The 144179-nt window shown below is 28.0% G+C and overlaps 4 protein-coding genes across 11 annotated transcripts in view; 2 read left to right on the top strand and 2 right to left on the bottom strand.

The window, feature by feature from the left end:
• The window catches only part of LOC105850864 (L-threonine dehydratase catabolic TdcB), a 17493-nt gene extending 9205 nt beyond the window's left edge, over positions 1 to 8288 (bottom strand). The window contains exon 1 of the mRNA XM_065812423.1: positions 3833 to 8288. Within this exon, the coding sequence (XP_065668495.1) occupies positions 3833 to 4337 (505 nt within the window). The 5' untranslated portion in view covers positions 4338 to 8288. The remainder of the gene's footprint in view (positions 1 to 3832) is intronic.
• Positions 8289 to 60750: 52462 nt separating this feature from the next.
• LOC124807928 (uncharacterized) lies at positions 60751 to 61941 on the top strand. Its single transcript, XM_065812422.1, has 2 exons — positions 60751 to 60911; positions 61095 to 61941. The coding sequence occupies exons 1-2, from the start codon at positions 60863 to 60865 to the stop codon at positions 61871 to 61873; spliced, it is 828 nt and encodes a 275-aa protein (XP_065668494.1). The 5' UTR covers positions 60751 to 60862; the 3' UTR covers positions 61874 to 61941.
• Positions 61942 to 77131: 15190 nt separating this feature from the next.
• LOC100211299 (arginine-glutamic acid dipeptide repeats protein) lies at positions 77132 to 123615 on the top strand. Of its 8 annotated transcripts, none has more exons than XM_065812421.1 (19): positions 77132 to 77160; positions 113676 to 113843; positions 114887 to 114957; positions 115526 to 115631; positions 115721 to 115814; positions 116614 to 116721; positions 116846 to 116894; positions 117243 to 117326; positions 117406 to 117567; positions 117684 to 117782; positions 117901 to 117981; positions 118061 to 118205; positions 118853 to 118922; positions 119016 to 119047; positions 119128 to 119382; positions 119539 to 119687; positions 119761 to 120117; positions 121988 to 122151; positions 122254 to 123615. In XM_065812421.1, exons 2-19 carry the CDS (start codon positions 113741 to 113743, stop codon positions 123521 to 123523), a joined length of 3399 nt encoding a protein of 1132 aa, XP_065668493.1. In that variant the 5' UTR covers positions 77132 to 77160; positions 113676 to 113740; the 3' UTR covers positions 123524 to 123615. The 8 variants fall into 8 exon arrangements, with proteins under 8 accessions (XP_065668493.1, XP_065668489.1, XP_065668492.1 ...); XM_065812420.1 differs by lacking the exon at positions 77132 to 77160 and adding an exon at positions 97136 to 97294; XM_065812418.1 differs by lacking the exon at positions 77132 to 77160 and adding an exon at positions 109738 to 109998.
• A 13646-nt stretch (positions 123616 to 137261) lies between these two features.
• Positions 137262 to 138146, bottom strand: LOC136087991 (aggrecan core protein-like). The gene has a single exon (XM_065811626.1). The coding sequence runs from the start codon at positions 138144 to 138146 to the stop codon at positions 137262 to 137264; it is 885 nt and encodes a 294-aa protein (XP_065667698.1).
• Positions 138147 to 144179: the final 6033 nt, after the last annotated feature.

The following is a 144179-nucleotide window of genomic DNA, read 5'->3' as shown; positions in this document are numbered from 1 at the left end:
ATTGTGTTAAAAATATTAAATTAGAATGCATATAGATTGGAAAATAGGCTATAGACTTTTTGAGCATATCTGGTTAAGAAAGTCTAAAGTGTTTACAGAAGTGAAAAATAACGACTCCTTTAAACTATTAAGACGCAAAACTTTTACTGGTTCTTGATCTTTTAACCAGATGAATGAGAATCTTAATGAAACAGTTTTTACAATCCCAATTTTAAATTGAATTTGTTGAATGTAATGACAAAGCTCAATGTTAAAGATGTTTATTTCAAGCTTATGTTTCAAGAACTCATGGAAAAAAACTGGATATCCAAGTTCATTGCTATTTTGCTATCATCACTCGCTTTACAAAAAGTTCTGTTTAATTGCCAAGACGAGTCATCTGCTCATCATGGGTCAATGTTTTGGTTGAAGGTAAAGCAACAGTTTTAGAACAGCAGTAGTTTCCCGTGGTAGTTTTACAATTAGTTTTATAGCGGTAGTCTGAGCTGAACATCTGGTGTCCGAAAGCTTGTAAAGCAAAATATTCCATCTGGCGGGACTGCAACTGAAATCTTGAAAATTTCAGATTTTTATTTATTACAACAACCAATGAAACTTATACATAAAAAGTTTAATAATGACAACACCAGGTTTCATATACTGACGGTCGACATAGCTGCAGCCAAAACAGCATCATAAAAATTCTTTTAAAAGAGTTAACTGTAGGTACATCAATTACATTATGCGCTAACTTATTTCAATGGTTTGCAACATGGTTTTTAAAAAAGTACTGATATTCTGGGTAACCTTTGATTAGTCGGGTTAAAACAGGTCTTTTTTTTTTTAACTATAAGCTAAGATTGATAAGAAAGCATAAACAGACTAATTTTTTTTAACTTGGTTTTAAACAACCTTTTAACTTATTCAACATCGGTTCTTTGTAACAAGACCTGATGGTTATAAATAGAGGTGTGCCAGAACCAGTATATGCCGGGTCCTCAATTCTGGGTACCCGGTGGTAAAAACCTGGTCTGAGATTGGGTACCCGGCAGCGAGTCCATTTTTTGGTGTATTTTATTTTAATTTTTTGTTTGTGACAAATGAAAAACATTATCAAGGTTCGAAATAATTAAAAAGTAGACGATCAAATAATTTTTCCAACAATAATTGATTGAAAACTTCATTTGAACAGAATTTAGATTTTTAACGGCTAAAAAATAATTAAAACCTCCTAAAACTATGCAATATTACTTTGTTTTTAGCAGCCATGGCACAGTGATAGATTGCTTGCCTCAGAATTAAGAGAGCGCGCCACTTCTCATTTCTGAGGGGCACATCTCTCTCGCATTCTAAGCAATAAAAAAGAAGCAATTACTTGTTTTTTTTTATTACTTTTTCTTTTAATTTCTTTCGTATTCTCATATTATTTTGTTTTACTTTACAGTTTTTATATCTGTATAAATCCGTTTTCTTTTTGCAATATTATCTGCTATCAACATTTTGCAATACATTAAAGCAAAAATATATTCGAAAACATAATTTAATTGAGACACATCTAGATTTAGTATGTAGGAATTATCAACTTCTGAAACTATCAAGAAATTCATTGGTTGAAGCACTACTTTTTATCTGGTTAATAATATTTCTACACAGTTTAAAGTAACACTAAAACAAAATTTGTTTTATTATTTTTATTATTTATTAGTTACAGCACTTAAAGATTGTATGTTAAAAATATTTTTAAAGATACCCAGTGTCGGGTACATCAACAAAATGGCCAATTCTGAGTACCTGGTAAAACCGCCAAATTACTGGGTTCCAAGGTCCAAGCCGGGTACCTAGCACATCTCCAGTTATAAATAATTTATTTCTTCAATAATTTTATAGAGAAATAAATCATTTAAAGCTTTATTTCTTTGGTAATATAAACAAAGAAAGTTGATTGCTATGCACATCACCAAGTAAATTTATTTTATGCCTTATCAATAGAAACAATTATTTTCCTTCTTTGTATTTAAAATCTCATTATGTTTTTTTTCTTTGTCTTTTGGCGCCCTAATATCTTTGCGCCCGGAGCACCTATACCCTTTTCGCCCTTCCCACACGACAGCCCTGCACATGATATGTTCTTAATTAATCAAATCATTTTAAAAATTGAACAATAATATACACTAAATAAATTTAAGAAAGTTTTTTCTAGTTATTATAGTTCTTATTATAAATTAATGTGTACTTATTTTTTATATAACTATTCTTATAAATTTATATATTTTTATATTCTCAGAAAAAAAAAGTATTTAATGAAAATTTGGCGCCTTCAAAGCCTTGGTGCCTGGTTGAAAATCACCCATTGTATCTGCCTTCCGCCGGATCTACATATATATTGATATATATATACATATATATATATAAATATATGTATGTATATATATATATATATATATATATATATATATATATATATACAAATATATATATATATATATATATATATATATATATACAAATATATATATATATATATATATATATATATATATATATATATACATATATATATATACAAATATATATATATATATATATATATATATACAAATATATATATATATATATATATATATATACAAATATATATATATATACAAATATATATATATATACAAATATATATATATATACAAATATATATATATATATATATATATATATATATATATATATATATATATATATATATATATATATATATATATGTATATATACACATATGTTAATATATGACTTTTTTGTGACCCCATGATGTTCCTGGATCATAAATCGATGAATATTTGTACAAATTGAGGAAAAAAAACATTAATTAGATTTTCTTGTTGAAAAAGGTCACCAACAAACCAAAAATTTAATTTTACCAAATATGCATATGGTTAAAATTTTTAATAACTTTATGAGTGCTATTTTTTAATTCAAAATTTTAGATTGTCCTCACTACAGAGCCATTCACCATCTTTTTTTGTGATGTCTAAAACTTCATTCAATGGATTATAATTTTTTTGTTTTATACATTTATCATATGTCTTCAGCACTTGATCCAGTTTTGCCTGTAAGATTTAATTTGATAAATGTGGAAATTTTAATTTCTTTTGCCATAAACTTGTTACTTCTTTCTTAATTTGCTTTATGTATTCTCATCTTCCTTAGATAGATTCTCCCATAAATAGATTGCGACAAACAATTTTGATTTTGAGTGATATCCTCATGCTATCTTCCAGTGATTCCAGTGATACTTCTAGTGGAACAGTTCTTCTTTTTCTATGTGCTTATAAAATTGTCTGAGATTCTTAATTTGGATCATCTTGTTTCTTTCAGTAGTGGAAGCACTTTTTTATAGGACATAATGAATAAAGTTAATTCTTGAATATATTTCTGAAATGCAATAATAATAAATATGTAGTATTGTACCCTACACTATTTGACTGCCATCTGACAAATACAGATTCATATATAATTATTTGGATTGCTTGGTCAGGCAGCTTAGAAAATTCTTGGCTTTAGAAAGTCATAATGCTATTGTCTGCAAATTCTACTTATATACCATTTTTAAAATTTTCACGTTGTGGGTGACTTTTTTATTGTGGATGAAATTTAATCAGGATAAAACCCATTTCATTACTTTTGACTAAAATTTCATCAATTTTATGACACAGGAAATTAATTATTTTACAAAAAAAAAAAAATAATCGATAACCCTAATATAATTACCTATATTTAAATTTTGTGGAGATAACAAAACCTCTTAACCTTAAAAACGCTAATCATTTTATACAACTTATATAATTAGTATATAACTTACCTATAGTAGCTTGACCATTTATTATATCAATGTCATTATACGGAGATACATATATCAGTCCTTTTTTTTTAGCTTCTTCACGAGCATGTATTTCAGCTTCACAACATTCTTCCCCAAAATAATTTAAAATCACATTAGGAAATGAAGACAGAATTTGCTTTTTAATACTTGATATTCCATTGTGTGTATAAATTTGAGTTTTTACTTTTTCTAACTCTGCAACATATGCACAAGCAAGTGCATGGTTCCCGCTTGAAGCTGTTACAAAACCCTCGGTGTTAAGTTTACCAGGATCTTCTTTAATTAATTTAATAATTTTACTTGCAGCACCTCGAAGTTTAAAAGAATTAGTAATCTGTTCTGACTCCATTTTAAGAAATACATTGCAATTGTTTTCTAATGATAGCCACCTCGAATGCAATAACGGTGTTTTTAGAATAATAGATGTGATATTTTCATATGTTTTATGAACATTATTAATAAACGTATTCGGTGAGAATGTCATTGCTGAAGTTCACTGAAACGATGTTCATATATAAAAACATACTATTTATAATGAAAAATTAAAAAGAATTAGGCCGTTATTATATGAAAACGATAGTAGCCTCATTTTTACAATGTATAACTAGGGTTCGACGATATTGGCAACTTCCAAAACAGTTACTTTTAGTTACCGGTAACTGCGGTAATTTGAGCGTATCTTAAGGTAACTTGTTGGGTTGATAATTTCCCGGAAATTTTGGGAACTTCGGAAATTTTCAAAAAATAGATTAGATTAGATTAAATTTTATTAGAACAGTGATACATGTTCTAAAGGACACGCAGGTCCATAAAATATGAAGGACTTTGACAACGTGCCCTATAATCACATAACGCATACGCGAGATATTTTACAATTATATATAAGACAACAATTATAAAACAAAATCTAGTTAGCCAGAACAGTATTTTTCAGTTGATAGAATTAATTTTAATTTTGAAGCTCTTAATATTTCTGGCGTTCACGACGTCAGATGGCAAGTTATTCCACGTATTAACAACCCTGAGTGGGAAAAAATATTTACGGACATCGAATTTACATTTTAGTTTGCGTAATTTGAAATTATGCCCTCGAGTGTAAATATAGTTGTTAATTAAAAAGAAACTTGATTTATTTAAGCAAATTAAATTGTTCAGAATTTTGTAACATGTAATCATATCTTGCTTAAGGCGAAAAATTTCTAGTAGCTCCAAACCTAGAATTCTAAGTCTATGAAAATATGAAAAGTTATTTAGGTTAGCAATTCTCTTGGTAAAACGTCTTTGTACTCTTTCCACTAATTTGTTCATTTCAGTGCGGTATGGCGACCAAGCCGGAATATGCTAAGCAATATTCTAAGATCGGTCTTATAGGCCTTTACGATATATTAGGCCTTTACGATAACACGTGGATCTCGACTTTTAAAACACTTAAGGATTAGATATCCTCGAATGTTTGATGCGCGGACAATATTTGAAATATGACTATTGTAATTTAAGTAAGAATCCATGGTCACACCAAGATTAAATTAATTAACTCCTAATTGATAGTTGTAATTTATATCTTTACAAAATAAAGTAGGCGCTATTCTATGAGTAAAGCACTTATTATTGGCTACTTTTAACTGCCATTTTTTTGATTAGAGATAAAGTTTATGAATCGCATCAGCAAGATCGTAACTGTAATCGGCAACTTTAAATGAACTGTATAGCTTGATATCGTCAGCATATAACTTTAGAGAGCAATTAAGATCTTTTACTATAGAGGGTAGATCATTATTATATAACAAGAATAACGTTGGACCCAAAACGCTACCCTGTGGAACTCCACTAAGGATGGTTGGATTGGATAGTGAATTTCCAACCAGAACTCTTTGATATCTGTTGGAAAAAATGCTGATATCCAATGAAGCAGCTTATCTATTATGCCGTATATTGCAAATTTTCTCAAAAGTTTTGGATGAGGTACAGAGTCAAATGCTTTTTGAAAATCGATGTACACCACGTCAGTAATTAAATTGCTGTCTAAAGCTTTTTTCCAGTCATTAGTTGACTCTAGAAGATTTGTGCACGTTGCATTTTATAAATATACTTTGGATAAGAACGACTTTTTTTCTTATGGTATATTGTTTTGATTGGAACAAAGCAAGCAATACCTTTACGAAGATGATCAGAAAAGATGTTCCAATAATCTTCAGTTGTAAAAACAAAAGAAAAATCGAAGTCCCAATTTATTTTTGATAAATGAGATATAAAACTAATTACATCTGTATTATTGAAATCGTAAAAAGATTCAGAATTTGTTTCGGGCTGATAATAATCAAAGGTGTTTATATGAAAAAGGACTGAGTTATGATCGCTTGTACTAAATGGACACTCAACAGAAATATTACTTAATAGGAAAATGATGTTTGAAGAACAAGATCAAGATTATTATTTTCTCCAGTTCATATTGGTGCATACCAAGACTATTTACTGAAGTTAAAAAAAAGATTATGGTATTTCTCATTTGGCGAAGCATGGTTAACCCAATCAATTTTCGGTAAGTTGAAATCTCCAACAATTACAAATTGAGGAAAAGATTCACAGAGATTGCTTATTATCGAAATCATTGATTTAAGATAGATATTATCATTAAGAGAATAATAGAACGGTAGGCGGTAACAAGTAATTAAGCGGAGTTTATTAGACCCAAAAATTAAATCAACACAAATGATGTCAATATCTAGGTCAGTTTGAGTAATACTAACTACGGCAGATATAACGTCATTTCTGCAGTATATAGCTACACCACCGCCAATTTGTATCCGGTCCTTATGATAAATGGAATAATTTTTTGAACAGACCATGGAGTTCGGGAGTTTATCATTGAAAAAAGTTTCACAAACACAAATTAAGGCAGGTTTGTTTGACTCAACGTATAAAAAAATCGTTAAGTTTGTTGGCAAGACTTCTTGCGTTAAAAAGATAAACTGTAAAACTGTTGAACGAATTTGTGGTTAAGTGAGTTTATTAAGTCGCTACGTTTTGAACCGAAAACCCTTTTAATGCTTTTGTTGTTTACAGTAATAATACGTTGTTTACTAATGATTGAGGCATGATTTTTTTGCAATGACTTCGGAATAACTAAAGAAGTTAATAAGCCGTGACTAAAATCTTTTTGGTTTTTGTAATTATAAAATGATTGCTATTTGCTAAATTTTATGACTTTTTCGTTTCGTATGCCATAATAAAAAAGTAAGGGTTCCGAATTTTCTGAATTTTTTTGTTTACACTCATCGCGTAACAACTTTGCTTTGTGTCGCTCAGCCACAGTTAAATCGGGATTGATAAACACTTTATTAAACTCGGTTGAATTTTTTAAACTTTTTGCAGCTTTTAGAATAAAATTTCTATCATTTCGGTTGTTAAGAACAATAACAAAAGGTGATTCTTTGTCGGATTTTGATTTTAATTTTATTATTTGTTTAATTTCGATCTTTGCATTAATAGAGTTCATCATGTGGAGAATAGAATTTTTATCTTCTTCTCTAGCACTTGATAAATCTGCTTTTTCTAGAGGCTTCGATACCAAATACTACAGCGTTACTTTCGAGTTTTTCTCTATCTTTTGTCTCGGCAACAACAGCGTTCATTAAATGAAGTTGTTCAGTTGACCTTTTCGATGGCGTATTTCCATTAACAACACTAGCCCACGATATTGACGTGGAAGGCTTTAGCTTTCTCTAGAACATTTAGTCTCTCGGTTAACAGTAAATTGCAGTTTTTCAACTCGTCGATTGTTTTGATCAGTGATTGTATTAATTTATCTTGATCAGCTTTATATAGATTAAACTCGGTTGATTGGACATTTACCATGTTCGCAATTAATATTTTTATTAAATTTTATTTTTACTCGAACTTTTAATAAACTTCTAATTTGTAATAACGTCCGTTCACCACGCGTTCACCACGCGTTTTTAGAAGCTTCTGATGAATTATTATATAATTAACGAGTAAAATTTATGTTTTATTTAGGCAGTTGCTATGGACAATTTTATGGTAAAATATTTTGAAGTAGAGTATAAGAATTTTAGAAAGGCCTCTTTGTAAAACACTTTTTTTGATGTAATTTTGAGTTTTTTTTTATTATAACTTTAAGTAGCAACTTATAATACTTTGTCTTCAAAATTTTCAAAAATTGTATAGACCTTTTCCCAAACACTGCTTTATTTGTTAAGTCTAATTTGGTTCAGTTTGTATATCAAATAAAAAAGATATTGCAATTAAACTGAAAAAAAAATTCGTGTCCCATTCTCGCCTACTGATTGTTGTCCATTAGCTAGCCAACTAGAAATCCACTTTAATATCTTGGCGCCTGGGGCATATATGCCCTTTATGCTTCTCTCTCTCGGCGGCCCTGATGCTATTAAACTTATTAAAAATCTAGTTTTAAACTAAAAAATGCAAAGTAAAATTTAAATAGCTTCCAAATAATGCAAATATGCGAAATTCCCATCATTGTTATCTTATGCAAACTGATATATAAATTATCTAATAATGTATAATTTTAATATTAAATTCTTGAAAAAAATTTTTCATGCTTAAAAACAACTCGAAAAATACCAAAAACAAACAAAAAAAAAGAAGCGAAAAACACAAATTAATTAAAAAAAAAAAATCGTCTTTCATAGACGCGAGTTCTATACAATGTTTTAAAGACCAATTTTGTTTTTAGTGTTTTAAAGAATTTTTAAAGACTTAATTAAAGTATAGACGAGAAAGTTTTAATAATTCTTTATTAAAATAAATGCTAATAAAAAGTAATTTAAAAAAATACACAATTTATCATTAATTTTACAATTTAAGTCGTGTTTTATTTTTATTTTACAATTTAAGTCGTACAATTTAATTTTACAATTTAGGTCGTGAGTTGGTTATATAAGTTGAAGTTATACATAGGGTTCGGCGAGTTACTTACCGGTAACGTCACTGACCGGTAAGTTACTGGTAACTTAATTTTAGTTACCGGTAACTCTTGTTATACCTGTTATATTAATAAAGTATAAAAAAAGTTAACAAAAGTTACCGGTGAAAATTACTTTTTGATAAACTTTTATTCCAGAATAATCTTTTAAGTTTTAAGTTTTATTTTGGCTAAGGAAACGTGATAAAATAAAATAAAAATACGCGTGACGCAGTTTATGAAGTCCCGCGTTCTTAAAAAACTAAAATAAATTTCTTGTAACCTGTTAAATAAATCTAACAAACGAATTGTTATTATGTTTGTATAAAGAAATTTTTCAAAGAATCTGAGCTAACTTTGTAAAAAAAATTATGTCCGAATGAAAAATATAAGAATGAGGTTCTAAATAGAATATGTAAAAAAACTTAAACTGAGTTGTAAAAATATATATATATTTCTAGCAAGGGACTAAATTTTGATTTTTTTTCTCCTTTTTGTTACTGAATATACTTTTAAATATTTGCACGCAAACAACTTAAATGAAATCTACGCGTTATTTCAAGTTATTTAAGTTGTTTGCGTATAAGCAATCTAAGTGTTATTAATAATGTAAGAATTCTTTTCACATTCTATCAATAGTAGTAGTCAATTTTTTTCAAGTTACGTTTTTAAGTTAAGTTTTTAAATTATAACATACCCAATGTTAATGTTATCATAACTAACACTCAATTTATAATTTGAAACAAAGAAATGAATTTTATAAAACTGTATAATAAACTATAAATTTATTGCAATAAAAAATTTAGGAAATTTTCCGGATTTTTTATTTCTTTATTTCAAAAATATGCGTTTTATTATTGTACTATTTGGGTATTCTTTAAATATTTCAACAAAAAATATAAAATAATAAAGAAAATAAGCGAAAAATATACATACTCTTTTAGAAATATTTTTACATTCTAGCATCAATTTATAATTAAGCATGAATTACAATAAGCAATTAAACGCTCAAGTTGCTCCTTTTACTTACATCACTTTTGTGAAATTAAAAATAAGCAGATTTTTTAAGAGAAAGCTTGTATTTGGAGCTTGCGTATAATATATTTCTGGTATTTACTTTTCTCAACTACGATGTAAAATATTCTCAAAATAAAATCTTTTTAAATTTACAAGTTTTATTATGTATATTTTTGTAGAGTGTTTTAAAGAAACAAAGATTTTTTATGTGTGAAGATTGCATACAAAGAAGATTTTTGAGGGACGGTGTGTGGGGGAATGGGTTGTTCTAACACCACAAAGAAGTTGATTTTCAAGTTTTAGTCGGTTTTTTGACGATTTTAGTTGGCTAGTCGGGTATTCGACAAAATTTAGTCGGGTGAATCTTAGTTTTAAGGGCCTTTTTTTTAGTGTTATTTTAACGAAACCAGTCGGTTTTTTTACGGATTCACCCCCTCCCCGTATTTTTAGTTTATTGATTTATAAAGTCAAAAGTGCCCTAGAATGAGACTCAAGACTTAAAAGCACTTATTTAAAAATATCGGGGGAATTTATGACCTCAAAATTATTAATTATTTATTTTTATTGCTAGCTATATTTTTAAATAGTTCAAATTTAGCAAAAAATTTTCTTTACTATTTGCCTTTCATTTATCAATAATGTCTTTAAATTAAGAAAAAGTTGTAAAATACTGTAAATATTCAATCAAATCTTTTTATATATAATTTTACAGTTTTCAGTAACTTTTAGGCCAATTTAGTAGATATTGAAAAATGCCCCATCCCCTTTAAGAATGGGGGTGCACATTATATTAAGCCTTAAAGAAAGCTTGCTACGGCAATGAACATCAATATGCTTTCCAAATAACAGGATAATAGACCTTTTCGCGGTTGCGAAATGCATCTTGGGTAATCAGGGCAAACAAACAACAAAGTTCGTTTTTTTAAATCAAAGCTGAAGACCTACTTCCTATTATTTTTATTATCTAGCGCTTAGATTTATGGTTTGAAGTTTTATATTGTGAATTTTTTATTATCATAGATAAATAAAATATAATTATAAAATGCCAAACTACCGTTGCTGTGTTGCTGGTTGTAATAACGGTTCTAGGTATCCGGATAGGTTACTCAAAAGAAGTCAAGTAACAGAGCTAAAATTTCATTATTTTCCTAAAGACTCTGAAAAAAGACATCAGTGGGTAAATCAAGTTGGAATAGGTTTATTAAATTTTACAGTTTCTGATAATAAAGTGGTTTGCTCTAATCATTTTGAGTTTGGAAAACCTACTTTTGCTTCACCTATTCCAGCTATGTATTTGAATATTCGTAATGCATATAAGGAATCTCCTACAAAAAGAAGAAAACTTAAAAAATTGGATGTTATTGTGAATCAGATTCAAACAGTTTCTCTACAAGTTTAGCTATAGAAAGTGAAATTTGTGATAAATCTATTCAGTGTAATGAACCAATACGAGGATCAATGATTTTAGCTAATTTAACTAGAGATTCTGGGTGCGGATTCACAACTTTTGCGTAACTCTTGCGTTGCTGAGCAAAAGTTACGAAAAACTTACGCAAATTATTTTTTGCGTAACTATTTGGTATTCACAACTTTTTCGCAGCATTTGCGTAAAGTTAAGGTTGCGCATGAGTTACGCAAAATTTAGGCAAAAACTTACGCAAAATTTAAGGCAAACATTTTATAACTATTTGTATAAAGGAAGTAGTTAGTATTACTAATTCTTTTTTTATTAAGACACACAGGGCAATGTGACCAAACAGTGAATGTTTCTTTTTTAGAGTCAGGGCATAAATTTACTACAATTATTTTGTTGTTGTTGTTGCTATATTTAAAAATGTAGCAAAACCATAATAATAAATGTAGCAAAATTCAAATAATACTTGACATTCTTATATAGGGTGGAGGTGTTTGAAAGTGTCACCAAATATCACATGGGAGAGGGGGTGGTTAGCCACAGTGTGACATGACAAAATTTCTAAAATATAAATTCTAATCACAGCGGAAAAGTAAACCTTTAGCATAAAAGTGCAAACTCAAAGATATATTTGTTTAAAAATAATGTCACGTCACAAATAAGGCGGGGAGATATTGTTTAAAATGTTACATATACAAAGAAGAGAGTCTAGCAAAAAAGTGCTTCGTATTATTTGAATAGCCCCATATAGCATATACGTGCAATTACTTTTAAAAGTAATAGCATATATAGCATAAACAATCTTTCAATCTATTTTGTATATCTATTAGCAAAATAATCAAAATAATTAATAATTGGATTAAAAATGAAACAAATAAGAGTCGGTTGGTTTTTTAAATGAGATATTGATTATTAACAAAATGCTACACATCTATTATTTTAAATATAAACATTACAAGCACTCATTAAGAAGTAATTCGGGCATATTTATTCAAATCCAAATGGGTAATATAAACTGTATTAACCTGGGCCTATATAAGATAATAATTCGGCTTCCTGAATGAGGCCATCAGTGAATGCCCATTGGTTGTATTTAACACTAACTCTAAACCTGCCGCGAACTTTATTTGTAAACATTACTGGCTAAATAAACTAGCTAAAATATACAGAAAACTTGCATTTAAAAGAACCATTTTTTCTATTTTTAATATAAAAAGAAAAAGAGAATAATATTTTGAGACATTATTTTGGCGCCCATACCAGTCCTATAGTACCAAAAAAGGTCTGGGTTCACACCTGATCAGATCATGCTACTTGTCTTGCATTGCTTCAGGATGTTAAAACAAAATACTTTAGTTTAGCAAAAATTTCACGTTTATAAAAAAATAAAGTGCTAAACTAAAGTGTTTTTTTTTTAAATTCTTGTTTTCATACTTACTTCTCATACCCTAGGGTATAAGAAAAAATCATGATAATTGTTAAATTTTCTTTTCAGTGGTCTCGTTTTATCATATTATTGACTTGAATCGAAAACACTTTTGTTTACAATAGGGAATGACGGTTTCATTAAATAAAGAAATTGCTTCAATAAATTCAAGAAATACATTTGATTGCATTCTAGTATATTTGGAACCATTTATAAACAAACTTTCTATTGTCAGAAATATAAGAAACATTTTGATAACATAAGCAAAAGTTCAACAACTTTTCTATAACATATTATGAAAAATACATTGTATTTTTCATAATATGTTATGGAAAATGTTTCAATTGTATTATTTAATAAAAGTTGAGTTTGAATTAAAACCCACTTGTTTTTTTTCAGTGATATTTCCGATTGAGAATTTATGGTATCATATTTGCACGAGTAAAAACATAATTTTTGTATTTGACGGATAGCGTAAAGTTAATTCTGTGAATCAGGTACATGCAGTATAAAAAAGTTTGACTCTTTGACTGAGCAAGTACTGATTAAATTACAACAACAAGTATTGTAGTAGGTTTTCAAGACACCAAATACAGTACAATCTAATAGCTACAACCAGTGTGAACAATATGCTGTCATCTCAAGAGTTGTAATACTATTTTCCACAGCAACAGTTAATAGTTCTACTGAATTGTGAAAAACGCTATTACTCCATTTGGACTAACTGGTGGATCAAGGAACTTTTTATGTGCTCTTTGCAATAACAAAATACAACAATGAGATTTCATATAGAAATACAAAAAAAAGATCTACCAAAACAGTTTAAACTATTACAGAATATGTTTATTATTTGCAAATAACAATATTATTTACCAAGAAATTAGGCTTTAAAAAACAATGCTCTTTTTTTAACAATTTAAATTATCCATACATATTAATATCTCCTGATAATTGAAATAACTAAAAACAGAGCATTATTATTCAAAATAATCTTAATATTGTTAATACCTTTGAATAACTGAAATTTTTGAAAAACATAGCATCGTTATTCAAAGTAAGTTTAATATTTAGGTTATAATACTTTTTACTTCAATAGCCTGATTACTTTAGCATTATTATACTTTTAAATAGTCTTGTTCACATTTATAAATTTAAAAAAATAGATATCTGAAAAACTTATGAACTTGAAAGTTATGCCAAACTTAAGTCAGAAAATAGCAGACGTAACTTTTCTTGCGTAAAGTTTGCTCAGCACTTTTTAGGAAAATGTTGTGAATACCGTTTTTTAGACTTTTTGCGTAAGTAATAACTTACGTATAAACTTAGGAATTTCGTAAGTTTTTGTTTACGCAAGGTTTGTGAATACCACTTAGCGTAACTTTGAACTTAAGCAAAACTTACGCAAACTTTACGCAAATTTTGGACTTACGAAAGTGTTGTGAATCCACACCCTGATGTTCAATTTTTTACTGGCCTAGCAAATTCAAATATCTTTGAAATGTTATTTTCTTATTTGCAGAGGAAAGGAAATATAATGCACTACTGGAAGGGTAAGAAAAATACAACTAAAGACTTATCTTCGCCAAGAGATTTAAAAACAATATCATTAAAATCTCTAACATTGCAGCAAGAATTTCTTCTTGTAATGATGCGTTTACGCTTAGCTGTTTTAACTGAAGATCTTGCTCATCGTTTTATGATTTCTACTTCTGTAGTCAGTTCAGTATTTATAACATGGATAAAACTATTTTCTCTTGAGTTAAAATGGGTTATACATTTTCCAAACAGAAATATTATAAAAAGAAATTTACCAACCATGTTCAGAAAGTACTATCCAAAATGCTCTGTAATAATTGATTGTTCTGAACTCTTGAAACACCGTCTAGTTTGGAGCTTGTTGGTCAAATTATAAACACCTTTATACTGTAAAATATTTAGTTGGAATAACACCCAATGGCGCAGTTTCTTTTTTGTCTAATTGTTATGGTGGCAGAGCTAGTGATGTTTTCATAGTTAAAGATTGCGGATTTTTGAAATATTTACAACCTGGTGATCAAGTTATTGCAGATAGAGGTTTCAAAATTAAAGATCTTCTAGCATTTTACCAGTGTAACATAGCTATTCCCCCATCAAAACATACAAATTTTCAGATGACATATAATGATATACAGGAAACCTCAAAAATTGCAAATGTTAGAATTTATGTTGAGCAAGCCATAGGGCGTATGAAAAACTTTCGCATATTAAAAAATGAAATGCCAGTCACATTGTTGCCCTTATGTGATAATATTATTACAGTATGTGCCATATTAACAAACTTTATGCCTCCACTTTGCATTGATGAAAACAAAACATAAGTTGTTTAAAATAATTAAAAACAAAAACATTAACTTTTTCTTCTAAAGGAAAATTTTTACAGAAGTATATGTATATGCGAACATATATATATATATATATATATATATATATATATATATATATGTATATATATATATATATATATATATATATTAGGGGTATTCAAAAAAAGTGAATTTTCAAATCTAAAAAACCATACCCCCTAAATTTGGGGCAAATATATAAAAAATGAGCCTCACAAAGTTTGAGCGCTGTCTGTTCACTTTTGACCCCCCCTCAAGCTAATAATTTAGGAAAATTGACCGAAAAGTGGTCGTTTTCGGGCGTCTTGAGGGAGGGGCAATTTTTTTTTTAATTCAAATTTTTTTTTTCTGCTATATATATATAGGCCTATATTTTTGTTTAAAAATATATGGTTTTTTCCTTACTTCTCAAAAGTCTATGTTTGGTGATATTGAAAATCATGAAAACTGGTATTTTTTAAAATATATTTTCTGTTATGCCTAATGTTATATACATATATTTTCGTGTAAATTCTGATAGTTTAAAACTTTGAATTTTTCTAATAAATACAGATTAGTACATACAATAAACATTAAAAATGAGTCAAGCACAACTTAGGTCAATGAAAAAGGAACTTTTTATTATAAAAGAGGCAAAACCAGCTATATCAGGTATAGACATTTTTATTAATATTGGAATTATAATGAGTCATTAGTTGCTAAAAAATTTATTTTATTTATAAAATATAAATTTTTCTAATTAGATATACAACTTCCAACAGGCTTGGATATACTTCAACATTTAATATATAACCAACAATGTCGATCTGTATCAATATCAAGTATTATTGCTTGTCCCCCTAAAAAAAAAATTTTCTAGATGTTCGGAGAGTTGTTGTGAATGTTTTTTGTCTAAAATCAAGAGACCCTGGATTAAAGCTGGATATAATGTGTTAACTGATTTAAGTTTAGTTTAAAAACTTTTTTAATTGCAAAAGTCCTATTCCGACGTAAAACAAAATGCAAAACGGAGAAATAGTGGTGATTTGGCTTAACAAAACGAGTTTGAGATTGAAAAAAAAAAACTTTTTGAGGCTGGTAATTCTTATCTCAAATACACAATCAGTAAAGATAAAAAAAGATTACTAAAAAAAAATATTGAGGATCAAAAATTTCTTGAAGATCAGGAAAATAAAAGAAAGTTTGTTATTTGTTCAGAGGATATTAAATATAGAAAAAAGGTATTCAATACTTTTATTTAATTACTTTAGCTCTTTCTCAAGCTCTGTTAATTTTTTTTCCCACTGATTTAAAAATTAAAAACTAAAACTACATTTTTTCTGTTAATAAAGCAAAAGAAAGCATCAGGAAGAAAAATCGTTTAAAGCCTAAGATTTTGAGAGATGATGTACCCAACGTCGGCCTTATAGACACAATTCTAAGCGATGATTCTTCAATTGAATCTGATTTCAAGCCACGTGATTGGTATCATATAGAAGTCTCTGAAAACCCAGACACAGTAATTGCAATAATTCCAAAAGATGTTTTTGCTGGTAATGTTTCACTTACTGCTACAGCCTGTAATGTATCACCAAATGTTTAAGAGAAGGTAACAAATGCAGTTCTATATCAACCAGGTGTTGATCTGAAAGAAGTTAAAAGCAGTCAATCTACCGTATATAGAAAAATGAAAAAAGAAAATGAAAACATGGCAAAAATTTCAAAAGAAGACGTTAAAGCAGCCATAGACGCATCTCCATATCCATGTATAATTCATTTTGATGGGAAGACCTTGTTTGAGCTAAACAAAGGAAAAATGTTAAAGAGGGATAGAATGGCTGTTTTAGTTAACATTAATGGACACTTACCTACTTGGAGTACCTCCACTAGCGTCATCCACTGGTGAAGATCAGTTCTTAGGTGTAATGAACTTAATTAAGGAGTATCAACTTATGTCAAAACTAGAGGAATATGCTTTGATACAACATCATCCAACACTGGGACAAATAAAGGATCAGTTTCCAGAATATCTCAAGAACTGGATAAGTATCTCCTCCAAATAGCATGTAGGCATCATGTGACTGAATTAAGAATGCTTCACTTTTGGAAATTAGTGACCAATGAAGAAACTAGTGGACCTGATAATCCTCTTTTCAAAAAGCTTAAAAATATTTTTGAAAAACCTAATTTTAACTATCATTCAGTTCTACTGTTACGGTTTGATTGGAATAAGGTTAAAAGCAGTTTTTTAGAAAAGGCAGCTATGAAGTCATTAACATTTTGCAAAGCATACGTTAGTAAACCAGGTATTATAAGAGATGATAGAAGCGAGCTTGCAGAATTAGTTGTCACGTACTTATCCCCTATAACATATAAAGTAAGAAAAACTGGTGCTATTCATCATGCAAGATTTTTAGGAAAAGCAATTTATTATCTAAAGCTTCGGCTTTTATTCAATCAACTTACGTTTGTTCAGGAAAATGATAAACTTAAAACTGAAATTAAGCTTATTACAGAATTTATTGTTTGCTTTTATGCAAAATGGTATCTACAATCTGAGGATGTCATCAAAGCTCCTTTTCTTGACATTACAGCCATACATCAAATGCATCTGTACAAGAAGGTATGTACAAACCCAATAGCTGTCGATGCTGTATTAGAGTCTCAGTATAAACACTGTTGGTATTTGGATTCAACAATGATACCTTTAGCTTTGCTAGATGATGAGTTAGCATAAGAGGAGAAAGCAAAAATTGCATCAGCAATTCTGTCATTTGATATGCCTAGCTCTGACTATTATAAGCCTGAGAATAAAGTAAAGCAAGATATCAAGGAAATTTATAAAATGAATACAAAAATTGGGAAAAAACCACCATCCTTGTCTGCCTTGGTTGATGTTTTTTCTTACCTGATTTTTGACATGATTGGGTTTGATAAGCAACGAGTTCAAGACTGGCTCTCACTTCCACCAAACTATTGGCATACTCAGTCATGCTTCAAAAGTTTTCAAAAATATGCGGAAACTTTGATTTTTGTAAATGACCATTCAGAACGGTCAATAGGTATGATGGGGCAGTATATTCATAGATATTCTGATGAAACTGAAAAGCACAACAGATTGCTAACTGTGGACAAAGTTCGATCTGTATTCAGATCACAAGAACAAAAATCCGGTACAATTTCAAAGATTAAGTTTAATGATGGACTTGGTGTGATGCGAAAAAAGATAAAGAGTTAAACTTGATTATTATTAGATTTGTAAATTTTTTTTCTGTTATAAAACTTGAATACAAATTCATAATTTTATTTATTCTTGCTCATTTTGATTTTTCAATATAGATAAATAGTGTTTTTTTCAATATAGATAAACAACATTGCTGAGGTCACAACCAACAACTGTTCATTCTTTCTGGCAAAATGAAGTTGGTTGCTCCCTCTGGTATGTCTTGGGAATAGTTAGAGAGGCCTTGTGTGTATATGTTAATACACACAAGGCTTATAAATATATATATATATATATATATATATATATATATATATATATATATATATATATATATATATCTAACTTTAACTACAAAAATTCTGATTTTCATGATTTTCAATACCACCAAACATAGGTTTTTGAGAAGTAGGAAAAAAACCATATATTTTTAAACAAAAATATAGGCCTTTATACATATAGCAGAAAAAAAAAAATTTGAAAAAAAAAAAAATTACCCCTGCCTCAAGGCGCCCGAAAATTACCACTTTTCGGTCAATTTTCCCCTAAATTTTTAACTTGAGGGGGGGAAAAAAGTGATCGGACAGCGCTCAAACTTTGCGAGGCTCATTTTTTATACATTTGCCCCAAATTTAGGGGGTATGGTTTTTTAAATTTGAAAATTCACTTTTTTTGAATACCCCTAATATATATATATATATATATATATATATATATATATATATATATATATATATATATATATATATATATATATATATATATATAGATAGATAGATAGATAGATAGATAGATAGATAGATGGATAGATATAGGTTCATCAGGAAGCTATCTATACTATATATATATATATATACATATATATATATATATATATATATATATATATATATATATATATATATATATATATATATATATATATATATATATATATATATATATATATATATATATATATGTATATATATATATATACACATATATATATATACATATATATTAATTTAGTCTTTATATAATATATATACATTAATTTAGTCTGGGTATGTTGCATACAAAAATTTTAATTTTATCTTTGATTTTTTTTTTATGTACAGTTTAAACTAAATAAGGAGGTGCCTTATTAATTAATATTATTTATTAATAAACTTTTTAAATCTTCTAAATCAATAGTTTGTTACTGAAAATCTCATAAAAAGATTAATTTTTTATTATATAATGTCTAAATAATACACTTTTTATCTCCATAACTATATAAAAATGTCTATAAATCAATATTTAAGTACTTTTCAGTTATTGGCAAAGTATGCAAATAAATCTATCATTTAATATTGTCTTTTTATTGATTCCACAGCATTCCCAATGAAACCAGAGACCGCAAATATTGCATTCAATACTGTTATCTTTTTCAGTATCAAATTGATTTTCATTTAAGCATGGCTTGTCACACAATGGACATGTATATAAATGTACAAATCGAAGCAGGTACGTTGGACATAAGTTTTAAAAAACAGAATTAAACTTGGAACCACGCTTTGCCAATGATCTTCATCAAACATGATTTTGTTTACTAGAACATCTTTCTTTGTATAGACTACAAAATATGTTGAGTTATAACCAGTGATTGCCATTTGGCCAATTATTTGGGTGTAGTATTTGTGATTTTTTTTTAACATGATTTTGTTGTCAACCATCTCCAAGAAGTCAGTTTTTTTCCTTGAAATATTTATTTCTTCGTCACGAATACTAGGGGTGGGAGTTAAGGTTAGTTTTAGTCTAACTAAATTTAGTCGACTAACTTTTTAGTCTAACTAAAACTAGTCGGCTAACTTTTTAGCGTCAATAAATTAGTCGACTAACTTTTTAGTCTAACAAAAATTAGTGGACTAACTTTTTAGTCTAACTAAATTTAGTCGACTAACTTTTTAGTCTAACTAAAATTAGTCGACTAACTTTTTAGCGTAAATAAATTAGTCGGCTAACTTTTTAGCGTAACTAAATTTAGTCGACTAACTTTTTAGTCTAACTAAATTTAGTCGACTAACTTTTTAGCGTAACTAAATTTAGTCGACTAACTTTTTAGCGTAACTAAAATTAGTCGATTAAAACAAGCTTCAGTACTAAAAGCTGAATAACCTATGAAGCCATGAAATTTTAACACACGATGGCACATTATTGTGGTGGTTGAACGTCCCAAATATGGTTCATAGGGGCACGTTAAATCAAATTCGTAACGTATTAAATCAACTTTGATTATTAGAATTTTGTCCCAGCTCTGAGACAACTACCAATGCGGTTGTTGCAACTGTTTAAAAACACCCAATGGGCACGGAATCTAAAAAAGGCACCCTTTGAACGTTTAATTAACATTCTGCAGTTTAATTTAACGTCTAATTCGGGGTTGGGAAAGCCAACTTGTTGGGGGTATTTTTGTTCTCACGCTCCAATCACCGCAAATTTTTTGAGAAACATTTTCATTTGACTTAACAACATTCTTGAGTTATGAGTTCGCACGATGCCTAAAAGTGTCATATCCCAAACATCAAAAATTCGCAAGAATCTCAAGCGAAAAGAAACTTGCTAATCGATTTATTTCGAAAGACGATTTTTGAAACCTACCGAAAGGACTCAGTTAAAAAATAATATCAGTTTTTTACTTCATAAAAATTTGCATGCGCGATAATTGACACTTATGAGTAATGAGCATTTAATTACTTAGTACATTGAACGGATTTTTTTAAATGGAACATTTCAATCTTGTTTTTATGACGAATTTCAAGTTTTCTTCCGTAAGTGACCGTTCTTCAAGTGGATTTATCGAAAAAGTTCCTTTCGAAATAAATTTTTTGATCATTATTTGAAAAAACAAACTAGTAAAAATTTAATATGTTGCTATACTGAAGATAAAGTTTCATTACAAACAGTTTGATATATACAGATATTTTATTTTCACATTTCTTGCAGTTAGGCGAATAAACTTCCTTTATAGATTTCGAAACGTAGTTATCAAAAGCGCTCATTTCTCAAGTGCTACTTCCGAAAGTGAAACTTTTGGAAGTTTTGGAAGAGCATTATTTGAAATAGCAACTTGCGTATGTCTAATTTTCAGAAGTATTATTTGCGAAAGTTACTTTACGTTACGAATAAAAATAAATTCTAATTGTATATACCCTTTTGAAAGATTTTTTTACAGGAATCTTTGAAACCTTTCGGTTAACAACCCTATTTCAAAGGCTTAAAATAGCAACATAGGAAAAATTATCCCAGATAAGTAACATTCCTAAAATTGGATTTTATTATACATTGCCTATAAATTTTTATTTTCATATTAGTGATATATAGTATTGGAGCCAGCGAGAAGGGAAGGTGGTGTTGGGGGTATGACACTCACTATCTATTACCATGGGACTATAAGAGATGGACGTGCAACCTATTGTTTTACATCAAAGAGGCCGCAGAAATCAGCGAGCCATGCGAGTTTCCGACAAACTCTAAATTTTCACCAACAAAAAAATCTATTAAAATGGCTGCCCTTAGTTTTTAAACAGAAACTCTGATCACGTCGTATTAGTTTAAATTTTATAGCATTTGTTTAATAAGACTGTTCAGGATAAGTAACTACCTCACGTGTTGACAATTTTCTAAACTAATTACACCAAGGAAAAGGAAATCAGTTGTCGGCACGAACAGATTTTCATCATTTTTCCAAAATAAACATTTGTAAATTTGGGAACTTTTTTCGTGTAAACAAAGTTCCATCAATAATAAAATAGATCTGTAAAGATAATTTTAAAACGACTAAAAAAGTAAAACGAAAAGTAAAAATAAAATTTTTACTTTTCGCTTTACTTTTTTAGTCGTAAAATAACTCGTTTGATAATGCAAAACCTTTTAAAAAGTTATTCAAGTTTATAATCATCTTGCAAAATGTAGCCAGATATTTCATGTTTTCGTATTTTATATTTCATATACTATTTCATTTGTCATAAAAGGCACATAATAACCCATTTGTTTTTGTCAAATAAAAATTAGTTTATATATAGCTGGTAAATCATGCTATGTTAATATTAAATACTTAGTTATTCTTGCGGTTTGCCATAAATTGGCTTTGTTAAATTCTTTAAAACTGTGACAAATTATTTTTTTCTTTATTGTATTTATATTCATTTTATGTATGAGTTATTTATCCTTAACTGTATATATTTCTGTTGTTAAACATAAAAATAAAAAATTCTATAATATTCATAAACAATAAGTCTACAGCAATATAGTAGATGGTGTAGTTCCCTGGACATGAAACCAATATTCTCTAAGTAGCTACAAAACTAGTTGATATTTTGTATTATTTGTTATATCTCTAGTTATACATGTGCTAAAGTAGTTAAGTAAATGATCTCAATTTCTATATTATTATCAGTGTTATTTCTTAAAATATAAGGAATATCTTGCTATATAAAACTAAACTTAAAATCTGATTCTATTGTAGCCATTATTGACTATTTTTTTATTATTCAAATAAACATATGTAACTTATATCTTTGTATAGAGCTTGACTTGACTTAAAAAATGAGGGGCCTTTCGGCCTTTGAAGTTAAGCAGATCTAAAGTTATTGAATTTTTTGTTGTGCAATAATTGATGATTTTTTGAAGAAAGGTATAGGGCTTAAGTATGGAAAATTTGCATTGTTATGGCACCGAAAATTTGCATTATGTCACGCAAAATCAAAACAAAAAACGTCATAAAATATGCGAAGGAAAATGTATATATATATATATATATATATATATATATATATATATATATATATATATATATATATATACATAATTTCTATACACAAATCCTTAGAACCTATTCTTCAAGAAAACATAAATAAATACTTGTTATAAAAAGAGGAAAGAGTAAACTTTGCAATTTCCACCTGGACACTTTTAAAAAACACTTTTTTTTTTTCTATAAATATAAACCTTGAAGTTTTGAAACGCTAAGAACTAAAAATTTATGTATAAAAGTTAAAAAGTGTGCACATTCCATTTGATTCGTCATCCCTTTTTTAATGTATACGGAAAGTTTAATAAAAATTGGATGTGTTTTGGTACTAAGGAATCCTAACCTCTAAAGAAAAAAGCTTCGAGCTTTTTTCTTAAAAGTGGTCTTAAGATATGGATAAAATTTAAATGAAGCCATATAAACCATAGTACTTTCTATATATATGACTGGAAAGAGGTTGAGTAACACTAATTGATGCAAAAAACCTTAAGGTGTTTTCTTAAGCATACAAAAAGATATAAGAGAGTAAAGTTCATGAAAGTTACGTGTTTTTTTTCAAACGTCAAATGTTTTTCGTTGAGCCGTGGAATCGCTATCTATTGCTGTTATCTTGAATAACTAAAAGGAAGTTGATGTAACTGGTTAGACGAGACCAAAAGTTTTCGACGAATCCGACAGACTTTATAATTTAATTTCTATTGTTTAAAACAAAAGATTTGTAACAATGCGCAATAAGCATGGTTCGCAAAAAAAAAAAAAAAGGTTGCACGTCCATCTCTTATAGGCCATGCTATTACCGATATTTAGTTTGATCATTCGGCAAATTAAGATATTATTATAATTATTAGCAAATCTCAGCAATCGATATATGTATTCTTATACTCAGCAAGTATAATTTTTAATCGGCAATTATTCTTACGGCAGTTTTCAACTTACCACCCCCCCCCCCCCTGTATACTAGCGAATATACTTAGTCTCTAAATATTTAATTTCATATAAGCGATAAGAAGTACCGATTTATTAACGCTAACTTCCATCATTTTTCTCAACAAGCGTGACATTTAATGCGAAAGCTTATATATGCAACGTTATCATTACATTCATAATTAAAACTTTATCATTTTCTCATTTTTTCAACGTACGGACAAATAAGCACGGAATTGCGCTTAAATTGGTTGGCGTATTTAGGTTATGTTTGTTACAATTTAAGTACATTTAAGCTTCGGCAATTTATTTATTCTAAAATGCATACCAAATGTTAAACGTATTAATAGAGTTTTTAAAATGCAAAACATTTAATAGCATTTACCGAGAGGCTCATCGTCCGCATTTAAAAATGCAACCTCCGCAATTAAATCGTGTAAAACTGTAAAATAAGATAAAAATTCTGTTAAATGGTAGCGGTCGCTTTATCAAACCAGAAAATTTCTTATCACTTTTTAATTACTTAAAAAATGCAGAATATCTATTATTTTAAAGTGCATTTTCACTTTTTGTTAAAAAAAAATTAAGTTACGATATATTTTTCCCAAAATAATGTGTTTTTTTTGGTATCAAAAATTTAATTTTTAGTCGTATATAAACATTTAATTATATTAAATATGGCTGTATACTAGGCAGCAGCAATTTTTGGCTTTAAATTGCTTCAAGCTGGAGTAGATAGTTTGTTAGAAAATAAGAGTTTTAGCGTGAAAAGTAAGATCTAAAGTTAACTAGAAGCAATCTTATTTAAAAAGTAAGTTTGAAATATCAACTTAAATGAACCGCATTTAAGACGCCATTTTTTGTAGAATTATAAAGAAAAGGTAAGGTTAATGAAATCATTCATTATGAAATATAAACTTGGGTGGGTCATAATTAATACATGAAAATGTAAAATACATTTACAAATGTAAAAAAACTTAAATTTAAATAACATAGAATCGGGAAGACTTGCTACGTTCATATTTTGCACTTAGTTTTATAGTCTAATTAAGCAATTGGTTTTTCTAAAAAAAAAAATTGAAAATCGGATAATGATACTTTGCAAAAAATTGCGATAATTGTAGCCTGGAAACATAAAAGCCCTCAAGTTTCTGGGGTCCCCCCTCCCCTGTCCCAAACATGAGAGCAACAACTTTATAAAATCATTTTTTAAACTTGTTGCAACCTTGTTTGATTGTTTTTAAAACAAAACAGTTCAAGTTTTAAATTTAAGAGTTTTTATTTAAGAACAATAAAATAAATTCAAAAATAATTATTACAACAAGATATTTCCGTATTACATTGATTAAATTGCACCAATTTTAAACCAAATTAAAAAATTCCAAATTTTCGTACAAAAACATCAACATTTGAAAACATTCAGCCGTCATCTTGTTTCGCTTAGCATACAAATAGTTTAATGCATCAGAAAAAAGGCGCTCACTTGGTGCACTGGTAGCAGGTGTACATAAAATCATCGTTGAAATGCAATACAATATTGGAAAAACATATTGATTTTGATGCCAAAACTCTAAAACATTTTGTTCGTGCACTGACAATCTTATATATTCACTGATTTCTTTTTTTAAATCTAAGGTTACATTTTTGTCACTATCACTTCCGGAATCATTTTCTTCATCCTCAAATGACAACTTAAATTTTTTTGATTCCTTTGTCAACTTTTTAATTGGAACTATTTCACCAACTCTTTTTGAGAGATAAAAATCTGACAAAAATTCTTTCACAATTTACAAATATTTCTTTTTTTCGTACTTTTCAAAGAATTGAAAACTTTTAAAATTTGGATCCAAAAAAGTGGCACACAATAAAAAGGAATTATTCTCTAATTCATATGAATCTTTGTAAGTTTGTAAAGATTCTAACAAATGTGATTTCAATATTACAATTAAAGGAGGAGTTTCACTTTTATTCTTACTCAGCTGCTTCTCAAGGTACTTTATACTTGGAATAATTAAAGAACACGTTGCATACCTATCGCCAGATAGTAAAACACTTACTTGATTAAAGCTTAATAAAGCATTTACCGTTTCTTTTAAGTTAACCATTTCATCTTCATCGAGTAAATATTTTCTCATATCTTTGTATTGTTGTTTCGAATTAAAAATATCTTTTACGTAGGAGTGAAGCTTAAGCATTCGCTCTGCCATGAGAAACGTAGAGTGCCAACGAGTTTTCACATCTTGAATCAAATGAAGTGTGTGATTTTTTTCGACACCTTGTCGTGTTTGACTTTCCTCTAATAAATCATTAAGTTGAGAAGAATGATTGAAAGATGTAACAATTTTCCTGCACTTAGTTAATATTCTTGCAATGAAAAAGAATTTAGACGAACTATATTTTCACCTTCTTCAACTAAATCTATGACATTTTTAACAACTAATTGCAAAACATGTCCTATGCATCTTATTGGTTGAATGTTTAAACAAACTTTTAAAGAATTTAGTTGCGTACGTTACTGGCGTTGTCTGATACTATACTCATTATTTTATCATCTACTTTAAACTTTTCTACAATTTTTAGCAAAGCCTCTTTTAAATTATCTGCATCATGGCGGCCATTAAGGTATGCAAAGCCCAAACTAAAACTGATGAAATTTGTTTTGTCAGAAATGAAATGTGCAGGTGCAGATATATAACTATAGTTTTGACAGGACGTCCATCCGTCAGTAGTAATAGATAAAACTTTAATTGATAATAATTTTGATTTCAAAAGTTCAACTTTTTCTCGATATAAATCAGTTAAAAGAGATCTTAACTTTTTTCGGCAAGGCACTTTATACTTTGGATTTAAACACAAAACAAATTCTTTAAATGCACTACTTTCTACCAACATAAATGGAAGACAACAGGCAATAATGAAAATTAAAAGAGATCTATCAATCTTATCGCAAACTTCTTTTGACAAGCCACTCATAGTTCGTTTTTTTTTCGGCGTTATTATTTTGTGAATATGTTCAAGATGGTAATCTAATATACTCTTTGATGTTTTACAAGAGTACTTTTTAGGTCTGTTACTATTACATTGATTGCATATCCATTTTGATGTTTCCTCCTCGATTGAGTAATATTCGTATGTAGTTTTAGCTGCTTCTTCAATGGACTGAGCATCAACTTCAATTTCTGTTTGACCGGATGAAAAACTTGAACTTGTTTCGCTATCGTTATGATCTGCAGGGTTTTGTTCATCTATAGTCTTTCTTTTATCCAACCTTTTCTTCGTCAGATTCATCAAATCAGATATTGGAGCAGCATATTCAATTGGAGAAAACGTATTATTTTTCGACATAGTTTAAAAATGCAATTTCTTAAAGTAAATTTAAATATATATTTGAGAATAACGGTTTATCTAATATATAGCGGGAAACCATTACTTTTAGGTGTCAGTTAAGACATTCCTTAAATTTTGTTGTGTTGAGAAATTATATGAACATAATATGAGTTAAGACAAATAAATCAACTTAAAGACATTCATTAAAATTTATTGTTTTTAAGAAAGTTAAAATACGTAATATAATTTGTGATAATTAGGTAATAAAAATGTTTTGTTTGTACCTAGTATTGCCCCACATTTTCTTTCATTGAATTAAATAAAAATTGGTTTGTTAGTAGAACAACTCCGCCAAAAACAGCTGATATTTTATACCGAATACATAATTAGTTATTAGCATTTTAATAATAATTAAAAAAAAAAAAAAAATTGAGAGTTGAACAAGATATATATTCAATTACACAATATAGAAATAATAAAAAACATTAATTGCGTAACAAATTGTTACGCAATTAATGTTTTTTATTATTTCTATATTGTGTAATTGTTACTAACAACTACAATCATATTGTCGTCACTGTAAAAACTGCGTTTTATGAGTGTAGAACAAAATAAATTAGGTATAATTACCTCAAAAAATGATTGCTGGTATTATATTAAAGAAATCCGAAAAAGCTTCTGCATACAACACATTTCAAAAATATGGCACCATTTTTTTTTCTAATAGTTTATGGTTCATTTTAATAAGAAATTGAAAAAATCCAGATTTAAACCGCTTTTCATTGAAAGTTAAAACAAGTACTTAGTAATAAGGGGGGAGTAATTGGATACAGTTTTTTTACTATTACAAAACTCCAAGTGTATATCTCGCAAACTTAAGAAAAAAAAATTTTCTCCAAAAACTTGAAAAACTCTGAAAATCAACTTTGAAAAAGATGCCATGAAGATCTAAATTGTAACTTACAGCAATTTGTTATTAAAAAAGTGGCGCTTAAACCACTTCACAACTAACACATAACAAGATTTAAAAAAAGTATTATTTGGGTAAAAGTAACAATATATTTTTCGCAAATTAAAAACTTAGTCGAGTAAATTTAGTCAAACTAAAAAGTTAGTCGACTAATTTTAGTTACGCTAAAAAGTTAGTCGACTGAATTTAGTTAGACTAAAAAGTTAGTTGACTAAATTTAGTTAGACGAAAAAGTTAGTCGACTAAACTTAGTTAGACTAAAAAGTTAAATTTAGTTAGACTAAATTTAGTTAAACTTAGTTTAACTAAAAAAGTTAAACTTAGTTAGACTAAAAATTTAAACTTAGTTAGACTAAATTTAGTTAGACGAAAAAGTTAGTCGACTAAACTTAGTTAGACTAAAAAGTTAGTCGACTAATTTGTTTACTTGTTTAATTAAATGCTCATTACTTACATTAATTAAATGCTCATTACTCATAAGTGTCAATTATCGCGTATGCAAATTTTTATGAAGTAAAAAACTGATATTATTTTTTAACTGAGTCCGTTCGGTAGGTTTCAAAAATCGTCTTTCGAAATAAATCGATTAGCAAGTTTCTTTTCGCTTGAGATTCTTGCGAATTTTTGATGTTTGGGATATGACACTTTTAGGCATCGTGCGAACTCATAACTCAAGAATGTTGTTAAGTCAAATGAAAATGTTTCTCAAAAAATTTGCGGTGATTGGAGCGTGAGAACAAAAATACCCCCAACAAGTTGGCTTTCCCAACCCCGAATTAGACGTTAAATTAAACTGCAGAATGTTAATTAAACGTTCAAAGGGTGCCTTTTTTAGATTCCGTGCCCATTGGGTGTTTTTAAACAGTTGCAACAACCGCATTGGTAGTTGTCTCAGAGCTGGGACAAAATTCTAATAATCAAAGTTGATTTAATACGTTACGAATTTGATTTAACGTGCCCCTATGAACCATATTTGGGACGTTCAACCACCACAATAATGTGCCATCGTGTGTTAAAATTTCATGGCTTCATAGGTTATTCAGCTTTTAGTACTGAAGCTTGTTTTAATCGACTAATTTTAGTTACGCTAAAAAGTTAGTCGACTAAATTTAGTTACGCTAAAAAGTTAGTCGACTAAATTTAGTTAGACTAAAAAGTTAGTCGACTAAATTTAGTTACGCTAAAAAGTTAGCCGACTAATTTATTTACGCTAAAAAGTTAGTCGACTAATTTTAGTTAGACTAAAAAGTTAGTCGACTAAATTTAGTTAGACTAAAAAGTTAGTCCACTAATTTTTGTTAGACTAAAAAGTTAGTCGACTAATTTATTGACGCTAAAAAGTTAGCCGACTAGTTTTAGTTAGACTAAAAAGTTAGTCGACTAAATTTAGTTAGACTAAAACTAACCTTAACTCCCACCCCTAGTATTCGTGACGAAGAAATAAATATTTCAAGGAAAAAAACTGACTTCTTGGAGATGGTTGACAACAAAATCATGTTAAAAAAAAATCACAAATACTACACCCAAATAATTGGCCAAATGGCAATCACTGGTTATAACTCAACATATTTTGTCTATACAAAGAAAGATGTTCTAGTAAACAAAATCATGTTTGATGAAGATCATTGGCAAAGCGTGGTTCCAAGTTTAATTCTGTTTTTTAAAACTTATGTCCAACGTACCTGCTTCGATTTGTACATTTATATACATGTCCATTGTGTGACAAGCCATGCTTAAATGAAAATCAATTTGATACTGAAAAAGATAACAGTATTGAATGCAATATTTGCGGTCTCTGGTTTCATTGGGAATGCTGTGGAATCAATAAAAAGACAATATTAAATGATAGATTTATTTGCATACTTTGCCAATAACTGAAAAGTACTTAAATATTGATTTATAGACATTTTTATATAGTTATGGAGATAAAAAGTGTATTATTTAGACATTATATAATAAAAAATTAATCTTTTTATGAGATTTTCAGTAACAAACTATTGATTTAGAAGATTTAAAAAGTTTATTAATAAATAATATTAATTAATAAGGCACCTCCTTATTTAGTTTAAATCCATCTATCTATCTATCTATCCATCTATCTATCTATCTATCTATCTATCTATCTATCTATATATATATATATATATATATATATATATATATATATATATATATATATATATATATATATATATATATATATATATATATATATATATATATATATATATATATATATATATACATATATATATATATATATATATATATATGTTCGCATATACATATACTTCTGTAAAAATTTTCCTTTAGAAGAAAAAGTTAATGTTTTTGTTTTTAATTATTTTAAACAACTTATGTTTTGTTTTCATCAATGCAAAGTGGAGGCATAAAGTTTGTTAATATGGCACATACTGTAATAATATTATCACATAAGGGCAACAATGTGACTGGCATTTCATTTTTTAATATGCGAAAGTTTTTCATACGCCCTATGGCTTGCTCAACATAAATTCTAACATTTGCAATTTTTGAGGTTTCCTGTATATCATTATATGTCATCTGAAAATTTGTATGTTTTGATGGGGGAATAGCTATGTTACACTGGTAAAATGCTAGAAGATCTTTAATTTTGAAACCTCTATCTGCAATAACTTGATCACCAGGTTGTAAATATTTCAAAAATCCGCAATCTTTAACTATGAAAACATCACTAGCTCTGCCACCATAACAATTAGACAAAAAAGAAACTGCGCCATTGGGTGTTATTCCAACTAAATATTTTACAGTATAAAGGTGTTTATAATTTGACCAACAAGCTCCAAACTAGACGGTGTTTCAAGAGTTCAGAACAATCAATTATTACAGAGCATTTTGGATAGTACTTTCTGAACATGGTTGGTAAATTTCTTTTTATAATATTTCTGTTTGGAAAATGTATAACCCATTTTAACTCAAGAGAAAATAGTTTTATCCATGTTATAAATACTGAACTGACTACAGAAGTAGAAATCATAAAACGATGAGCAAGATCTTCAGTTAAAACAGCTAAGCGTAAACGCATCATTACAAGAAGAAATTCTTGCTGCAATGTTAGAGATTTTAATGATATTGTTTTTAAATCTCTTGGCGAAGATAAGTCTTTAGTTGTATTTTTCTTACCCTTCCAGTAGTGCATTATATTTCCTTTCCTCTGCAAATAAGAAAATAACATTTCAAAGATATTTGAATTTGCTAGGCCAGTAAAAAATTGAACATCAGGGTGTGGATTCACAACACTTTCGTAAGTCCAAAATTTGCGTAAAGTTTGCGTAAGTTTTGCTTAAGTTCAAAGTTACGCTAAGTGGTATTCACAAACCTTGCGTAAACAAAAACTTACGAAATTCCTAAGTTTATACGTAAGTTATTACTTACGCAAAAAGTCTAAAAAACGGTATTCACAACATTTTCCTAAAAAGTGCTGAGCAAACTTTACGCAAGAAAAGTTACGTCTGCTATTTTCTGACTTAAGTTTGGCATAACTTTCAAGTTCATAAGTTTTTCAGATATCTATTTTTTTAAATTTATAAATGTGAACAAGACTATTTAAAAGTATAATAATGCTAAAGTAATCAGGCTATTGAAGTAAAAAGTATTATAACCTAAATATTAAACTTACTTTGAATAACGATGCTATGTTTTTCAAAAATTTCAGTTATTCAAAGGTATTAACAATATTAAGATTATTTTGAATAATAATGCTCTGTTTTTAGTTATTTCAATTATCAGGAGATATTAATATGTATGGATAATTTAAATTGTTAAAAAAAGAGCATTGTTTTTTAAAGCCTAATTTCTTGGTAAATAATATTGTTATTTGCAAATAATAAACATATTCTGTAATAGTTTAAACTGTTTTGGTAGATCTTTTTTTTGTATTTCTATATGAAATCTCATTGTTGTATTTTGTTATTGCAAAGAGCACATAAAAAGTTCCTTGATCCACCAGTTAGTCCAAATGGAGTAATAGCGTTTTTCACAATTCAGTAGAACTATTAACTGTTGCTGTGGAAAATAGTATTACAACTCTTGAGATGACAGCATATTGTTCACACTGGTTGTAGCTATTAGATTGTACTGTATTTGGTGTCTTGAAAACCTACTACAATACTTGTTGTTGTAATTTAATCAGTACTTGCTCAGTCAAAGAGTCAAACTTTTTTATACTGCATGTACCTGATTCACAGAATTAACTTTACGCTATCCGTCAAATACAAAAATTATGTTTTTACTCGTGCAAATATGATACCATAAATTCTCAATCGGAAATATCACTGAAAAAAAACAAGTGGGTTTTAATTCAAACTCAACTTTTATTAAATAATACAATTGAAACATTTTCCATAACATATTATGAAAAATACAATGTATTTTTCATAATATGTTATAGAAAAGTTGTTGAACTTTTGCTTATGTTATCAAAATGTTTCTTATATTTCTGACAATAGAAAGTTTGTTTATAAATGGTTCCAAATATACTAGAATGCAATCAAATGTATTTCTTGAATTTATTGAAGCAATTTCTTTATTTAATGAAACCGTCATTCCCTATTGTAAACAAAAGTGTTTTCGATTCAAGTCAATAATATGATAAAACGAGACCACTGAAAAGAAAATTTAACAATTATCATGATTTTTTCTTATACCCTAGGGTATGAGAAGTAAGTATGAAAACAAGAATTTAAAAAAAAAACACTTTAGTTTAGCACTTTATTTTTTTATAAACGTGAAATTTTTGCTAAACTAAAGTATTTTGTTTTAACATCCTGAAGCAATGCAAGACAAGTAGCATGATCTGATCAGGTGTGAACCCAGACCTTTTTTGGTACTATAGGACTGGTATGGGCGCCAAAATAATGTCTCAAAATATTATTCTCTTTTTCTTTTTATATTAAAAATAGAAAAAATGGTTCTTTTAAATGCAAGTTTTCTGTATATTTTAGCTAGTTTATTTAGCCAGTAATGTTTACAAATAAAGTTCGCGGCAGGTTTAGAGTTAGTGTTAAATACAACCAATGGGCATTCACTGATGGCCTCATTCAGGAAGCCGAATTATTATCTTATATAGGCCCAGGTTAATACAGTTTATATTACCCATTTGGATTTGAATAAATATGCCCGAATTACTTCTTAATGAGTGCTTGTAATGTTTATATTTAAAATAATAGATGTGTAGCATTTTGTTAATAATCAATATCTCATTTAAAAAACCAACCGACTCTTATTTGTTTCATTTTTAATCCAATTATTAATTATTTTGATTATTTTGCTAATAGATATACAAAATAGATTGAAAGATTGTTTATGCTATATATGCTATTACTTTTAAAAGTAATTGCACGTATATGCTATATGGGGCTATTCAAATAATACGAAGCACTTTTTTGCTAGACTCTCTTCTTTGTATATGTAACATTTTAAACAATATCTCCCCGCCTTATTTGTGACGTGACATTATTTTTAAACAAATATATCTTTGAGTTTGCACTTTTATGCTAAAGGTTTACTTTTCCGCTGTGATTAGAATTTATATTTTAGAAATTTTGTCATGTCACACTGTGGCTAACCACCCCCTCTCCCATGTGATATTTGGTGACACTTTCAAACACCTCCACCCTATATAAGAATGTCAAGTATTATTTGAATTTTGCTACATTTATTATTATGGTTTTGCTACATTTTTAAATATAGCAACAACAACAACAAAATAATTGTAGTAAATTTATGCCCTGACTCTAAAAAAGAAACATTCACTGTTTGGTCACATTGCCCTGTGTGTCTTAATAAAAAAAGAATTAGTAATACTAACTACTTCCTTTATACAAATAGTTATAAAATGTTTGCCTTAAATTTTGCGTAAGTTTTTGCCTAAATTTTGCGTAACTCATGCGCAACCTTAACTTTACGCAAATGCTGCGAAAAAGTTGTGAATACCAAATAGTTACGCAAAAAATAATTTGCGTAAGTTTTTCGTAACTTTTGCTCAGCAACGCAAGAGTTACGCAAAAGTTGTGAATCCGCACCCAGAATCTCTAGTTAAATTAGCTAAAATCATTGATCCTCGTATTGGTTCATTACACTGAATAGATTTATCACAAATTTCACTTTCTATAGCTAAACTTGTAGAGAAACTGTTTGAATCTGATTCACAATAACATCCAATTTTTTAAGTTTTCTTCTTTTTGTAGGAGATTCCTTATATGCATTACGAATATTCAAATACATAGCTGGAATAGGTGAAGCAAAAGTAGGTTTTCCAAACTCAAAATGATTAGAGCAAACCACTTTATTATCAGAAACTGTAAAATTTAATAAACCTATTCCAACTTGATTTACCCACTGATGTCTTTTTTCAGAGTCTTTAGGAAAATAATGAAATTTTAGCTCTGTTACTTGACTTCTTTTGAGTAACCTATCCGGATACCTAGAACCGTTATTACAACCAGCAACACAGCAACGGTAGTTTGGCATTTTATAATTATATTTTATTTATCTATGATAATAAAAAATTCACAATATAAAACTTCAAACCATAAATCTAAGCGCTAGATAATAAAAATAATAGGAAGTAGGTCTTCAGCTTTGATTTAAAAAAACGAACTTTGTTGTTTGTTTGCCCTGATTACCCAAGATGCATTTCGCAACCGCGAAAAGGTCTATTATCCTGTTATTTGGAAAGCATATTGATGTTCATTGCCGTAGCAAGCTTTCTTTAAGGCTTAATATAATGTGCACCCCCATTCTTAAAGGGGATGGGGCATTTTTCAATATCTACTAAATTGGCCTAAAAGTTACTGAAAACTGTAAAATTATATATAAAAAGATTTGATTGAATATTTACAGTATTTTACAACTTTTTCTTAATTTAAAGACATTATTGATAAATGAAAGGCAAATAGTAAAGAAAATTTTTTGCTAAATTTGAACTATTTAAAAATATAGCTAGCAATAAAAATAAATAATTAATAATTTTGAGGTCATAAATTCCCCCGATATTTTTAAATAAGTGCTTTTAAGTCTTGAGTCTCATTCTAGGGCACTTTTGACTTTATAAATCAATAAACTAAAAATACGGGGAGGGGGTGAATCCGTAAAAAAACCGACTGGTTTCGTTAAAATAACACTAAAAAAAAGGCCCTTAAAACTAAGATTCACCCGACTAAATTTTGTCGAATACCCGACTAGCCAACTAAAATCGTCAAAAAACCGACTAAAACTTGAAAATCAACTTCTTTGTGGTGTTAGAACAACCCATTCCCCCACACACCGTCCCTCAAAAATCTTCTTTGTATGCAATCTTCACACATAAAAAATCTTTGTTTCTTTAAAACACTCTACAAAAATATACATAATAAAACTTGTAAATTTAAAAAGATTTTATTTTGAGAATATTTTACATCGTAGTTGAGAAAAGTAAATACCAGAAATATATTATACGCAAGCTCCAAATACAAGCTTTCTCTTAAAAAATCTGCTTATTTTTAATTTCACAAAAGTGATGTAAGTAAAAGGAGCAACTTGAGCGTTTAATTGCTTATTGTAATTCATGCTTAATTATAAATTGATGCTAGAATGTAAAAATATTTCTAAAAGAGTATGTATATTTTTCGCTTATTTTCTTTATTATTTTATATTTTTTGTTGAAATATTTAAAGAATACCCAAATAGTACAATAATAAAACGCATATTTTTGAAATAAAGAAATAAAAAATCCGGAAAATTTCCTAAATTTTTTATTGCAATAAATTTATAGTTTATTATACAGTTTTATAAAATTCATTTCTTTGTTTCAAATTATAAATTGAGTGTTAGTTATGATAACATTAACATTGGGTATGTTATAATTTAAAAACTTAACTTAAAAACGTAACTTGAAAAAAATTGACTACTACTATTGATAGAATGTGAAAAGAATTCTTACATTATTAATAACACTTAGATTGCTTATACGCAAACAACTTAAATAACTTGAAATAACGCGTAGATTTCATTTAAGTTGTTTGCGTGCAAATATTTAAAAGTATATTCAGTAACAAAAAGGAGAAAAAAAATCAAAATTTAGTCCCTTGCTAGAAATATATATATATTTTTACAACTCAGTTTAAGTTTTTTTACATATTCTATTTAGAACCTCATTCTTATATTTTTCATTCGGACATAATTTTTTTTACAAAGTTAGCTCAGATTCTTTGAAAAATTTCTTTATACAAACATAATAACAATTCGTTTGTTAGATTTATTTAACAGGTTACAAGAAATTTATTTTAGTTTTTTAAGAACGCGGGACTTCATAAACTGCGTCACGCGTATTTTTATTTTATTTTATCACGTTTCCTTAGCCAAAATAAAACTTAAAACTTAAAAGATTATTCTGGAATAAAAGTTTATCAAAAAGTAATTTTCACCGGTAACTTTTGTTAACTTTTTTTATACTTTATTAATATAACAGGTATAACAAGAGTTACCGGTAACTAAAATTAAGTTACCAGTAACTTACCGGTCAGTGACGTTACCGGTAAGTAACTCGCCGAACCCTATGTATAACTTCAACTTATATAACCAACTCACGACCTAAATTGTAAAATTAAATTGTACGACTTAAATTGTAAAATAAAAATAAAACACGACTTAAATTGTAAAATTAATGATAATTTGTGTATTTTTTTAAATTACTTTTTATTAGCATTTATTTTAATAAAGAATTATTAAAACTTTCTCGTCTATACTTTAATTAAGTCTTTAAAAATTCTTTAAAACACTAAAAACAAAATTGGTCTTTAAAACATTGTATAGAACTCGCGTCTATGAAAGACGATTTTTTTTTTTTAATTAATTTGTGTTTTTCGCTTCTTTTTTTTTGTTTGTTTTTGGTATTTTTCGAGTTGTTTTTAAGCATGAAAAATTTTTTTCAAGAATTTAATATTAAAATTATACATTATTAGATAATTTATATATCAGTTTGCATAAGATAACAATGATGGGAATTTCGCATATTTGCATTATTTGGAAGCTATTTAAATTTTACTTTGCATTTTTTAGTTTAAAACTAGATTTTTAATAAGTTTAATAGCATCAGGGCCGCCGAGAGAGAGAAGCATAAAGGGCATATATGCCCCAGGCGCCAAGATATTAAAGTGGATTTCTAGTTGGCTAGCTAATGGACAACAATCAGTAGGCGAGAATGGGACACGAATTTTTTTTTCAGTTTAATTGCAATATCTTTTTTATTTGATATACAAACTGAACCAAATTAGACTTAACAAATAAAGCAGTGTTTGGGACATCGAATACACTCTCTAAGATTGACAGAATGTTTCAATAAAGTATATATTTTTTGGTTTAAGAGAAACCCTGCTAATGGGGTAAGGTGGGACAAGTGTGGAAGAGGTAGGACAAGTGTGCGGGAGAAGCGGGACATTTGGGGGAGATGTGGGACTATATAAAAACGACGCCAAATCTAGTTAAATATTAATTTAAGCAAATTTTGATTTTAAAGTTAAGTTTAGTTTAAATAAAACGCGGCAATGGAGTAGTGGTAGAGCGCTTGGCTTGTAAGCGAGAGGTTCGGAGTTTGACTCCCACCACGTCCCTTGAAGTACCACGCTCAACTTAGTTTCTCCGCGCAGCGGGCCTTTTTGTAAAGGTTCGTGTTTTCGAGTTAAAGGGTTGAGAGAGGGTTGTAAACACAGAAAAAATATTTAAAAATGCGTCCTCCTCGCCTGAATTGGCCCCCTTGGAGAGGTGAATAATAGAAAAAAAATCAAACTAACAATGCCTTTTTCAATCAAATTTAGATTACATTTTAAAAATTAAAATTTCTTTATTAAAAAAAGAAAAAAATTATTTTACATTTAAGGTCCTAAAGTTCACTTGGAAAATGATTTCAGCTTTTATTCTTGATGTTGTTCCAGCAAGCGGTTGAGGCAGGACTGTTTTTACATCATTAATATTCACACTACGAATGTCATTAATTCTCGGTTTGACAAATTTAGAAGTTTCTTTATTCTGGCATTACATGAAACTGAACTCTACATCAAAATTTGTGTCTATTTCTTTCTGCAATATGCCTACATAATAAGAAATGGTGCTTTTACTACAAATCTCGCAAAGAACATATACACTGACACTCACATTTTGAATAACGCTAAAAGAAACAGTTTCCAATTCTTCTTCAAACTCTAGTGAGTAACAATTAGCAGAAACATCAATTGTTATTTTGTTGAAATCTACATCAAGGTCACTGTTTTATTTGCGCAATATGTTTTTCCTCGCATTTTTGGAATTTATAAGGACAATTTTTTTACCTTTTCTGTTTTGTTTAATACTTCATCTTTTATTTATTTAATTTTTTTTTTTTTTTTATGTTTTTTTTGTTCTATAGTATACATTTTCGTGATTACATAATAAAGATTCGTTAAGATTGAATAAACATATAAATATACAAAAAAAAAAAATCACAAACATAAATAATAAACAAACTTCTGTAATACGAACTGTAAGAAGAACGCGGGAAACTTGCAGAAGACCAAAAGGTCTTATCATCAAGAACCGCTTTACATTGTCATACATATATACATATATATATACGTATAGAAAAATTAAAATATTTACAAAATTTTTACGTTAAATTGTTACATTATAATTGTATTAAAGTTTAAGATAACAATTATACAAACATGTATCGTTACTTTTTCTTAATATTACCACGTTTATTGCTAACCCAATGTTTGAAATATATATTAAGGTGGTAAGCTGGTAAAAAAACATGAAAAATTAGGATTTTTTTTTAACTGTTTTGTATTCAAAATTTATCATAGATTTCAAAAATACATATCGTCATTGTATTTTTTTTATTTTTTGTTTAAAAAAACAAGGTTTTTTAGGGTATGGTTAAAATTTTGTTTTAAAAATTTTTTAAATATTTTCTTCATCTATTGAAAAATATAATATTCGTACTCCATTACTGGCTTATAACAAGAGTTACCGGTAACTAAAATTAAGTTACCAGTAACTTACCGGTCAGTGACGTTACCGGTAAGTAACTCGCCGAACCCTATGTATAACTTCAACTTATATAACCAACTCACGACCTAAATTGTAAAATTAAATTGTACGACTTAAATTGTAAAATAAAAATAAAACACGACTTAAATTGTAAAATTAATGATAATTTGTGTATTTTTTTAAATTACTTTTTATTAGCATTTATTTTAATAAAGAATTATTAAAACTTTCTCGTCTATACTTTAATTAAGTCTTTAAAAATTCTTTAAAACACTAAAAACAAAATTGGTCTTTAAAACATTGTATAGAACTCGCGTCTATGAAAGACGATTTTTTTTTTTTAATTAATTTGTGTTTTTCGCTTCTTTTTTTTTGTTTGTTTTTGGTATTTTTCGAGTTGTTTTTAAGCATGAAAAATTTTTTTCAAGAATTTAATATTAAAATTATACATTATTAGATAATTTATATATCAGTTTGCATAAGATAACAATGATGGGAATTTCGCATATTTGCATTATTTGGAAGCTATTTAAATTTTACTTTGCATTTTTTAGTTTAAAACTAGATTTTTAATAAGTTTAATAGCATCAGGGCCGCCGAGAGAGAGAAGCATAAAGGGCATATATGCCCCAGGCGCCAAGATATTAAAGTGGATTTCTAGTTGGCTAGCTAATGGACAACAATCAGTAGGCGAGAATGGGACACGAATTTTTTTTTCAGTTTAATTGCAATATCTTTTTTATTTGATATACAAACTGAACCAAATTAGACTTAACAAATAAAGCAGTGTTTGGGACATCGAATACACTCTCTAAGATTGACAGAATGTTTCAATAAAGTATATATTTTTTGGTTTAAGAGAAACCCTGCTAATGGGGTAAGGTGGGACAAGTGTGGAAGAGGTAGGACAAGTGTGCGGGAGAAGCGGGACATTTGGGGGAGATGTGGGACTATATAAAAACGACGCCAAATCTAGTTAAATATTAATTTAAGCAAATTTTGATTTTAAAGTTAAGTTTAGTTTAAATAAAACGCGGCAATGGAGTAGTGGTAGAGCGCTTGGCTTGTAAGCGAGAGGTTCGGAGTTTGACTCCCACCACGTCCCTTGAAGTACCACGCTCAACTTAGTTTCTCCGCGCAGCGGGCCTTTTTGTAAAGGTTCGTGTTTTCGAGTTAAAGGGTTGAGAGAGGGTTGTAAACACAGAAAAAATATTTAAAAATGCGTCCTCCTCGCCTGAATTGGCCCCCTTGGAGAGGTGAATAATAGAAAAAAAATCAAACTAACAATGCCTTTTTCAATCAAATTTAGATTACATTTTAAAAATTAAAATTTCTTTATTAAAAAAAGAAAAAAATTATTTTACATTTAAGGTCCTAAAGTTCACTTGGAAAATGATTTCAGCTTTTATTCTTGATGTTGTTCCAGCAAGCGGTTGAGGCAGGACTGTTTTTACATCATTAATATTCACACTACGAATGTCATTAATTCTCGGTTTGACAAATTTAGAAGTTTCTTTATTCTGGCATTACATGAAACTGAACTCTACATCAAAATTTGTGTCTATTTCTTTCTGCAATATGCCTACATAATAAGAAATGGTGCTTTTACTACAAATCTCGCAAAGAACATATACACTGACACTCACATTTTGAATAACGCTAAAAGAAACAGTTTCCAATTCTTCTTCAAACTCTAGTGAGTAACAATTAGCAGAAACATCAATTGTTATTTTGTTGAAATCTACATCAAGGTCACTGTTTTATTTGCGCAATATGTTTTTCCTCGCATTTTTGGAATTTATAAGGACAATTTTTTTACCTTTTCTGTTTTGTTTAATACTTCATCTTTTATTTATTTAATTTTTTTTTTTTTTTTATGTTTTTTTTGTTCTATAGTATACATTTTCGTGATTACATAATAAAGATTCGTTAAGATTGAATAAACATATAAATATACAAAAAAAAAAAATCACAAACATAAATAATAAACAAACTTCTGTAATACGAACTGTAAGAAGAACGCGGGAAACTTGCAGAAGACCAAAAGGTCTTATCATCAAGAACCGCTTTACATTGTCATACATATATACATATATATATACGTATAGAAAAATTAAAATATTTACAAAATTTTTACGTTAAATTGTTACATTATAATTGTATTAAAGTTTAAGATAACAATTATACAAACATGTATCGTTACTTTTTCTTAATATTACCACGTTTATTGCTAACCCAATGTTTGAAATATATATTAAGGTGGTAAGCTGGTAAAAAAACATGAAAAATTAGGATTTTTTTTTAACTGTTTTGTATTCAAAATTTATCATAGATTTCAAAAATACATATCGTCATTGTATTTTTTTTATTTTTTGTTTAAAAAAACAAGGTTTTTTAGGGTATGGTTAAAATTTTGTTTTAAAAATTTTTTAAATATTTTCTTCATCTATTGAAAAATATTATATTCGTGCTCCCATTACATTGGCGATGGCGATACTGAATTCTTTAAAAAAGTTAAAGTATCAAAGCCATATGGTGAAGATTTGGAACCTATAAAATCTGAATGTGTTGGCCGTGTTTAAACGAGACTTGGCACACGGCTCCGCAAACTTCGTGTTAGCATGAAAAGTAAAACCTTATCAGATGGCAAAGGACATAGCGGGAAGGGAAGATTAACTGATAATTATGTTAACAAAATGCAGAACTATTTTGGCATGGCTATTCGTCAAAACTCTCTTTCAAGTTGGAATGGTAACAAAAGTGCTGCTTTGTATATGATGAAAAAAGGAGTACTGGCAGTATTGTGGCACTGTACAGGTATTAAAGATCCTGGAGTTCGTCACCAGTTTTGTCCCCGCTACTAATGATAGTTGGTGTAATTACTGGAAAAATATCAAGCGGTACAAACTATCAGTTAATTTACCAATTGCAGTGAAAACTGCAATCTATCCAATTTTTAAGGATTTACGCAGTGATGATCTTTTGAGCCGCTCTTTAGATGGATCCACTCAAAACCCAAATGAGGCTCTGAATCAAATTGTGTGGAAAAGATGTCCAAAAGATACTTTTGTTTCAAAAACCACTGTAGAAATTGGAGTTGCATCTGCAATAATAAGTTTTAATGATGGTATATCTGGACTTGTACGACTTTTTGATAAAATGAAATTGTCTTTTCGAACAAAAACAATTATAGGTTTAATTAAAAAAGACACACTTTGGATTCGAAATATAAATAAAAAATCAACCAAAAAGAGTATGGAAAGAAGAAAATTGATTAGAGCAAAGAGAAAAGGATATTTGGACAAAGAAAAAGAACTAGAAGGAGAGGAATCATACCAACTTGGAAATTTTTGAGATTTTTTTTTTATGTATTGTTTTTTTGGTTTTTTAAAATCTTGTTGTAAGTTAACGAAAACATAGATTTTGGAAGATCATTTTTCATCTTGAAATTTTCAACATTTGTTTAAATTATAGAGCACTAGTGCCAAAAGCAGAATAAATCTATATACTCAAGTACTTAATGAGAAACCAGTCACTGAGCATTGAACTATTTATTTAAAAAATTCAAAATTAAAAGAATCTTTGCCATTTTGAAACGGTTGATAAAATTTTAAAAATTTTGCTTTAGGCACTAGATAAATATTTATTCTTTTACTGTAGCAAATTTCATACTGATACTAGTTATAGATCTCTTAATAACCATGTTTTGCTTTTTACCTTATTTTTAAAATTTTTGCTGACTCATCAAAAAATAATTAATTTTTTGAAGATTTTTTTTTTTTGTAATATTTATTTTTATGATGACTGTTGTGTGTGTTAATTTCAGTTTCAAACAATAAATATTAAACATTCTAGTTTTTTTACCAGCTTACCACCTTAAAAGTATATTAAAAAATAAGAGTTCATATAAGAAGCTAGCAGTGAACAAATTTAGAAAAAATCAGTAAGTAAATTTTAATACTTTAAAATACTCTTTTTAATAGTTTTTTTAACGCCATTTAAGTTTTCAAGGTTAATAATATTTTGATTAAGTAATAAAAACTTATTCCAGATATGAGGTGCACGATAAGTAATTTTAAATTGCACAAGCTTAGTTTTGCATGAAGGCTCAAAAAGGGTACTATTCCTAAAATCTCTGAATTTGATGTGGCTATCATACACTTTTCCTTTTTACATCCACGTTTTAAAAGCTTACGAGAAGATGCAAAATATATATCATAGTATTATATAATTATAGAATTTAAAGAAAACCTAATCTAAAAATATTTAGTTTAAATTACCTTTAGATAACCACGTACAATCTCAGGAGAAAATAGGTTAAGTTTTCTTTTACTACTTCATGTTGCACACCCAAACCTGAGATATCTGAAAGAATAGCACTTGCATTAATTTCTCGTATGAGCCTTTGTTGCATGGTTCTTAAGGCACATCTCAATCTGTAACAACTGCATTATGTTGCACATCTAAATCTGAGATATCTGAAGAAGGAGCAGTTGTAATTGATTCCTCACATGAGCCTTCACTGCATGGTTCTTGAGACACATCTCTATCAGTTACATCTGATGGTAAAAAAATATCATCCCATATACATGCCTATCATAAGGCCAAATTCCTGTCACAAAATCCTGTGCAAAATCCTGACATAATATTTGTTGGTGTGAAAGATTTTTCCCATGCTTGTTGAATGAGACTAATTGAATGATATTAATTGGCTAATCCAATAGAACCTTCAGGTGCTCCTTTCATTAGTGGATTTTTATATGATTTTCTTGAAAAAACAATAACAGGGGGTATTGCTACACCAGCGGCGGAGACAATGCAACACACTGTTACTAATTCACCTCTTTCTTTAGATGTTATTTGCCCGACTTGCTTTGTTCCCTTTGATGCAATGACACAAGGAGTTTTTTGCACAATAATAAAACCTGTCTCATCAAGATTAAAAATTTTAAATGATGTTGCTTTAGACTCTGATATACCTTCTTGTAATTTATTAAAGAAAATATCAATAGTATACCAATTAAATGCCGATGCTCTCGCAATTTAAGTTGCTTCTGGTTTTCTAACAGATAGTTTTGGGTTTCTTTTTAAAAATCCTGTTAATTATTCTCGACCAGCCTTTTTTTGCTCTATCCAACGCAAGGTACATTTTATTTTGTTTGCTTGAGCCATTTCAAAAGCTAGAGCTCTTACTTGAACTGGTGTAAGAACATATAACATATCAGAAAATGACTTTAGATAAGTGCTCAGTGTTTGTTTTTGTGTAACAGAGAAAATTATAGAGTGTTGATAATTTGGTTAAAGATTAGCAGCTGGGTATTGACACTTTTGTTTATACACCTATGAAGTGCAGACTTAGAAATGCCAGCTGAATATGCTGCTTTTCTAAGGTTTATCCCATTTTCCACTTCGGCTACAGTAACTTTTAAAATGTTTTCTGAAACATGTGGAGTTTCACTTTTTCTTTTAGAAACTCAAGACATGACATGAAATTTAAAAGAAATTAGGTTTGATAAAGAATTATTTATTTGTAATGGTATTATGGTCACTGTTATTACTATATCTTATATCAGACTATTATGAAATTATGATTTTATTTAAGATTAAAAAAACTTTTATGCATGCCTTTTGTTTTTCAAATGCTTTCAAATTATTGATGTAAAAAGAATTCTCAATTTGCTTCAAACAATAATGATGAATCAAATTAAATTTATCTTTAATAAAAATCTCTTTTTCCAAATTTTGTTTTAAATCTACTGTATAAGAACTAAAACTAAAATTAAATATTTCAATAAAACGTATTTATATTTTTATTTTGAAAACAATAAAAAGTCGCAGCTAAAATGTTCTACAAATTTCCACAATAAAAGTAACGCAAAACAGGAGAAGTGGGACAGCGACTTTTTTTTTTGTCCCGCTTCACCCCTCTTTCAGACGAAATAAAACTAAAATTACAGCCACACAGTTAAAGCTAAAATATAAACTTAATTACTAAATGTTTGATGATAAGTGCATTTCCCTACAAAATAGAAAATTTGGTGCAAAAAAAGTCAAAAATAAATACATACACGAGTTACTAGACTGTCAGCAAAAGTACTTTTTTGGGGTATTTTCAAAAAAAAGGGTTTCCACCGCGTGCAGGGAGGGGAAATGATGTCTACTAAAAAGAGCACATAAAATCTATACATTTACATTAAACAGTAATTAGGCGCTGCTGCGAAATAAAATTACAGGGGTGTCCCACTTCTCCCGCGTCCCACTTCTCCAGACTGCATTTATAACCATACCAAATTATACGCCGATGATGGTAAGATCATATGAGTTATAGATGTCAATAAACTTTCCTCTGATTATCAAAAACTGCAAGCAGACACCAACAGCGCTGTAATTGGTCCCTCAACTGCCTAGTAAATTTCATTGTCGAGAAGTGCGAATTAATGCAATATATAATAAATATTGTATTGAATATGTATATGCATATGAAGCGAATTAAATTCTTTTTTTTTTGTTTATTGTCTTTAATATGTTTACGAATATGTACAGATTTGTAATTTTTTATTTGTTATTTTATATTTTAACTTTATCTTAAATTTCTTCTTTTTTTAACTTTAAGTTCTTTTTTTAACTTTAAGTTCTTTTTTAACCTTCTAAAATTTCTAACCAAATTTTTTTTTTTTTTTTAAACTTATTAATTTCACTCTTTTATGTAATATTGGAAGATGTAAAATTTAATTGTATTTTTTTTATAACATAACATTGTAAAATGTGTAAAATGACGAAATAAATAGAAATTCTAATCTAATCTAATGCAAGTTGATTGTCGCAAAAACTAATTAATAATACCATGGTTGACATTGACGTTTATTGATGTTATCTAGTTTCAACATTGAGCGTGACCTTGGAGTATTAGTATCTAACAACCTCAAAGTACAAATAGAAGCAGCAGCTTGGCCTGGCAATCGAATGCTTGGTTGTCTCAAGAAGTCATTTCGGTTTCAGAGCTTTTAGCTATGAAAAAAACATTATTAATTAAATTTTTTAGTTTTGATCAAAAACAAAAAATACTCGGCTCACCGATACTCGAAGAACGCAGTGAATTTACACTGCAATACAAAATTGCTTACAATTTACAACTAAAATTAAGACTGTGAAAACTGTTTCTTTAAAACCCATCTTTTGGTTGAAAGATCAAGAATCGGTAAAAATTAAAGCTTGTAAAACAAAAGACAACTTTATGGAAAATATTTCTCATTTTAATAGTTTTAAGGAGTTTTCATTTTTCACTTGTGGAAACACTTTAGGCTTTCTTAACCTAAAATACTCAAAAACTCTAAGGCCTATTTTCTAAATCTATATGTATTCTAATTCAAGTTTAGCTAGTAAAAAAGCAAAACATAAGTGTTTTCATCATTAATTTCATAGAATCTGTTTATTAATCCTAATCAACGAATGTGCTGCTTAATTGTTATTTATCCAGATGCGATTCTTAAAAATATGGATGTAAAAAATAATTAAAAAAAAGTCATTAACTTGTATAATTTCACTTGCTTTAGTCTAAAAATACGCATGTTTACAGGGACGCCTAATTGCTGCTATGGCCCGCGCGTCATGAAAACTCTTGTCGGCTCTAAGTAGCATTATATACAAATGTTTTTCATGATTTAATTCAGGGATACGTCTTAAAAACGGAAATTTTCTGGTGCGAAAGAAAAGTGCCATTCATAAAGGAAAGATTACAAGGGAAAAAACTGTTTTCTTTATCAACGTTTCTTAGTACTGCATCTGCTTTTAAGAATACATGTCTTAGCCATGCAACTAACGCTTCTTTTTTTTAGGTACTACTCTTTAAAGTACAGTTAAAACCTCTTTATGTGGTTTTAACTGTACTTTTATCTCTTGCTGATCTTGTCACTACTGCTATTAATTGTTAGCTCTGTATCTGCTGTTACTTCGCAAATATTGAGTTTGCTTTAATGTTTTATAAAGATCTTACACTTTATAAAACTTGTTTTTCAAAACCAAACCTTGTTTGCTATTTTTTATTTTCTTTAGCTTTTTGCATTGCTTTTGTATTTGAAAGTATTATATTTGAAGACCACATTTTATTTTATACCAAAAAACATTTTTAAATAATAAATAACTACAAAAACCTTACAATTACAAAAAATTAAGAGAAAAAAAAGAATCGGTTCTACCAATCAATCATTACCTCATTGAGTAACTTAACTTATATAGAAATGTTCTAAACACTATTCAATTTAAGTTATCGTATTTATAATATTTAAGCGATGTGCATCTTATGTACAACGTGCTTTTGCATGGGGGCGTATATAAATGAATTTCCGTATGTTTAATATTTTTTACCTATTTAATTTGAAAAGAGTTATAATATGAACAATACAGCTACAAATACAGGATATTTGACACTTAAAGGTAAATGCTGGTATAACAAGAGAAAAAATTTTTTAAAGTGTTGAAAAGTTTTATTATAAAGAGACAGATTGTTTACGCCCCCCCCCTCCCCTCCAGTTTAAAAATCTGTCTACGGCAATGCATATTATTACCAATAATATCAGCAATGTGTTCTAAAACTAAGTTTTAAATTTCATGTAATAATCTCTTAGCGTTCTAATATTATGATAATATAAAATTTGTAACTTCATCAATTAGAGGAGGTTACAAGGTCATAACTTTTGATAGCTTAGCGATTATTGAGATTAAGACATTAAGAACGATATGACTGCATGAAATTTAAAACTTATAAATGAATATAAATTTATTAAAGAATAGTGCATAAAATTTTTTATAAATTTGTTGATTTCGTTTGGGGCAGCTGTGCTGTTTTAGGGCTTTTTTGTTCGCAGGCTCCAATTATCACAACTTTTTGCAAGGGATCCTTATATACCTATTTCAAACATCAAAAAATAGAAAATCAACCCCTGATATATGTGTGTGTATATATATATATATATATATATATATATATATATATATATATATATATATCGATTACTTTATCTGATAAGATGTTCTATGCATTGACAACGCTGTTATTAAAAAAGGTGTATTATTATAAAATGTATTAGCTAAATAATTTGTTCATCCTTTACCAAGTAAGGGTTCCAAGCTGGAATTACGAACTCAAGTAAAGAACGGAAAATGTGGAGTAGAGTTATTTCCATAAAGAAGCATCACAAGATTAGAAAGTATGTTTTAGGATGCCTAGCATTTGATTTGCTTTGCATGAGGTAATGATTGATTGGGTTTCTACTTTTAGATCATTGGCAATTTGTATTCAAAGTCACACTCAGAGGTGGTTGCTTCCAATGAAATTCGAATCGTTGTATAACAAGTCCTTAATTCCTCTATTGAGCACTCAAAGTGAGTTAAATTTTTTTGGCAGGCTTGGTTCAATAAACAATTTGGTCAATATCTGATTGGAGTTGAAGTTGAGCAGCAAGTGAGTTGTCAATTCTCAGAATTTTAGTACCATCAGCATAAATCTTACAACTGTTTTCTTTGCTTCTGGCAGAAGAAGTTATATTGACTATTTAACAGAAGATTGTTTAACTTTACTGCATGATTGCTTTCTTAGCAAGTTTCTCCGTTATTTTACGGAATTTAGATGAAGGGTATTTGTATGTAGCTTTATTTATATATTTGCTATAGAGCTTGGAACTTCACCATTGTCAAATGACTTTTGAGAGATGAGAGTAGGTGGAGTAGACATTAAAAGAATTCTATGCTATTGAGAATTATGTTAGTTCTACAATCAAAGTGGGGAAGATTGCCATTGGATGGCGCATTATTGAAAACTATTTGAAATTAATTATTAAAGAGTTGGCTATTGTAATTTTGTAGAGTTAATGATCTCACTGGAATTGGTGATTCGCATAGATAGAATATCTGATTTTTGTATGAAAAAAGTCTTTTAGGGTTGCGCTTATCATTGCCCAGAGCAAATTTGACGGATTTCAATATATATATATATATATATATATATATATATATATATATATATATATATATATATATATATATATATATATATATATATATATATATATATATATATATATATATATATATATGTGTGTGTGTGTGTGTGTGTGTGTGTGTGTATATATATAAGTTTTATATGATTTAACAAGTGGAATAAATTGTTGAAGTTGATAGATCTTTTAGAAACTTCCCATTTTTTAGAATACTGTTATAAAATTTAGAGAGCTACGAAAGAAAATTTTTATTATGAGAGCTGATGTTTATATAACTATAGCTATCTGAAGATTTAACTCATATATATCCTATAGCTATCTGAACACTTATTTTATAACTTTCTGGACTTAAATTTCTCACTAATAATATCTTTATTATAAACGAGTTTTCCATTATAAATGTAGGAACCGGAAAATATTCCATTTTCATTATAAATGTAGGAACCGGAAAATATTTTATAAATTTCTGATAGCAAAGTTTATTGAATGGGGAAATTGACTTTGGTTTCGACTTCGGTGCCAAATTTTCAATAGAAATAAGATAAAACATGAACAACAAAAGAAGGAAAGTTACAAATTATATGATATTTTATAAATAGAGGTTTCTTACAGTCATCAACCAAAATGTCTTCTCTAAGCACAAAATCTTATTTATTTATCACTTATTAAATCTTATTTATTACTTTTTAAAAAATCTTTCAAAAAAAGTAATAAGAGATGAATATTTAGCAAAATTTACGATCAAAATTTTGTACTTTGTAAACAAACGTCATTAATGTTCTTTTGTTAATGTTCTTCTAAAAACTGGTTGTAAAGGTAACTTGATTTTTCATTATTGCTGCATTTTTAGATTTTCGTTTTAACCATGTTTTTAAATATGGATAATTACGAGCGTGCTAGAGGAAACTGGGGCTAGTTTCAACACCTTTATATACAACCGTGTTTATTTCCTATAATTTTTCTTTTCAAATAGTTTAAATTGGAAATAAAATTGGTCTTAGTAACGTATAAATGCAACATTGATAGATATAGTATAAAACATAGTTATCCCGCAATGGTGAAAATAAAATGAAAAAAAAAATGTTTAAAACTGACTAGAAACAACCAGAATGTCTCTGCAGTTTTAATAAATAATAACTATGAAAGGTTTGTAAATATAATTATAATAATAATGATATACAGTCTTGTTTATTGGAATGACTGGTTGACTCATGTAGAGAATTTTTTGAGATTACCAACCTAATGGTTGATGATGATAATTCCTCCAATTATTACAATATAAATATTGTGAGAAAATAGATTTTTATCTGAAGAGTGTTAAGCAAAAACCATTAAAATCTTAAAATATCTTAAAGTATAAATATAATAATATCATATTATAAAATATAATTTTTACAGCACTCATTGAAACGAGATATTGTATCAAGAAAGAGTTGCCTAAAGAAGTTGTTTTAACAACGATTTAAAAGCTTTTAAAACGGAGACAACCGTGAAGACAGACGATAGATGATTACAGAACTGTTTATAAAGTTGCTCAATAAAAATGTAATTGCAATGTACTTTTTATTCGAAATAAATAAGCATATAAAATTATATAGTTTCTCTTTTATATTTTTAAAATTTTAAAGCAGTTTTGCAAGATTTGCAATGGTTATTAGGCGGGCCAACCCATCTGGGGCCGAGATGAAAACCACTGCCAAATACAGTCGGGATCCCGAAGGGCTTCTTATATGGGGCCCTTACTGGTTAATAGTGTGGAATTTGTTTGCGACCCATACGGGTAACCCTGCGGGCAAACAGGCGTTTTCCATCCGGGACCCAATTGGGCCCCGGATGGAAAACGCGGCCAAAAACCAGCGGGATCCCGGAGGGTTACTTTCATAGGGTCCAGTTGACAATCCGTCCGGGTCCCACACGGTACTCGTATCACAATGCTGGCTGGGTAGGCCAAATACCGAATAGTAAGCGAATATATGTGGTTGTAAATATTAAAGTATTTTACTAAAAATTGTTTTAACATTCTAGTACAATGTATTAACAACTGTGCACAAGCGGATTAAGTTATGAAATATGTAGGCCTCTATACATGTATTTTATGATCAAGCGGTATATTGTTACACATCCTATTCCCACGACAAATGATGTCCTGCAAATTCTAAACGTACAGATTGTTTGACAGGTTACAAATTACCTGCAGCAATCTTATCACAGTTAGCGCAGGCAGATTTAACTCCACTTGGTTTTATTATTGAGTGATATGAATATGGCAGTGGCCTGAAAAGTAATTTTGCAAACAGGTTTAATGGCCAAGTGCTATAAATCTTGTAGGACGTTTAATAACTTTACTGAGCTGAATCGATTAGACATTATACAAACTTTTTTGTTCTAAGGTGCTAAGTATCATGCTTAAATCTTTACAATAAAAAACGTGCTTTTGAAAGTCGCACGCGTGCTGACACGCAGCAAGCAAACAATAAAACTGATTGTGTATATGGTATTGCTTTTGCTTAGTTGATAGCTTCCTTTGAAGAAACAAGATTAGACAATTGTATTACGCTCACCTTCAAATTACTTGATCTAGCCAAACTTTATGTTAATCATTTCTCCAGCTAATTGAAGACAGACTAACTTAGCGTATGCCTAAAACACGGTTGAAAGAAAGACTGTGAGCCCAATTTACTAGTTGTGTGCACAACAGAATGTTCGAGGTATTTTACTTGTTTTTAATGATGACATTGGTCCAGCACTTCTTAAATCTGTTATTATAGCTGTGATTGTGATGCACTGTATTTTTCAAAAGCTGTACCTTTTACAAATGAAATGTTTTTCCAATGCCCCAAGGTTGCATGTTGCGTGTCTTCCGATTGGTAATGTATACATCACAAGAACTTGTCAAACAATTTGGTAATATTTACATATATTTTAACCAGTAAGTTGTAACGAATGACAGAAAGACTTGAACATCGTGTGTAGGTTGAATTGGTTGAATGGTTTAGAAAATAAGTTTATACGTGTTGAATTCCTCTTGTCAGCATTTTATTACATAATTTTTATGATTAAATTCTGTTCACTGCAGTATAATGCACTTTTCACTGCAGTATCGTGTAATTTTTACTGCAGTTGTGAGCTGATACCAGTAGAGACAACTGATATCAGTTCACAATTAAAATTAGAATCGTAACGAAAGTATTTTTCATTCACATAATTCATTATTTTGTATTGAGTACTTCATTTTAAATTAGCTGCGATATTTTTTAAATTAGTTAAGATAATTAGCTACGATAAAACTGTGATCAGCAACGGAAAGTTACACAAAAATTGAAACTGGTCACCAACATATACGAAAAGTATGTATCAAGTTGCGAATTATATATGGTAACCATAGAACGCTTCAGCCCAAAACGCGGTAAATTCAACAAAATTAAATGCCTTCAATCATGAACTATCATTAATATAGCACTTAACTATCATTTCAAAGCTAAGATTATTTTAATTCCAAAGTTGGTCTGTATTTTTGATGGCGTGCCGCTCTTCATCAATAATTTGTAAATTTTAATAATTGTTAATAAATTGAAATTAAAAAAAATTTATATATACGAAAGTTACGAAATATTTTTACAAAAAATTAAAAAAAAATGGAAATAATTTCCGAAAAATGAAGGAATGATTTAGAGGATTACAAAATTTAAATTTACACTTTCACTTCGGATCTTCTAAAGTCTGTTAAAAAAGTAACGGGAAATTTGGTGTAAACATTTGTAGAAAATCTATTTTAATTATATAGACCATATGCAAAATGCGAAAAAGTCACAAAAATAATTTTTTTGAGTTAATTCTATTTCCACAATCTAAGCATTAAAATTTATTATCAATATAATATTATCTTTTATTATCAGTTTAAATATTATTTAAAATATATCAATTTCTGTTGATGCACAGTAGCTGAGTTTTTACTCGTTTTCTTAAATTTAATTTACTTGGACTTGGGGCATTTTCCAGATGGACTCCTCATATGTTGATGAAATAATTATTATAGTAATAAATATAAACAAATTATATTATATATAATAATAGTTCTTACATATATTATATTTTGTATAATATATATAATAACAAATAATATTATATTATGATAAGTTTAATAATATTAATATAGCTATAATATATATTATACTATAATAGTTATAATAAATATAAACAAAACGTCTTTTGACCTATTGCTGCTCTGTCCATTCAAACAGCGCTTGTTTGTTTACAAAACTCAAAAATTTTTGGTGAGGTACGACCCATGGTATTAGTGAGGTTTGATTTTTTTTCCTTTTCCAGGATTCATTTTTGCATTGCATCTAGAAAATAACTCTATCAGATTAAGTATGTAAGCATGTAGAGTGAGCATGTCTATATCTTTATAAATATCTATATCTATTTATAACAGCATCCTTTATCTAAAATAAAGAAAATTTTTTGTGAATGCACTTCTTTATAAATATGTAGCACTTTAGTTCCAGTAAAACAAATATAAATATAATAAAATCTTTAACTTGATTTATTTAACCATTTAATCTTCAACTATGATTTATGTCAACAACAAAAAAACAATCTAATACTTAGAGTCTCTAAGCGAGATCTCTTATTTTCTATACAACTTATTAACCAATAACAATACTTATTCTACTTTTCCTATACTTCTTAAATCTGTATAGAGTATAGTTGTCCCTTATATCTTTCATTTGTAATACTTTCATCAAATCCACTATTATGTTTTAAACTGTATATGTTATGAAATGACTGTACAGTTTTTATGTGGTATCTGTTGCAAATTTGTATTTGATAACCATACAGTGTGACTTGTGTAATAAATGGATTCACATAAAGTGCAATAAACTTTGTACAAAATACTACATCCTTTTAATGATTGAAACAATTTTTTGGTATTGTTGCAAGTGTAAAAATGTGAGTTGTAAATACTATGATACAACAACATTCAAAAATACTATCAAAGATTTTGAAATACTAATGTACTACATTGATGACCTTAAATGTCATATTTCTCTCATGGAAAGCAAACCGAATATTATTGCTATAACTGAAACACGTCTGCAAAAAGATAAGATACCAATAACTGATATATCCTTAGATAACTATCTACTTGAACAAACTGATTCATACCCTATGGAAGGAGGAACTCTTCTATATATAACATTAGGTCTAAACTACAAGTTGAGAACTAATATACAAATAAACAAACCAAAATAATTAGAGTAAACCTTTATTGAAATAATTCTGTCGGCTGAAAAAATTGTAATTGTTGGATGTATGTATTGTCACCCTTGTATGTGCATCACTGAATTCAATGACATTTACTTACAAATTTTATTAGACAAATTATCAATAGAAAATAAAAATGTTCATTCCAAATCTTAAATCAGGCAATCTAACAGTATCTTTTGCTGATCATCTCATCCAATTTATTGCCCTGCCATGTAAACCAATAAATCTATTCACAACAAAACATATCGTTGCTCTTTTAAAGTCTTTAATCAAAGTGCATTTCTTGATAATCTCACAACAATAGATTGGGAAGCTGTAACCAAAGAAGCCAAAATTCTCTCTAAAAATTTTTAAAACTCATTAACAAGGCACTTGACCATCATGCACCTTTTGCACTGGCTACAATTAAATAAAAACAAACCTCATCCAAACCATGGATAAACATAAAGAATAAACTTCATAAAAAGTAAATCAAATGTAAACAGGAGCTTTTAAAACTGGAACTCTTTAACCAATTCAAACATTACAGAAACAAAGTAAGCAACCTAACTCGTGTCTCAAAAAAAATATTTTGCTCTAAATACTCTATTGAAAACGTTAATGATCTCAAAAAAACTTGGGTTGGAATAAAAAACATTATAAATATAAAATCAAATGACAATAATACTATAGAAAGTTTACTTGTAAATAATCAGACTATTACTGACAAAAGCAAGTCGCTAACTTATTTAATGATTATTTCTCCTCAATTAAAGACAATCTATCTCAAAAATCATACCCTCTAAGTATAACTTTAGCCACTATCTAAAAAACCTTAATCCAAACTCATTTTTTATATCCCCAGTTACACCACAAGAAGTAAAAGATTATTTATCCATAATGAATCCAAAAAAAGGCGCAGCTCCCTAAACGTTCCCACAAATATACTTTTCTTAGCATCAAAAGAACTAAGTTGTTGATTAACCGCCATAATTAATGAACCGTTTAAATCCGAAACATATCCTGACCAATTTAAAATTACTAGGGTTATTCTAATCTTAAAAAAGGCTCAAACACATATCCTTTTAATAATAGACCAATATCAGCACAATTGTCTAATAAGCTTCAGTTTAAATTTCGCAAAAAACATTGTACTAACCAAGCACTCATAGACATAACCGAAACTATGCGCGAAGCTTTAGACAATAACACATTTACTTGTGGGGTTTCTATTGACTTGCAGAAGGCATTTGATACTGTAAATTATGGAATTCTGTTATCAAAATTACATCATAATGGTATCAGAGGAGTTGCTCACTCATGGTTTAAGTCATACCTCTTGAACCTTCATAATTTGTTACAGCTTCTGATGTCTCTTCTAATACCAAATCAATATCTGTAGGTGTTCCCCACGGTTCCATTCTTCACCCTCTCCTTTTTCAAACACCTAAGTATGGCATTAGTTCAATTAAATATCAATCCATTAAATCACGGAATTATCTTCCCTCTGAAATCAAGACAACGTATTAAAAAAGGAATTAGAGCTCTCTTCATAAACAATGTCAAGGAATTTATCTAAAATAATAATAATAAGCAAAGGTTCTGCTGTGTTATATAACTTAATAATTGCTTTTCATGTCATTTTGACCTTATCCTTTATACCTGTAAAATTCAAGTTGTTTTTTCTTCTTTTCTTAAATAACATGCTATTGCTGATGTTTTTGTTACTGTATTGTTATCGTTTTATTTAAGTGCCTGTTATTTATTATTTATAGTAACTTTTTTTTTCTTTTTTTTTAAGTGGCTTTTTTTTACTATTTTTAGTGTTTTGTTCTATTATTATTATTATTATTATTATTATTATTATTATTATTATTATTATTATTATTATTATTATTATTATTATCATTATTATTATTATATTATCTGATATTATAATTCATGTACTAGTAATATGTTATATATTTTGTCAAATTTATAATGAATATTTGTAGGTCGTCACGTTTTTGTCAGTTAAATAACTGTTTGTGACTGATCCAAACTTTGTATTTACTTTATAAAGTTAAATAAATGATAGATTGATGTGCGTTTATAATTTCTCCTCGTGAAAAAGAAAAATGGCGCTTTGTAAATTAGAGGCTATACTAAAGTATACTAAAATATACGGTTAAAGTCCGTATTTAAAGTTACGGAACTTCTTATCATAAATACCGACAAAATCATATAAAATGATGCGATTATTTCAAAAGTCTTAAAAGTATAGGTTAGAGACCATAGTTTATTGAAAACGGATTTTTTCCATAACATGACAATGGAAAAAGTCTCATAAATACTACGGAGTTTTTTTTACAGTGTATTATATATATGCATATATATATATATATATATATATATATATATATATATATATATATATATATATATATATATATATATATATATGTTGTTATTTTTATATATATATGTTTTGTTATTTAGGTGCCCCAAGAAGGCCTAACAGTCTTGTCACAGAGCACCGCGGAAGTGCATTTAACTAGGAAGTTCACGCCTCCTTCCTTACCGTTACGCGAAATTATGTCCAGAGCTCGTTTCGAACCTGGATTTCCTGCTTCTAAAGCTAGCGCTCTAACCACTGCGCCACGGCCTCATATGATATATTTGATGTGGCCGCATATATATATATATATATATATATATATATATATATATATATATATATATATATATATATATATATATATATATATATATATATATATATATATATATATATATATATATATATATATATATATATATATATATATATATATATATATATATATATATATATATTTGATATGGCCCATGCAGATTGTGACAAACTTATTAAACAAGATATAATATTTCTACAAGACTAAAGTGAAAAAAGGAAAATGGTAATAGGCACGGAAAATATAAAATTAAAGAATGTGAACAAAAACAAGTGTATTTTCAAAAAGAGTATTGCAAAAATCAAGACAACTGAAGTAAAAAAAATATACTATGAATGGATCGGTTGAACAAATTTAAAATTATTAACTGCCGAAAAAAAATAAAAAACTGCCGAAAAAAAATAAAAAACTGCCGAAAAAAAATAAAAAACTGCCGAAATGAAGAAATTGAGTACAAATTTTAAAATATGAAGAAACGGCTGATGAGGGGGCTAGTCTTTTGCTGGTAGTACTAAGTATTACCAGCAAAAAACTAGCAAGACCGTTATATTAGAATACCATCCTATTCAAACTCTAACAAAACAAAAAGTTAGCATCGAAGCTTAATTGATAGTTAATTATTAATTGCTAGTCATAATCTTCAAAAACTACAGGTACAGGCTATGCACATTGTTGTACCAGTCCTCACTGCTGTTGGCATTGACATCAAAGATATGAAACTATTTACAAGCGTAATGTTTATATATATATATATATATATATATATATATATATATATATATATATATATATATATATATATATATATATATATATATATATATATGCGGCCACATCAAAGATATTATATGAGGCCGTGGCGCAGTGGTTAGAGCGCTAGCTTTAGAAGCAGGAGATCCAGGTTCGAAACGAGCTCTGGACTTAATTTCGCGTCACGGTAAGGAAGGAGGCGTGAACTTCCTAGTTAAATGCACTTCCGCGGTGCTCTGTGACAAGACTGTTAGGCCTTCTTGGGCACCTAAATAACAAAAACTAAAAAATATATATATATAAATTGATAAAGAAACACTCACATCTAACTTGAGTTTCTTCTTTCAGTTTCTCCTTCAAGAGGATCATCAGGAAAAAAATCTAAATAAAAAAAATGCAATTTATAGATCAGTTTTTCATAGAAAATTAAATACTGTTATAATTAATTTTTTTTAAAAAATCTGTCATTTTCTGTAAACATTTTCATGAACCACAGCATTTCTGTAAAAATTAATTTTAAGAAAAATGTTTTAGAATATGAAAACTTTTGTTTGGATATTTTTGTTTTTATAACCTTTTTAAAAATACTTTCATGTCTGCATTTAGTAATTTATTCGGATTTTTTTTTTTTTTTGTTTTCATCTAAATGAGTGGTTATTTCAAATTTTTCTTGCAATCATAGCATAAATTTTTTGGAAGCAATATTATAGGTAGGAACAGTTTTTAGAAGAGATCAATATAACTCAAAATTAATACTTTTTTCTTTTAGATTCCAAATAAAAAACCAAAAAATTAACCAAAAAAATGCAACACACAGGCAAATATATTTTTAAACAATTAATGTGCACAAATTACAATAAGATCTAATAAAGAATATTAAAAGATATCATTAGAAGATGTCTTAAAGATATCTTTATAAAAACGTTTTTTAGCCTGATAACGTCTATGAATTTGCATTTTAGACTTTTTTTAAACGTTATAGTGTTTACTGTAAGTTTGTGACAGCAACAGTGAACATCACAGCAAGAGCTTAATGGTGGTTTAATCATTGGCGTCAAACGTATCATTTAATAACAAAGGAACCTTTATTGTTACTATTTGATAACAGTAACCAAATGTATTCAATAAAAAATATGGGTGGTGGTAGAATCTAGATAGAGTTAAAGGAAGTGCCAAAAACTGTATCATCTTAAAACATTAGCCCATATCCTATTGCTTCTATGGTTAAAAATATTTCAAGTGGTAAGCAAAAGTGTAAACGAGTAGAAGTGGAAACAAGTTTTAAAGCTGCAGTTCAATAAGCTGCACTCAAAAAAAAACAATTGAAAAATAAGATACAAAAAGAGAGCCAGCTTAAAAAAACATCAGCAACTGCTTTGAAGATGATTTAAAATTATTGAATATAAGTTGAAAGAACTAATCTGATGATTTTAAAAAACCAGATAAAAACCAAGAATCAAAAAAAAAATTTAAAAAGAATGAAGGAAACATAGAAAAAAAGAACAAAAAATATAACATTCAACTTTTAAAATAAAAATGATAAAACTGAAGAAATTTCATGCTCTATGAAATTACCTGTGGTGCTTCTAATGATACTTTGCTTGTTAATGACTGGGATATATGTATATCTTGTAAACAAAGGTGTCTTTTAATTTGCAGAAAATATGTTAAAGGGAAATTTACTTTAGTAGCTTTGTCATTATTATATGATGATACACAATATTATGAAATACAATGTTTTATTTTACAATTGTGTTATGACGATTTAAGGTAATATTGGTTAATAAGTGTTTCCGAAGCTATTTTCAATTGGTTACGTTAAGTATGTTTTTCCTAAGCTTTTTTCAATTTTTGTAATGGTTTTTTGCTTTTTTGGTGATAAAGTTATGACTTTTTTTCTTGATAAAGTTATAAGTATTGGCGCAGTTAGTTGACTAAGATATCAGTGTTTTTCAAAACGTTCGCCATGTTCCTCTCTATTTACAGAAATCTTAGGGAATTAATTTTATCTACAAATCCGCTCTTGTAACAGAGTAATTTTGTTTAAAAAGTTAGAATAAACTCAAGTTAATAAAAAAAACTAAACTACAATGGGACAACAATATTAAAAAAAATCGTCATTTAAGTTTTGCAATAACTTAAATGGAAAGTGAAGTTGCCAATAAGTTTGTTTCAAACAGTTTACAACAGTTTTATATATTTTAAAGACCAGAATAGTCAACTCCAAGAAGAATATATATTTTTAATCAAAATATATAAAAACCAAATTCCATTTTCAAAATGGAGTTGTTGTTTTTTTTGCTTTGCAGAAGATAATCAGGTTTCGGGGCACAATATAAATTGAGTTTTTAAATACGGGTCTTTCGCATTTCTAGTAATATTCAATAATTATAGAAATATTCAACCAAATAATATAATAAAGTCATACGCATAATAAAAATAAAAAATAAAGAATGAAACAATAACAAGTTAACTTATTTAATAATTAAAAACACCTGTATTTGAAATGAAAATATTTTTATCTCAATGTGTGTGTATGTGCACACCACCATTGTTTATTTGAAACGTAATTGTTAAAGGATTTACTTTATGAATTTTTTTCTTATCTCATCGGATTGCAGGAAACATTGGAAAAAAAATAATAACTATATCTATTGATATCGGGGTTTGTGTTTACTTTTTCAATGTTTAATAAACAAAAGTTCTTTATAAGTAATTTTTCTCTATACTTAAAGTCAATAGAAAAATACATACTACGTAAACGTAATTGGCTAAAAATATATATTTACTGACAATAAATCGATCTTATTGGTTATAAAGCAACAGCATTTGTATATGTCAAGATGACAGAGTAAATTGTAGAAATCAAAACGAACAAAATAAAATATTTTTTGAAACAAAATGGATCAGTTCGTATCACTTTTTTTAATTTTTAGCGTATACATTGTTTGTAAGTAACACATTTTATTAAGAGTTCAAAATTTTGAAGTTATTTTTTAATATATTTTTTTTCTAAAAGTTTTTAAAAATTGATTTTCAAATTTTAACTGATATTCATTTTCACAGTTATCAAATAATATTTGACCTTTGTGTAGCTAACAAAAGTATACATTCATTTACATTTTTTTTTAAGGTAAAGAACGTGGTGTAAATGGCAGTTTAATCGCCTCTTCTCAAACAAGTTTTTCACAAAATACAGCAACTAATGCAGCCACATCTACATACTATACAAGTAGCTACGTAACAAGCTCTGCTGCTTCATCATCTATTTCATTATCATTGCCTATAACGTCTCCATCACCGTCTATTTCATCATCATCGCCTATATCGTCTCCATCATCATCTGTTTCATCATCATCGCATATGTCTTCTCCATTATCTATATCATCATCATCGATATCATCTTTATCTTCTTCTAAGAGTTATAGTTCAACTATGCTATTGTCATCATCTTTTGCGAAATATAATTCTTCTAGTATTACGAAACAAATTGTCGATTCAAAGATAGTGACGTCACGTATTAGTGTAAAAGAAACAGTGAGCATAATTTTTAGTTCAATTTATCCAACTAATGTTACAGTTACCACTCCAAGAATACCACCACAAAGAGTAGAGACACGAACTCTTGTGATACTAATTGTAGTAGCTGTTTTTTCTGTTTTTCTTTGTTACTTGGCTGCTTTTGGAATTCACGGTCAAAAACGTTCGTTTAATTTAGAAACAAACAAAAAAAAAAACCATAATGAGTTTGATCGCTTGACCAGCGTTGGAGTTCCAAGTCACTATGGCATTAATGTAACAGACAATCCTATAAAAGTAACAGAAAAAGTTAAAAGAAAAGATGAAATAGATTATAAAGACAGTGGTTCTGCATTTGATAATATTGCCTTGGATAAAAAAGATGAATTATAGGTTGACTTAATTAAGTTTTTAGTACACTGTAAAAAACATTTTCTGTTACAAATCAAATTTTATTGAAATGCTTTCTGAACTTTTCACGAAATTTCATTAAATTTTAAGAAAACTTTTGATATGTAAATGTGTGTGTTTGTATATTTATATATGTATGCACGTATGTATATATATGTATGCACGTATGTATATATATATATATATATATATATATATATATATATATATATATATATATATATATATATATATATATATATATATATATATATATATATATATCATTGTGCAGTCTATTACTTTTTTCTGTTGTCAAAAATATTTTAATTCGTTAGGTGTGTGTTGAGCAGTCTGATAATATTGAGTGCTTGTTGAGTTGTTAGAAGTGTGTTAAGTTTTTTGGAGTTGAGTTGTGTTTTTTGCATATGCGTAATCAGGGCGGTCCCGAATAGGTCTCTCACGAGGGGGGGAGGGGTATGTGTTTTTTGCCAACTAGAAATACCAAAAAAAAACAACGTCCTCGATATTTAACATTTGCCAACTATACTTAAAACTTGCCAACTGAAATGCTAAATGTGCCAATTCAAATGCATATATAGCAGCTTTAGGGTGGGAGGAAACCCCCTACTACCCCCGCTCGGGACGGCACTGTGTGTAACAAGGACCATAAATACGGCTCGTTAAGGTTATTTACTTTTTTAGTTAATCAATTTGACACTTAAGTTTTGATTTCAAATGAAATTTTTGAGGGCCAATGCTTGAATATATCAAAAAGAATCATGTAATAAAAAACTTATTTAGTTAAGAGCAGAAAAAAAAATTTTGTGAAGCTGAAAACCGGTTAACACTTTTTTATTATTATTATTAGATTTTTAGGTTTTCAAAAAGTATAAACGGTCTAATCATAGAGCATTTCTAAATATCATTTAACCAGGAGGTTAACGCCTCTTTCCTTATTAATGATGCATATATGACCACTGACGGATCTGGTGTTTGAGATAACTAACTTACAGACATGGAAGAAGCTAACTTCCGGTCATGGAGCAAACTCCAAACATTTGTATTTTTATACTTAAGTCAAATAATAATGCTTTGCAAAAAATTGCGTTTATTGGAGGCTGGGAACAAAAAACCCTAAAATTTCATTCCCCTCTCCTACTCCCCTCTCCTACCCTAAACGTGAGGGCAACAAGTTCATAAAGTATTTTCTGTATCATTCTCAACTAGACTTGAATTCATCGATAAAATTTTAGTTTCATAGTAGTCAGCGTTCAAATATTATTACCATATAAAATTTGTATCCTCCTAAAATTGAGGGAGGCTTAGACTTTACATGGTCATAATTTTTGAAAGCTAAGAGATAACACTATAAAACTTAAAATTTATCAATCTCAAACAACAACAAATTCTGAATCCGTCATTGTATATGGCCGGTTACGAACCATCGACCTCTAGTTCTGAAGCCAAAACTCAAACCACTACACCACGCTGTTCCAAATTATAGTCATACTTCATACTACATGAAACATTTTAAAACTTTTTTTAAAATCAAATGAGATTGCCATTTACTAGGAGAGATTATTGAGAAGTAGAGAAAAAAAGCAAAAAAATTTGTAATAAAATTTAACATGCTTTTATTTTTAACTTTTACCGGACATAATAAACTCGGCTTTTTCAGTGATTAGTTAGATATAGAGACTTTGGTATTGTGTTGAAACATTATTAATCAATTCATGTGGTCCAAAATGAGTAGGACCTTGTAGAATAATATTGTCTGCATAAGCAAAAATACTAGCGTGTATACCACTTACAGTTGTTCTAACTTTGCAATGACTAGCCATTATATCATATGTTAGAAAGTTATTGACATTTATAGCGGATGCCATTTATGGTCTACAAAAAAACCGATGAGCAAAACTTCAATGAACCTCTCACACTCTCACTGCAAATTCTCTAGGTAAAGAGGATAATTTTGACGTGTAAAGATATTTTATTATTTGTAGATAATCGTTGCTTTTACAACGCCTATAAATCATGCATATTAGAGTTGACCACAGTACCACATAAATTTAAAAAAAAATCAATTTTACTGATGGCTGCATATTGTTCTTTTTACTATAAAAATCATTTTTTGTTATGAAAGTGTTTATGTAGTTCTCATCTCTAAGATCTGCCGAATTTCATTTTAAGTCTGAATTAATTGAATAAAACTTCCATCGCATCTGTTCTTTTTTTTTTTAGTTTCTTCGGTTTAATATCTAATAATTAATACCGAATAATTGCAATTATTTCTATTATTCTTCATGTAAATAAAATGTTCCAAAAGGTGCTATACATGGCTTTTTTAATAAGCATATTTATAAAAAAAAACCATGTTATTTAATATATGATATTTTTTAATATAATTTATACATAAATACCACCAGCTTAATGAAACTTTAAAATAAATATATAAATGCAAATGAAATTTTAAAGTCAGTATATAAATGCATATGAAACTTTAAAATAAATATATTAAGGCATATGAAACTTTAAAATAAATATATAAATGCAAATGAAACTTTAAAGTCAGTATATAAATGCATATGAAACTTTAAAATAAATATATAAAGGCACATGAAACTTTAAAATAAATATATAAATGCATATGAAACTTTAAAATCAGTATATAAATGCATATGAAACTTTAAAATAAATATGTAAATACATATGAAACTTTAAAATAATTCTTATGCAATCATTATTTTTCAACACATTTTTATATGGGATCGTCCATAAAGTACGTACGCTCGGAGGGTAAGAGGGGTCTGCAAATAGCGTAAATGAGATGGGAGGGCAGTGGGTCAATTATAATAGAAAGGTGACACTAAATTAAATAAAATATCATAAAATGTTAGATAAATAGGTTAAAAGTGTAGGTACTTTTAGGGAGGTGGAGGGTACTCAAAAAAGCGTATTGCAAAATGCGGAGGTGGGGGGGGGGTGGACGAAAAAAAAGCGTACGTACTGTATGGAAGGCCTCTATCCTGTTTACACTAGAGAACTGGAATATAAATTTACTGCACAGTTTTTGCTGTATTTTTGTAAATTGTTTTTCTGCTGTTTGTTTTTTTGTCAAACAAAAGTTGTTACTAAAAATGTGAGGCAAGAATGGGTTAAATACCACCCTGACACCTTTTTATAAAACATAAAATATTTAGCAATAGTAAGATGGTATTTTGAAAATACTGAAAACTATCCCGTAACATTTTTTTCACTTTTCGAGCGTTGCTCAAAAGGTAAAAGATAAAACACAAAGTTTTATGTATTAAATTAAAATTGTAAAAACTTATTGTTCCTCTATTTATTTAATTTTTGAATTTGTTTTAAAAGTCAACACGTTTTACACTCAAATACTTTTTGTTTTATTTTTTTTTCCTTTTTTTTTACTGATTTACCTACCCAAGGCCAAGGTGGCCACTACAGTTGAAGAGGCTACTTCTTTTTTTTGTTTACTTTTTGTTTTGTTGTGATTACAACCTACCCTCTCTCAACTCTTTAACTTCAAAACATAAACCTTAATAAACTAGATTGATGCACGGAGAAACAAGTTGAGTGTTTTGGTACAACCATGGACGTGATGGTTCGGAACTCGAAACTTCTAGCTTACAAGGCGAGCCCTCTATCATTCACTATACTACTACCGCATTGGTAATGGTTTATATTAGTCATATACATTTTTAATATAAATTCAAACTATTTTAACAATGGCGTCTTTTATTTAAAAGTAAAAATATAAATAAATCAAAAAATTTAAAAAGTTAACTTGTTCAAATCCAATCAATGAATATTTTTATATTTATTCTCCAAATGAGAAATATTATGTTAAAATCAGATTGATGCAGGAAAAGATATTGTCTAGTTTGCAGCTCTCATAAGTTGAAACTAGATGGATAGGCAGGATAGATGATTTGTTAAAATTAATTCTTAATTGAGATTCTGAGGTTCAAAATCTATGAAACATTTATAAAAATTCTTCTTTGACTTGCATGACATCATCATATTTTAGAACTATTTTTTGTGTCATTTTAGAAAACATTATTTCAAAAACAGACAACAACTAATGTTATACATTTTACAATTATTAAAATCAAAGGGCTTCACTAGAGAAACTATTTTCTTGCAATTTTCATTAGTTTCCTTGATATCGATTTTCATTAGTTTCTTTGCTATTGATAAAAATCTTTCTTAAAAAAAATGAAAATGAAATTTAAAACAAAACTTAGGCAAACTCTTCTACTAAACGACAATGAATTAAATTTCTTCTAAGGCATTAAATTAGAGTACTCTTATGATTTGATATATAATTATGAATATATTTATTAATTTTATATATACACATATAAAAAAAAATTCTTTTGTAAACTTTTGCACAGTTTAATTTTATCATTTGTTTATTACCGAGGATGTAAAAAGGTTTACACTATATATTCTTAAAATCATATGTAAAAAGTACCCCCAATTGTTTCCCGTGTAATTATATGTGAGTGTGTGCATTCACTTTTTATCTTTTTGTTTCTGTTATCTAACTATCTATCTATTTATCTACCTATCTATCTATATATATAGATAATAACCAAACGCCAAACGGTAATTACAATCAATTTGTAATAATAACAAATTGTAATAATAAAGATAATAACCAAAAGCCAAACGGTAGTTACAATCAATTTGAAAACCACTTAAACTATTTGCTACCAAAGCTTATTAAAAAAAATGTTTACTTATTAGGTGATTTTAATTTGAATTTATTGAATAATAAAGCTAATAACCAAGTCGTGAATTTTATAAATACACTTTTGCAATACAGCGTTTTTCCCATGATTAATAAGCCAACGCGTATGACTAAAACAACTGCATCTGTTATTGATAATATTATTACTAATAATTACGCAAGGACTAAAATCCAAAGTGGTATTATTAAAACAGATTTAACTGATCACTTTCCAGTTTTTCTGATAATAAATTCTGCAACCCTTGAGAATAAAATAAAAACAAAAACGGTATACGTAAGGAAAATAAATAATGAATCAATCGCCACGTTTCGTGATCTCTTACATGAAGTAAACTGGGAACTTTTAACTGATTGCAATGACGTTAATGATAGCTACAATTTTTTTATTCGCATGTTTACAAGACAATACGAAAAGGCCTTTCCAAAAATAAAAAAAATTGTTAATTCTAAAAATTTGTTAAGTCCGTGGATGACGAGAGGACTCATTAAGTCGTCAAAAAGAAAACAAAAACTTTCCCAAAAATTTTTTAAAAAAAAGAACTACAAAAATGAAATCAAATACAAAAAATATATAAATTCTTTTGAAAAATTAAAAAAGCAATCCAAAAAAAATTACTACTCTTCGTTACTTAATAAAACATTTGGAAATGCAAGAAAAACATGGAATGTAATTAAAGAAATAACAGGAGTGGGAATTGTAAAAAGTGATAATCTTCCAAAAAGATTGCAAAGAGATGATAATAGAGGAGATGCTTTTGTTAATAAAGAAATTGCTGAAACATTTAATAGCTTTTTTATAAATATAGGAAAAAAGCTTGCCGGTGCAATTCCTGAGGGAAAAAAATCATTTAAATTTTTTTTGAAAAAATCTGTTTCCTTCATGGAGGAGTCGGAGCTTTTAATTGATGAACTTCGACTAGCAATTAGTATGCTGAAAACAAATAAAAGTGCGGGTCTGGATGAAGTTAACCCTGATGTTGTAAAAGCGGTCTCAGATATTATAGAGAAAACTCTTTTTAAAATTTTTAATCTTTCTTTAAAAAACGGCATTTTTCCTGACCAACTAAAATTAGCAAAAATAATTCCGATATACAAAGGCGGTGATGACTCAATAAAATCTAACTACAGACCAATTTCCATACTTTCTTGTTTTTCCAAAATACTAGAACGTATTATGCACAACAGACTGTACAATTATCTTGAAAAAAACAACATTCTTTATCATAAACAGTTTGGATTTTGCAACAACCATTCCACGGAACATGCAGTAATTGATCTTGCCAACCAAATTTTAAATGGTTTTGATAACGACAGTTACACACTCGGAATTTTTCTAGATCTATCAAAAGCATTTGATACTGTCAACCACAAGATTCTAATTTATAAACTACACAATTATGGAGTAGTTCACTCCAATTTAAAGTGGCTGCAATGTTATTTACAAAACCGTAAACAAGGAGTACCATATGACTTAACATGTTCCCCATTTGAATCAATAAATTGCGGAGTTCCCCAAGGATCAATACTTGGACCCCTGCTGTTTTTAATTTATATTAATGATATTTATTTGTCTTCAAAAATACTTAATTATATTATTTTTGCTGATGACACAAATGTTTTCTTTTCTGACTCAAATTTAAAAAATATTTTTTATATTGTAAACACAGAATTAATATATCTTAATGAGTGGTTTGAAGCAAATAAACTTTCATTAAATATTGAAAAAACGAAATATATTTTGTTTGCTAAGTCATCTAAATCCGAGAACCTTCCACTCAAATTACCTGAACTAACAATTAACAATATTAAAATAAAAAGAGTTTTTTCAATGAAAATACTAGGAATAATTTTCGATGAGAATTTAAATTGGAAAAGCCAAATAAAGCTAGTCGAGAACAAAGTTTCAAAGACCCTAGGGATTATGTACAAGACAAAACATCTTTTAAATAATTTATGTTTAAAAAATTTATACTTTTCATATAATAACATAGTCATATTAACTATTGTAATATTGCCTGGGCAAACAATCATTTATCTTTCCTAAAAATTATTTATACAAAACAAAAGCAAGCAAGTAGATTAGTTTTGGGCGCAAGTAGATACGAAAGTGCCGAGCCGTTACTCAAGGAAATAAATGCTCTAAATGTATACAAACTAAATATATACCATAACTTGTTATTTATGTTTAAACTTCAAAATGAAATGATTCAGTTTCACTCGAATTAATCATAAATATGACACAAGACATTCAATGAGTAATTACTACATCCCTCTAACATCACTCAAAAAATCTGACTTCTCGACTATATGCCGGGGAACACGCTTGTGGAATTCGGTTCTTGACGAAAATATGAAAAAAATAAAATCTATTGCTACATTTAAAAGAACTATAAAAAAACACTTACTAAATTTAAACGTACATTCTTTCATTTTTTTTAAAAAAAATCGAAATAATTTCGTATTTTAAATTTTTTATGTACTTTATTTAATTTTAATATTGTATTGAATATGTATATGCATATGAAGCGAATTAAAATTTTTTTTTTTTTTTGTTTATTGTCTTTAATATGTATACGAATATGTACAGATTTGTAATTTTTTATTTGTTATTTTATATTTTAACTTTATCTTAAATTTCTTCTTTTTTTAACTTTAAGTTCTTTTTTTAACTTTAAGTTCTTTTTTTAACTTAAAGTTCTTTTTTAACCTTCTAAAATTTCTAACCAAATTTTTTTTTTTTTTTTTAAACTTATTAATTTCACTCTTTTATGTAATATTGAAAGATGTAAAATTTAATTGTATTTTTTTTTGTATTTCACAAAGGGGCTTGATGATAAGTCATTTTGACTTCTTCTTGCCCCAGTCAGCTTGTAATTATATATATTTGTTTAAATTTATAGATAACATTGTAAAATGTGTAAAATGACGAAATAAATAGAAATTCTATATATATATATATATATATATATATATATATATATATATATATATATATATATATATATATATATATATATTTATATATATAGAATTTCTGTTTATTTCGTCATATATAAATTAGTAAAAACACTTATCTAATTTTTGATTACATCAACACTGTGTTTCACCATCGGTACCTGGTTGCAAAATACTACAGTTATTACATAATTAATTATAACAATTCCCAACTTCCTGTGAAATAATTTTTCTATAACTTGAAAACTTTTTTATGTTTAGACATTCTTCCTGATGAACCTACATCTTGATTAATTTTTTTTCTTTTTTTCTTTATTTAAAATATAATTTCTAAGAAAATTTAAATAATATTTAAAAGATTTTGTATTATCTTACATGATTTTTTAAAAAATTAAAAAATAAAAAATTTTTATTTTTTATATTTTATCCTCCTATTTCTTTTTTTTTTTTAATTTACTTTGTTAGATTGAGAATAATTAATAAAAAAAAATTTAAATAAATAAATTAAAAAACAAACAAACAAACGAAACAAACAAAAAAGAACAAATACATATACATATATATATATATATATATATATATATATATATATATATATATATATATATATATATATATATATATATATATATATAAATTATCTTAGTGTATTCTACAAACAGAGTGCTCAATTTTCTAAAAGAACAGAGCAATAATAAATTAGTAAAAACACTTATCTAATTTTTAATTACAATTCATCACTGTGTGTCACCATCAGTAGGTTCATCAGGAAGAATGTCTAAATATAAAAAAGTTTTCAAATTATAGAAAAATTATTTCACAGGAAGTTGGGAGTTGTTATAATTAATTATGTAATAACGGTAGTATTTTGCAACCAGGTACTGATGGTGAAACACAGTGTTGAAGTAATCAAAAATTAGATAAGTGTTTTTACTAATTTATATATATATATATATATATATATATATATATATATATATATATATATATATATATATATATATATATATATATATATAAGTATTTACTTTAAATAAGTACAATTTAAAGTATCGCGCAAAAGAGATTTATAAGATGCTGCAGAATAATAAATTTTCCTACAGGCAGAGATGTGTTTTTATAACTTAAAAGACGATAGAAAATGTTTTGAAATTCCTTCATAGAAGTAGGAGGCAAATGAAATTTATTTAAAATGAAGCTGCTTTCAAACTTTTGAAGTAACTATCAATCCAAAAAATTTAGTTAAAAAGAAGGTAATTCGAAATAAAGACATAAAAATATAGAAGAAATTGAAATAATATTTCTTATCTTCAGAATGAGGCTGAACAAAACAAAGTTTTTAAGTTGGTTGAGAATCACAAAAAGTAGCAATTATTCACTTATTTAGCACAATACAATTAGTAATTGCTTTCATAACCCTTTTTTATAGGATGAAATAGTATGAATAACAAAACTATTTTACTGGAAAATAAACTGTTTATTACAAATATTTGCTATTTATATAAAAATTCTAATATTTTTTGACTTTCCGATAAAATTTTGACATATTTTAGACTAAAAACAAAAATAATTGATTCAAATTCAGCATTTATATTATATTAAAAATATTTGTTATTTATATAAAAATTCTAATATTTTTTGACTTTCCGATAAAATTTTGACATTTTTAGACTAAAAACAAAAATAATTGATTCAAATTCAGCAGCACTCAATAATGTTTTTTTATATTTGTATTATTATGTGTAAAGGATCGTATTTTTTTGCAGACATCTGCAATTTCCAAAAAAAAATCTTTTCGCCCGCCCAAATGCATATCAGAGCCCTGTGGATATATTTACAATTTAACATTAAAAAATGTTTCAGATTTTGAAACTTTCATTCAAAACTTAAATTTCTCTGAGCATACTCAAATTAAGACAAGATCGAATATTCGTCGAAAAACAAATTGGTAAGTTAAAAATATCATAAATAACTTAAACTTTGTATAAATTAACTGTCTGCTACTGTATGTTTTAATAAGTGAGAGGGTCAGGAATTGAAATGAGGGGGTCAGGATTTTTTTTAAAAAAAAAAAGAGCAATGAAAACAACAAACTTTCGAAGAGAAAACAGTCCTAAAAAATTTAATGGTTGTATCAAAGAAAATTAAAATTAAATAAAATTTATCAGAAACGATTCTGAATTAAAGATTTTAAAGTAGCTACCATCTTTAATTCATCAAAGCTACATCAGCTTTGATGAATTAAAGATGGTAGCTACTTCGAAGACCTTGTGAAGTAGCATTACTATTTTTTCCATAATTTGTGTTTATTCTAAGTTACACTTATTTATTGATTTTATATTTTAAAGTTAGAATAAGTGCATTAATGCATACCTATACATTTCTAAGATCTTAAAATTTGATCAATCTTTTTGTAATTCTTTTGTATGGTCTTGCCATACTTTACAGAGTACAATAACAAAAAGTACGCTCTACTCAACTTAGTTAAGACAAATTAGTAAAATTTGAAAAAAAAATTTTAAATCTTTATCTATGACAACCTATAATTTAGGTTTTAATTGAAATGAAATTAATGAAAAGTTATTTTTGCTTAATACAACTACTTTAGCTTGTGTTTCAAAAATAAAATTTTAAGTTTTTTTTTTTTTGTTTTTACAGAATTTAAGACTTTTATGAAGTCTCTTTTTAAACATCTTTGGGATTTTGCTCAGTCTGTTAGCATCAAATTGTTTTAAATAAAAATAAAAAACGTTCTTAATTTGGACACAATTATAGATCAAAAGAGCTAGAACCTTTACAAAGCGATTAAAATGTTAAACCCATAAATTTCCTAAAAACACGTTTTTTTCACTCAAAGTTATGTTTTCCACTTAATAAGCAAACAAAAATATTATATACTGGTAGTTGTAGCTCTTTTCCTTTTTTGAGGAATATTCTATTGTCTAAAGGTCTTGGCAATAGTTAAAATAATTCCAGTATCGGGCAAAATCCTCACATAAAAATTACAATTTGTAACTTGAGATTTCACAGGTCTGGAAATTTAAGCTAAATTTGTTAAACAATGTAACATATTCAAAAGATGTTTAACTTTATTCAGTGTTATCATCTTGCCCCAAAGCGAAAGCCATCTTGCCCCAGTAATAGAGCAAGATGATTTTGGTCTTGATTATTAATGACTATAATATATATTATAAATTAATATATAAGCGGCATCTAACATTTTATTTTGCAAACTAAAAGCAAGCTTTTATGGTTAAACTAAAAAGGTTAAAATAATTTATAAAGAGGAAGCAATACTGCTTCACAATACCGCTGATGATATTTAGTGTGTGGGCTTTTTAATTTTATTTAGAATTTAAAACCTAGTATTTAAAATTAGTAATAGTAATAGTAATATATTTAAATAAGTCCTCGTAGATAAAATGACAAATAATTAAAAACCAAACAAACAAAACCAACAAATTATACAAAAATTTATGGTTTGTGAAATATAAACTTTACGTAAAAAAAAAAAAAAAGCAATTGTTATTCATAGCAAGTAAGTTGATATCAAAATTGGGAAAAGAGAAAAAAGATTGCTTTCATTTAATTAAAGTTTACATCTATGACAAATAGTATCTAAAAAACCAATATTTGTAGCTGCTAAAGCACGAATTATTTAATAAACGTGCAGCTTATATTGAGTAAAAGATGTACTGTTTGCAGCTGGAGAAAAAAAATACTTTTCATCTATTCTTGAATGCGTTAACTGACGGTTAACTGACGGAATTAGTATTTATAAACCTCTCGCGCGGTCCGTAAGTCACTTAATATAAATATATGTTTGTTTTTTACTCTAACCTCTGGTGCGTAGTTCAGAGCCGTATATAATGGGGGGGGGGCGTAGTGGGATGTCTAAGCCTCCTCGGAAAGTTTTTTTTGGTCCTCTTTAGCAAATTTTAGCTAACAAGGACCTTTTACCTTTTTTTTTAAGGCCTTGGTCTGCATAAAAATTTTTTTGCATATAGTCAGCAAAGCTGTCAGAAACGGGCAATTCGCATAATTAACTTTGCTGATCGTTTTTCTCATTGTAAACCTTACTTTATTGAAATGAGAATTTTAAATATATATGAACTCAACGTCTTGAAAATTTTATGTTTTGTTTATATGTGGAAAAACAATCTCCTCCATTCTTTAAAGATCTCTTCAATTTAAAACCAACCAACAAATACGAACTTAGAAATATAAATTTTTTAGAAAAACTTTTTTGTCACACAAATTTTAATCAATTCTGTCTTGCCTATCGTGCGCACACCTGTGGAATAAACTTGTTTTGCCAAATTTTGATTTTGATCTAACTAATTCTCTTCATCTTTTTAAAAACAAAGCAACAAAATTTTATTCTTTCTCAAGATAACATTTTACAATATTACTAATCACTTGAAAAAATTTAATTTCTTGTTATTTTAACTTAACTTGTGAACTTATTTTTCTTATTTCTTTCTCACGTTTTGTATTTTATTTTGTTTACAATATTTTGCTAGTTTATATTATTTACAGTTTAACTCGTGTAAAAGATTAATATATATGTATTCTTCATAATACCTTGCACTTCACAACTATTGTAAATAAAAAAATATTAAAAAAGATGTAAAAAACTATATATTTTATTATATTTTATAAGGTCCCGATGACAAGATCTTGTGATCTTCTTTCGGAAACCTAGTTTATATTGTTAGCCTGCTATATTTATATATTTGTAAAAATATTTTAATATTTTTTTTTATTGTATAACGACTGATTTTGTAAACTGAAATAATAATAAAATAAAAAAAAAAGCTCTTTTAACCCCCCCCCCCCTTTCCCTTTGAAATCTCGGTGTTCATCCACTCTTAGTTCACTATGCATATATGTATCTTTGTGTTCAGTTGCCTGTAAGTTCCTGTGCGTTTGTTTTATTATTAGTTTTATTAACTTTTATTAATTATTAATAGAATATTATTAAAAACGCAGTTGTTGTCGAAAGTCTTGTTTTTATAAAATTAATCGTACAGTTTGTCATAAATCTTAAAAAAAACATACTTTTTAAATAATAAAAAATTGATCTATATTTATACAATTTACTCAGGTCCTTCGAGAGTGCCAATGGCGTCAAAATTGAAGAACAACGCCCCTATTACGCAGAAATTATTTATTTCTGATACAGCACATATGCGTTACTATTGACTCTCTAAATTGAGTAAAGGTTCATTTATCAGAACTAACTAATGAACCGAAACATTATTTTTAAAACAAATAAACAAAAAATCAATCATTAAAATCTTCAAGAAAGGTAAAAAGGCGTCTAAAATGAATTTTTTGCGCTTTACTGGCCGCCCAAATATCGATGATATTGTCGTAGCTCATCTTTTCAGCCAAATCTTTTTTAATCGAAATAATAAAATATCAGTAATACGATCCTGTGCCATGGTTGAACGGAGAAAGGTCTTTACAATTTATGGTTTATAGCTGAGGGTGAACGATTATTCACCTATAGCAACTGATTTAGGAATAGTATTGAAGATATATGATGAAAATGTATGGAAAAAGGCGTTCAAGTTTTTTCTCAAAGCTGCATCGGATTTCCTTGCTTGAAAAAAGTTTTGTTAAAACGGCAAACTTCTTCAATGAAATTCTCTTTGTTCACATCTCTAGGATAAAACCGTGCTAGTTCTCAAGCTTTATCTTAAACGGAAAGATCATCATTATTGAACCAGACGAATAAAAACATATTGCCAACCATCCTGTTTGCCTTGAATCGTGAATCAATCTATTGGATCAGACTATCTAAACCAATATTAAAAAAGTTCACTTTGAATTTTTTTGTTTAATTGTCGTGGAAGTGGGCTGTATTTGATGCCTCATCGTGAAAGCGCTTTAATTTACACTTTCATTTAGTAGCAAAATCAGTTTCGAATCTTAGCGGTCCAGCTACAGCCTTTTGGAAAATTTCCTAGCAAGAGCCCCTAATCCGTTTAAGATCTTCCAACAGTAGTCCAATCAAACGTAACTAGTCATCAATGATAATGGCTTCAGATTGTAGAAGACAACTAACGTCGTTAATAGCAGTAAAGGTTTTGTAACTGCCAATACAAATTAAAAAGATAATTTGCAAATACAAATTCAAAAGGTAATTGTAATGCCAAAAGTAATCGTAACTGCCAATACAAATTAAAAAGATGATAATGATTGTTTTAAATCTCTCGCTTGACTGAGCTACTCACTGGTGAGATTTTTTTTTTAATTTTTATTTTAGGTGCCCCAAGAAGTCCTAACAGTCTTGTCACAGAGCACCGCGGAAGTGCATTTAACCAGGAAGTTCAGCCTTCTTCTATACCGTGGCGCGAAAATTTGTCCAGAGCTCGTTTCGAAATCGGGCGCCAAGCTTGAAGAGGCGCCGGACAATCCTTTTTTTTTTCTTTCAATAGATAGAAAACATTTTAATGACTGACAATGTGAAATCTGTTTAGTTTTTGTAAACAAGATTAAAACTTTAGTATTCGGTTTTTCGTGGCATGTTTAAGAGCTACCAATCTTTCTCTCGTCCTTTTGGCATGTGAAAGTTTTATCTTGTCATAGAAAGTCTATGCAGTGAAATTCCTGTCGCTTCAGTGAGAATCTTCCATCGGGAAAGACTTGCACTAAAAATTACGTACCAAGGTTCAACATTTTCAAAAATTACTTTATTCTCAATGGCTGGCTCAAGTGCATGCACACTAGCCAAACTCAGGCTGTGAGCGTTACAGCGAACGTACAGAGTTTTTGAATAATTTTGTCTTACTAAGACTTGAGATCTCTTATAAGCACTTGACATTTAGGATCCAAATCTAGCCTTTTAATCACATCAGCAATAAGTTTAGCTATATTGACTTTCTTAATCTTGAAAGCTTCAATGCAAAAGAATACTTTGATTTAACAGAGATTAGTTTCTCTTTCATAGTAGAGAAAACAAATAACAAAAGTTATCTGTTCAGTGTGAGATATATTTGGGTACCATCGACTACGATTGCAAAGTAGATACTATCCTGGATTTCTTTAACAGCTGCACTTTGGATAACACCACCATAATCATTGATAAACTCTGATTAAGAGACAAGAAAGAGAAGTAAGAGCACTTACTCTGGAGCATTTTTGTTGATGGCGTCTTACATTTTTCAAGTAGGATGCCAATGACGGAGTTGTGGCAACCAATTAGCACCATACCAACAAAAAAGTTTCCATTTTCTTTCCATTCACGTGTGTTGCTTCACCTGCAAACATAGTTGCATATTGTAACTTATTATTAAATCATTACAATAATCGTGTGGATTATTAAAATTGATATTGAGAGACTTTTACAATGAGTTACCATGGAAAGCTAAATTCTTAGAAACCAAGAAAAGAATCACATTGAAAATTCCGCGAAGTATTGTCCTTTATTTAGATGTCTCAGAATTTATTTACGTCTGGAGCTCTGAATATATATCAGTGAAGCTGGTAAGACGAATGTATGCTTCTTTCCAATCCATTTAAAACTTTTAGTGCAATAGGATGGATTGATGCTGCTTTACACAATCTATGAGTTTCCTCAATTAATTCCTGGCTCCTCCCTTTCAACAAAAAATACACGCTTTTGAATACTGCTTATGTACCCGGGGTCCCTTTAAAATAATTACATCTTGATCTTTTTGGCTCAAAACAACTGATTACAAAGAGGGGTTAGCATTAATTATTACCAAGTCAGGTTGAGCATCACATTCTCTTCTGTTACATAAAGTTCCTCCTTCTGACACTGATGAGTCACTTTTAAGTTCATTTAACTTAGCTTCAAGAAAATTTTTTTCACATTGATCCACAGTCCTTCGAATCACACATATTGAGTGCAGCAAAGATGCAAAACTCAAATATTTGATAACTCGCCAGGTCCTGGTACTACCAGGACCTGGCTGGCTACCAGGCTGGTAGAGAAGTCTTTGTGCATTTTTGTGCAAATCATAGCATTACATTTTTAAAAAAAAGGTGACTTTTTTTTAAAAATGCAATGCTTTTACTTTTTGCTTTGCTTCAGCAGTCAAATACTAGTTAAAAAAGTAGCGCTTTTATCGTGAAATCAACAACAAATGTCTCGTTTGTTTCAATTTCTTTAACAACCAAGTTTCTCATACATGGAACGCACTACCTAACAAAGTTGTCTGTGCTTTCATTATCAACTGCTTAAATGAGACAGTGTCGACTGATCAACTACCATTTTAATTATCATCTTATATGCAACCGTGCACAAGCTAGTATCACTAGTATAACTGTTCATGGGCTTACAGAATAAGCCCAGTTCTGTCTGATTCAATTACAACTAAATCCTATTTTTTTAGTTAAAAATAGTGTATATTAAATTAAAGTAATAGAATTTAAAGCTTAAGTTACTTTTTTCATTTGCATTTATTTCGAATACTAAAGTTTCAATCTTGTTTACAAAAACTAAACAGATTTCACATTGTCAGTCATTAAAATGTTTTCTATTTATTGAAAAAAAAAAAAAAAAGAATTGTCCGGCGCCTCTTTAAGCTTGGCGCCCGAGTCAGTTTGCCCCCTTTACCCTTCCCTCTCGAAGGCCCTGAATTTACTAAAGTTTTTATAATTTTTAATAAAACTTACTTAAGTTTATATAATTAAAAAAAAGTTTAAAACTTTATTTTTATAAATAATCAATAAAAAGTGTACCGTCGCTTTGTTTAAAAGCGTTTACTTATGTTTGAACATTTTATATTACAAAGTTAATTTTTTTTAACGAATTGAAATCGAGAGGCTGAATAAGTACGAATTTTATAAGTGCGAACTAGCATAAGTGCAAAGCAGTTTCAAAAACTGGCATAGAGCAAACTGGCATAAGTACGAAATGATAACACTTATGTTAGTGTTTACAATTTTATTCGCAGATATGCAGGTTCGCACTTACACTAATGAATCTGATCATTTATGCCAGTTCGCACTAGTGTCAGTTTTTGCAACTGCTTCGCACTTACGAAAGTTCGCACTTATGATATTCGCACTTCTTCAGTCTTTCATTGTATAAAAATTGCTCTTTGCAAATTTGCTGCAAATAAAAAACGTTTTTTTGTATGCACTGTATGAGCTAAGTACTTTACTTTAAATCACTGTCTGTTGCAAAAGGCATATTTTGTAAGCAATTCCACTTTGTCAATACGAATTAGGCCTTTAAACTTGTCATAACTTGCAGAATGTTTTGTAGTATAGCATCTGTTGACATTGTAACTTTTACAATCAGCTGTTTTCTCTATACAAATGAGACACATAAGAAAATTATTAAAAATAAATATTTGTTTGCGAAGAAGTATTAAATACAACTTTGTGCAAGCTTTTAGAATCATATCTAGAACTTTTCGCTGCAGCCATGTTTAAAACTTTTAAATACGGCTGCTATTTAAAATATAGACATTTATATTGATTTATGGTGTGCTTTTTAAATCTAAAAGCGGATTTTTAATTTTGGTTGTAATTTATAATACACGATATATTGATAAAAAAATCAAAAATTAAAAATGTTAAAATATTAGAAAAAATGTGTGGGCTATGTCAAAAGACAGAGTCACTCCTTGGCCCGCAGGCCTTGAGTTGGACAACCCTACTTTAACATCAAAAGTATATGTAAAAGCATTTGATGTATCGTTTTTGTCACTTCTTATTCGTATGAGTAAGTGTTCTCACTGTAAGATACATTTCCGGTTTTGTTAACTTCGCATATGCCATACATTGATTGGATTAATTTATGTTATAGTCTTAAAAAAAAGTCGCGATCCTTGTATTCCATATGCAATGGCGCTTGAAGGCTTGCTGGAGCAAGATCCAATGGCACCTTCGCCTTATCATTGTTGAAAATAGGAATATATAAAAAGTTTAGTAGTTTGCAAATTTCAAACATATCATCAATGAATAATTTGGCAAACATTTTGTCGTCTCTTTTTTTGGATTAAGTTGTTCGACTCTCTTCAGCTGCTGATGAATTTGCACAATTTATATATTTCTTTACAAAAGTTCTGGTTAATCAACTTTGAGACGCTGTCGTTTAGGATGGTTATGAATAAACTGTTTCAAAGCACTTGATGCTTCAGGGTTGTTCTGAAGTTTTGATACTGTCTTTAAGCTTCTGTCTTCGTTTTCCTTGACAAGACTTCTCATGAATCAATTAATAAACGAGTTGTCTGAAAATCTTTGGTTCCATTATAAAAACTTTTATATTTAAGGTTTCGCGAACTTTGGCTAAAGAAAAGTACGCAAATTTGCATTTCAAATTAGAAATAATATTGACAACAGATTATGAATATTGTGATTCAAAATCTAAGATTTTCTTTCGACTCCTAACTTGTGCTAAAACAAAGTTTGTCAGGTATTACTTTTCAATTTCAATCTTTTCCTTGTTGTAGTTGCATTTAGAGAACGTTTCACTTGGCGAAGACGGCGTTGAATAGATATCTCTTTTATTTTTTCTAAGTGGTGAAAAGCATTTCCCCAGATCAACATAATTGATTCTTTTGACTTTATTGCTTTCATTTTTAACTCATTTACTTTTTTTTCATACGAGGATTGATAATTTTTTACTATTTTTTACAGCACCTAGGCGTGGTGATATTGTTTTTGTTTTTCAAGTGTTAAATATCCTTTTTTATATAAATCAAGAAGTTGAAGATATTTCTCGTTCTCTACAATACGTACGGCATCATGTTTTTTTGCAATGTGGTTTATTCGGTTTTCGAATAGAAGGATAAAAGTTTTTGTTATGCAATTAATAATCAAACGGTTCAGTGCCGTCAGAGCGTAACACGTTAAACAGATTCTCCATTCAGATTTTTTTCTGCTTTAGAACGAATTTCCGTCTAAGAAACTTACTATGCACTTGAGCAACCAATGTCAAACAATCAAAACTACGCACCTACGTACAAAAGGGAGAGGTACCTCTCTAAGTACGTACGCATTATTTATTTAAAAATCAACTCTCTCCCCCTTTCCCAATGCACATTTTTTTTAAACATTAAAAACAAAAACAAAAACTTTAATTTAGTTCGACATTCTGTTCACATTCGACATTCACTTCTCTGTAACAAAGCATAATATTGATTTTTTTATAACGAAAAACTAAATGCTTTTGTTAAAAAAAAAAAAAATCAAGTTTTAGGGTAGATAAAGAATGACAGATAGTCGAACCGCGTACGTACTTAGTATCCTTAATCTAAATCTGTCTCTAAATTGACATCCTTTCTCTCTTACCCCTTCCCCCTCTCCTTCATTTTACGCACATTTTTGAGTAATCTCCTTTACCCCCCCCCCCCCCCCCTAATACATGCTTACGTACTTTATGGAAGACCCGTATTTAACTCTAAACTAGAATGAGAAAAAATTAAATTATTAATAAAATATTAACGTGTTGCGACGTTTAAATAGAAATGATAAAAACTAGGTTCCGTAAATAAATAAAAAACTCCAAAAAAGTTTGCTTTCATTAAGGTCTTTTTGCTATAACGTCCGGCTACTAATAAACTACTGTGCAAAAAAAAAAGTATATATATGCATGGGCGCCCGCAGGATTTTTTATTATTTCAGATAGGACACTTTCACACATTGTGCAAACTCCAAACTTAAGTATGTTTATGCCTATGCCAAATGAGGATGCCTTGCAAAAATTTTGTATGGCGGGGGCCTGGGAACAAAATAAACTCTAAAACCTTTGCCCCCCCCCCCCTTGCATGGTCATAACTTTAGTAATTTACAAAATATTGTAAATTAAAAAAGTTATGACCATGAAAAATTTACACCCCTCTTTTTTTTTTTGGGGGGGGGGGGGAGTCGGAAAATTTGTATGTTCATAACTTTTGTAATTTACAATATTTTTTTACAAAATTTAAAATCTGTCGATAAATATAAATATAGTTTACGATAACAAAGTTAAAAATTTTACTTCATTAGCGCCCTCACGTTTGGGTAGGGGGATCAAACGTTATAGGGCTTTTTTATTCCCAGGCCTCTGTCATCCCAAATTTTTGCAAGGCTTCCTCATTTGGCATAGGTATGAACATACTTAAGTTTGAAGTTTGCATAATGTGCAAAAGTGTCCTATCTGAAATATTTTGATATTTCATATAAGATAATTTCAGATATTCATTCGAAAAAGATATAAATTTGATATATATATATATATATATATATATATATATATATATATATATATATATATATATATATATATATATATATATATATATATATAAATTATTTGGAGCAATGATTTCTTTTTCTTTTTTATTATTACTATTATTATTTATTCTCTAATTATTTATAAGGAAATATTTAAAACAGTTGTGACTGAAGTCAGTAGAAGTAACAATGAACTTTTTAAACTCTGGAACTTTAATGCTTTTGTTTAAAAAAAAAAAAAGTTTTAAGAGAGAACGAGTAATAATCTGCATAAGTACTCGTTGTCTCTACCCCACACCTGCATGCGTACTTTATGGAAGACCTCTTATGATTTAAAAAGTAAACATTTGACAGATTATAACTAATAATTATTTCTAAAAGTACATGATCACACATTCACTAAAAAGGCATGGTCAGTACCTTAACCAACATTCACTAAAAAGCAATTCAGTTTTCGTTTACAGTAATTGTTATGAACTAATACAATCAATATTTACTTTTTTTGTTTTGTATTTAAAAAAGCATTTGTAAGCTGTAGTTGCAACAAAAAATTTTTATAAGGAAACATGAACAAATATTTGTTGCTTTAGTTTGTAAATATTTTATAAACAGTTAAATAATACGTCAAAGTACATCACTAAAACTAACCAGACCTTACTAGATCTCCATGAATCATACTTTAACTGTCAAATAATAATCATAAATGTTAAATGTGTAAATATACGTTGAAATAAATATTACTTTAACAAATAACTGTTTTGTGAATAAATCCTTAAGCTTGTATTGTATAATAATAAAAAATCACATGCGGTGAGATATCTGCAAATCACCAGAGTTTGATATTGCTTTCTTGCCTGCTACGGAATGCTTTATCAAAATAAATTATTCACAAAACGATCACAATCTGTTCTAAAAATATCATTTTAAAATATGTTTTACATATATATAAAATAAGCATTTTAAACAGCGTAACTCATTAGTAACATATTCGCACGAAAAAGATATAAATTTGTGATAACTTAAGTCGTTGTTTTTGGAATTGATTGAAACAAATTACGTGACGTCACCGAAACGATAGGCAACGGAGATAAACTTAAATCAACGTGCAACAATCTTATTTGAACATCTTATTGAAAATGAATTGAAAACTAACCGTACTTTGTAAATTCTTTATTTATAGCAAGGTTAGAGTTACCTTGTTCTTTCTCAACTTTTTGAAAAATTTGAGTTATTGTATTATTTATCTCACCTTAGAATAATGTTTTTCTACTGTATTTTTAATGTTAAAAGTAAAATGGTTGCGGAGAAAACATAAGTAATAAAAAAAAATTTGAATGCTGTCTTCTAAAGTTTTTATTTTTTCATTTTATCTCAAAACGAAAAAAGTCGTTTTATCTCAAAACGAAAAAACGTGGAGATTAAATAAGTTTTAACCTCGCGTTATTTCTAATAACACAATAAATAAAATTCATTACTGTCATTCATTACAACTTTGTCATTATGAAAATGGTTAAAGTACACAAAGAAAAAACTAAAAAAAAACTATTATTGAAAATACAAATCAAACTTGCAAAATCTTTAAAAACAAACAATTAACAAAATCAGACAATAGACGTTTAAAAAAACAAAATTTTTGTTGCACTTATAACTATAACTATAGATAAATTTAAAACATTGTTTGTTATGATTTATATATTGTTAATTATTATTTATATAATAATTAGCCTGGTTATAACTTGCTTAAATAAACTAAATTATCGCATATATTGTTTAAATAAACTAAATGCCAGTATGGATAACTATAAAAAACATATAATGGAACATATAATGGAATGAATATAAGTAATGTCCTAAAAATTTAACGCTCCAACAAACCCTTATCACAATGTTCCAACAAATTCCCTATTAGTGATGGCTCTTTTACATTTTTTTTACTTACACGAGTAGGTTAATTTTTATCAAAAAGTAAATTACATAAGTAGTTTTAAACGTTTTATGTAAATTTACATTTCTGTGTAAGTAATTAATTTTTTTGAAACGACTTTAACTTTATAATGTAAGTTTTTTTACTTTCAAAAGTAAGTTATGTAAAAGAAGATTACATCAAAAAGTAAGTCACATAAAAAAGCGGTTTACTTTTACATTTAAAAGTTAATTACTTTTGAAAATTACATTACATAATATAAAAGTTCCTCAAACTGTAATTTACATTTACCTATAAATGTAATAAATTAAGAAAAATTATATTAAAAAGTAACTTGCATATGAAAGTAAATTACATAAAAGTAATATGTTATCAAATGTAAATTAAATTTACAAATAAAATAATATTTTTTAAGTAGGAATTTTTTATATTAAAAGTAATAACAAATCTTTATTAAAAATAAATTATATAAAATAAAATTTAAATTACATTAGCTTACATTTATATAATTTGTAAAGTAAATAAAAAGTAATTAATATAAAGTACGTAAATAACTTTACTAATATTTTACAATTTTTGACAGGATGTTGTACAAAAGTAATGCAAAAAAGTAAAACTTTAAGGCACTAACAGTTAGTTCGCCGCAACATTTGATTTGCACGGTTTTAGGTATTTCTTCCTCGTAAAGTTTGAAAATATCAATAATAGGTTTCCGCCCATGATTAAAACCCTTTTTAGTTCCGGTCCATAATAGTTTTAGCTATAATAAACATTCTCTGAATCAAACCGTCTCAAAAATGTTCACTCTCTGGCCAATCATTCGAAAGGTCTGGATTTTAGACAAAGCTGAAACAAGGCCGTTAGCAGAAGGCCCATATACCCATGGGAGACTCAGAATGGACAGTTTATTTGAAAGGAAAATAATTGGCATAATAGTTAGTTCTTTTTAACAAGTTTTTTGCGTAAATATAATTGTTATTTAAAAACTAAGGAGAGAAAGTTTAAACCTGCCCTGAATTATGGGGGCTAAAACATTATGCCTTGCAGATTAAGGAGCCCCAAACTTTTTAAGAGGACGCTTTGTTTTGCAAATATTTTTTGCCACTATGATACGAAAAATGTCCACCTGCTCAAGAATATCCTTTGACTCTAAAATTCTTCGTTTAAACAACTACGGTACTTTTATATGGGCATGAAAAATTTAGATCTTTTCACGTAAATATCTTTATCTGCGTGTTGTAACAGTGGCCTAAATACCGTAAGGCCGTTATAAGCAAAACTTACGGTCCCACAAGCAACTGGACCTAGAGCCGCAAGGTTTAGGAGCCCTAAAATATATTTAAAGGTTTTTTTTTTGTTTTTTTTAAGAAAAGTTATTGTTCCAGAGAAACAGAAATTGGGCACCTTGGCCACGTATGTCTACTGACCAAAAATACTTTGCTACGCCACTGTGTTATATACGTATAACCCGAGCTGTAGCTAAGCTAAGATTTATACGTAAATAATCTTCATCTACGCATTCAGTGATTGTAGCCTGGAAAAAAAAAATACCCTAAAACATCTACAAGACCTATTCCAAATGTGAGAGCAACAAATTAATAACTTTTATTTTTTATTTTCTAACACTAAATTTAAGTCGACAGATTTTAAAATTCAAAATTCAAAGGTTATGGTTATATAAAGTTTACACCCAAACCTAATAAGGTGATTGCTTCAACATTTTCCTAAACATTCCGATGTGATATAAACAATAACATACTTAACTTTGGCACTTAAGTATGTTTTATTTACCAAAATTATATTTATAAACCAAAATCATTGATTTTTCATAATTATAATAATATTACATCTCAAAATTTACGCAAGTAGACATCATTATATTATTGGTTACCATAAAGTCTTTAAATGAGTTTAATATGGTTTTTAACAACACATTAAAAGACATCATTTGTACGTAACTATTAATAATACTATTAGTTAAAGATGTTGTTGATTAAGTTATTCTAATTGGTTTGTTGATAAAAGAATTCACTGCATTTTCAAATGATGAAACCTTTTTACATTGCTTCTCACGTGGTATAATAATACCGCGCAATACTTGTATTTAAATTAATTTAAAATTAAATCTTGTATTTTGTTTAATTTATATTTTCATGGATAATGTTTTTTAAACCATTTTATTTACACGTTAAAAAAAAAATTATTTAAAATTTCTGTTATTTATGCAATATTTCTTCTATTTTAGTATGTTCTTTTAGAAAATAATTTTTCTTTTTCTAAAATAACATACTAAAACAGGAAAATTAGGTATTTCAGCTACATATATATAATTTTTTTAGATATATTCTCGAAAAATATAAAACTATAATTATCTACTAAAATAAACTTATTAGACTCAAACTTAAGAAAAACACATCATGATCATCAATTTTTAATATCAAGTTTTTAATGACTTTATTATGTACGGATATTTAGGGGCTTGGTAATAAGACTATTTTGTCTTCTTCTTGCCCCCGCCATTCGTATATTTTACAAAAGAAAAGTAATAATTTGTAACGGCAAGTTTAGAAAAATAAAAAATTATAAAAATTAAAAATCAACCACTGCATTAAAGAATGTCTTTTTGTAAATTAAAAAAAAAAAAATCAATGATGAAATTAAATTTGAAAAAAAATTTGATAATTATTAAATAAATAATAATAAAAATAAGAATAATTTGAACAATATTATATTATTGTTTGAAAAATGCAAATGATCTTATAGACGTAAGTCACTTATAAAAATTTAATTTTCTTCGTTATTCTTCAACTAATTTTAAGGCCGCGTCATTTGATTACTTATTCACGAAAAAAGAGTTAAATTAACTTTTGTTGCGAACTTTAGAATGAGGAACAGAATTTGATTGTCAGACGAACTTATAATTTAATAAAAGATAGTATTTTAAATCCGCTAAATGATTGGGGAGGTTGCTCAAAATTTACATGGTCATAATTTTTTAACACTAAGAGATTATTGCATGATATTAGAGACTTGTAAATGAACTAAAATTTAGTTTAAAATGTTAAAAAAATGTACCTATATATAAATGTTATAAACTCATCGCTCTCACACTAATGGCATGAAATGCTATTTGTGCTTGAGCGATAAAATTAGAGATGAAATGAGAAGTTAACATTTTAGGGGTTTATTGTTAACAGACTCCGATTATTATTATTATTATTTTTTTACAGCAGTCATTATTATATATTTCAAAAACAAATAATAATGTCTCCAGTTTATATAAATGTCCACCACAAAAATTTACAATATCTAAAGAGCGTTAACAATGCTGTTTTACGCATGCGCGTTTGACATTTTTACTCATGCGAGTTAAAATAATAATACTTAAAAATTCGTGGTTTATAATATAAAGTGCTGGCTATTAACCCATGCATTAAAAAAATATACACAAGTCCGTCGCACCACAGGGCTACTAGGGACTTGCTTGTCGTTGTCGTTGAAAATATATATTATTTGTTGAAAATACATATTAACATATATTAGTAGTACTATGTAGTTGTAAGGAAACTCGCAGAAGACAAAGAATAGTCTTTTCATCGAGAACCTTTAAAATACAAAATAAACTAAAAATTTAAAGAGTAAATCTATAAAACACACATTAATTTTTGAGGTCTACTGTTCAGTAATATTTTACTATGTATAGTTGCAAACAATTTTTATTTATTTATTTATTTTTTAAATTTTGTTTTATTTCTTTTTTATTTATTTATTTTTATAGCTTAAATTGTTCTTTTTACATTTTATTATATTAATTGTTCTTTTAATTAAATAGTTAATACATATCGATAAAATTGGTTTTATTAATTATGAGATCTTTTTGTTTTTTCTTCAGGGCAATAAGATTATCCAATTTAGTAAGTTCTCTATTTAGAGGTATTGTTTTGTTATATAAATAGGGGCCACGGTATACAATTGAAAATCTCGAAAACTTTGTTTTTTTTATGGGCAGTGTAAAGTTTCCGGTTCCTCGTGTGATATATCTGTTAGCGTTGGTTTGAAAGTTATTAGCAAAATGAGTTGGGACAAGTCCGAGCTTATATTTGAGCATAAATAAAACATTTTGGTAGATGTTAATTTGATAGATATTTAAAGCATTCAAGTTTTTAAGTAAAGGATCGGCATGAGTAAATTTATTTTTTATTATAAATCAATCTTGATGCGTATTTTTTTTGGTGTGTATATAGAGAACTTAATTTAGATTTATTTGTACATTCTCAGGCAATATTAGTATGTTAGATAACTTTGTATATAAGAAAAGTAGAGAATTTTCAGATTCTCCTGGGAAAGTATAGTTTTGACTTCGTAAAGTATGCCGATACTTTTTGATATTTTTGTATTTAATGTTTTTATATATGGGCTTTCTAAGAAATTGTTTCGTCAGTAATTATCCCAAGAAATTTAATAGTTTCAGTTCTTCCGATGTTTATATTATCAATTTTTAGTAATGGCAGCATGCTTGGTATTTTGTTTTTTTTTTCTGGTTGGAATGAAACAAAATGTATTTTGTTTTTTCTTGATTTAAAGATAATTTATTTACTTTAAACCAAATGTTTAGACTCTCAAGGTCATTGTTCACAGATTCAAAGAGATTTTCAATTGATGCTGATGAATAAAATAAATTTGTGTCATCAGCAAACATTGCATCGAGTTTTTTTAATGATTGTGGAAGATCGTTAATATAAATAAAAAATAAAGGATGACCAAGAATGGAACCTTAAGAAACTTCGCATTTTATTTTTAGTAAATTAGAATATTTATTATTGTTCGAGATAACACATTGTTGTCTGTTGCACAGATAACTTTTAAACCAATCTTGGCTAGTATTTTTTATTCCGTATTTTTCCATTTTTTTTAGTAAGATATCATGATTAATTGTGTCAAATGCTTTGGATAGGTCTTTAAAAGTTCCTAATCCAAATTGCTTTTTATTAAAAGAATCACTTATGCTATTAACTAAATCTAAAATTGCATGTTCTGTTGAGTGCTGTGCTTGAAAGCCGGATTGTTTTTTATTTAAGAATTTGTTTTGAATTAGGTATTCATATAATCTATTGTAGATTATTCGTTCAAGTATTTTAGAAAAGATTGGAAGTATTGAGATTGGTCTATAATTGTTTATTTGAAATGTTTCACCGGTTTTAAAAATAGGTACAATTTTAGCTACTTTTAATTTATCTGGTACAGTTCCAGTTATAATTGATGATTTAAATATTTCGAAAATAGGTTTGCTTATCTCCGAAAAGACATTGACGACGATATTACTGCAAATGTCATCTATACCTGGAGACTTGTTTGTTTAAAGAGAGTTTATTGCATTTTCGAGTTCATCAATTTTTAGTTTTTTAAATATTAGTTCGTGTTTTTTATTTTGTTTGAGTAATAGTTTTTCTTCGAATTTTTTTAAACAAGTTTTTATACTGTTTGTAAACATTTAGGTTTGCCTCATTTCTATTTTTTAAGTATTTATTATAAAGTTTTTTTGTTTTTTTTTGAGGATTTTTTAACACCTTTTGTAATCCATGGGCATTTTAGGTGTTTTTCTTTTATTAATTTTACTTTAATTGGGAAGTGCATATTATAGTTTTTTAGGAAAATTTTTTCAAAGTTATTATAAGTAGAGTTAGTGTGCCCAAGATTGCATTCAGGGTATACCTTATCCCACTCTTCTGCTGACAGTGAGTCTTTAAATTGTTGAATAGCAAATTTGTTAAATTGTTGAATAGCAAATTTTCTTTTTATAAGTTTTAATTTTACAACTATTATTAGATTTTATATCTTGTGTCAAGGAGAAGAAAATAGGAAAATGATCAGATATATCTGCCTTTATTATACCTGTCTTTAGAGAAGTATCAAAGAATGAATTAGTTAATATACTGTCTATTGCAGTGATTGAAGTTGCAGTTACTCGAGTTGGTTTGTTAATAATTGGGAAGATGTAATGTTGAAGCATTTCGTCAAAAAAAAGTTTTGTATTGGCATGTTTATTATATTGTAAACAATTTATGTTTATGTCTCCAATACAGAATATTTTTTTTGCTCATTGTTGTTTTTTATAAAAATTTGTTTTAAATGATTGGAAAATTTAAATCAGGTGACCGGTAACATGTGGAGACCAGTATGTTTTTGGATTTGTTGCTAGTTATTTCATTTGTAAAAACCTCACCTTATCGCAATACTTTTGAAAAGCTTGACATAAACATGAATATATAAATGTTTGGATTTGCTTTATGTCGTTATGTAAAGTTTAATTCTCAAACAAAAACAAAAAGCTTGCTACGGGCCTGATTTTAAATACGTGATTGGAATCTGGTTTCTGTTAACTTTTAAATCTGGTCTTTTGTTAACTTTTTTACTTTAAATTTTTGAAAATTTAAAGTAAAAAAAGTAACAAAAATTTACTGAAATAAAAAGAACTTAAAGTTATTTCATGTTTATGATAAAAAATCATCAAGACACTTTTCTTCACAATCGACCGTATAATTTTAAATTTAAAAGTGCGCTTTTTTGAACCATCCTTCAAAATTCGCTAAATTAACTAAATTAAAATAAGGGGTTGATGCGGTTATGAAAAGCTATAAACTTTTTTAAGTTAATTACTTTTACTTTTATTTTTTTAACTTAAAATTTTTTTTTTTTCAAATTAATCTTGATGTTATTTGCATCAGTTATTTAAAAGTTTTTTAAAAGACTGTCTGGTTTATTGTTCTTGCTTTGGAAATGGCTTATTTTATTCTAAGTTTTGTATTTTGGCTTATTTATTCAGCGTGGTTGTAGTTAAAAACCAATCTAACCAAAACGAAAGTTATTTCTGGAAATGACCAACTAAGATAATTGTTAGATAATACTATCTCTCTAATTCGAATCTCCTTAATTCGAAAACCTCCATAATTCGATTAAATGCAAAGTCACCGTGAAATGCGTTTAAGAAAAATCAACTTTCTATAATTCGAAAATCTCTCTAATTCGAACTTTTATTTTCCCCCAAAAAATTCGAATTAGAGAGACTCTACTGTAATAAAGGAATAATTGTTGTCTGGAATAGGCTAATTGAAATTAGTTCATTCCAGACAACAGTTTTATGAATAGCTATTAATAAATAAATTTAAAATAATTAATTTTCATTTCTGTTAAAGTGGTTGTTACGACCAGAGCCATCAGTTTTTCAAGCCTTGAGTTAGCACATTTGTACATTTAGCATTTCAGTTGGCAAGTTTTAAGGTATAGTTGGCGAAGGACATTGTTTTTTGTATGTGTGTGTGTCTCTAGTTGGCAAAAAACACATACAACCCCCTTCCCCCTCCTCGATGAGAGATCGCTTCAGGACGGTCCTGACAACAAACACGCTGAATAAGAAAGCGAAAAGCAGCAGTATCGTGACAAATATGCCCGGCTCGTTTATGGTAAATTTTTATTAGGGCCACTAACCTATTTGCTCCCGACAAATCAATTAATACTAAAAAAAATAAATCAAAAAAATGCCTTTTCAAAGCTTTTTTGCAAAAAATCTTTCTTTCTAAAAATTTATAAACCCTAATTTTAAAGAAAAACAAAATATTAGAGAAAAAAAAAAATAAGGGTACAACCCCCCTTGCCCAGGAAACAAATTTAACACGCATGTTCATAGGGACTACACAAATGCTGTCAAAATAAAGTAAAATCAAAGTAAAGTCTGAAAAACCAAGTAAAATCAAAGAAAAAAGAAGAAATTCATAAAAGTGGAGTTCTCCAGTTGGCTCTGAAAACAATTTCAAGATGTACTTTTATTAAAATTACACAAATGCTGGAAGTTTCAGAGCTCTAGCTGGTCTGGAAGGTAGTCTGGAACGTTTGAACAAAAAAATACAAGTTTATTCTAAAGCACTGTTTTAATTAATTAAGATTTTATTTTTCTAATCATCCTTGTGCGGGTTGGACACTAACGCAACAAAAAGTAGGTTATTAGGGTGCCCACAACCTATAGTAAAAGATTGAACAGTTTTTCTTACCATATTTTTTCAAATAGATTATATATGATAAAACGCAACAAAAGATTATATCTGATAAACACTCCTTTAATCATATAAATTATATCAGGTATTTTAAATGACTTATAATTTTTTGAAAACTGTTTTAGCAGTCGATGTCCTTGCGGATGCCAAATATGTTACATTGCGTCATATTACCATAACAAAACACTTAGTCAAGGTTTACACATGCATGAATTACCCATAGCTTAAATATTATGCCCTCCCCCCCTCCCCAGGCAAAGTTTCATTATGGCCACTAACCTATTTTTGCTCAATAAAAAAAAGAAATAAAAAATCAATGATTATTTAGCAGCCCCTATTAGCACTCGTGCGGCAGGAAGGCCGTCTCAACTCTACTGGTGTACCCGCATGTTGGCTATATTTGCCCCTAATTATAATAGAACTACTCTTTATGATATACGTGAAAAAAGATCCATTCCCAATACCCCACCACATGTACTGCCCACATACATCAAAGTATTACCTGAAGTATTACCCAGAAGTGCTCTCAACCAGGCAATGGATTTGAGTACGCTACCAATCTCAAAGTTTAAGTCATATCAACATGAAATGACTGTTCTTTGAGAAAAAAATAATATAACATTTTACTTACTTAAAAAGTATAGTATAAAATTTCAAAGAAAAAATTTACTTTTATTTGTAAAAGCAAATAACAATTTTTTTTAGATTACTTTTATTTAAGCTGTCTTTGCTAATTAGTTACTTTTACACGCAAATGTAGTTTGATGTTTTAGATCAAATTACTTTTACACGCAAAAGTAATTTGAAATAAAATGAGTAGCCGTGGCGCAGTGGTTTGAGTTCTGGCTCAGAACACGGAGGTCCCCGGGTTCAATCTCGGCTCCAGCCCAATAAGCGATATTGGTAAGGAAGGAGACGCGAACCTCTAGTTAAATGCTCTCTCGCGGTGCTCCGTGGTAAGACCGTAAGAACTTCTGGGAGCGCCTATAAAATGAAAAAAAAAAAAAATTGTAGTGATGATATAGTTTTATTTTACTTTATAAAGTAAGTGTAATGTTTTTTAAATATTATATTTACGTAAGTTTACTTCATAAATAACTTTTTTTTACATTTAAAAAGTAAATTACATTTCGATGTAAATTTTTTACATAATTATAACCAAAATTACTTTTCAAAGTAACTTTACACTTACCATTAAAAGTAAGTTACATTTACAAGTAAAAGTAAAAATGCAAATAACTTTTACTTGTAAAAGTAAATTACTTTTTCAAGTATCTCATTTAAAAAACTTAACTTAAATAATTTAGTTTTACACGTATGTATATAATTTAGTTTTACACGTACGTATATATTTATGTAAAAAAAAAACGAATTGCTTTTAAATGTAAATTAAATATTTTTATATGAGTTATGTAAAGTAATTTACGCTAAAAAGTAATTCGGGTTTTTACATCAAAATAAGTAAAAGTGTATAAGTAAAAACTCATATTTATAACTAAACCCTGTTTCGACATTATTTTTAAAATTTCGTTATGATTTCTTATCACCGTCAGAAACGCACATATCATTCTTAATGTTATGTATATTGTTTTCCTTTACGTAATTCAGAACTCCTCAACCTCATTTATTTGTTTGACTCTCAAACAAAAATCGTAAAAACAAAGATGGTGAATGAAATTATTATGCTCAAAAATGCTTTAAAATATTTTAGAAGGTTTGAAATGCGTATTTAATTTAATAAACATTTTTCTATCAACTATGCTGTTCTTTGTTTCGTTTGGAAACTGGAATCTGTTGCTTAAGTTTTATCTGAATTATTTAAGGAATACACTACTACTTTTATGTAACATATTTATTGAGACATTTATCAATCACTTTGATTTGCTTTCGGTCAAAATGTCAGACGTTTGGAAAAACTACACCTTAATCAAAGGAAAAACATTGACTTGCAAAATATGTAGAAATATCAGTAAATACTCAAGTTCCACAACTGGAATGTGGTATCACCTAGACATGGAATCAAAAACATGGAACCAAAAAGGAAACACAGGAAAAGTTGAAAACAAAAGCTGCAACAGAATCAAAAAAGTCCAAGGTTTCACCTTTTTTTCAAAGCAACCAATCGAAGAAGTTATTTCCAGACTAACGGGACTGGATGGATTTAGTTTCTATGCCATTGTTCTTTCATTTGACCTGCAATATGTGAAAAAGGTTATGATCATAAGCAAGCAATCCAGTCAGTTAAAAAGTTTGCAACTGGCATGAGAAATGACTTTAGAAGTACTTTTAAATTTTTTGTGACCATTGGAAAACACTTTTCAATTACACTGGATGAGTATACTTCTTTAAAAAATCAAAGGTACAAGAACATTAATATTCATCTAAAGTTGTTACAGAAAAAGTGGCCGAATTTGGATTGAACATTGGCGACAGCATTGTCTGCTCAGTAACGGATGGAGCTTCCATGATGATTAAGTTTGGAAAACTTGTTTTAACTAAGCATCAAACGTGTTATACCTATGGAATGTATTTGGCAGTTCAAGAAATGCTGTACAAGAAACCATCCTGAACTTGATGTCAGCTTATTGCAAGTAACAAGCTACGAAAGTGAATTCAGCAGTGACGAATCTGAATCAGATACTAAAATCAGTTTTTTTCATGCTGTTATGAATGACAATATTCCCATTGCAATAGTTAAAGTGCACTTGCATACTGTCATCATAAAAGTTAGAAAAATGATCAAGTTATTACGAAGATCTCCAGTCAAAAATGACGTCCTTGAAGAGGAAATTAAGAAACAGCACGGAAAAGAAGTTTCGTTTATCCTTGACTGCATAACATGATCGAATCCATTGATTATTCAACAGTTTCTAAAAGTTAAAGTTTTAATGAGAAAAGTATTGTAATATATTTCTCCGCATTTGGTTTGCAGCGATGATGAAGTAAACATTTTATACGTTTCTGCTCTTGAACCAGTCAAATTGGCAGCAGAAACCCTTTGCCGATAGGATGCCACTATTCTTCATGCTTGGAAATTTTCAAGTTTCTTGTGAATAGACTGAAACAACTAGATTTAATTATTTGCGTTGCAATGAAGAGTGCAATTTTGAAACGTTTTAAAGAGAGAAGGCAGAGCATTACTGTAAGCTTGTACAGATATCTTTCCAATCCAGAATGTTTATCTGACACATAATGTTTTCAAAATGTTTTTAAAGTCTGTACTTCAAAAGGCTGCCAAGTTGTCTAGGCTTTTCCAAACAAATCCAGATGACTTAGAGTTTATTAAAGAAGTGCGTGGCTTAGAAAATCTTGAAAAAAATCAAGTTTCACTTAAAGATGAAATCGAAGAAACAACTCAGCATTTGGCCAAAAAAAAAACACCACAGTTCAAACGATGAATTCAAAGCCATTTCAAAAGAATTGTTGGTCTATGAAGCAACTGGAAAGAGAACTGCTAATCTTGAACTGTTGTTCAATGCGCTGGAGACTATCCCTCTTACAAGTATTGAGTCTGAGCGAGCCTTTTCTGCTGCAAGGTTGTTTGTGACAAAAATTCGATCCAGAATAAATGACTTACTTAATACACTTTGTTTCCTCAAAGCTCATTTTTATCAATATAACAAATATCAATAAAGATATTTTGAATTTTATAAAAATTTTATCATAGAAACTCTTTATAAAATTTTATGACTTTTTTTTTTTACGGTAAAAACTCAACCCTAGTCAAAAGTATGTAAAAAAACAACAGTTCTAAAGTATAGAAAAACTCAGTGCTTAAAGTGGAGAAAAAAAGTAACGGGATAGTATTCGGTAAACTAAAAACACCATCCTGCCTAATCATTGTTATATATAGAGATTTATAAAAAGGAGGCGGAATGGTTTATACTTTATAAAAAGGTGACGGGATGGCATCCCGCCGCATCCAACCTCACTTTAAGTACTGGAACAACTCAAAAATGTCATAATAAAAACAACAAAAAACGGTTCTTACTTTAAATATAACAATGAATTAATACGAAAAACAAGCATATATAACAAAATATTGCAAAATTTTTTATAAAAAAAAAAATCCAACAAAAAGCTTTCTAACTTGGTTAACTATTTTTTTATCTAAGTTATTTACCTTTCTGTTTCTTTTGTAACATTTTCTCGACGCTAGCGTTAGTTAAAAAAGCTTCGTGTCAAAAAACACAAAATTTCATAAAGATTTATAAATTATTAATAAGTTAGACAAAATAACTAATTATTTTTCTCAAATTTGCCACAAAAGGTCAACCGTCATACCATAGGGTATTAAATAAAAGTCATTTAAAAAAAAAATTATGCTCCAGGGACAAAGTTACCCTAGTTTACGGTACTAATCTATATAATATTTTTATAACAAAAACTGCCGACAGCACATAATAAAGTTGTGTTCAAAGTGTCTTGTATATTTATTTTAAAAATCAGAATTTGGCAATTCAGTTATTTATTCATTGAAAATTTAAAAATTAAAAACTATTATCAAGTTGTGGTAGAATATAAGTGAAATTAATAGCTCATTTTCAACTTTAAATTCGATTTTTTCATTTCTGAAAAACATAGCGTTATAAAAAATCTAGTAAATGTGTTAATTATAGCTTCATTATTCAACTGCTTATTAACATGTTTCGTTCATAGCTTTATTATTTTTACCCTACACTAGTTGCACTCTTTTTCACCTCCCCACCTACCCCATCTTCTACCCCTAAATTTCCTGGTTGGTCTATTTACCAACACCGCGCTGGTACATAAGTTAAACTTGTTTAACGTTTTAGTGTGCCAATTACAAAATATTCGCGTAAAAAAAAAAATTTTAACAAAAATGTTTACTAAAAATTTTAATAAAAAATGTATTTTTTTAATCTCAGTAAAGAAAACGTATCTAACTTTTTACAAACACTTAAAATATAATTTTGGACAATTTTTTTAAACGTGCTGGTTTTTATATATTTATTTACTTAAACAATTGTAAATTCGATTTTTTTATCCTTTTGATTTTCGAAATTTTTTACAGATATAAATATATTTACTTTTTAAACTCAATATCTACTTGTTATATAAAAAATGTGATACAACAAACATTTAACTAAAGCCAAATGCGATTACCGGTGTTGTGTTAATTGCACGATTATTATATATTTATATACTTTTTTATCCAATATTTTATTCGTGATTAAATTTAAGTATGTGCTAAATTATTGAAATACCAAGGTATCAATGAACGCAGATATCGGCATACAGAGTGTATTATCTTTTTTTAGACAATAATAAATATTCTAGCACTGTTTACTTTTTTTATTTGGTAAAACCATTCAATCAAATATGCATTTGTAACATTCAAATATTAAACATTTTAATCCACTCTGTTAAGAGATCTTTTGTAATACTTCGTATTCACGTTCGAGTTACTTTCCCTTTACAGAAAAGAAATGATTAGTATCGAAACTCCGAAACTTACAAAAATAATGAAGAAAAAAAATAATGAATTTTTCGTCCAGGTGACTTTTTTTAGTTTTTTAATAAAATGTAAATAATGTTGGAAAATATTTTTTAATTTAATAAATACTTTTATTATTGTTAGTACTTAACGTTACTTAAAGCTAAACTTAAAAATGACAGATTTTCTTCAGAGATGCATGGCAATGATTACCTGGGGTACACAAAAAAGATTTTTTTATAATAGAACCTATCTAACTCACTAACATATGTTATTTTTACTAAATATTTTCGGCAAGTAATTTAATAGTTGTTACATTTGTACATACTTAACGTGTTGAAAAAGAGCATGGAAAGCGGCTTGTCTTTTTTCAAGTTCCTATTTAACTAAAAAGAACAATAATTATGAGTCCTTTTTTAAATAATAAATAACTTTAAAAAAAAGGTTTGGACTAAATTATTTATAATATATAATACGAACCGGTCGATTTAGTACTAGTGAATCACTGCTGTGTTTCATGGTTTTCAATTTGGTTATCGTGAAGCTCTGACGCGTTTGTGGTTTTTATTTGTTTATAATTATTGTGTAATTAATTAAATAATTATAAGTTATTTCCCCCTTTGCACTTTTCACATCGTAGTTCTTTGCATTCTTAAACCTAAAAATATTTTTTTTTTTTAAATTCATTAAATTACTTTATAGATTTTTAAATAAATGCGTTTATAGTTAGTATAAACAACCTTAGAAAAATCTTGATAACATGGTCTGAGCGATTTATATGCAAATTTATTTAAAATAATATTTATAGGAAACTTTGATATTAGTAAACTAATAAACTTATTTTTTAATTTTTAATCTTTGTAATATGTTAATTTTGCTACTTTTAACTAATTACTTGATTGCTTTTGATTTTCTAAAACCTAAGTTTTAATGCTTAAATATTGTAGGTTAAATAAAATTCAAAAAAATTTGTTACACATCTCGCTTGACAACGATCTCGGCAAAATACTTTTAGGCATACTTGGGATCTAATTTTGTATACCAAAAAAACTTTTCAAAAACTTGAATTATAATATGATAGTCAAGTATATTAAATGTCGATTTGAAAATAATAAACATTCTCAGATAATTTTACTAGCTTTTTTATTTAAAGTGCACCAAGAAGACCTTACGGTCTAATCACACAGCACCGCAACATTTAACAAAATTTAGTAAGGAAGCATTTAACAATATTTAAAAACATTTAACAACATTTAGTAAGGAAGAAAGCGTTTACGCTTCCTTCCTTACCTATAACACGTATATGACCAATACAGGTATTGATCGTTAACCACTGTGCCGCAAATGTTTAAATGTTTAGTATAAAAAACAATTTTATGGTTGAAAATTTTATGGTTGTTTTATCTTAATTAACTATGGTTTATGGTTTTTAATTCTTTAATTAACTCATTTAAAAAATTAAAGAATACCTAAACCAAAAATTATCTTGTCCTATCGGATGGACAGGAAAAATCCGGTCAACTTTAAATTAATATTTCTCTAAAACCACAAATGCTTTTTATTTCTTTTATTTTTTTAATTAAACGTTATTTCCTTATCTTATTTTATATATATATCCTTATTTCCTTATCTTTAATTGTGTTGATAAACTTTTGTTTACAAATCAACGATTAGCAAAATGTTTCGGAGACAAATTGAGGTGCGTAAAAAAGTTGTGAACTTATTTTGCAAAAATCCATCAACTTCATATCGCTTCATTGCTAATCGTACAAATGTCCCAAAATCTACAGCCGTAGATATCATAAATAAGTTGAAGACTACTCAAAGCTTCGAAAAATACCTGGAAGTGGAAGAAAGAAAACTTTCCATCTAAAAAAGTAAAGTCGATTCTCAGTTCAATAGCAAGAAATCTGAACCAGCGCAGAGATCTAACAAGAAAATTCAAATTCTTTTTGAATGTAAGAACTTCGCGTTTTTATATCAAAAAGTACTAAAAAAATGCTGGAATTAAAGCATTTCATAAGTAAAATACACCTAAGAGAAGCTTAAATGGTGAAATTAAAGGCGTTCGACGCCCAAAAAAGTTGGTTAAAATAACTGGCAAATAAATGTATGTGCATAATTGAAGACGACAAAACACAGGGCAAGGCGGATTATTTACAACTTCCTGGTCAACACTTTTACTATGAGAACAAAGATAAACCTGATCAATTTAAATGTATTGAACTAACAAAGTTTGCATCCAAGTTTCTTGTGTGGCAAGCAATTTGTAGCTTCGATATGCAGTCCTCTTGTTTTGTCACTAAGAAGACCTTGACTGCCGATCTCTACATCAAAGAATGCTTGTAAAACTTTTGCCATTTATGAAAAAGCACAAATATCGATGTCTTTTTTGACCCAACCTTGCTGCTTCTCACTATTCTAAAAAAGTTCTACAGTGGTGCAAAGATAATAATGTGAAAATTGTTCCGAAAAATGCGAATTCTCCGAGTCGTCCTGAAGAGCGCAAGATTTAAGTTTTGCAATATTAAAAGAGTTCTTTGTAAGATAGGTGGAGTAAAATACATTTAAAGGACTTCCAGAAAAAGTGGATTAACGACACCAATAAGGTGAAAAAAGAAAAAATAGACAAAACGATGGCTGCAGCTCGCTATAAAATTTGATCTCTTAACAAACAGCCCATCAACCCCCTTAAAATTAATTCGAAACCCTAATTGATGTAAACACATTTAATATTTAAAAAAATTGAAATAAAAAGCATTTATGGTTTTAGAGTAATCTCAATTTAAAGTTTGTCCACCCGATAGAAAACTCGACAGATTTAAATTGAATTGTATTTAGCAAATATTGCAGAAAATGTATCCTTGGTACAAGAGAAAGCAATACCCTGACTTTTAAAACTGGAAAGCGAATCAAAATTTTACATTGAACTACAATGGTATGTGCAAGGCAAAGGAAATGGTTGGCACACTTAATATTTTTAAATGTTTATTAGAATTGTATGGGCTTATATTTAAATACAATCTTAGAAATAGAAAACAATTTTTAATAATGTAGTGTAATGTATTTCTATACTAAGTATAATTTAAAGTTAGAAAAGTTGAATTGTGTTGAGCACATTCAGAAAGGGTTTGGAACCCTCCTCCGCATTTGATGTATAGTACGGAGGGTTGAAATTAACTTGAAAGAGAAATTTGACAGGAAAGACTGTGAACTTTATCTAAAACTATTTTAGAACCGTTATTTTTCAGACTACTAAAACAGCAAATTGATTCACAAAACTCAGTTAAAGGACTTATCTAAAGGCTGGCTTTACAAAGAACAAGAAAATGTAAACTTATATATATATAACTCCATAACTACTTCCAACTTATTTAATACGAAGCAAAACATTCTAAGCAGAACTACTATATTCCAAAAATGTCTTTAAGACAATCCGAATTCTCAATATCTAAAAGAGAACCACAATTGTGGAACTCATTTCTCACAATTGTGGTCCTGAGATAAAAACGATCAACTCTTTTCAACATTTTAAATGCGTTGTTAAACATCAGTTACTTGACCTCAATATTACTGAAACAAACTATTATTTTTTAAAAACTTGTACACGTCTTGAAATTTTTCTTTTCATTTACACAATAGCTGGAAATGTTTATGGTTATATTGATAAAAATGCATTTAATTGTATTTATATTTATAAAGATACATTTATTTGGCTATTTCAATTATACATGCTCTTATATTTATATATATTTAAATATCTTATAATTTGAATTTATCTTTTATTTAATTGATACCGATTGTAAAATGTAACTGAAATTAACGGGGCAAGATGATAAGACCATCGTCTTCTGCTTGGTCCAGTCAATTTGTTACGTTAACAATTTTGTAAAAAATTTTATATTGACGAAAAAAAAACATAAAATATTTAAAAAACTTAAAAAATGTTTTTGAAAGTTTCTAGATTGTTTTTTGTTTATTATTATTTATTTTTTCAATTTGTTATTTTTTGCTATTTAATTTTAAGTGAGTCATTAACGTTTAAGAAATAATTTTGAAACTTTCAGCTTTGCAATAATCACTTAGATCCATAGACTGAACTTAAATCAAGGCTTAAGGTGCTTGCATTACACTTTTCCTACATGAAAAAAAACATAAAATAATATTTACCAACACTTAATTTTTATTTATAAATATAATTATAACGATTTGATTCCGAAAAATTTTAATGATAAATTTATAAAAAATGTGAACAAAAAGTATTCTCTTAGAATAAATCAATGAAATACTTATAAACTGCCAAGAATTAGTAGCAAGTATTCTGAATATGGAATAGCATACATGAACCAAAACTAACTTAACTTTTTTTATGTAAACTTTTAAATGAACAGCAAAGATATATAATAGTTAATAATAAAACAACTCATTGTTCACAATTTTTTTAATGCAAGTCTTTTTAGAATTAACTCCATCAAAAAAAAAATAGTAATAACTCAAGTCATAATAAATTTCAAAAGGGTTTCTACTTTTGCAATGAATTTGCAAGTTATTTTGCAAGTTATTTAGTTATTTTGCAAGTTATTTAGTTCAGGAACTAGAAAATAATAACAGCCAAATTTGTGCAAAATTTTATGAGAAAAATACCTTTGAGTTTTGATGTATCAGTTTTGTGTACAGTTTTGATGTATCATCCTTGTGTACATCAAAACTGATGTACAAATATCATTATTCGTACTATTTTCATTATTCACTATGCACTACATTATTCGTACTATTTTCATCATTATTGGTAATATTTTTTATATTATTCCAAAAGAATATGAAGCTTTAAAAAAAAAATTTTTTTTTTCCTTGTAAACAATCTTAAGTATCACTTTCAAAGCAAATCAAACACGAGTAATCAAGAGTCAACAATTAAAGAAAATCAAACACGAGAAATCAACGAGTCAACAATCAGAAAAAATTAAACACGAAAAATCAAGAGTCAACAACCAGAGAAAAGTCAATATTTGACAAAAAGCCTTTTTTTTAAAACTTTCAACTTCCCCAATAAACAAAGGGATTGTTAATTTTACACGACCATAGTTCTTGTACAGTAAAAATGGTTTTTCAAAGTAAGGTAATTATAAACCCAAAGTTAGTCCACACATTGTGAGTTTGTTCCTGATATTAATAAATAATGAATATAAAGAAAGTAACAAAAAAAATTTAATACAAATAGCCATAATTTTAAGTGCTATGTTTTTATTTGAAATTTTTTTATAGTATATCATAGAGTCAGTTTTTAAAAATGTATATGATTTTAAAAGTGTTGCATAATTTTATGCAAATACCGTTTAAAAAAAGAAAATTGTATTAGTTTAATTTATTATTTACATAATTCTCAAATAACTCGCAATATAACTTTAATACTTATACTATAATATATATGTTGTTATTTAAATGTATCATGCATGATATACTTATATCACGTTCTTACATAATTCTGTAATATACAAAAATGCTTAACGTAGTATAAGCTAAATTAATTTATACAGTTTATATTAAGAATATTGGTGGTATGATATTGGCTATTAATGTTTATTTTATTTATAAGTAATTAAACAAATGTCTAGAATTGTCAAAAATTATATGCATTAATTTTTTTTAAATTAGTTATTAAGGTGCTCAAAGAAGTCCAAACAGTATTATCGCAGAGCACCGCAGAATAGCATTTAATTTAAATAGCATTTATTATTATTAATAATAATAATCTATTTATAAAACTATATAGTTGAAAAAACGTTTAATTTCGCACACTTTATCAAAGAAAACAAATGAAAGAGGTTTAGTATACAGAGTTAAAATAATAAAAACTATACATTATTAAAAGTATTTATGGTTATAATATAAAAGTTACAATTTTATTTATTAAAGCAAATTTCAAGTAAAAAAAACGTAAATATTGTAAAATAATAAGCAAGCATTATAAACTTAAAATTTTCCTTATAAAACAGAATATTCATTGAAATGCGTTTAATACATGAGTAACAAGTTATTTTTTTTAAACCATTTTTTTTTTTTTTGTGCACATTTTCAAAGTTTGTTTATTTTTATTGTTACTGCACCAAGCAATGTTTGCGTAATTAAGATACCAATGAATAAAAGAAAAACTTTATATATAAGTTTAATTTAAAATAGGTTTTGCTATATAAGGTACGCCAATGTTCTTCGAGATTTTACTTTCAAAATAATCTCACTGATCTCTCCATATTATACTATTGTCAAAGTGTACGAGTAGTTTCTCTCTCTTTCTCTTTCTCTCTCTCTCTCTCTCTCTCTCTCTCTCTCTCTCTCTCTATCTCTCTCTCTCTCTCTCTCTCTCTCTCTCTCTGTCTCTCTCTCTCTCTCTCTCTCTTTCTCTCTCTCTCTCTCTCTCTCTGTCTCTCTCTCTCTCTCTCTCTCTCTCTCTCTATATATATATATATATATATATATATATATATATTGAAAAAAAAAGAAAATGTCAATTTTCGATACAATAAAGCTAGTAAATATATATTTCATAAACAAGAACAGTAAAACAAGTGGGAACAAATAGATAAAGAAAGTTAATGTCTTCTTCTTGCTCCGGCCATTAATTTTATTTGTAAATTTATGTAGATTGTAACATTTCTTCAACAGCAAAATATAATGTTCAAAACAAAAAAAAAAAGATGACATGAGAACGTATGAGATAACACAAGGATTTATAAAATATAATCATAAAGATAAGTGCGATAGAAAATAATATTGTAAACAAACAGAAATGTGCAAAATAAATGCAATCATGCATACACTCAAACTTTTACATAAAGTATTAAAAAATCATAGATCAAATATACGACAGAAAATATAAACAGTACACAAAAATTTAAAAACTGTTTTTTTTTTCTTTCGTTATTTTTTGCTTGAAGGAAAACGCGTAACGGAGTAATTTTTTATTAAGTTCTCTTTTTTATTATTATTTTTCATTCTAAAGCGACTTCTGTGAAGTAACTAGAAAACCAAATTTTCGAAAATATTTCAATTTATATTTAGTTAAATGTTAAGCTTATCATTTTAACTATGATGAGTGAACATTTAACTTTAAATGTACTTTGTTTGTTAATCTAGTCTAGTATTATCGACAAGCAGCGCTAATGAGCAACGTAGAACGACTTTATATGGTGAATTAAATTTTTGAAACTTATCGATGTATCATAATCACTAACATGCTGGTGTTTAATTTAAGTTATTTTAAGTGTTAATACAATTGATCCTTTGGTTTTAAATAATGTATCGGAAGACAAATTATTATCTCTGATTTAATAAATTATTTCTAAATAATGAGTCAAACACGTATAGGCCTGTTACAAATACACATTGGTCGCTATTATTAAAACTTCTAAACTTTAATTACTTTTGGCATGGTTTTGCCTAATTGTGCAGTGCATTGTGTTTTGCACGGTTGATAATTTATCGTCTAGAAAAACAAAGTAACTTATCTATTAGCTAAGTTTTAATTTTATATTATTTTATATATATATATATTTTTTTTTTTTTTTTTTAGTTTTTTGTATGTATTTGCCTTTAAAGTAAACTTTCCCTTTTCATTATGTATATATATATATAAATTGTTTATATATAGAAATATACTGTAACTCAAATTAGTAAAAACACTTATCTAATTTTATATATAATCTTATATATAAATATACATATATATATATATATATATATATATATATATATATATATATATATATATATATATATATATATATATATATATATATATATGTATATATATAAACCAGGGCGATAAGACAAGTTTGGTTTTATCACCAAGCTTAATAAAACTGAAATTTATTTAATACATTTTCACAATGTTTATATTACACTTATGTTGGCGGTCTACGCGGCGCCAAAGATAGAGTGCACGGAGAGATTACCAGCAATTCAGCCAGGCATAATTTTCTATGCAATCATGAAGTGCTCGATCAAAATAGTCTGCCCAATTTTGTTGTTATCTCAACGTCGGTTAAACAATTCAAAAAGAACTATGATAAATGGATCAGTTAAATTGTTCGTTGGTCTACTATAGCTGGGTCTCGGTAGAATTCCAGCTTATAGAAGATTCAACTGTTGTTGTAGATTAACATTAAATTAAAGTTAAAACTCAAAGTATCATATAATATAAGTATAAGTATAAATACATTTCGTTTTTTTTATTTTTTATTTTTTTCCTGTGTTATTAAATTAAAAATAAAATTAAAAAAAAACACACGCACGCATCGCATTTGTACGCACTCTCTCGCACACAAACACACTAGTAGATACTCAGAAATTAAAAACAAATATATATATATATATATATATATATATATATATATATATATATATATATATATATATATATATATATATATATATATATATATATATAAATGAATTATGATCATTGTATGTATAAAATATATGCAAGAAAAAAACCTTTTGTTTAAGTTTTAAGATCATTATTTGATAAAAAAATTAATTATATTAAACTTATAAGGATATAATTTTACATAGGCGGTTTTTGTTTTAAGTGGCTGATTTCTCCCTACTCTGTACAAATAATTGTTAGAAAAGAAAAAAAGAAATAGAAAATAAGTAAACCGTTTGTTATTATTCAAATTTGGCGCTAATAGAATAATTGATTCGTGCATAAATACATCTTGTTAATAATTTGCTGACAACAAACTAAAATTTGAGCAAGTAAAAAAGTGATTAACGCAAATTACTTTTAATGTTTTTGAAATAACCTTAATTATTTCCATATACAAAACCAAGCCCGTGGAGATAATTTAAAATAGCGTTTAATCAGTCGCTTAAAATTAATTTAAAAGTACGTTAGATACATTTTAGACAAATTTTAAAAATTTATGGGAAATAGATCTTGAAGTTAAACTCGAATTCCCGGGTTAGAAAAAAAGATTAAAATTTTTTTATTTATTTATAAAAGGTAAAAAAATAACTGCCCCTAATAAAAAAAAGCAAACAAAAAATATATGCAGAAAGCAAAGAAATTAATTGTAACTACAAATATGCACTAAACTTATATATATTTTTGTTCTTTTATCAATGCGAAGTGCTTGTATATAGTTAACTCGTTTACAATAAATATAAAATCTGAAAAAAATTAGGATAGTTTCAAAATGATAATGCTAGTTTCAAGTAAGATCTTTGTTATTCATTTGGGTTGGGGTGGGGGAGGGGTGGGGAGGGTGTTTGGGTGGTGGGTGGAGGATTAGTTGTAATAAAAGGAGAAAACTAAAACAGAACTAAAACATAGACATTGTATTTAATTTCTTTTGGAACTTTTATCTCTCAGGAATATTCTTAGACTTTTCTTTCAAAGTAATGCAAAAAAAAAAAAATTTTATTTAATGAAATCACAAAATAAACAATGCAAGATAAAAAAGACAAAACCAACACATTGCAATTTTGTTTTATCAAGGATACAAAAAGAATTAACGAAAAAATTAAAAGAAACCATTGCATCCCAAGTTCCTTTTTTTCGCTCATTTAGTACCGCAATCAATTTTTATGAATAGAAACAAAGAAAAAAGAGTATCTTTAAAATTTACATTTTTTTCCTGCTCAACCTACGCAGAGTACAATGAAAAATTATGTTGATTAACCCTAAATCATTATTGGAAAATGAGCAAACAAAAAGCTACAAACCTAATAGAAGGGTCGCGCAAGTGGAGGGAGGGAGGGGGGAATTACTGTGGGAATTGGTGATGGTTCAAATAAGATCTGAGTAGAAAAATGTTCGAAATCAAAAAACGGTGGTTTCGCTCTATAATTTTTACTAACCAATATTAATTTAATCAAGTTTAATTTAAATATACAACTAATTAATTAATTATAAAGTTTAAAAAAGCTAAAGAAAAATTACGTAAAATAACATTTTATTACCAAAAACTAATATCCAAATAATTTGAGATTTAAAAGAATTTGAATCTTTATTTTAACAATTAAAAAGTTATTCTCTAAAAACTTTTTTAATGTGGTTTACTTTTTGATTTGAAATCTTGATGATTTCATTATATTTATTTTTAATTAACCTCAGAGCCTAGGGTTTAAATAAATAAACCTTAAGTAGAGATCATTATATAGGGGTTATATAAGAGTTATATAGCCTTTTTACATATAAAAGATTGTCTTATATTAAAAACAGTATAAATTTATTCAAAACGGAAGAGGGGTTTCACGCATACATCTCCACAACAAGGTACTGATTTAGGGGTAGGTGCATCAAATATCAATTGTGGACATGAGTTAGGTCCTTTTCTGTCACAAAGTCGTTTTAAACAATTTTTGTCATAAAGTCTTTTTAAACAACTTAAAATTTTTAGAAAAAACGTTAAAAATGTTTGAGTTTTGCGGTAAGGACGTAAAGCAACGACGGTCCTGGAAAATTTAATTCTAACCTAGCACATGAACATTTTTCTTGCCGGTAATGTAAAATTTTATCAATCCTATATGAAAAAAAAACAAACAAAAAAACCACTAAAAAGAGTTATATCAGCAATTAAATAAGACTTTAGGATTGTTATAAAAACGTGTTTAAACAGTTTCCTAATTGTTTCTTTTTGTTGTTTTTTAAAAAAAAAAGTAAACAGTTATAAAGAATTATTTTTGGATTGCGTAGAAGTTTTATTGATTTTATTCAAAATTTATGACAATGGTGTTATTTATTTGAATCCATTTTGTTGGTAATAGTAAGCTTTATGGCTTTTATATAAAACATTAAAACTAAAACTTTTTATTAACTTTTTTCTCCCATCTAAACTAAAACTTCTAATCCGCTGTTATTTGTTTTTTAATTTAATTAACCTTTATTTATTGCATTCTTTTATATCATGATTTTTTATCTAACTTAAACCTAGTAGTTTTATTATTTGCTTTTGTTTTTTTTTCCTATAAAAAAACACTACTCTGTTTTTTAAAGCATTTTTTTCTCCCTTAGCATATAGCAAATATGTACAACAGTTTTAATGAGTTAAAAGGCTATAAACGAAGTTTTCTCTCTGGCTTAGACTGTTAAAGATCGACTCTTTGGATTGACTGTACTAGCTATTTTAACAATAAAATATCGCAATAAATTTTGAGTGAAATGTTATTTTACAAATTTTATTCTACCGGATAGTGGTTAAAAAAAAATATATATATATATATATATATATGTATATATATATATATATATATATATATATATATATATATATATATATATATATATATATATATATATATATATATTATATATATATATATATATATATATATATATATATATATATATATATATGTATATATATATTAGGCTTTTAAGAAAGAAAACCACAAGCAATGTTTTTTTGTTGAAAAAAAAATCTCATATTCTCTCATTTAAAACGTGAGATTATGTCATATTTTATTCCACTTCGCGTAATTTTATTTAATCTCATAAAGCCTACTATACAAATTTAACATTTTATCTAAAGAATTCTACAACGTTACAACGACTTCGTAACGCTATTTTGACCAGCAGCTGCGCGATTTAAAAGTGAAAAACCTTAGCGACGGAAAAGAACGTTTTGCGAAAAACAAGCAATTAAAAAGTACGATTTTAAATAAAAAATTAAGATTGTGCAAATTATCTGAAAATAACGTCTAAAACAAACGTAGTTATTTTATATTATAAGATTACTCCTTTAAAAAATTTTTTATAAACATTTAATCGATACAAAAATTAAAAAAGTTGCATTACAAAAATCTTACTCTAATTTTTTTAATGTTAATTTTTTAATATAATTTAGGAATTATATGGTTGACTATTTTCACTTTGCATACTTATATATTTAATTTTTCTTTTTCATTTATTATCCTTTAGTGACTGAAAATTTTTTAAATATTGCACTTACACCAAGCTTTTGCGAATCGGGCGCCTTTTATAATTACCTAACGTTTAAAAAATTAATGTGGTATTTGCCATACTTCGTGGAGTAATTACAAAACGGTACTATCACCAGTATCTTAAATGTTTAATTTACTAACAAATAAATAACAACTCCTTTTTTAAAAAACAACAGCAACAACAACAAAAAACACTTTTAAATAAAACGGACAATAAAAAATTAAAAATAGAAAAAGACAACAGTTTAGAGTAAAAACTCTATTTTGGATTTAACGTAACTAAAGCTAAGTAAATAGTTATAAGTATAGTTTTAGCATAAAAGTAAAATATAGTTTTAAGCATGTTATCTATAGAAATTTTATTGGAGACATAATTGACTACAAAAATGGATACTCAATCATCTTAAGTATTTGTGTTCCATGAAATAATTTAAAATGATAAAACGACGCAATGTTTTGATTTTGATTTTCATGATTCTCTGACATAATTGATAATCAAATATCGACTTTGCTTTAAACAATGGCTTGATAAAACTTTTACCAAATTTTATCAGACTTATGTAATAAAAAACAGTTGCAATTGCGGAATTTTTAAATTGAGAAATTTTATGTTGTAGAAACCATGTGTTTTTTTAAACAAAGCTTTAGATCAGTAAATCTTTAGTAATGTTATGACGAGTTAGCTGTTTACACAGTACAGATTTTTATTATATAGTAAGAACGGGTTTCAATTTTAAGACTGTAATTCTGCAGCTCTATAATGTTTGTTTTAACATCCGGTTCATTTCTCAAAATTATACTTTGGTATTAAACTACTTGGTAAGATATTATATATACATATATATATATATATATATATATATATATATATATATATATATATATATATATATATATAAATATATATATTTACTGCGAAAATATATAGTTTTTATTATGTAATAGTATTTTTACTTTATATATATGTATATATTTATGTGTGTGTGTATGTGTGTGTGTGTTTAAACAGGCTTTTTTTATAATATATCTGGTTATTTTAAAAGTAGACTCTTAAAAGACTTTGTTTGTTTTGTTACGAATTATATGCTGTAACGTTATTTGTAAATAAATATGTGTTAAGCTAAGGATGACATTTTGTAAATATAGCGCAAAAGTTTAAAAAAGAACACGTTAAAAGCAACAAACTGCTTTGCTTGATGTTTTGCTAATTATTACGCTTTATTATTAGACTTTGCTGATAACTACGCAAAAAAAAAACCAGTTGTTATTTTACGAGCGATGCTAAACCCTTATTTATGAAAGATTTTAGAATTTGATATAAAATTTATTTACGCGCAATAGAAAAAATCTTTTGTTTGTAATGGAATTCGAATTGAAGCCTTTTTTACAATGAAAAAGCAGGTTTATTTGTTTTACAAATTTGAGGTAATTATAAAAATCATAAATTAATTTAGTTTACTTATTTCTTTAGTTTATTTATTCCTTTAATTTATTTATTTCTTTAGTTTATTTATCTTTTCTTTACGAAAATAATGTTAATTTTTTGAAAAGCTTATTAAGCCGTTCAACTCAATTCTTTTTACGCGTTCATTCAAACTGGGTGATCGTATACATTCCATCTATTAATATCAGTTTCTTTGTTTCAAAACCGTTTAAAAAATCTTTTTCAATAGTTTCAGCGTATATTTCCAATATAAAAATAACCTATACAAAATTATGACGTATAAATCAAGATTAATTTAATTTTTTAACCATTTGGTTTAAATTCTAAAGTTGAAAGAAAAAATCCCAAATAGAATATTAATGAATTTAACTGTTTTTATTTTAAATCAAATCTTAACCGTTAAATAAGCATTCTATTAAAATTCTAAACGTCTATGTGATTAAAGGCTTATTCTTTTTAATTTGTTAAAGATATATAGTTATAATTATTTTTAATTAAGAGTAGATTAGAAATGCGTAGAAAAATAACAAAGAACGCGTTAACTAATTTTTAAAATAAAAACGTGAGTATTTTAAATAAAAAATTTGGACTGCTTAAAAAGCGTTTTTTATTGACTATAATGTTCGAAACTTTAATAACAAAGTCCTTTCTTGTTTTAACTTAGTAAAGTCAAGATGTCGCCTGATTTATATTTTGAATGCTTTATAATATTTGCGTAAAGTAACAAATTAATAATTAACTAAACTGCGGTTTAAAACCTACTCTTATAATGATTCTCTTTTTTATTTCTGGTGGAAGAATGCGTTTTTGAAATTTTGTAGTTGTTTACAAAAATTTAATGGAAAATAGGTTTATTTGAAAATATAAAGGTAAGGTTTACTTACAATGTTTGTAAATATCAGATCACTTTTACTACTGAAATAGAATATGACGAAATTAATTTTTATAATTTTTTAAACTTTTTTTTTGACTTATTGATAATTTAATAACATAAGTGATTTGTTTTATTGAATTTTATATATATATATATATATATATATATATATATATATATATATATATATATATATATACACACACACATACATACATACATACATACATACATACATACATACATACATACATACATACATACATACATACATACATACATACATACCTACGTACGTATGTACGTACACTCACACATACATTCATGGGTACATATAAAAATATCTGATTTATCTATTATTTTTATTCCACAGTAAAATTTTATGGATAATTTATTATTATATAATGCATATAAAGCATTTAACCATATAATAAAAACTGACTTATCTATAATTTTTACAACGCATTATTTTCAGAATTATATACTATATAACAAAATATAAAAATGTATGAAACTCATAACGACTCTCGAACTAAAGATCTCACTCAAAGTTGTCATAATTTTATTACTATGTTTATCATTATTTAGTTATATTATTATAGATTTTATGCTTTTTTAATTATTTTTTTATTATATACATTAATACTTGCACGCCTAAACTTCATAGTTCACCAGTAATTGTTGTTTAAAAAAAAAATTAAGTTTAAATACGATTGCACTTGCTCTATGTACTAATTTATATAAAAAGATATTTTCTGGATATTTTCACTTAGTCTTTGCACAACTTTTAAATTCAGAATATAGAACATTTTTTTATCTTATCTAAAGGGATGTAAAGAAACTTTAACATTTTAAAAATACGATTATATATTCCGACTGTGTTTCATCATGCGTAACAAAAAGCCCGCGTGCTGTGTTTGAAATGAATGTTTATTTTAATTTATTGAGGACAATTGTTTTAATTATTTAACTAATCGACTATCACTTCTATTCACTCTAGAAAGCATTGTCTTGCTTAGGAATCGGTTAATTTTGTTTTAAGAATAGTTTGTCAGAGTTGTTAACCTTTTCTCGAAAATGTATTTAGCGAGGTTTTAGGAGTTAATTTACTATTGGAGACTGTTTTAGATTTTTTGTGTTATATATTTATATATAGCTTTACATTTTTATGAGAAGTTTTAAGCTGAAAGAAAAAACATGAGAGACCAAATCGCTGAAGCTTTCCAAGTTTTAAAAGATTTTTTTTTTATTTAATTATTTCAAAGAAACTTTATGTAAAAAAGTATCAATGTTATTAAATTTATTATTATAACTATAAAGCTTTCAAGGAGATAGCGTCGTACGACTTTTTACCTTTAACGGTTTATAACTGATTTTTGAAACTGTTTTAATTGTTTTTTGTGCGTTCTTACTGCTTGCTAATAAAAATGTTTTCGCTTTTCACGCTGCGTCTTATTGAACGTTCTTAAAATGAAGCTACTTTTTTTTTAATGCGTAATTAAAAAAAATAATAATATTAATTAAAAATTGTTTCAGACAAATTTAGAAAGTAATATTTTTAGAAACAGGAAATATTTTGGATAACTTTTAAGGAAAAAATAACTTTAATAGAATTGCGAAGTCTTGTATATTTGCTTGGCAGTACATCGAAGCTGTTTATGCTTTAATGAGCTTCGCTGGCGTGTTTAACAGGTTTTTCGACGTTGAACCGCAAGTTGGTGAAATGCACTTGATTTATCGGAAGAATTTATACTCAAGCTTTGTTTCAACAGGGTCACCATTACGATGAAAAAGATTGTTATACTGTTATATTGCGACGTAATTCAACGACGGAAATAAAAGACAACTAGCATTTGTAATCTATTATAAGCTTACTGGTCGCTTTAGGGATTTAATTTATTAATAAGATAGGCATGTTTTTGCTGTTGTTACATGAAATCGAGGTTGTCATTAAAACCCTTTCAAAAGTCTGCGGTTTAAAACTTATTTGTGATAGCCGGATTATAAATTATTTGAATATATATTTTTGTGTTTAGCTAAAGCAACGTTTTTCTGAGATCAAAGGAATATATGTGATGTTTTGATTTTTTTACTATTTCTTTATTGGGTTTTATTTAAAGTACAGATAATGGCATGGATAAGTAAATATTGAATATCATTTTAATTTTTTATTTATAGTGATCATAACAAGTTAAATTAACTAGTATTTAAAAAAAAAAATTAATGAAGTAAAAAAAAAAAAAATGACGGAAAGTCTGCCAGAGGATCAAAACAAGAATCAAAATGAGAAAAACGAAGAACAAATTACATCCTACAACAATGGCAGTGAAATTTATCATATTGGAGGTATTATATGTTTGCATTAATGCAATAATGTTGATTGGTTCTGCTTAAAAGTTTTTTTTATTATTGATGTTAGTTGTATTGCATTGTAATTCTGAAACTGAAACATTTTTAAGTCAAAATTTACTTTTTTTTATTGTTTGTTTTGTTTAATGTAAACATTTTTATTCATCCTGAACTTTTATGTCTGACTTTATGACAAGTGATTTAAAAATATTTTCTGTATAAAAAATTATATACGCATGTTGACTTAATCTGGATTCCTTTTTTTTTTCTTACATTTATTAAAGTCTAAATATTTTACTCATTTAAAATAACTTGTTAAAATGTTATTTTTGTTTGTTTTTCAATTATAAATTATTTGTCAAAAAATATTTGTAATGAAAAATGCGCTGAAATTGTTGCCGTTTTTTTGGTCTATTCTTAATTTTTTTTTAAAAGTTCTCAATCATTTTGGAAATAAAAGAGGCGGTATTCTTTGCGTTTTAATGAAGTTTTTCAGATATTAATATTTAAATTGAATTAAATTGTGTTCAATTTTTAATTGTAAAGCTTTATAATCTGATTCTTGTCTTGCTCTGTGTTTTATTGATTCTTTTAAATAGGTTGGTTTATATATTAATATTTACCTTGTTTTCCAGATGGATTTTATTATCAATTTAATTCAAAGCTAAAAATAGTTGTCATAGTGATCAACACATATTTTAAATTTTTATCTTCTAAAAATATCGTTTTTTGCGTGACATTAAATAATTTTTAAAAAATCAACTAAATAATTAAATGTTTTTAAATTTAAAATATTTACTCTTAAAAATTGCTTTCTCGACTACTGTAATTAAAGTAAACTAAATTATTTTGATTGATTTCTTTAATTTGTGTGCAATAAATTCAAAAAAAAAGTTAGTTTCTTTCATATAATTGTTTGTTTTAAAAATTATCACTCAACCTAATATTTTTTTATAGAACAACTGTTAATAGCAATTTTGCTTTTTTATACTATTGACATAAGTCACTGTTTGCTTTTATAAACTTGTTTGCTATTTTAGACACTGTTTACATAGAAAGCCAACGTTCTGATATGCCATACTACATATGCTCAATAAGAGATTTTAAAAAGGTGAACTTCATTTAGTAATTTATATAAATTTAAGCAATAGATCAAATGTTTTTTATTTTTACTTTATACTATTTGAAAATTTAATATATATAAACATTTTTTTAAAATACTTCCAATTTAATAATAGCATTTAAAATTTTGTATCAATAATGGGTGTGATTAGGTGCGGTTTCAAGGGGTGGGGTGTCATACCCCTAAATAAGGTCATATTCAGTTGTTGTTTTTTTAAGTATAGTCAGAATTTGACACAGCAGATTTTTAGTTTTAAGGACCTTTTTTTATGGAAGCCAGTTAACACTTTTTTTAAATATGCCCCTCCCCATTTTTTTATCCCTAAAATTATCCCTGGGTGTGATTTAAAGATAAAAAAATTTTAAAATAAAGTTGCCTCAGTATCTTATTGAGAATACATTTTTATTTTAAAGGGACAAGTTATTCCCTTCATAAAATTTGGTCCTTTTCCATTTCCACAGCAGGTGGTTTTAAATCTTATAATTCTTTATAAAATTTTCTTGGATTTTTTAGCAGCACGTGGCAGCAATACTAAATTTGGTTTTAATATATTTAGAGTAAGAAAGAGAATATTACTATTGATGTAGTCTGGTATTATCGACCATGTGAAATTCCAGCTTCTGTTTATCAGTTACTTCTTCAAGATAGAAATGCAGAAAATGGTATAACATGTTAACAACTGTTTTATTTATTTATTTATTTTTTTTATTTAAAATTTGAATTTGAATTTTTTAATTTTTCTAATTTAAAGGATCAGCTAGTAACATTTTGGAAAACCCAGTTGTTAAAGAGCGTGAATTGTTTATATCTGATGCTATTGATATGTACCCTGCTTCTGCATTAAGGTTGACTTTTATTGAATATGTGTGTATGCAGAAGATACCGTTTGACAATCAATTTCTTTATCTTTAATGCTTTCATTTTATGATTAAAGTTGTAACATATTTTCTGTTTTCTATGTACTCTACCTTTAAAACCTGTCAAGCTATATAATACTAATTATTTATTAGGTAACAGGTTTTTTTAAAGTAATTTAAAATGTTACTTTACAAAGTTGTAAAAATAATATTAGTTGCTATGCTAAAAGTATTTTCAATATTTGTTTATAAATAGTAAACATAAAAAAAAGATTGAAATAATATATTTGTATTAGTGCTTTCCATTGCTTAAATTGGGAAATTTATTGCGCTGCATTTTTTTTTTTCTTTAAAAATTAAAAGCATAGAATAAAATTTGGTCAGTAGTTTTCAAAACATTTTAAAATGATAAGCACTCTAACCAAAACAAAACAAAAAAAAAGATGCTTTCAATATAAACTCTATGTACTATATAAATAACTTTTAAAAAATAGTATTATAAGCTATTCATTTTTTTTTTAAAAGAGAAGGAATGTTTAAATAATAAACAAGGTTTTCTTGCAACTGACAATATCAATAATGAATTATTTGGGGGGTTGCAAAAGTCATAAATGCACAAGAAATATGTATTTGGAATGCCCAAAATAAATAGTTGCATATGAAACGTTGAAAGTGAATGTTTTTACCTTAAAAACCGCTCAATTTTATTTTTATTGACATTTTTACATTTATTATTTTATTGACATCATTTTTTCTTCTTAAATTAAAGTGATTTAATTATTTATAGGGGTCGAGCAAGCTGTGTTCCTTTTTCAGAAATCAAAGAAAATGTAATGGAGTATATAAGCTCTGAAGATAACTGGTTTTACATACTACGTTATAATCCAGAATCAAGGTATTAAATAGTTACAAATATACCTCATAAATAGAAAATAAATTTTACAACAACTTGTTACTTTATATATGAGCATGTGATGTAGTTAATAGAATTTAACAATGTTAATATATTGTTATTCAAGGAGAATGGCCAATGCAAAAGGAGAAATCAGGATTGGGGCAAGTCATCAGGTAATCTAATGTTTTTTTATTTATTTATCAAGATATCTTGTTAGATTTTAGTTGAAGAAAAAAGTTTTATACCTTGAGGTTTTTGTAATTGTATTTCACATTTTAATTCCTATGAAGTTATACATTAAAAAAAATATACTGTTTACAACCATTAAAATTCTAGCAGCAACCATTATACTTTTTTGATAAAATACAAATTTTCTATATTGCCGTATAATAAATTAAAAAAAAAATTATAATAGCCTAAAATATTAAACATTATTAGTGACAAAGTAAAACATTACTAAACAAATAAAAGTTGAATACTTATACGGATTAAGAATAAATTAAATAAACATTCCCTTATAGGCTTCCTTGCCTCAATGTACACCTTGGAATGAAAGAAGTGCAGCTGACCTTATGGAACTTAATCGAAGTAGCATTGAAGAATTGGTTAATATAAATGTTTATTTTTGCAGTTTTTTATTTTATTTTAAGTTTTTATATTTTTCTAATTTTATTATTTTTACAGGTTTGGGAACCAGTTATTCCAAATTCTAAGCTGATTGTATATATACGTGCAGCACGTAGTATTACTTCCTATAATGGTTATCGTGATAAAGAAAATGGTGGTCCTGAAAAAGCACTTGATTCATTTTCTCAAGATTTTACAACAGCTCATTCTTATGACATTGTATAAAAAAATACTTTTTTATTTATTATTTGTGTTCTTTGATGTGTTTTCTTCTTAATTATTATATCTAACCCATATTGATTTTTAAGGTTTAAATTTTTTACACATCCTTATAGCTTCATAAACATGGATATAATATATCAACTGCTCTACAATACTTAATAAAGAATCCTGTACCTAAGCTATCTACAGCACCTTGGAGTGATGAAGAGAGAGTGAGTTTTTTTATGAAAGTTTTTATACAGCAAATTTTAAGTTTTTGTGTTTTTGTATTAAATAACTACTTTGTATGATTGATTTTATATAGCATAGAATCAATTTGAATATCTTTAGAAAAAATTCATGAAGGGTTTGCGATCTTATGGAAAAACATTTCACAAAATTCAAAAAGAACTTTTTCCTGAAAGACAAACTGTAAGCATAGGTTTTGGTTAAATAAAAGTGTTTTGATTTTATGTTTCCTTGTTATATTATGAAAAATTTTCATTTTTAGAGTGAGTTAGTTGAGTATTATTATATTTGGAAAAAAACAGCAACAGCACTTAGTTCAAGACCACACAAAAGAGGTATTCGAAGAAATAATCTTGTAAGAAAAACAAGAACTGCTAAACCAAAAACAGCTGCTGCAACTGAGTTTTGTAAGTAGTTTCCTATACTATGTTTGGTAATATGTTATTATGTATTTTGCTGTCAAGAAATTTTTACACAACTAAACTAACAACAATGTAATAAAATACATGTCTGTGGCAAGAAGAAGCTAAAATCAAAATTCATCAAACTTCTTAACAAATAAATAAATAATAACAAATATCCAAGAAAAATGTTCTATTTCATAAAGTTACAAAATAAAATTTTTAGTTTTTGAAATACAGAACATAAAAATTATTAAAAATATTGGTCATTGAACACAAATTTAAAATATAATACAACATTACACACATACATATACCAACCTAATTAAGTTATTTTTACATTTTTAATTCTTTAAAAAAAAATGTAGTTTTCAATCTCTTTTTTTCGAACAAGATAAACATCATACTGATGTTTATCTTGTTTGATGTCATGGATGTGTTAAAATTTAGTTATAAAACATCTCGTAGATACATGCATATATACAGCTTTGTCTTATTAATAAGTGGTACGCTATTGAACATTGTTTTTTTTGTGTGTGTATATTTCAATGACAATTACATTATCTGTATTATGGAAATTTTTTTCTTTTAAAAGATTTAAGCCATTGTTTAAACTATTTGGTTTGTTATTTATAATTAAAAACTCTTTTCAGTGGATTTGAGCTCTTGCAGTGAAAATGATTTTAATGTTTGTGATGACAGTGAAAATGAAAGAGACTTAAGGTAATTAATTTTCAAATTTACATTGAGCTGTGCTGCATCAAGCTCCTATCAGGATGTATTTACTTAACTACATTTTAACATTTTTTTTTTTAGCTTATATGCATGTCGCCATTGCTATACAACAAGTAAGTTTTTTACTTTTTTTAAAAAAAGTTATATTTTTCCTTTTGAAACTACTCTTAATGTTTATAATTTTATTTATAAGAATCTCCAAATTGGCATCATGCTGGCAAACACAAGCTTCTACTTTGTTACAATTGTAGAATGCATTTTAAACGTTATGGTCAAATGAAAAATTTTAAGGATGAGGACAGACTTGAGCCTCCAGCATATATTTATAAAGCCGCATTTGTTAATCTTGAAGAACATCTTCAATACTCAGGACGAATGCGCACTAGACGATCTTCCACACCAATTTTTATGAATGGCAATAACATGCGTATCAGAGTTTTACAAGAAGGTTTGTAAATATTTTAATCTTAAAAATAAACAATATTAATATTTTTATTCATACTAATGCTTTTTGTTCATTTTAAATATTAACTAAGTTTAACATTGTATGTTGAAGGTTTTTATATATTGTTTAGATCTATAGTATAATATTTATAAATTTTAGCTAAGTTGTCTAATCGCAAACAAGTTACAGAGACAGAGGATAAAAGTAATGATCAAGAAAAAAAAGCATCCAAGCGAAGAAATTCAAAAGATATGAATGAAAATGATAGAGAGCAGAAAAAAGGCCGTTTGGAAGCTGATGAGGATGAGGTAGCCATCTGACTTTTTTCTACTATCATATTATAAGAACATCTAAAAAAACTTTTTTGTTGTTTGTTTATAGGATGCTGACGATGAATCCGAAGATGATAGTGAAACAGAGATTCATAGTGAAAGTAATGGACAGATATCTAATAATAGTTCTGAATCTCAATCTCCAGAAGCTGCAGTTGAAAGTGAACTAGTTTCTAAAGTTTCTGAAAATCCATCAACTTTTGTACCAATTAAGAGCGAAGAAACTTGTGATCCTGATATTATTCCAGATGATGAAGTTTCATCATCATCCGAAGTTTTAGATGATGTTGAAAAATGTGAAAAAATTTCTAAACGTTTTAAATGTGAATTTGCTGAACCGTCTTGTGCTAGATCTTCTATGGTCTATGTGTTTAAAAGAATGAAACAAAGATTCTCTGATGTTGAGGTTGATCATAGAATTTATTTTTATTTTTATTGTTTTCAGTGGTGCAGTTACATATAAGGTGAAACAAGAAACATGATGCACCATTTAATAAGCCAATATTTAATAATAAAAGAATTTAAGTAATGAGAAGATTTTAAAGATATATTCAAATCTTAAAACACAAATTTTAGTGCTTAACTTTTTCTTGGTACTAAGATTAAGCCAATCAATCAAAAAATTTGTAAAAAATATTTTCGAAATTATATATATGTATTGTTTAATTTTATGATGTTGTAAGATGTGCCTTGATGAATTTATTTAAACTACTCTATAGTATTACACATAAAACCAATACCAAACATAAAGTGTCCATAACTGAGATAATTCCAAACATAAATACATAACTGAGATAATTTAGTTTAAATGTTTTGTCACAAAAATAAGTATATATTGTTAAATTAAAAAACAATGTAGTTTTTTATAGCAGATTTTGTTATAAACTTATTTTTGGTAATATTGTGGGATAACACATTATTGCATAATAACATCCAATTGTCCTCTCAGTTGAGTTATTGGGATGCTTAAGTTCACAAATTTTATAATCCTTCACATACTAATATCCATTTGTCCGTTTGCAAAATGCGCTAAGTGCAACTAAATTAATTTTGAGAAAATGGCAAAAAACTAAGCTACTCATAGTTGTGCATTAACAGAAATTGATATTTTCTTTTTCTATTTTTTCTTGTTTTATTCTAACTTGCAATTGGTCTAATATTTAAATAGATGATAGATTTCAGTATATAGGTTGTGGAAATAGAGCTAACACAAATTTTTTTTATTTTTGTGACTTAGCGTGTTTTGCAAATGAGCTCCTCATATCTAAGGATGCATTTTTCTAATATATTTTTTGTCCTTTAGTTCTTAAAATGTGCTTTTTAAATTTTCAGAAAAAGAAGAAAAATTAAGAATAATGAAAAAATTTATTGCTACCTCAACCTAAACCCTCAGTGTAGCAGCAACTCTTTTGCATGTTATCACTAAATCTATTGATGTATGTACTAAAACCTTTGCAGCTCCCTATTCAGTTTGACGTTTTTTTTTGTGTATGTAATGCTGCATTCATATATGTATACATATGTAGTGTTTACACATAAAAAAGATACATATATCTTCTTTATGGGTAAACACTAAATGCACCTAATCCATCAGTTGATTTATGTACAAGTCCCTCTGCTTATCTCTGTTTGTATTGCATCATAACTTTTTTAACATCTAGACCTAAATCCACAGTACAAAATTTGCCACGTTATGCACTACATGTTCATCATTGCCCTTAAATAAATGACACTTGTGCATTAAAAAAATTTTAAAAGTCAAAATAAAGGTAATTGAGAAAGATGTACGTTATTTAGCCAACCCTAGCTTCTGGAAACTTGCTCTGCATTTTAAATTTAGTCTATAAATTTTATACTAAAGTAGTACTCAAAATTAAAATTATTATACATTATCTATATAAAATTGAAACTATTATGGATTATCTATACAAAATTTAAGTTGTTATATATTATCTCTATAAAATTTAAATTATTATATATTATCTCTATAAAATTTAAATTATATTTTGTATTTTTGAATTAAAAAAAAATTTTTCTGTATTCTAAATTTTTTAATTACGATTTTTCCGTTTCCTAAAGACAATTTGTTTCGCTGAATGGTCTTTTGTCTCTTTTTCTTTGAGGGACTTTTTATTCGATGAATAAAGTATATGTAAAATTAAGTATATAAGAATACCTTAAGTATGCACATTTATATAACTGTATATTCGTAAACTTATATTTAGAACATATTTCTAATTTTATTACGACTTGATATTTATTGTTCTTTTAAACAGGTTTCAAAAAGGCATAATGAGCAAAATGACAAATTGGATCATGAAATTAAAAACCAGTACATAATTAGTTCTACAAAAGATCAACCTGCTCAAATTACTTCATATTCGGAAACAATGAGAATGTATGGTACAAAAACTGAACCATATCGTCAATGGCATGACAGGTATTCAACTTCTCATGATAACCATAGTCCTAGAATAATTAGTCCAAGGGAGCATTTTATTGATTCAGGAAAGTTTAACCATTTACTTAAAATATTTGATAGGCAGCATTATGATCATCGGCACACATCTATGTCACATGAAGCAAATCATCCAATCCCATTTGTACCACGATCAATTGATCATGGGTGTGATTACCGTACATTGTCCGGGCGAAGTTTTATATCTTCTCACGTACCAGCTGCAATTGAGAATTTATCACGGTTATCATCTGGACTCGAGTCAATTGATAGAACGTCTAACTTAGATAGACCATTACCTATTGATCCTGTAACTGGTCTTCCTCCTATTCAACCTCATCTTCACTCTCACTTACATACTCACACTCACCTGCATGTGCACCCGGATGATTTAAAATACCGAACACATCCGCTTCCTTCTGATGCTCATCACGAAAAACACGAAATTCCAATACCTCGTCAACCTCAACAACATTTAACTCCAGTTCATAGACCTAGAAGTAGAGAATATCATGAGCATTTATTAAAACAATATCCTGAACTTTATGCTCAAATGCACCATGATACTCATCTAAGTAAACATTTTTCGGGGAACAGAGATGCTTTAAAAAACACTAATAGAGATGCGGTTATCAGTCCTAATTTAAGTCATGAAGTTCCTAATATGCACAATGATCCAGTTGCTTATCACCTTTGGCTTACACAATATGCGCGCATGCATTATCGATGGAATTCTCATAGTAGTCCTCTACCCAATCACGATCATGCTCCTGATTTGAGTCCAAGAGGAGCTCATCATTTACCTCACCATTTCAGAAATGAACATGAAACAATTTTACGCGAAAAAATTGCACACGAGAAAATTCCAAGTTTTGAACAGGAAAAGTATTTGCGTCATGTGCTTAAGCAACGTGAGCACGAAGTAGAAAGATATAAAATAGATAATGGACTTCATGAAAGGTCTGTTAGTTTACATGTGTCAGAAAATCAAAGTTCAAATAGGCATCGAGATGCTCATGTTGGATTTAGAACTGGTGATATTAGATCTCATCGATCAGTAGATCAACATCCAGCTATTCGTTCTAATGAAATGCATTCTTCGTATCATGGTGCTATGTTTGCTGAAAACATAAGACGCCCACAAGATCTCCGAACATCTCATGAAGTAAGATCTGCATACGAACTAAGTATGCACGATAGATTAGCTAACGAATTATTAGAAAGAGAGAGATTGACTCAAATGGAGAGATATGGACAGCAAGATAGACACATATTTTATGAACGAACTCGACATGATCGTCCAAGTATATTTGGGCGGTACAAACCAGAAACAATAGATTTATCTGGGGAATAAATTTTAGATTTCGTATTACCATTAGGCTTATCATACGTTATAGTATGTACTAGTTAAAAAATGTTTTAATTTATAATTTATGTTTTTATTAACCAAATATTTTTAATGAATTCTCGGAAAATGTACAAGATGCGCAAAAAAAATCTTGTTTGCAGTTATCAGGGGCAGATCTAGCATTTTATATGAGTGGTGCGTAATTTTTTATTAACTCAACCCCTTCCATCCAGCGGCGCATTAAAGTGTTTGAAGGAATGACGGGCAGAAACCAAACATCATTTTTTAGCGCCCTGCTGTCTTAGGGTTCGTCGTTATTTAAATGCAATGAATAGTAAACTTACTTGTTTTTTTTTTGTTTTTTTTTTGTGTTATGCTTTTCTCTAACTAATATTATTACATATGTTGCCTTTATCTATTTCGTTCATAAATTAGACTGAGTTTTAAGTCTTACTTAACGAAGTGTACCACCGAAAAGTTAATCATGGAAGTTACACTTCATCTGTAAAATGTTCTTTTGCCTAAGATTCTAATTCTGGGTTCTTTTCTTATCACGTAGTTTATGTAAAGAAATATTAGTGTTGCCATAATTCTACATTTTGATCGAGGATTGTATTTTTATCTAAACATCAGTTTATGCATATTTTGGAGATATTGCTATATCGGTTGCGTATTTAAAAATCAAATTTCAAGGTTGAAACTTAGGATTTTAAAAGAATTTTTTTACTTTTAACATTGAACAAAAATCTTTCATAAGATATATTTAAAAAAATCTATTTAAATTTTTGAAGTAATAAACATTTAAAGTGTAATTATAATAAATAATGTTAATTTTTTTATCTATAAAATGAGCGGCCACGAGTGGTTACCGATTATTTAATATAGAATTTCCTAATCTTAACCGGTAAGCTAAAACTTGGTATTTTACAAATTTTCGTAAATTCTGGTTTTTATTTATATATATTAAATATGTATGCATAATTAGCTATATTTATATTAATATTAGAGTACATGATAAAATTAAAAATGGACGATGTATCAAAGCTTTACTTACAAATGAAAAAATATGGCTATAGTAGAGGAAATGGAGACGGCTTATTTTTCTAATTCTGCGAAAAATTAGAAAAAGAAACGTTAAACCAAAAATAAGCAGCTCAAAAATATGGCATTCCGAATTCAACTTTTAATGACCCATATAAATGGAAAACATCCTACTACGGTTGGTAAAAGAACAGTTTTAACTAAGGCTGAAGAGCTTGTCGTAGTTGCATTTTTTGTCCATCATTAAACAGCACAAATTATGTGACCCATGACTTGTAAATCTGGTAAATGGTTTTGTGGTACTTGTTCTTTCCATTAATTAGATACAATTTTAATCTGAACTTATATGTTTTTGAATGCAAATGTATGTATTAAAGGAAATTTCAGGAACTTACGAATGAGTTTATAGAGTAAAACCGGGTCAAATCGCACACCATATCATTCAGCTCACTGATCAAAATTATCAAATAAAAACTAAACGAATACTGCTATGAAAAAAAATAAAATAGATTCAAATGCGGAATTATCCTCTCCATTCGATTGATAAAATTGTATGCCGATTTGACTCAATTTTTTTTCTTTTTCAATATAATTTTATCGAGAAATCAGTCTCAACACTCAAAGATTATAAATCATAAGGCATTAGCAATCACACAGGTGTTTAATCCATCATCATCAACTTTAGCAGCCTCGCCAGCATCTACGCCATCTTGCTCAGTCACAGCTTCATCATTTTTAACAGCCGCCGGAGCACCTACTCCAACTACAGACCGAACACTATCTTTATCAACTACGCTGGCTTCGAGTTTTGATAGTTATCAAGCATGTCTAGACCGTATTGAGTTGGAGTTGAATAAATTTTTTCAAGCCAGAAATTAATTGTATGTTAAGAAATCTAAGCAGTGTAACATGTCAAAACTTGGCGGAAAATGTATTACCAAAAAAGGAAGCTGTGAAAGTTGTTAAACTTAACGCAAGACGTAGACTCTCTATGCCAATTACTCAAATTCCGTAGCATAACAATGCTGAGCAACTACAGAAAAACACTAATGAAGAACAATTACCTGCAGCCAAAAGATTAAAAGTTGCAAAATGTAAAAAGTGTAGAGTACAATTACACACAGAAATGTTACAATGTAAGAATTCGATGTGTAAAAAAACATGTTTACTAAAGAAATATCTAGTTAGTACTAAATTTTGTTGCTGCAAAAAATGTGAAAATTTTAATATAGTTTCTTAAATATAAATTGTGTTAAAAATAATAATCCAAAAAAAAAAGTTAAATTTTATTTTAATTTTTCAACTGTGCGGTTTAATGTAGCCTAAAACCGCACAAATTTTTTTCTTTGCATTTAATATTTTCGATAATTTTATTTTAAGTTAAGCCGTATAAAACACGTTTCTGTTCGCTGTTCTAGCAATTTTCTTGCTTTAAGAGTGCTAAGCATTTATTTTGAAAAACGTTGGGATTCCTAACTTATAAAAATCATTTTTTCAGACTTTTTCATTTAAGAAATAATTACGTAGTACGAAACTCAAGAGTTTGGTAACTTTTTGTGTGCATGGGATTACGCAAGGTTTGTGAATATGACTGCATAACTTTGAACTTAAAACGCAAAGTTTAAGCATATCTTTGACTTAAGAAAGTATTGCACATCACCTTTTATTCACTATTCATCCCAGCGCCATTAAAACATTCACTTTACCTCATCTGTATCTTTTAACAAAAAACGAAGTACGAGAAACCACAAGTAAGACTGAGAATTAGATTTTACCAAAAATACTAAGGATAAAGTTGGAAAGCCAAAATGCACCGGTTCTCGCATAATATCTTTTATCAGGAAATTTTAGGTTTTGGCTGTGGTTGCTACTGCAGCATTTCCTCACTTTTTTTTATGGTTGATTATGATAGAGAATTTTATGATGGCTCAGAAAAATTTAAGAGCATTAGTCTCAAGATTTACTGAAAGTGCTTTTTAAGCTTGAAAGTAAAAACAATTTTTTGAAGCGTAAAATAAATTAAAAGTAACAATAGTATTGTACTTTATTTCACCATACGGCTTATTGCCATACTGACACCCTTAAGGATACATAAAATATAAACTGTATTGAAAGATTTCCATCGAATACATATACAAAAAAAAACAAAAATATAACTCAAGAAAATTGCGGTAAAAAAATATAAATATACAAAAAGTTTACAACAATTTCCCTAAGACTCCGTTGAAATTTGTATGTCAAAAAAGACAATATAACAATCAAAAGAGTTAAAATTAAAATAATAAAGAGTGAGAAAACGAAATCAATGAACTTTAAAGCTCTAGTTAAAATAATTACGTATATTTGCTGCCAAATTTAGATTTCCTTTTTTATTAAGGTGGTTGGGATGCAAATAGACGACTTTCTGAAATTCGACATTACAACATTTTTTAGTTTATTAATACTGTTAAATACATTAAGAGAAATAGTTTTCATAAAAAATATTTTTTATTTTTTAAACAAAAAATCCATAATGGCGAAAAATGTGTTAATTTTGACCCTTATAAATTATGTTTTTGAAACACGATATCTTGATAAAACAAAAGAAAAATAGAAAATCCTTTTGTATATATGTATATTATTATATTATACTCCGGATGATCCTTAGAATTTGCATAAATCATTTTACCCTAAGAATAATTAAAGTTTTTGTAAAAATACTACTTTTTAACAACAGATGTTGGAACAAATTTGCACCTAAACTGAATTTTTTATGTGATATTAAGAGTTTTATGTAAAATGCAAAGGTCATCCGGAGTATTAGATTATATCAAACACAAATTCAAATTTTCAAGTCAAATGTTCAATTCTAACTTGAGTTATCATGTTTTAAGTTATAGCAAGTATGCAAAAAATTAAAAACAGAGAAAAATGCAAAACGTTTAACAGAGAAAAATAAAATGTTTAAAAAATAAGTTATCTCCTCAGTAAAAACCAGTTTGATATGAATCTACTGATTTTTTCACTCATTTTATCAAAAAATCTATTTTTTCTAGCTTGCAATCCTTTTCTACGCTTTTTCTCTGCATTCGTGAAATTTTTATCCATTCGCTTAATGCATGAAATATTTAACTTTGTTACCACAGCCTTTGAAATTTGAAATTTGCTTTTTTAAATCAAATTGTTCTAAAAACTTCAGTATTTTTTCTCCACCCATCATTAAAATGAATAATAGCTGAATGTAAGCCCATGTCTACCGTTCCTAGGAGTGTTTTAAGGTGTAAATATGGACCAATAAATATTTTTTATTGTTTCCAATGTTAGCTGCATAAAAATAGACATATCAAAGGGTCAAATTCCACCATAAAAAAAAATTCACAAAGCTTTTTTTTATCGTTCTTTGCATCCCAACCACCTTAAAAATATTAATTATTTTATCTTTGTGTTTTTTGCATATATTCATTCTCTAATTAAACTTTAACTTTATTTTTTAAACTTTTTTTGTAAATGTTTGTTTCTAAAAGTTTGTCATCCTATTAAAATATATTTCTACAACAAGATTCTTTTATAAAAAAATACTAAACTCTCGTTGACCCACATTCGGAGCGTATCCAAATAAAATAAATTTAAAATTATTGCGATGAGGGGTGTAAGGGTAAAATATCAAGTAATTAAAGTATTAAAGCTTGCACTTATTCGCATTCGTATATCATTCCTTTCATCTTTTTTATTGCATTGCGGACATTCTTTCTTTTCTCTTATTTTTATATTGAATATATTTTTTAATTTGTTGGTAATAAAGCTATTTCAATGGCTTCATTGTCTGTGTTTTTATTGTATACTTTTTAATCGAGATCCTTTATTGGTTTATTTAAAAGTTTCTATAGTGTTTATAGAGTAAAATTTCTGTTTTCATACTTTTGCTTAGAAACGAAAATATGAAGTTTGTTAAAGCTCTCTTGTAAAACTTTATTTTTCTTATAAATAAGTAGAGCGGTGATAAATTCACTCAGCTCTTTCTCAGATATGCCAATTGTGCTATAGTGGAAGTATCCTGGTTTTAAAGTTTTTGAAATATCTGCAGCTAAAACAAAATTACTTTTAAGGTGGTTAAGTTAAATAATTATAACCTGTATTTTTTATAAGTTTATTAAAAAACAGAGGTTGATTTAAAATTTCTTCAACACCATAAATAGGAAAATTGTGAATATTTTTTATATCAAACCAATGTAATATCTGTGGAATTAGTTATCCATTATTATATTAGTAATCCATTAAATGGCTAAAAAGCCATTATATGGCACAAAAAAAAAAAAGTTATTACTATTTTTCTGCTTTTAAGGGATAATTTTTAGTTTTTCCCAGTTATTTAAACTCATTTAGATTTTATTAAGTTTTTAGATCCAGCGATTTTTTTAAGAGAGATTTCCTGTGTTGAAAAAAACTATGCCTTTAAAAAAACTTTCGTTCCATATTCCCTGACATTTAGCAATGTTAATTTTTTCGCCCGTAGGTTTATAATTTAGCTTAAGCGCTTTGCCACTATTTTTGATGGAATTATTTCCAATTAAATAAAAATTGGTACGATTTGCATATTGCTGTATCTTTGTTTATTTCCTCCTATTAAAATCCCTTTTGTATCTCGGTTTTGTCTTATATATTGTGAAAATATTTCAGCCTATATGATTTACTTTATCATCGATAAAAGTAGTGTTGTTACGACTGTTAAATAATTCGACTGTTGACGAAATCGACTAATATACTTTCTTAAGTCAACTAAAATCGACTAATACATTTCTGAAATCAACTTATACATTTGAAATCGACTAAAAATCGATTTAGTTGAAATATGGAAATAATCTATATTTTTGAAATAAACTGTAATGAAAATAATAAAGTAATTTAGATTCACTTTCTGTTTTTTAACATCATATCATTTAAATAATAATGGAGCAAAACAGTATGAGGCCCCTAACAAGGGAACAGAAACAAGGGCCGCTCCGACAACGGAACAATATATTCCCAGACCCCATTAATTTAGGAACTGCCTTAAATACTTGATATATATCAAAGTCTTTTCAATCATATTTACAATTGGATTGTATAGATGAAATTAGGTCCCCAAATTTTTAAAATTTTTTTCAAAGTATGGAGGACCTTTAATTTGCAAAAGATCGCATTAATTTCTAAACGGGCTCCTAAATTTGCTTCTCCCCCCCCCCCCAAATTAGGGGTGTGGGTGAGCCTAGCCACGGCTTTCGCTTCACAACTTAGTTTTAACTCAGGGCCCCGAGACAGCTTGAAACAATCCTGTATGAAATTTTTTTTTTTTTTTTATTTTTTTTTTTTTTTTTAGTTATAAGTTTGCCGTTTAAAATAACTACAACTCTCGTATTGGTAAAATATACACATGGCGGGGGCAAGAAGAAGACAAAATAGTCTTATCACCAAGCTCTCAAAAAATGAATGTATATATAAAAATCAAAAGCATCGAGTAATCATAAAAAAAAAAAAAAAAAAAATTCATAAGCGAGACTTTATTAGGTATAAATTTTATTATTATTACTATTATTATTATTATTATTATTATTATTATTATTATTATTATTATTATTATTATTATTATTATATTTTGTAGTTATTAAGGTGCTCCCTAAATTCTTTCGGTCTTATCACAGAGCACCGCGGAATAGCATAAATAATACTAACACGCTATGAGTTACATGAAACTTTAAGAGAGTAAACGAAAAACTAGGTAATTAAGATACTACATGCTTTTTGTTATTAAATGAACAAACAAAAGTATAAGATTGAAGTATATTAATGAAAAGATATAATGATTATAATATTTTTACTCGACTAAATCGACTTTCAGTCGGTTTGTAGGAGCTTTTGAAGTCGACTAATTTTGACTTTCAACTAGTTGACTTTAGTTGATAACAACACTAGATAAAAGGCAATCTTTGCCTTGCTCTTAAAATATGTAATAGGCTCTTGAATAAAAAATTGCAATCAAAAGCTTTCACCTGACCTACAGAAAGTATATATTTTTCTTTGTTACCCAAGGAATTACGTCTCTTGTATATCTTAAGTTATTAAATATTGTTGAATTTTAATCCATGCCGTTTGATTATTATTTATTATATTAGGTACGACTTTTCCAATTTATTGGCTAATGTTTTTGTTATAATTTTATAGTCCACGTTTGTAAGAGATGTAGGTCTCCAGCCGCTAATTTTTTTTTATCTCCTAACCATATATTCAAATTATGATGACTTCTTTTTGAGAAAGCGCCATTTCTTCGCTAATTAAAACATCGCTAAGTTTTTCTACTTATACCCCATTCACACACTAACACATGGCGATTTTTTTTGCCTTAAAAATTCCCAAAGCTTTTTTTGAAGAAATACGAAATTTGGTCCAAAACGTCGCTATTTTTTAATTTTTATAAAAAGTTGCAAAAATTTACCATCCTTAGCATTGAATTAGGGCTATAAATATATATTTATGTATTTTTTTAAAAACTTTTACTTAAAGTGTAAATATATATCATGGTTTTTTTTTATAAAATCTGTTTTTTAAAAGTTGTATAGATATTGAAATTCAATTTATTTAAAAAACTAGTACAAAAGCTAGAAATAATTAGCTGGATAGACTAAATGAGACGGTTTTCTTAACTATCAAATGTTATTACTATATATGTAATAACATTAAAGATAAATTTCATTTGGATCTGAAATTCCAGTTTACAATTAGATGTCTAAATTACAGTTAGATAGTAGTTTTAAGCAAAATAGACATAAAAATCACTGTTTTTTAATAAAATGCATATATATTTATGAAATTAGTCATCAGAAGGTATATGTTGTAAACTGGAATCCTAGATATACACATTATAAACCCATGTGTGAATTTTTAGATCATAAGATGCATCATGGATCGAGTCTATCCACGAGTTTGAAAGCAGGTTACTTTATCGGTAAAAAGATGGTTCAGAAACCATTTTAAATTTTTCAATACCTTATTCGAAGAAAATTTATTAACTTGGCGCGTAAAAATAAAATAAACTGTTTTGTTTACATCCGTATCCGAAAATCTCGTAAGCCATAGCAAGTGGGAGAAAATCAATCAAAAAAAATCGTCGTGACAATTAAACAAGTTTTAACAGTAGTATTTAAAACACATTTTATATTTTTTCATTTACCCATGACCTACTTATATTACACGACCTGATTTGTTGCTTTTTCCCGTAAAAAATGGCCAGTTTTTTTACGGCTCCTGTAAATTTTTGTTAGGGTTAAGAATCGTGTTTGCACTATAAATGTTTTATTCTTATTTTATTAAAATGGTTTAATAGTAGTTAGATTTTCTTTGAGTACTTACATTATTTTGTGCTTGATTTTTAGTTAACTGTTTATTTTTTAAATTTTTGTTAAATGTTTATTTGTTAAACTGTTTATTTGTTAAATTTTTGTTAAATGTTTATTTGTTAAACTGTTTATTTGTTAAATTTTTGTTTATTGTTAAATTTTTTGTTAACTGATTGCCTGCTTCAGTTTATTCTAATAACATACAATACCGAAATAGGTTTTCAAATAGCTATATATTAACATGCTGCTGAAAATAAAATTACATGTTGCTAAGATTGTCTAAAACTCTCCATTGAAAATAAAATCATTGTTTGTAATTTTGTATTTATTATAGTTGAAATTAAAAGAAATATCTTTTTACAAGGAATATTTCTTTGGTCTTTGTCTTTTTTGGAATTCTTTCACTTGATCTTTCTTAATGAAAATGTAATTTTTTTTTGCAAATTTTTATAAAAAATATTATTAACAATACGAGATCTATATTTGATTTTGTCTTTTGGTGTTTTTCACTAGTAAAATCAACAGTGCTATAACAAATCTTTAAAATTTGTTCTGCAAACTTTTTAACTGAAAAAGAATGACTGTAATATTTGATTGGAATAGGAGAAATAACATATAAAATACTGAAAAGGTAAAAAATAAAATTAGAGAGAGAGCTTGAATTGGATATATAGGTTCTTTTCTGTATAAAATAACGTGCTGGGGAGACCGGGGCTAGTTGGCTCGGTTTTTACTTTATGAGCTCTTTCCGGACCCTCGAAAAAAAAAAATTTGCATTAATTTACCCCACCATGGGATAAGTTGGCGCAAACTATAAAAATGATTATTAATGCACTATTAAGTCCAAAATTAATAGAAATTTTTTTACTTATTTTAATAATTATCTTAATTTATTAATTTTAGCAACAATTTTTTCCCAAAATTTAATTTTACATTTAACTGGTACCAAATATTAGTCCGTATAAAAGCCAAAACAGTAGCTCACTTTTTATCTGTGATAAAAAAAGTTAAAAAATTTTTTTTTTTAATTTTTTTGTAAGAATAATTTTTTTCAATATTGGTAAAAAATAAAAAAGAAATAATATTAATTTTATAAAAATATATATCTTTTGCCATGGTTAATGCTTTGACCCAACTTACCCCGTGAAAATTTTGCCAATTTACCCCGAAAGCTTTTTTTTCAATAAACAATCTATAGATCCTGAAATACGGCAACTTTGAAAAAAAAGTCTGACTGGATATAGTAAACCAATTGTGACTGGAACTTTTACAATAATTTTTTTTTCATATGACTAACTATTTTCTTTGTAAAGTAAAAAGGAAGCGATGTTCTAAAAATTTCGTTTTTGTCCAAAAAACGCATAAATTTCAATATCTCCCAAGCACATGTGCAAATCCTAACAATACTACAGTGAATGATAAAATTGTCAATAAGGAAGTTTCTGTGTAATTTTTGTCACTTTCTGATGAGAGACTCTGAAGATAAACGCAGTTCGTCAACTTACCCCTGCGGCCAACTAGCCTTGGTCTCCCCTATTGATCATAATTTTAACATCAAAATCTTTTTGTTAGTTTTTTACCAATGTTACTTGCTTTAGTATATATATCTATGCTATCTTCAGAAAGCTGACACTAGTATTTTTGTAGACAACTAAGCAATATTTTGCTTAATATTTTGTAAGGGTTACTAAAATTTTGAAAAATATATTCGGGATTATCTGCCAAAATCGTTTTACTAATGCATATTTTTATAAGACTCACAAAAACTCTGACACTGGTCATTTAACTATACTTACTAAAACTTAGCTCCAAAGAATCACTTTGTAAATTAGAAGTAAGAACAACTGAATCAATGTATACTTAAACGTTCTAAGTCATTTTTTTTTAATATTTGACTTTTTGATGAAAATTTGTTCTTTGAAAATCAGACCTCTACGTACACGTTGAATAGAGAGCTGAAATATTGTCTGTAAACTAAAAGGTTCTAGCTCAGTGACTTAGAAGGTTTTTGTTGGCAGCACTGAGAAAACCAGCTGTGTTCTGCTGATAGCTTTCAGATGTTTTTAATCCAATTGAATTGTAATTATTATAATTCATCTCATTGTTTTAATGAAAAAGACTTATAATGGATGAAGAACCTAGTACTAGCAGTGGAAGAAAGGTTAAAAATGAGGCTATGTGGAAAAGGAATGTTGTTAAAGAGGCTAGAGTGAAAGGTAAAGAGTACATTGACTACAAAGGAAGAACTGTACCTGTTACTACTGTTGGAACTGATTTCAGGTGAGATTTGTATTGCAATTTCGATACCCAATTAGCCTTTTAAAAATTTGTTTATTACATACCATGCAACATGTTTTCATAAAAACGTCCTAGACAAAACTAATCCAACACGTTCCATATCGTTCCATTTAGGCTAATGAATTGACCTTAAACAGTAGCCAAATGTTATAGCCGAACTACTCAAACATCATTTTTTAGAGTTAGGCTATGGCATTTAGGCCTGCCTCGAACATTTATATCAGCATAATCTAATGAGATATTTTGCTTTCAGATGCTCGAAGAAATGTACGGAACGTCTAAAAAACCAGAGCGACGAGATCTTCGCACGCATGAGATCTTTAGAGACAAAGAACGAGCAAGATATGTTTCTACAATCGTTGATTACAAGCATGAAGGTAAAAACTTACCGACCCAGAAAGGAAGGTGCCGAAGGAAGAGTAGCTCGTGACTTTTCATTTACTTACGAGGTTTTGGTGGGGGATGCCAAAGAAAAGGTATGTGTGGATGCCTTTAAAAGCCTTTATGGTATTAAAATTAGTTGTATTCGACGTTTGCGCTCCCTGTTGGTATTAGGAAAATCACCAAAGGACCTTAGAGGGAAAAAAATAGGAACGAATGCAATCAGGGGCAATGTAAGACTTCTCATAAGAGAACATATCGAAAGTTATCAGGTGAAACAGAGCAAATATGCTGGTAAAACTATCAATTATCTAGATGCTAGACTAAATGTCAAAATTTTGTATTCAATGTTTAAAAGAAAACATTCTGAAGCAAAATGTAGCTACAAATTTTTTTTAGGTTACGTTAAGGACAACTTTACGTTAAGATTTGGTCGTCCCCAGATAGACTCTTGTTGCACCTGTGAGGAGCTTAATTTAAAATTACGAAGCCCTCATCTCAGTGATGCAGCAAAGAGAAATGCTGCTGCTGAACTGATGCTGCACAAATGTTGATCAAAAAAGTTTTACAACAAACTCCAAAATGAAAGCAACCCGGAAACAAAACAAAATGAACCGCATGTCTTAGTGATCGCATTTGACTACATGCAGAATATCCCTTTACCGATGATACCAGTGAAGGAAACCTTTTACCTCAGACAGCTCTCTGTTAACCTTTTCTCTATTCACGATGTGAAATGCAATAAATGTCATGTTTATGTGTACCATGAAGGCACAGCCAGAAAAAGCCCTGATGAGGTGTGCTCTTTTGTGTACAATTACCTAATGTCTGCTCCTCCACAGTTTACTGAAGTCCATGTCTACTCAGATAACTGTGGAGGCCAAAATAAAAACCATGCACTAAACAGAATCTTTTTGGCTCTCACAGATACTGGCCGATTTGATCGAATCGAACAGTACTACCCGATAAGAGGTCACTCGTACCTACCTTGTGACCGGGACTTCGCTGTAATAAAGAGAAAACTGAAAAAGTATGACAGGGTGTACACTGTTCACCAGTGAACTAAACTTACCATTACTTCTAGTATTACTGGTAAGTTTATTGTTGAAGAAGTTGCAACAGAAGATATTATAGATTTTCAAAAGTGGTGGCCAACATTTTACAAAAAATTTCAGGAACTTTCTTGTAAAAAACATTTTACAAGAAAGTTCCTGCTAAGGATAAGATAAGTTTTGGAATAAGTTCTCTAATGCACTTCAATTACGGGACTTTTCCAGGTGTAATTGTCTGTAGGCCACTCATTGATGGGCTGATGGTTCAAACTTACAAGATATCTCAATCGTCGATCGCATCGTCGAGTTTCCGCAAAATGTGTGCTACCCATTGGGTAATGTTCCGATAAAAAGAGTGAAACTGCAGGATATTAGGAAGCAAATGCAATATGTTCCGGATGAGTTCAGTGGTTTTTATGATGAACTCATGAGCTGGCCAATAACCGACGAGGCGAATGGCGGGTAAGAGGAACACGATATCCAGTGAGGTGTCTGAAAAAGGCTTTGTAATCGGTCCTTTTAAACATTGCGTGATTTAACATGTGTAATAGTTTGAACTATGATTTCTAATAGTTTTTGGTATAAAAAATGAATAAATATATAAAAGACAAGCTTTTTGTTATTATTCTTAACAAATGTAAACAAAAAGGTTCTAAGTCAGACAATTTTAACTATGTATAACACATATATATATCACAAATTTTGATATATGTTTTAACATATCTAATGTTTAAAGATGTCAAAAAGCAACCAGATTTTTTTTGAATTTATTTAAGTAATAATTTTGGGTTTAATAAGTTTTTTCTCTTTCCCCGAAAAAATAGTTTTTATGACTTTTTTGTATACATCGATTCAACTGTAAAGCCTTCTTCAAGCAAATCATTTATAAGAGATACAGTTGATTGTAATGTTGTAATTAGAGCACGAGAAGTTTGTTTGGTTCATGTAACGTATTTATCAAATTTCATTTTGATCAAATTTCAGTACAATTTGCGATTTCTCTATAAAAGGTGGATTCATTATCACCTTTCAAAGCAGCATTGCTGAGTTTGATTGGATGAATTGAGTTTCTGCTTTGAATTAAGTATGATAAATAATTTTTAAAAAATGATAAAAAATTGACAACTTGTTTATTGTTTCTAAGGTAATTGACTTGATAATTAATTTTTCTTGTCTGTTTTTTAATTGAACATTTAATAAACTTGAAGAAATATACTCTCTGCAATGTAACCAGCAGTAACTTCAACATTTTTTTTCGTTTAACAAATTATTTCTTTTATATTTATAAAACGAAGTATATCAAATAGTAAGTATGTTTTAAACACTCCTTTTCTAAACTGGATGATAAATAAATAGTTTTCTATTTCTCCATTATATGCTTCATAAAATTATGAAAATCCATTAGCATTGGTAGAATGGTTATCGGTAACAACAGCTCTTATTTAAAATTCAGTTTAGTGCATTGAGGTAATACACTCATCAATTTATTTTTTCAAACATAAACCTGTTATGTTAACTTTGGGATTTCAAAGCCTAAGAATACATTTTTGAAGCCCTACAATCATAAAAACAAAAACAACTTTTTTATAAAGATTTAAAGGTTTTTCTATTATATTATAGTTTTTAATTTGTAGTTATCATTACTGTGAAACCATTTAGATAAAGAAATATGATTTTTATAAAATAAGAAAAAATAAGAATTTTATTAACAGCTATTGACTCCAAAACAGTTGGTATGTCTGATGTTGCTTCCAAAACAGTTGATATGTCTGATGTTTCTTCCAAAACAGTTGGTATGCCTGATGTTTCTTCTAAAACAGTTGGTATGTCTGATGTTTCTTCCAAAACAGTTGGTATGCCTGATGTTGCTTCCAAAACAGTTGGTATGTCTGATGTTGCTTCCAAAACAGTTGGTATGCCTGATATTTCTTCCAAAACAGTTGGTATGTCTGATGTTTCTTCCAAAACAGTTGGTATGTCTGATATTTCTTCCAAAACAGTTGGTATGCCTGATGTTTCTTCCAAAACAGTTGGTATGTCTGATGTTTCTTCCAAAACAGTTGGTATGTCTGATATTTCTTCCAAAACAGTTGGTATGCCTGATGTTTCTTCCAAAACAGTTGGCATGTCTGATGTTGCTTCCAAAACAGTTGGTATGCCTGATATTTCTTCCAAAACAGTTGGTATGTCTGATGTTTCTTCCAAAACAGTTGGTACGCCTGATGTTGCTTCCAAAACAGTTGGTATGTGTGATGTTGCTTCCAAAACAGTTGGTATGCCTGATGTTTCTTCCAAAACAGTTGGTATGTCTGATATTTCTTCCATAACAGTTGGTATGCCTGATGTTTCTTCAAAAACAGTTGGTATGTCTGATGTTGCTTCCAAAACAGTTGGTATGCCTGATGTTTCTTCCAAAACAGTTGGTATGTCTGATATTTCTTGGCCTACTGTAAATAAATGGCCTGATTTGTTGCATTTTAATTGCTGCATGTTTGAAACATGCAGCATAATAGAGTATTTACATTGCAATACATTGTTTTGCGGTGTAAATATTCTAAAGAAAATCCATGTTTTATACCTATTAATTGCAGTTATAATAAATACAAAATTACAAACTTCTAAAATTATTTCCAATGGAGATTTGTGGGTAGTAGGGTTAGGACTATTGTAATTGTAATAAAAACAATAACAGTAACAACAATTATTGTTATTGTATTAACTTAATTTAGAAACAATAACAATACTTGTGATTTACAACTATTGTAATTCTGTAATATAATAACAATAAATATTGTATTGCAATTCATCTTTATAAAACAATAACAATATCTAAAAAAAAGAAGTATTTTAATGACCCACTAAAATAACAATAATATTTGTATTGTAATTCGTCTTTGTAATACAATAACAATATGTTGTTTTTGTAATAAAAGACATTAACATTTTTATTTAAGAAGAATTATTATGTTTTACTGTTTGTGTTACTAAAGTTAATTTTCATATATATTTAGTTCCTTTACAGCATTAAAATCAAGAGGGAAAAATAAAAGGGCTGAATTAAATAATTTATGAATGTTATTTTTCATAATAGTAAGGCTATCATCAGACAGGCAATATTTTGCGGCCATTTACAGCTTAGAAATACATAACAAGATAGGTAACGCGAAATCAAATTATATGTAAAAAATAAAATTTGCAATATATTGCAAATCCGTAAATAAAAAGTAGCAAAAATGATAGTAAGTTCGTCAGAGATGAATATAAGTACGTAAAAATCCGTTAGCTTTTCTACTTTAATGTAATACACTACAATAGTTATTGTAATTGTTTTCATCAAAACAATACAATAGTTATTGTAATTATTTTCATCAAAACAATACAATAGTTATTGTAATTGTTTTCATCAAAACAATACAACAGTTATTGTAATTTTACTTCATTAAAACAATACAATAGTTCTCGAATTTTATTGTATTGTAAGAAAAAAAATAATACAATACTTATTGTAATTGTTTTTCATCTCAGCAATACAATACCAAAATAAAATTTTTTTATTGTTTCTGTAATATTACAATACAATATTATTGTATTGTAATGTGTAATTGTATTTAATTTTTACAATTACAATTACAATAGTCCTAACCCTTGTGGGTAGGTTTAACAACATGCAAGATTATTTTTAGTAACATGTTGGTATGAGTTGATATAGCTATCTGAAAGCCTATTTCAGTATTGGAATAAACTGAAGCAGGCAATCAGCGGAAAATCCAGCAACACATAAAATAATTACTCATAAAAAATCTAACTATTATTTAACTAGTTTAAGAAAAATAAAAATAAAATATTTATAGTGCAAACACGACTCTTAACCATAACAAGAACTCAAGCTTTTATATGTAAATCGTAAAAAAACTGGCATCCTAATTTTTTTAAGGAAAATGCAACAAATTAGGCCGTGTAATTTAAGTAGGCCATAATTCACCTCAAATTTAGAACTAGTTTTAATTCCACGCTAAAAGTGGAAAAACAATCTCTTGATGTTGTTTTAATAAGACACGATTAAGATGCAGTTTAATTGAGTGCTGGTCTAGTGTGAATGGGGTATAGATCCTTTCTAATTAATTCTTAAAAAAAAACTTACAGTAATTATTGTAAGACCATCCAATCCTGATAGTTTGTTATTTTTCATTTGGGATATAGTTTCCTATTTTCGTTTTCAGAAATGTTTTTATTCAACAGCAAATTTTCTTATTCACTTTTCAACATTGACGTTTTGGCACAAAAAATTTTGAGATTCCTAATCATTTTGTTTCTTTATACATAGATTTTTGTAAAATATTTTGAATTCTCTCAAAATATTTTAAAAATAATTTTTTATGTCTTTTTTTTTTTTTTTGTATTGTAGTTTATCATGCCATCCAGCTATTTGCCTTATTGACGCCCATCTCATAATATTACAAGAAGGTTAACGTAAAAAAAATAAATAAAGAGAATGTATAAAATATCCTCCGATTTACAAAGATATTCAGAAGACTCGTAAAATTCAGAAATATCTTTAAAATGAAAATATATTTAGGTATATCAGCTAACAAAGCGTACCTTGATTGAAAATTTTTTTTATTTATTGTTTATTTTTTTCATTTTGATTAATAATTATAACTAGTCCATTCTTGAGCAAATATTTAACTTTACATTCAAATTTCTTAAATAAATACTTTATAGTAAATGTTTTATTTTCGAGATGACACTTCATCTTGTTACAAAATATTTCCGTGAGAAGAGTCTCCAATAAAATATAGCCAAACTATCTATACCCCGAGTTTGCACCGTATCCAAACAAAATAAATTTAAAGAACCAAGGATATTAGAGTAAAAGTCAGAATGATTTGATTTAGACAGAGAAATGGCATAGAGAAAGCGGACAAGATGTTAGGTTGCGCCATTTATACAAGATGTTAGGTTGCGCCATTTAGGTTCATATCAAGTTAAATTTATATGAACTAATGGGCCGATGTCATGAAATAAATATTCCCCATTATAAAACTTCCCCCGACCAAAATATACTTTCCGGGGGAAAATCCATTTCGAAATAATATTTCTCCTCTTGTTTAATTTTTTCCTCTATCTGGGAAATAAAATTTCCTCCTTTACATTAGTTCCCCCTTAATATTTTCTTAAATATACAAATTGATACGATTGCGCTATAAAATGTTAAAAGAATGATCTAATTAAATCTTAATAAATATACTAACTCTTTAAATGCTAAATTAACCTACATAAAAAACAAAGTTTGAATTGAATCAAACGCATCAATAAAAAAAAAAAAAAATTTATGTCAGATAAGTTTGAACTCGGTTTCTTTAAACAAATTGATAACAATAACTAAAATTATGTTTGATTATTAAAAAAATAATTTCGTGCAAGTTTAGAACGTTTTTGAATATTTTAAAAAACAAAGGCTCGTTAGTTTTTGATTTTCAGACTATTTATGAACTAGTAATTCAAATCTGTATGAGTATTTTGTTATGCTTAATAAAAAATAACTTACAATTTTTATTTATTATAGTTATTTGCTATCATTAAAGAACAAGAATATTTGTGAACGTTTATTATTCAACTAGTTACATAAAAGTACAAAACTTGCAAATATAAGTTGTTATTATTTTATTTAACTTATTGAAACAAGAATATGGAAAAAGAAGAAAGCGAGGTTCTGGTCATATATCTCGGGAAAAAGGAATATCCATCGAAGTATATGAAAGACGATAAGAGGAAACTTCGAAAGAATCCTTCCGGTTGGTACATGAAGAATTATTTCATATCGGAAATGAAAAACGACTACAACGAGTTGTAATTGGAGAAGAAGAGCAAAACCGTATAATACGAACTCTTTATAGCAACACAGTAGGAGGATGTCACTTTGGGTAAACGCCACGATGCATATCATGGGGATGATATGCAAAAACGTCAGCATATCATCCCCAGACTAATGGACTGACAGAACGGTGATAAATGATTATACTCTTTTTTATTTTTGTATAGTTTTTAAAATAACTTTTAAATTTGTTTTTTGTGTAAAAAAGGGGCATTAATAATAGTTTTAAATGCAACAGTTACTAACTACAACTTAATTATTTATTTTGCTCAATAGGTTCAACCAAACATTGGTTACACATATAATAAAGCTTGTTAACAACGAAGCAAACGACTGGGATGAACTTCTGGACCCGGTGGCTTTTGTATACCGAATAAATAAACAAGTTTCTACAAAATACTCTACCTTTGAGATTATGTATGGAGTTAAAGCTCAGGTTCCAATCAATTTGGAAAACCGGATAAGAGAGATTTTTCTGTGAGATACTAAAATTGATGAAGCCAAACCAAGATTACGAATGGCTGAGTTCGCTGAAAAAAATTGGCGCGAAATGAAACGCAACTAAAAAGAACATCACAGTGGCACAAAATATGCAGAAGAAACGTTACGATATTAGACATTTAGCTCAATCATTTGCCGTTGGCGACAAAGTTTTGAAATGCAATAGACGCAAAGACACACAAATGGGCGATAAGTTAGCTCAAAGATTCCACTGCCCTTACACATTAATAGATGTTTTAGACAAAGGAGTTTATCGGTTGCAAGATAAAAAAAGAATATTGAAACAAGTTGTTAACGCTATCAACCTAAAAAGATTGAATGGAATACGCCATGCCAATTAAACCTGCAACCTCCGGTCAGAATATCGATGAAGTTATAGCAACAGAAGCATTGAAATACTCAGTCGAAAAAATTGATTATCAAAAAAAGGTTTCAAAATCAGAACCCTCAAAGTACAATCTAATTTCAAAGTACAATCCAACGAGATAAACAGATCCTGACTTCAGACGCATGGTTGAACGACAGAATTATAGATGCGGTCAACAAAATGGTTTTAACACATCTTGGTAACAAAAACAATCAATCAACTCTTCTAGTTCAGACGCGATCTGGGTTCAAAGCAGTCACCTTTGAGTCGACCATCATTCTTCACGACGTCCACCATTTGGTGACAACTGCATACATTGAAGGAGAAATTTTGTATTTAGATAGCCTTAATAGCTCCGTTTCAAACTATGTTAAAGCTCAAATGAGACAACTCTATGTTAGACTTGTTAATCCAGAAGGTTTTCTTCCAGTAACAGTAGTACCATGCGCACTACAACCGAATGCATCGGACTGCGGTGTTTATGCAGCTGCCTTTGCATTTCAGTTGGCAATTTATGGAAAAGATGCTATGACGCAAACATTTGAAAACAAAATGATTCGCTCTCATCTCATTTGCTGTTTGGAAACATCAATCGTCATACCTTTTCCAAAAACTGCCTCACATAAGCATGAACGCAAGAAGGCGATGCAAATTATCAACATTTAAAACATGTTATTTAGTATTTTTAAACTGTATTTTAACTGCTAAATTACGTTTTTATTTTATTTTGATCGTTTTTTTTTAAATACTGGGGGCCATGTGAAAATTCTGCATCAAGATCCGCCATGCATATTAACGTTCCTTGGTATCAGTCATAATTAACGTTCAGGCATGTTATTTAATAAATAAAATAGCGTAACAATAATTACTAATGTTTTATCAAAAAAACAAAAATCCCCCGAATACTTATTACGGGCGGGGAAGAAATAATGTATTCCCCCCGGAATGTTTATACTAGAATACACTTTCCGGGGGGAAAGTTTGTTCTGGTACATACTTTCCGGGGGTACAAAAATATGGGGGGAGCATTTGTCACACGACACCGGCTGGCATATTTTGAAACCATAAACAGGCTCAGAATAGGCAGAGATATGCGCAATCTGATTCGCTGATTTTGAAAGAGAGGCTTTTGCGCGTAAGTTTGAATCAAATACCAATGTCAAAAAACGTATTAATTAATAAAAGTGAAATTAAGTAATTGCCAAATAATAACAAAAAAAAAGTATGATTTTTCTATCCAATTTTGTACAAATAATACTTTTACAAAACTTCACCGATATAAAAATTAGTTTGTTTTCCTAAAGGTTTTTATAACTCTAAGATATAAAAATGACGACCATTGTAACAAACTGTAAACCAGATGGTAAAACCTGACTATGCTGTGATTCTCCTACGATAGATTTTTTAAAACAGTTTAAAAATTTACCTAGTAATATCAATAGAATATTATTAACTTGATATAAGTTTATTCAAATTAAGTTCACATTAATCCTATGATTTAGCAAGAAAAATATTTAAAAAAAGTTTCTTTTCAGAACTTTACACTTACTCCCATATATAAATTGTATACACCACTAAAAGATTTTAAGTTTGAGAATATTGCTTATTGATTGTTATAGCTAGCCCAGATAATTTGCAACACTCTCAAATTAAAAGAAATTGTAAGCAAGAGCTGATATAGATTGCCAAAGGCAATCTAAATCAGCAATATATAAATTGGATACATCATTAAAACATTTTAAGTTTCAGAATATTGTTTATTGGTTGTTATAGCTATCCCAGATAATTTGAAACACTC

This window comes from Hydra vulgaris, chromosome 12 (genome assembly GCF_038396675.1).
Source record: "Hydra vulgaris chromosome 12, alternate assembly HydraT2T_AEP".
Taxonomy (NCBI): Eukaryota; Metazoa; Cnidaria; class Hydrozoa; order Anthoathecata; family Hydridae; genus Hydra; species Hydra vulgaris.
This window is presented reverse-complemented; position numbering and strand designations above follow the sequence as displayed.

Bases quoted from the DNA above. Each gene is read 5' to 3' on its own strand.
- LOC136087991 (XM_065811626.1), bottom strand. From the start codon at position 138,146: ATGCTGCATGTTTCAAACATGCAGCAATTAAAATGCAACAAATCAGGC.
- LOC124807928 (XM_065812422.1), top strand. From the start codon at position 60,863: ATGGATCAGTTCGTATCACTTTTTTTAATTTTTAGCGTATACATTGTT. The intron at 60,912-61,094 runs GTAAGTAACACA...TTTTTTTTTAAG, and splicing joins TTTTAGCGTATACATTGTTT to GTAAAGAACGTGGTGTAAAT.
- LOC100211299 (XM_065812417.1), top strand. From the start codon at position 113,741: ATGACGGAAAGTCTGCCAGAGGATCAAAACAAGAATCAAAATGAGAAA. The intron at 115,815-116,613 runs GTTGACTTTTAT...AATTATTTATAG, and splicing joins TACCCTGCTTCTGCATTAAG to GGGTCGAGCAAGCTGTGTTC. The intron at 118,923-119,015 runs GTAATTAATTTT...TTTTTTTTTTAG, and splicing joins GAAAATGAAAGAGACTTAAG to CTTATATGCATGTCGCCATT.